The 143,742-nt window shown below is 44.1% G+C and overlaps 5 protein-coding genes across 8 annotated transcripts in view; 4 read left to right on the top strand and 1 right to left on the bottom strand.

The window, feature by feature from the left end:
• Nucleotides 1-10,897: 10,897 nt before the first annotated feature.
• On the top strand, nucleotides 10,898-35,973 carry XPNPEP2 (X-prolyl aminopeptidase 2). Its single transcript, XM_047082135.1, has 21 exons — nucleotides 10,898-10,946; nucleotides 13,508-13,584; nucleotides 15,176-15,286; nucleotides 16,431-16,494; nucleotides 17,426-17,530; nucleotides 17,775-17,861; nucleotides 18,778-18,924; nucleotides 21,884-21,985; nucleotides 22,652-22,733; nucleotides 23,019-23,214; nucleotides 23,853-23,942; nucleotides 25,185-25,294; nucleotides 26,052-26,129; nucleotides 27,191-27,262; nucleotides 29,518-29,578; nucleotides 30,793-30,862; nucleotides 31,379-31,483; nucleotides 31,925-31,984; nucleotides 32,479-32,555; nucleotides 35,075-35,164; nucleotides 35,779-35,973. Exons 1-21 carry the CDS (start codon nucleotides 10,898-10,900, stop codon nucleotides 35,971-35,973), a joined length of 2,028 nt encoding a protein of 675 aa, XP_046938091.1.
• A 9,165-nt stretch (nucleotides 35,974-45,138) lies between these two features.
• On the top strand, nucleotides 45,139-58,713 carry SASH3 (SAM and SH3 domain containing 3). 2 transcript variants are annotated; one of them, XM_047081931.1, is made up of 8 exons: nucleotides 45,140-45,347; nucleotides 51,997-52,092; nucleotides 52,807-52,953; nucleotides 54,459-54,597; nucleotides 55,830-55,978; nucleotides 56,131-56,340; nucleotides 56,491-56,641; nucleotides 57,191-58,713. In XM_047081931.1, the coding sequence occupies exons 1-8, from the start codon at nucleotides 45,291-45,293 to the stop codon at nucleotides 57,379-57,381; spliced, it is 1,140 nt and encodes a 379-aa protein (XP_046937887.1). In that variant the 5' UTR covers nucleotides 45,140-45,290; the 3' UTR covers nucleotides 57,382-58,713. The 2 variants fall into 2 exon arrangements, with proteins under 2 accessions (XP_046937888.1, XP_046937887.1); XM_047081932.1 differs by lacking the exon at nucleotides 51,997-52,092 and having other exon boundaries at nucleotides 45,139-45,347.
• A 9,479-nt stretch (nucleotides 58,714-68,192) lies between these two features.
• ZDHHC9 (zinc finger DHHC-type palmitoyltransferase 9) lies at nucleotides 68,193-100,391 on the bottom strand. 3 transcript variants are annotated; one of them, XM_047081934.1, is made up of 11 exons: nucleotides 100,212-100,383; nucleotides 99,799-99,866; nucleotides 98,316-98,617; nucleotides 88,327-88,487; nucleotides 83,322-83,480; nucleotides 77,439-77,576; nucleotides 76,454-76,502; nucleotides 75,599-75,701; nucleotides 74,130-74,233; nucleotides 73,630-73,726; nucleotides 68,193-69,755 (listed from the first exon to the last, which is right to left on the bottom strand). In XM_047081934.1, the coding sequence occupies exons 3-11, from the start codon at nucleotides 98,480-98,482 to the stop codon at nucleotides 69,639-69,641; spliced, it is 1,095 nt and encodes a 364-aa protein (XP_046937890.1). In that variant the 5' UTR covers nucleotides 98,483-98,617; nucleotides 99,799-99,866; nucleotides 100,212-100,383; the 3' UTR covers nucleotides 68,193-69,638. The 3 variants fall into 3 exon arrangements, with proteins under 3 accessions (XP_046937890.1, XP_046937891.1, XP_046937892.1); XM_047081935.1 differs by lacking the exon at nucleotides 99,799-99,866; XM_047081936.1 differs by lacking the exons at nucleotides 68,193-69,755; nucleotides 73,630-73,726 and adding an exon at nucleotides 73,789-74,020 and having other exon boundaries at nucleotides 100,212-100,391.
• Nucleotides 100,392-122,023: 21,632 nt separating this feature from the next.
• LOC124513792 (coiled-coil domain-containing protein 169-like) lies at nucleotides 122,024-122,668 on the top strand. Its single transcript, XM_047081793.1, has one exon. The coding sequence runs from the start codon at nucleotides 122,024-122,026 to the stop codon at nucleotides 122,666-122,668; it is 645 nt and encodes a 214-aa protein (XP_046937749.1).
• Nucleotides 122,669-143,186: 20,518 nt separating this feature from the next.
• Nucleotides 143,187-143,742, top strand: part of UTP14A (UTP14A small subunit processome component) — a 19,278-nt gene continuing 18,722 nt past the window's right edge. The window contains exon 1 of the mRNA XM_047082080.1: nucleotides 143,187-143,491. Within this exon, the coding sequence (XP_046938036.1) occupies nucleotides 143,466-143,491 (26 nt within the window). The 5' untranslated portion in view covers nucleotides 143,187-143,465. The remainder of the gene's footprint in view (nucleotides 143,492-143,742) is intronic.

Consider the following 143,742-nt stretch of genomic DNA (forward strand, 5'->3'; position numbering starts at 1 on the left):
CCTAAGGGAGAGCAAGCCCAAGAGTACTCCTCTTCTCTGAACAGCTTCCCCAGCCCGCCCTGCATTTAGAATTAGGACCCCAAGTTCTTTAGGTTTCTCTTCCCCACCCCCCACTCCAACCCAGGGAACTACAATCAGAACAACCTCTGCTGCCCTCTGCTGTCTGGCTCCAGATATGCTGGCTCCAGTTAGGTTAAGTCCGCTTCCAAGCACCTATCAGTTTCTCCAGCCCCTATCTGCCACCCTGACCTTGAGAATAAAATGCAGTGTCTTCAGTGACACACACACGCTCCCCTAATCAACACAAATACACACACAGTCTTCCCTTATGCAGACCCCACATACCCAAGCTATAGCTGGTGTGGTCCATGAGTTTGGAGCTGTTGTCTTCAGCAAAGAAAGTGAGCTACTAGAGCCAGCCTTATTCTGAGTCTCCTTCTTAAACATTCCACCATCATTTATTGAGCATTTGCTCTGTGCAGGGCACTATGCTAAGTGTGGCACATGCATTATCTTACTTAATCCTGGCAACAACCTTGCAAGTAGGGGAAATTATTATTATCCCCATTTTACAGATGAACTGAGACTCAGAAAAATGAATGTCTTGCCTAAGGACTCAAAGCTAGTGTGTGGGAGAGATGTGGTAGTTGTTACAGACCCTACCTGGTTTGTCTGTCTCCATTCTCTTCTTACCAAACTAGCCCCCACACCATGGCCAGTGGTTAAGAACACAGACTTGGGAGTTAGATCTGGATGGTTCTAGAAGCTCACTTTTTTCAGTGAAGACAACAGCTCCAAATTCATGGACCACACCAGCTGTGACTTGGGTAAGGCAGGTCTGAATAGGAAAGGCTGTGTGTGCATTTGCATTGATTACGGAAGAATGTAGATATGGAAGACACAATGATCTTTAGATACACTTAGGAGGTGGAGATGACATGACAAAATATGGCGATTGATTGCATGTGAAGGCAGGAGAGAAGAAAGGGTCTGAAATAAGTCTCAGGATTCTGGCTCAGACAAATGGGTGGATAAGGATGCCAATCATTGAGATAGGAACATTGGAGATGATTGTATGAGGAATGTGATGGGATGTAGGGGAAATGAAGAGATCCATTTTGGACATGGTGAGTGTGAGATATCCAGGTGGAGGTGGTCAGTGGACAGTTAGTTTTATGACTCTAGAGCTCAAGAAAGAGGTCTGGGCTGGCATCACTTTGTAGACGGGAGATTTTCTAGAGAGAGTGAGATGCAAGAGTAAAGAGATTGCTGAGGCCAGAGAATCAATATTGGAGGGGAAGGTGGAATAAAAGAAGTGTAGGTGGAGGACTAGGGAGCAGCAACCACGGATACAGGAAGGAAACCAGGAAAAACTATCAAGGAAGTCAAAGAAAGGGAAAGTTTCAAGGAAGGAAGAGTTCTACCAGATCAACTACCACAAAGAGATCAGGGCCCTTAAAACAGTCCTTTAGATTTTGTCATTAGAGGGCTGTTCTGGAAACAGAATCCTGAGGGCTATTGCTGTCTAAAAAGAAAAGTCACCTTAGGGACGCCTGGGTGGCTCAGTCGGTTAAGCACCCAACTTCAGCTCAGGTCATGATCTCACAGTTCGTCAGGTCGAGCCCCACATCAGGCTCTGTGCTGACAGCTCAGAGCCTGGAGCCTGCTTCAGATTCTGTGTCTCCCTCTCTCTCTGCCCCTCCCCGGTCACGCTCTGTCTGTCTATCTCTCTCAGAGAGAGAGAGAGAGAGAGAGAGAGAGAGAGTTAAATAAAATTAACATTAAAATAAATAAATAAATATAATAATAAAATAACATTAAAATAAATAAGTAAATAAGTCACCTTAAAACCTAGTAGCTTAAAACAACAAAAATCATTGTATTAGCCTATTATCTCTCATGGTTTCTATGGGTTAGGAATTCTGGGGACTAAGTGGTCTGGCTCAGGGTCTCTCGTATAGTCACAATCAGAGTGGCTGGAGCTGGAACTCTGTGGGGAAGAAGGTGGCTGGAGCAGCTGGGAGCTGGCTGAGCATCTCTCTCTCTTCATATGGTCTCAGGGTCTCTCCAAAATGCCTCCTGAATGGGCTACCTTGAGCTTCCTCGTAACCTGGAGGTCTCAGGGTAGGCGGACCACTTACATGGCAGCTGAAGGCTTTGAAAGTGAGGACCTCATGTTTCCATACACCAACAAAAACAATCCACAAAGAACTTAAGAAAACAATTTCATTTATAATAACATGCAAAAGAATAGCTATCAATAAATATCACCAAGGAAGGGAAAGTCTTGTATACTGAAGAGTACAAAACATTGCTTACTGAAATTAAAGAAGGTCTTGGAAAGACATCCTGTGCTCATGGACTGGAAGACATAATATTGTTAAGATGGCAGTATTCCCCCAAAGTGAGCTAAAAATCCAATGCAATCCCTATCAAAATTCCAATGGAGTTATTGTGCAGAAGTGGAAGCTGAGCATCAAATTCATGTGAAATTACAAGTGGTCTTGATGGCCAAAACAATCTTGAAAAAGAAGAATAAAGCTGTAGAACTCACACTTTCTGGTTTCAAAATGTAAGTGTTTTCAAATTATAAAATTATAAAACCCGTAGAAGAAAACATATAGATAAATCTTCATGACCTTGGATTTGGCAATGAATTCTTAGATATGACACCAAAAGCCAAACAACAAAAGAACAAAATAAATAAATAAATTGGATTTCATAAAAAGTATAAACTTTTGTTCATCAAAGGACATTATCAAGAAAGTGAAAAGATAACCTACAGAATGGGAGAAAGTATTTGTAAACCATGTATCTGATAAGGGTCTAGTGCCTAGGATACATAAATAAGTCTCACAAATCAACAACAAACAAACCAACTTAAAAATGGTCAAGGGACTTGAATAGACATATCTCCAAAGAAGACATACAAATGACCAACCAGTGCGTGAAAAGATGCTCAGCGTTATTAGTCATTAGGAAAATACAAGTCATAAACATGAGACCACTTCACAACTATTAGTATGGTTATAATTTTTAAAAAGGAAAATAACAAGCGTTTGAAAGGCTGTGGAGAAATTGAAACCCTTGTGCGTTGTTGGTGGGGAATGTAAAATGGTGTGTAAAATAGTTTGGTGACTCTTTGAAAAGTTAAACGTAGAATTACCCTGTGACCCAGCAATTCCACTTCTAGGTATATACTCTAAAGAATTGAAAACAGGTGTTAAAACAAAAACTTGTACATGGATGTTCATAGCAGCAGTGTTCACAATGGCCAAAAGGTGGCAATAGTCCAAATTTCCATCAATGCATGAATGAATGAATTCCATCAATGCATGAATGAATGAATAAATTGTGATATATCCATACAATGGCATATTATTCAGCCATAAAAAGAATGAAGTACTGATAATGCTAAAATAGGGATGAATGTCGAAGACATTATGCCAAGAGGCTAGACACAAAAGGTCACGTGGTGTATCATTCCAGTTATATGAAATGTACAGAGTACATTCTACAGAGACAGAAGGTAGATTAGTAGCTGCCAGGGGCAGGAAGAAGGGGGGGGATGAGTATGGGGTTTCATTTTGGGGGTGATGAAAATGTTTTGGAACTATACAGAGGTGGTGGTTGCACAACATTATGAATGTACTAAATGCTACTGAATTGTTCATTTTAAAATGGCTGGCTTTGGGGTGCCTGGGTGGCTCAGTTGGTTGATCATCTGATTTCAGCTCAGGTCACGATCTCACAGTTTCGTGAGTTTGAGCCTTGCATCGGGCTTGCTGCTGTCAGCACAGAGCCCACTTCTGATCCTCTGACCCACTCTCTTTCTGCCCCTCCCATGCTCAACCTCTCTCTCTCTCAAAAATGAATAAACATTTTAAAAATTAATAACTCAAACGGTTTTATGTTATGTAAATTTTACCTCAATTTCTTTTTAAAGGAGTATTTCTGCAAACAAGGCAGGAGCCATACTGACTTTTCTGATCTAGCCTCAGAAACCACATGGTGTCATTTTCACCATATCACAAAAATCCACCCAGCTTCAAAGAGAATAGACATAGTCCCCACGCTCAGTGGGAGAACACCTCAAAGGTCATTGGTGACTCTAACAAGAGCACCTGTCGTGGAGTTGTAGGGGTTAAAATCACGCCACAGTGGACGAGGGTCTGGATGAAAAACTTGACAAGAGGGCATAAAATGCCTGAGTCAATGAAAAGACATGGTATGTTCCAGAATAAAAACAGCCAGTCTTACAAAGATAGACATCCTCTCCAGATTAATCCATACATTTAATGCAATCTCAACTCGAATCATAACAGAATTTTGTAGGGCTTGAGGAGCTGATTTTGAGATCACCTAAAGAAGAAACTATGCAATTATGACAAAGAAGTATTTGAAAAGACAGAGGAAGGGGTGCCTGGGTGGCTCAGTAGGTTTTTGGCTCGGGTGATGATCTCATGGTTGGTGAGTTCGAGTCCCACATGGGGCTCCATGCTGACAGCATGGAGCCTGCTTGGGATTCTCTCTCTCTCTCTCTCTCTCTCTCTCTCTCTCTCTCTCCCTCTCCTTTTTCTCTATCCCTCCCCGACTTGTGCATTCTCTCTCTCTCTCTTTCTCAAAATAAATAAATAAACATTTAAAAAAATGAAAAGGGGAAGAAAGCCTTGCAATACCAGCTCTCAAAACAAAACATAGACTATAGTAACTAAAACAGTGTGATGTTGGCACGAACAGATCAATTGAACACAACAGAGTCCAGTACAGCCCCATGTAGGCATTGCAAATCAATAAGGAAACCTATACTAATCAATAAATGATGTTGGGACAATTAGTTGTCAAATTAGAAAAAGAAAACCATACTTCTGTTGGATCTCTACCACACATATCATATCCAAACTCCAGATAAAATAATGACCTAAAACACACATGTACACACACACACACACACACACACACACACACACACACAAATCTAAAACTCTGTAAGAAAGTTTGTGGGATAATATTTTCTTTTCAAGTAGGTTACAAATCCTAGAAATTATAAAATCATATCTTGATAGATTTTTTTTACTACATAAAACTTAAGTCTTTAAAATGAAAGACAAAGCTAAAAGGGAGAAAATATTTGTGGCATATAAATATCTACAATATGGCAAAAATATAATGGAGAAAGATGTAAAATATATAAAGATCTTTTTAAATCAATAAGAAAAAGACAAATAACCCAACAGGAAAATGAGCTAAGGAAAGGAACATGTACTCAGAGATGAAAAAATAAAAGGCAAATAAAACATATAGAAACATACTCAACCTTCAGTGGCAATAGGGTAAATACAAATAAAACAACAAGTGACAAATTTTCACCCATCAAGTTGATTAAAATTTTAAAAATTCATGCTGTGTTGATTAGGTTGTAGAACCAGTTATTTTCATACTCTGTTAGTATGAGTGTGATCTGGTGCAGTTTTCTTGGATGGCAGTTTGACAGAATCTACTGAAATGAAAAATGCACACTTTCCACTTCTAGATGTGGATCCTAGAGAAATCTTCCTATGTGTGCAAAGATTTTCAGTTCACTTGTTTGAAATAATGCAAAGTCAGAAACAACTAGAAGGTCCATAGGTCATGGAATGTCATGGAATGCAGGGAGTTTAGGAGTTTGAGGACCAGGGTAAAAATCTGGAATTGCCTACGAGGGCAGCAGGAAGGGGAACTGAACCAGGACAAGTAAAAAGGATTGCCAAGTAGCAGCAAGAGGCCTGCTGATATTTGGCACCATGAATTTGGAGTGACTCCAACCCACAGGGGTGTGATATTTTCTCCTGTGAAGAGGACAGATAGTTCAAATGCCTTGGGGTTCACTCATTCATTCAACAAATATTTACAGGTACCTACTAAGTGCCAGGCAGTGTTCTAGGCTCTGGGACACAGCAGTGAACAAAATAAATAGAGTCCCTACTTTCATGGAGCTTGCATACTACTGAGAGAGATGGACAAAAATAAGCAAACAGATAATAATATATTGCCAGGTAAATGCTCTGAAGGTAAATAAAGGAGAATAAGAGGATAAAGAATGACAGAGGCCCTGTTCAAATAAGAAGATCAGGGGAGGTCTTTCTGCAGAGGTAACATTTGAATGAAGGTCTGAATGAAGTAGAGTGAGCCATGTTGATATCTGGAAAAAGAGCATTCCTATTAGTAGGAACAGTGTGTACAAAGGCCCTGGGGTAGGAGTATGCTTTACTTGAACATGGAGATTGGCAGGATGGATATAGTGGAAGGACAAAAGTACAGAAAAGCTAAATGTGCTAATAAAAGGGAAGTTGGGGTGATGGGTTATGTTATCTGGACCAAATAGGGAGGGAAGTGAGACTGGGGATGCTGATAAATGGAGACAAAGAACATAAGTAAGTGACAGGAAGTTTCGGTGAGGTAAAGAAGCAGGTATAATAGAAGTGAGAGAGAGAGGACTACTGACAGAAGGACAAGAGGATGTGGTCAGAGAATGGGAAGCTGGAGTTCAATATATCAGAGCATGGCAATACCCAGTGATGACAGGGCCCGAAATGTTACTTTTGGTGTGGTCTGGGCAAACTTCCCGAATGAAGTGACACTTGAGGTGAGACTTGAAGGAGAAGGAGTTCACAGGGCAAGAGAGCAAGTAAGGACATTCTAGGTGGAGAAAGAAGAACAGGCAAAGGCCGTGTGGTGAGACAGGACATGATGAATAAGCAAGACAGACAGAAGGGCACTGTGTTTGGAGCAGATGCATTGAGGAGAGAAGCATTAGCTGACAGAGAAGTGAAAAGGGATCAGGGTACAAAGAAGACAGATGGTTGGGAGAGTGCCCAAGGACCACCAAATAGAGACTTAAGTGGAATTGAATGGAACCTTGGTGAGCCACAATGGTACTGTAGCCACATGTCCTTCAGTAGCACAAGGCCTCTGAGGGGGCAGCACAGGTTTCTAACATGACTAAGCTTAGCACTCATCCAGGGCTCAAGGTCTGACTCACTCTGTGCCCACAGAACTAATCTAAGCTAACTGGCTCACAAGGAATTCCAGCAAGGCCCACTGCATCTTGCTAACAGAGTTCCTGTTCCATAACCACCATCTTATTCCATGAGGAGAAGGAGTCTGCTGCTGGAAAGCAGTTGCCTGCTGAGTCCTCCAATCACAGCAAAGGGAAGTCCCACCCTACTCTGAGGGGATAAACTCCCCCTCCTGCTGCCTGGCTGAGAGTGAGGTTCTGGGTCTCATCACAACAAAGACCAGCTTCTATGAAACTGAATCTTGCCTCCACCCTCTATGACCACCCCATGTGTATAATACACACATACACACACCATGCAGCCCAGGTAGGGCTTGTCTTTGTCAAAACAGGGCATATATGATATAATGGCCACCCAACAGCACCATGGCAGCCTTCTGGGGGCTAGAGAATTGCTTCCATCAAGGGCATTCCTTCCAGGTTAGGGATGGAAGGCTAGACCACATTGTTGGGATTTATTTAGCATCAACTCACCAAACTTGTATTGAGCCCACTCATTGCTGGACTGTGTCTTGGGTGCTTTGGTACATCCAGTAATTTGTAAAAGCAAGCTTGTGCCCTCAGGGATGGGTGACCTAGAAGGGTAGAATCAAGAAAGCAAAGGGTTAACACAAATCTTTTTAAATAGAGGCTCAAACAAAATGTTATGGGAGCCCCCAGTATGGAGGGATGAATTTGAGGGGAAGTTCAGAGCATGGTGGATGAGGTGACTTTTGAACTAGACTCTGATGAATGGAGAGAATGTGGCCAAGAAGAGATGGGTGATGAGGCATATCAGGGAGGAAGGAGATGACCACTGAACTGGAGAGATTGAATTCTGTCCTGAGGATTGGGAAGAATGGAGGAACTTCAGATGGGGGCAGCAGTGAGGCCCAATGGAGGGAACAAGGGCTGTGCAGTCCCCCAGGCTCAGGTTTGTGTCCCAGCTCTGCCACTGATCAGCTTGAACCTGGGCAAAGCCACTATTCTTCTCTAGCCTGTCTCCTCTTCTGCAGGTGAGGATCCCACTTGTCTCCAAGCATGGTTGACAGACTTGATGGAATGGTGGGAAGGGGCTATGCCCACATGGCCAAGGGCACCCAGTCTCTCAGCCTCTGAGGTCATATGAGCAATTAGATCTGAACTCTCCTTCCCATCTGCATAACTGCAAGACCTCAGGTCCCCTTTCAACGTTTCATCCTCAGTAGTATCTTGAGACATCCCCAGCAGGGTGTTTGGCCATGCTAAGATCCCCACTTGGGTCTCTGACTTTCCTGCTGCCATGGGGCTGCTCCATGCTCTCTCAAGCTGCTGTTTATGTCATTACCACCAGTCAGATGCTTAACTGACTGAGCCACCCAGGCGCCCCCAGGTAGGTGCATTCTGATGGAAGTTAGGTAGTCATTGTTGCCCAGGGAAGGCAGACCCAGGTCAGAAGGCAGGGTAACAAGCTTGAGGTGGGATCAGGGCACAAAAAAAGAGGCATGGACAGGGAAAACTCTGAAGAACAAATTCTCCAACTTCAGAAATTGGGCTTTAGGCTAGGCCTGGGCCTCAAAGTGAGACAAACAGAGACAGGAGGCCTGTGCAGTCCACAGCAAGACTCCAGTGACTTATGGTTCTTCTAAACTACTTTGATACAAGGACTCTCAGCCATTCACCCTCCCCACCCTGAATCATTTCTTTCTACTTCAGGCTTGTTGCCAACTTGAGTTCAAGTGCCCCAAACTGATGAGTAAAGACATTGCTTTTGAGATAAAGAGATAAACTGAGGGTGAAAGCAGGTGAGGTCATCATTGTCACCAGGGCCAACACAGGCTCCCTGGAGACAGAACCACAGGGCTGAGTACTGTGTGCAGCCTTGGTAGCCTTCAAGACCATCCCTGGGCAGAGTCCAGAAGATGGGGGAGGGATGCCTGCTTGGTTTATTTGCTTCCAGGGTTGACACTTCAGCCCAGCTGATCTTTGCTATAATATTAACTGCCATTTCAGCAGTGTTGGATGCCAGGGGTAAAAAGAACAAGGTACAGATGAGACCAGTTACATATTTGACTTAACACTTACATAGCACTTACTCCTCACAGCAAGCATGCTGAGAGCTCCACAAACATGAACTCATTGCTAAAAATTTAGTCTTGTTATTTCATAGGCAAGGAAACTGTGGGCTCAAAGAAGTGAAGTCACTTGCCTGAGACCACGCAGCTAGTGGGTAACAGAGCTGGGATTGAAACCTTGACAGTCTGGCTCTACTGGTGAAGGCAGGGCTGTTGGTCCTACAAGGCTATTGGGGTTCCTCCTGTGCATGGCTCCATCAAGTCTACCAGCTTGCCCTTCAGGGTGGCTAGTGCAGTTCACAGGGGAGTAAGGGCCTTTGCTGGGACATTTCCCCAGTCTTCTGGTTCCTGGGAATCACGTCATCCCCATTCATGGAATGGGGGTGGGGAGCCAGGGATAAGACAGCGGGAGCATCAGCAGTCCCAGAGCCACACAGGGTTCTCACAGTCTTTGTCCTTGGTCTGTCTTCTGAGGCTGTGGGCTCTGCTTTTATTCCTGGAGGTGGAGTTCACTGAACCTCCTTCCTCATTTAAATTCCCCTCCTTCAAGGAGTCCAGCGAAGGCCCCCTTTCCCTCCTCCAAATGGGTCTATTTTATTGTATTTGGATGAAGTATTTGAAAGCCACCTTAAACTTGTTGCAGATGTAATCAGAGTGTAAATACATTAAAAATAAGATCAAAAGGAAATGTGTGGTTTGCCTCTCGGGACCGTCAAGCTAGACAAGTACCTGTCCATTGGGTCTGTTTGTCTCTCACAAGTATTGCTTTTTCTGGCCAAGTGTTCTAGAGGGCATTTTTTGGGAGCTGTTTAGGCACTGTGCAGCCAGCTGCCCTCTGATGCCTTGGGTGTGGACACAATGCTGGCCTCAGCTTCTCCACTTCCCCTGTAGGGACTCACGCTGGTTAGGAGTGACCTATACTGCAGTGGAAGCAAAGCCTTGTTCTAGAAGCTATGGCAGAAAGGGCATGTCCAGTTCACTAAATTTGTCTTCTGGAGACCCCCAAACTCCCCTTTTTGAGTCTTTTTCCCTCTTCAGTGACATCTCCTGGCCCGTCCAAATGCGGTCTTCATTCTGTCTCAGATATGTGGCTCAAACAGCCGAATGGAACCCTGCCATCCCAGACATCCCAAGAGAAAGGCAGTCTTCGTCTCTGCCAGTGACTGGCAGCACTTTTACAGAGTGGGCTCTACTGAGGGGACTCACACCAGCTGAAGAAAGTAGCTCTCCTGCTGTAACGAACTTCCCCCTTCCCTGAGGGGTGCAGCGGGGCTTCCCAAACACTAGGGAGTGAGGACACTGGCTTTTTCTGAGACAAGCCAGCTCAGAGGAGGAGGAAAGATAAACATTCATCTGGGAGCAAAAGTGGGGCTGTATCCAGAGCCTGGGGTGGGGAAGCTAATGGGAAACAGCTTGCTGGAAGGAGGGGGACAGAATTCGGGAATGACTGAGACGTGCTGCTGAAGTGGGGGGCGGGGAGGAGCAGGCTGATTGAGACCAGCTGCGGCTCCTCTGCCCAGAGATCTTTGGACTCTGCACGGGGCGGGCTTGGAGAGCTGAAGCTTCCCCACCCACCCGGATTCCCGACTCCGGTCTCCCAAGTCCAGTCCGAGTCCGGAGCCCTCAGATACAAAAGACCAGAGAGGGACTCACCATCCACCAGCTGGACGCCTCTTCCCCATCGCCAGCCCCCACCCCCTGACTGCTCCTGTCCTCGGAAGGCCTGGAGGAAGAGGCCAGGGAAACATCCCTGCCTTTTCCACCCCCCCATCCTTCCATCCACCCAGCACCGGCATCTGGAGACCCCATGGCCCAAGCTCACTGGGGATGCTGCCCCTGGCTTGTCCTCCTCTGTGGTATGTGCATCCTGGTCCTTCCCTCCCATGCTGGGAGGGCAGGTCCAGCTGGAGAGCAGCTCTGGCCTCTCCCCTCTGGGTTCAGAAAGGGTTGGAGTGAGGGCTGGGGCGAGGTTATCTCTTTCTCTCTTGGTCCTTCTCGCTGTCATGAGAAAGAGGAACCCCAGAGCCAGTCCTCAGGGCCCTAGAGAGTCAGGTCAAGTCTGGATTGGCACCTTTCCATTTCCACCTGTTAAAGAAAAGATGATTCTGGCACTTGTTAAAAGAGTATGGAAGACTTCATTCAAAATTATTGCAATAGGGGAGAAAGATCAGGCTCAACTCTGAATACAGCAAAGATGGCTGAGGACTTAACAGCCAATGAACAGAGTGAAGGGGAAGTGGATGGAAAATTACTAAGAGGAGACATCAAGGGTAGGGGAGTTCTTGCTAAGCCAGCTTCATAGGATTCTTACTGAACGCAGGCCAGGGTGAACAGATATCAAGGATGAAGGCTGAGGAATTTGATCAGATAGTAAAGGTGATCAGATATTCAATCTCTAAATTGACTTAGCAAGATTCTTATTGAGGACTGGGTGACACAGGCCCACCAAGGACCAGATGGACATGGAAAGCCAAAGTCAAATTCTAGTGAAGAAGAGGCTCTGAAGAGCATAACTAAAGTTTGGTCTTTGTCACTCCCATGGTGTCCTGTTTGTCCTCTTTGGTTACAACTAGATGCCCAGCTCAATGCCCTCCACACCCATTCCACCCCCAGCCTTAGGGAAGCCTCGCTGCCTTTGCGCTCTATCAGCAGGACCCCGCTCATTCAGTCGGCACCCACTTCCTGAGTACCTCCCCAATGTTAGGCCCTGTGTCAGGGAACACAAGCCTGACCTTGGGAGCCACAGCCTTGGCCTTAGAGAACAACAATCTGGGTGTTGAGACAGACATAGTCTGGCTGAGTCTTGCTTCTTATGTTAGCATCCTAGCATCACCATTTTGCCAAATATTTCCTACAGAAATGGGGGTTCATTATCTTAGATCAACAGTATGGGTTGCAACTTCCCCTTGAGTTTATGAGACCAACACAACCATGCAGGACATTTATAGTGTTAGATGCCAGCCACACTCCTATCTGTAACTCAAGCCGCTCAGAAGGTAAAAGTATAGTGTCTCCCCACACCCAGGCCCTCATTACTCTCTGAAGAGATCCATCCTAAAAGTGGGGCTGGAGGGAAGGACTATCAGAGACCATTGGACTCTCAGGGCTAGACGACCCAGAGCCTGTGGGACTTAGCCCAGTGTCTGGCATTGAGTAGGTACTTAGGAAATGTTTGCTCAGTCAATACTGGGTGACTCCTTGGGTCACACCAAATTTGGGACCCAAATTGGAAACTAAGTCTCCATATACTCTGTCCTTTCTGTGGCACTACCCTTCCTATGGTTTACTTTTGGTACTCAGATGACCCCAGTTCAAATCCCTGCTCTACCACTGACTCACTGTGGCAAAACTTGGGCAAGTTACCAAACCTATTTGGGCCTGAGCTTCATCATCTATAGAAAATAGACAGTAATATCCACCTCACAAGCTTATTGCAAGTATATAATGAGATACTATAAATTACTGAGCTTGGGATTCTCTCTCTCTCCCTCTGCCCTTCTCCCCCACTCAAGCACTCTCTCTCTCTTTCTCTCTCTCTCACTGAAAAAAAAAAGATTCTTTCTCTCCCTCTCCCTCTACCCCCTTCCCATCTCTCTCTCTCTTTCTCTCTCAAAAAAATGAGCCTGAAATGAGAGCCAGATATTTGGGTTGTAAGAAATGGTACAAATGGGCCTTGAATTTAAGTAAACTCAATATAGGGGCACCTGGGTAGCTCAGTCAGTGAAACATCTGACTCTTGATATTGGCTCAGGTCATGATCTCGAAGTAGTGCAATTGAGCCCCAAGTTAGGCTCTGGGCTGAGCACAGACCCTGCTTGGGATTCTCTCTCTCTCTCTCTCTCTCTCTGCCCCTCCTCCTGCTCATGTGCACAAATGCGCGGGTGCTTTCTCTCTCTCTCTCTCTCTCTCTCTCTCTCTCTCTCTCTCTCTCTCTCTCAAAATAAATAAACATTAAAAAAAGAATGCTAAGGAAACCCAATATATATAAAACTAAATGTATAGAAGGGTAAAATTAAGGTGGGTTGATTATTTAACAAGATCCTCTAGAGAATTTCAAAGAAAATTTGATTACAAAATTTTAATTTACATACAACTTTTCCAGTTTGGTAAACCCTGAAAAGTCCCAATTAGATTAGAAGGGAAAAGTTGATTTAATGAGCACTAAACCCCATGCAAAAGTGGCAATCGCTTGTCAATGAAACAGGTTTCTTTGATTATGACCCAGGGTGCATTCATTTCAGCCTAATTTCCTATGAAATGTGATTATTTTTATCCTAAGGTAGAGTTGGACAGCATTGCTTTTTCAAAGGATGGAGGCCCAGTGGGGACAGGGAGCAGGATTGGGGAAACATGTCCCTGTGCTCTCTAGGAGCTAACTGGTCTCCAAGTGACCCTGGATTTTTCTCCTGGTTTCTAGCTTTGGGTGCCTGGGGCCACCCAAAATCAGTGGACCTGACGGCAGAGGACGTGAGAAACTGTTTAATCAGCCCTCCGGTAAGGCCCCGCCTCAGCCCCGCCCCACAGCTCCCATCTTCTCCCCATCCCCCATTGGCTCAGTTGCTAGCCTTTGCCTCTACCCACCTTTCTCCTGACTTCCGGACTCTGGGGCCACAGTTTCTGATTAACATCCCTCAGGTCGGCAGCACATTCTCGGGTGTCTGACAGGCACGCCCCATCCTTCCCTCCCATCCATTCCCACAGCAGTTTATCTACTTCCGTCTGGGTTTGGGCAGCCCCACTAGAGGGAAGGAGGAGGGGCAGGAAGGAGGGTGAGGGGCTTTAGCTAGCCTTGGCTGACGCTGGGCAGAGGCAAGGAGGAGGATGGGAGGAAAGAAAACAAAAATTCTAAAGTTACAGTGCAAAGGGAGGCACAGAAGGGAGGAGAGAGGCAGACAGAGCTAGAAAGGACAATGGAAGGGTGAGAGGGCGGCCTAGGGTGTGACTACAAGAGAAGGCATAGCATATTGGAGCTGAAAGGTCTCAGCTTCCTAGCTGGAGACCAGAAGATTCTTTCCACAAGCCTCAGGGCCAATGGGGTACATCTGCTTGCAATGTCAAGTTTATGAGACCAGTGGGGAAGTCAGGTGGGTGGGCAAACCATGTTACTTTTATATTAAAACAGACATGGATATATCATTAAGTAGAAGGCAAACAAAACAAAAAACCCACACTTTTTATTTTATTTTTTAAGTTTATTTATTTCGAGAGTGAGAGAGAGCAAGCACACACGCGTGCAGGGGAGAGACAAAGAGAGAGGGAGAGAGAGAGAATCCCAAGCAGGCTCTGCACTGTCAGCACAGAGCCCGATGCAGGGCTGGATCTCACAAACCTGGGCTGAAATCAAGAGTCAGCTGTTTAGTGGACTGAGCCACCCAGGTGCCCCTACCACACTCTTTATTTTAAAGATAAAACAGCCTTTAAAGAAATGGCTTAGAGGGGATCTTTCTGGACAATATCCCAAACTTCTGGGGGTACTCATTCACTCTCCTCTGCCATTTGGGACCAGTAGGTGGAAACTTGAAAAAGTCCCCAAGGTAGGGTTGCCTGGTGAAATACAGGATGCCCAGTTACATCTGAATTTCAAATAATGAATAATGTCTTAGAATAAGTATGCCCCAAATAGTGTGTGGGACATACTTATACTAAAACATTGTATGTTGCTTATCTGAATTTCACATGTGACTGGATGGGCATCCTGTATTTTTATTTGCTAGATTTGCAATTCTGCTGCCAAGGTATCCAAAGAAAGACTGTCCTTCTAGCCTGGCCCAGTGCCAGGGCTCAGATCCCTGCACCCATGCCCCCATCTGTGACTCAGTTCCCATTATTGTCACAAGGAGTTTCTCTCCAAGTTCTTCAACACCTACATCTCCTCTCAGCCCAGGCACCTTATTCTAGACTCACCCGTAACATCAGCTGCCACCCCTTTCCTCTGCAGGCTGGTCCAGCCTGGCCACACCCAGTACCTGCCTAAGGCGGGGGTGGGGGGGCTGGTGACTCCTCTGGATGCTGGGGCTCAAGCATCATTTTCTCTAAGCAAGGTGTGTCTCTATGTGTGTCTTGGTGTCTTCCTGTCACATGTTAGTACCTTCCAGTTACTGTGGTCAATACCACAGCACAGCTCACAGCCCTCCGCCAGCAGATGCACATCCAGAATCTTTTTGCCTACATCATCCCTGAAACGGATGCCCACATGGTAAGGGACAGCTCATCCCCCACCCGTGCCCTCTGCTATCCTGGGTCAACCACCAATGAGAACAGGGTACAAGTGAGAGGCTGCTAAGGCTCAGAAGATGAAGGCAGAGAAAGGATTCAAAAGGCAAAGGGAAGGAAGTACAAGGCTTGGACATGTGAGTTTTAGGGCAGCTGAGAGAGTCTATTCCTTTACATAGGAAAGAAGCCATCACCAAATCTCCTTGCCTCCAGACAATGAGACTATAAACAAGTTCAGAATCAATTTTGATCAGTCCCTAGATGGCAGATCCAGAATGAATATCTAGGGCACTCCAGCCCTAGGAGGTTAGAGCGTGGGCTAAGAATCGGACCGGAAGAATTCTAAGTTCCCTTCCAGCCCAGCCTTTTCCATAACCTGATGGATGGAGCATTGGAATGATCCAGAGTCCCGGACTACATGAGTTTGGAGTGTAGGCTGGGGGAAGGGAGCAGACAGGAAAGAAGATGGTCTGAACAAGAACTGCTTTTCCCAAAGCAGCACCCCTGCCAACCCATCCCACCCTTTCCCCACCACCGGCTCTGCCTCCATCCCATCCACCTTTTGAACACTAGCCCGTTTGGAAGAGAAGGCATTTTCAGTGTTAATAAGATTGCTTGAACTGGTTTTCCCATCTTGGGCAAGTATCTCAACTTCTCTGAGCCTCAGTTTCCTCTTCTGCAAAACGGAAATAATGAGATCTGTCTCAAAGGATTATGATGACCAAAAGACAATTATGTGTAAAGCCCTCTGCAGAAGTTATTTATGGTGTACTCAGTGTACCATACTAGACGGGGGAGGGTGTGGCGACAGCTAGAGGGGAGAAACCAGAAGAACCAAAAGACATGATCCCAGACAGCACAGAATTTTCATTCTGACCGGGGAGACAAGAACAGGCCAGTTCTGGACTATGGGATTGAGACTCCAAGAGACACAGTTGTCCAAAGGAAGGGAAGATCCTGAGATCTGGGGGAGTGACAGAGGACTTCCTGGAAGAGGTGCCCAGTGTGCCTGGGCTTGTAGGACTTGTTGAATCTGACCAGACAGAAAGAACTGGGATGTGGTTGGGGGCGTTCCATGGGGTCTGACTCCATGAAGAAGGCTAACAACGGTGTTGTTGATTTCCTAGAGTGAGTACATCGGCACACGTGACAAGAGGCGTGCATGGATGACAGGCTTCACAGGGTCTGCAGGTGACAGCCATTACCCTGCCCTTATTGCTTCTGTTGGTAGACCCAGAGGTAGTCACAGATGCTCTAATATGGCCAGTTCTCAGAAGCCAGGACCCCAAGACCTAATGTTCAGTGGTCCTGTCTCCCTTCTACCTCTCAGAAAAGGGTCGCCAGGGTATACATCTCATAAACCACCAGTCACACTTCTCATGAGGCAGAAGGCAGGAGGCTTTCTTCCAGTGCTTGCTGCCAGACGTAGCTTAGCACACCCTGGGCTCCATTTCTGGAACAGCTGCCACTTCCACATCTAGCCACTAGGGGCCCGCTGATTCCCTTCATACATGGCTCACCTGGGGACAGTTTTACTTAGTGGGTTCTTCTCAAACATCACCTCACATGGCCAAATGAGTCGCAAACAAAAAAGCACTTTATGGGATCCCAGTTTCTGAAGGGGCCCCCCACTCTGATCCTGGCCCCCTTAGTGAAATCCACGCTTCCCTTGCTGATCCTTAAACATTCCTCCCCTAAGCTTCAAGCTTCCTTGCCTTACTCATCTTTGCCAAAGATACTGGGTTTGGCTTCTCTGCCTGTCCTCAGCTAAGCCCCTGGCTTAGTGTCCCTATCAGCCACTGAGTCTTGATACTAACTACCACACCATCTTTCCTGAGAGCACCTACATGCAGCATTGACTCTTTTGGAAGGCCAGAAGCAGACCCCACTTGTCCCTCCTTAGGTGAGGCTCTCAACACAGAGCAGAGATGCCTGACCCAAGCTGGCTTCCCCCGACGCTCTCCTTAATGTCTCCTGCCTCACTTCTTGTAATGGAGGAGGGAAGTTCTTTCCGGAGACCCCTTGTGACATTCTCGGAGCCAGTACCATATTGCCCATGCACTAACTAAGGCCACCATCCTCACCTTCACCCTCAACTCCAAATTTCTCTGTTCTGTCTCAGGAACTGCAGTGGTGACCATGGGGAAAGCAGGTCTCTGGACCGACAGTCGCTACTGGACCCAGGCTGAGCGGCAGATGGACTGCAACTGGGAACTACATAAAGAAGGTAAAAAGGTCACATGGATTTGTCCCCCAAGCTCTGAAATCTAGACTAGGTTCAAGAAAGTACAGGTAAGAGGATGCATGAAAGGCCTCTATGGGAAACTTGGGAAATCTCAAGCCATCCCTCACCTTTGAAGCTGACATCAAGGAGGACATACCTGGCAGGATTGTCACAGACAGAAGCCTGACTGGAGAGCCTGAGACTGTCCCTGGAGGTGACTTTCCATTCTTTCCTGTCTTCCTCTTAGTTGATACAGCTTCCATAGTCGTCTGGCTCCTCACTGAGGTTCCTGCTGGAAAGCGTGTGGGTTTCGACCCCTTTCTCTTCTCCATTGGTATGTTTTTCCCTCATTCCTGCATTTGTCCACAGCAACAAGGGTGACTCAGCCCCTCTGGGATGTAAAGAAGCATACCTTCGTAGAAGGAGGAATAGGATGACTCTAAAGACAGAGTGTCTCAAGTTATAGTTGCAGAATATTTTGCAACAAAGATTTACTCATGGACTGTGTAATGTAAATATATTTAAAAGAATGAATGCAGATTTTTTTTAAGTCATGAGTACAGAGCCCCAACCTAGAAGATCCAGGGAATCATTAAGTCTAACAGACATAATATATATCTAGCAGACAAATAGGCCAGGGTGTTCTTGAACCCAGAACCATCCTCTGTGCTCTGAAGCTGTACCAATTATGGCACTAGAATCACTTGGGAGCACTCTTCTGAAAGGCAGCTTGGAAGGGTCAAAGAAGTTCAGTGAGCTTCTGCACAAAGAAGCATATTCCTCTCCCCCCAGGATCATAGGTCCCTGAGCTCTGGGACCCCAGCCAGCTGGCCAAGGGTGGGGTCTTCACAAATATGTACCAAAAGGTTCCCCCTTCAGAACTGGCTTCTTTGCCAGCCTTTCCAATGGTGTGAGCATCACCATTCTTTGGACTGTGGCACTGAAGCTCAGTTACAATGGAAAGTACTGAGAAGAGGGCCCCATAGCCATTGGTGCTTAAAAAGATAAACCTAGCCAGTTGGCTGTGGGCAGGGTTGGGGTGGGCCCAGGGCAATTAGGCTTTGAAAGCAGAACAAGGAGGCTGAGAGGACATGCTCCAACAGAACCAGACTGCTTGGACCTGCTCTGAGCAGCTGGGCTTCAGCAGTGGAGTGGGAGGCAGAGCAGATAAGGACTAACTTTGCCTGAGTCACAGTTTTCCCTGAGGTGCGAACAGGCAGGGGACAAGTGACTGCTTCCTGTCTCTGCAGGTTCCTGGGAGAGTTATAACATGGCCCTCATGAACTCTAACATAAAACTGGTGTCCATCACACCCAACCTTGTGGACCAGGCATGGGGGTCAGAGAAGCCTCTGGTTCTGAGCCAGCCTATTTATGTCCTGCAGGAGGCATTCACAGGTGATTCTCTAAGCCCCTTTTCCTTCCCAACTTGAAGCAACACAGGTCCCCACTGCTGCTCCTTTGGGTGAAAATTTTGTCCTAGGAATTACCAGAGCAATGGTTCTTGAACCTTTGTGTGCACCTGAATTGCCTGGGATGATTATTTAAAAAACAGATGTCATCTCAAAGAATCTGAATCAAAAGGTCCTCAGACCATATTTAGAAAACACTGGAATAAATAGTGTTAGGACTTGAAGACAGAGGGAGCAGGAAGGGGATTTGAAGACAGAACAGGAAGTGAGGAAACAAGGGAATCAGAGCAAGATGGGGAAAAAAAGAACCCCACCCCTTTCAAGAGAGGAAAAAACATGATATGAGTTGCTTGTGCAGTAGTGGAGACTGGTTTATATTGATTCATTCAAACCTGGACTTCTGGCCCTCCTGTAATAAGATGTCTGGGGTCAGGTGGGCCGGGCTGACAAAGGAAGTATGTAACTAAGTTCAGGGTCAATCCATGGTACAACTTAAGGTTCAAGTTTTGGCCAGACCACAAAGGAAAGTTGACTGACCCCCCAAATTCTAACATCAATAGTTTTCATCTTGACCTCATTGATACCATCTAAATACATCATAAAAGAACAGCATGCTCTAGATTCTGTTAAGTAGCAACTAAAATCCTGACCATGATCAGGCTATTGATTATGAATCACTGTCTTGGACACCACCACCCCCTACCTCCCCAGGAATTCTGAACAAGCCAATGGACTTGGATTCCTAGCAATATTGGGCAATCTGAGAGGCCCCTTTCCACACACAGGTCCGTGCACATTTCTTGCTTGAAAAGGAGTCAAAAGAGCAGGAGGGAAATTTCAAAATAGCAAGGATGATGAAACAAGCTAAAACTGCCCAATTTTCTTTATCTGTTCTGGTATAATTTGCAGAATCGTTCTGCATCTCACAAAAATTTTAAAGAAACTTGCTATCCAGGACTGTACCATCATAAATAATACTCATTCCATTCAGATAAAGAAGAGAGCAGTTATGTCGGGAAGGGGAGGGGATAAAAGGGGGAACCCTTCCAAGGGACTGAGAGTTCACATGGGTTTTAAAGTCACTTCCCACAAGTGACAGGATGCTAAGCTTCGTAGGCTGGTTGTCTTCAAGGAAAAGCCATCCAGAGCCAGAACTGGGCCTGGCAGCCTAAGAACAGAGTTCTTGAGTCACTAAGCTTACAGAGACAAGAGAGACTTTCTCTCCAGCAACTGATAAGCTTTAAAGGGGGCAAAGGGCAAGGAAAAGAACGGGAAAAGTTAATTATTCCAAGATACCTGTATGCATCAGACAATTTAAATTTGCCTGCATTTGTTGTCACAAAAATGTATCACATTCATGAACCTGGACAAGATAATTCTAAGGGAAAGGAGCCAGAGTAGGCCCCATATTGTATGGTTCCATTTGTATGAAATATCCAATATAGCCAAATCCATAGAGGCAGAAAGCTGATTAATGATAATTAATAAGTTTCCCAGGAGCTGAGGGGAGAAGAGAATAGGGAATGACTGCCTAATGACTACAGGGTTTTCTTTCAGAATGATAAAAATGTTCTGGAATTAGTTCTGGAATTAGACAGTGGTGGTTGCATAATCTTATGAATGTTCTTAAAGCCACTGAATTGTGCACTTTAAAATGGTTAAAATGATACATTTTGTGGTATGTGTATTTTACCACAATAAAATAAAACAATCATTAAAGAGTATCATACCCAAAGCTTTGGTTCTTGTTGGGTAGTTTTGCCTGTTTGCATAGTTTTTTTAAATGGCATTAAGTTGTTTATGTTAATCTCTGAGCCCAGCTAGGACCCTTAATGTTTATGACCTTCTGTCAGCAAAATATGAGCTGTGCCTCAGAACAGACCCTTCATGTGCATTACAGAGACTAGGGATAAAAGATGAACACTAAAGTCCTAGAACCAGGACACAAGCATCCTAGAAAGGACAGCTCTGTGGCACAGAGTTTAAGGACAAGTCTGGGGACTGACAGTGTTAGCAAGATAGTCCAGTGTCCATATAGATTAGGAGGGTGGGCCATGTAGTCAAAAAGACCTGGGTTGAAATCTCTGCTCCACCCCTCCACCCCTTGCTACCTATGAAATCTTAGACAAGTCACTTTACCTCCCTGAAGCCTCAACATCCTTATCTGTAAATGGGTCAAATAAGAATTAAAACAATGTTCAAGGACCCGTGTCTTATTAGGCACCACGTTACTTCAGAGTAGAGGCTCTATCATGACCCAGCCTTGTCCCTTTGCCCTTCAGCCAAGGCTGCTCTCTTGATCTCTGTTCTGAATGCTTACTTATGGATCAGAAGGTTACACCAGACTTACTATACATCAAGACACCATTCTATGTGCATTACAAATATTAATTCATTTGATGCCCAAAATAACCCTATTGATGTCAATACTGCTATTATAATCCATTCTCATTTTACAAATATGCAAAATAAGACACAGAAGGGTTAAGTGATTTGTCCAAGATCACACAACTAGTAATGGCAGGGCCAGAACTTGAACCCAGTCAGCCCAGAGAGTCCATGTCCTTAATAATTACAGAAGTGAGAGTTTGTTTGAAGACAGTGTTCTATTGCTTTTAAAGAAATGGGAAGGGGTGCCTGGGTGGCTTAGTTTGTTAAACAACTGACTTCACCTCAGGTCATGATCTCACGGTTCCTGAGTTTGAACCCCACATTGAACTCTCTGCTGTCAGTGCAGAGCCTGCTTTGGATCCTCTGTCTCCCTCTCCTTCTACCCCTCTACTGCGCTGTCATGTGCTCCCTCTCTCTCAAAAGTAAATAAATATTACAAAAATTTTTAAAAAAGAAAGAAACAGAAAGCGATTGCCCTGAGGGAGCCCTCTCAGGAACAGAGTGCCAAAAGGAAAGTATGTTGCTTATGCTTTCTTTGGCTCCTTTGCTTCAAGGGAACACCTGGCAGAAGAAAGTATCTGACATCCGCAGCCAGATGCAAAAGCATCCCAAGGCACCAACTGCTGTCCTTCTGTCAGCGCTTGATGAGACGGCCTGTGAGTGTGGACTCATGGACACGGGTGGGCGCCTCGGTCCCCCCAAACCCCAAGCCTCTTGGACCTGCAACCCAGAACTCCTCCCCCAGTCACCCTATCACCACGGGTTCTGAGAGCTCCATGGCCATGGTCTGTGGGAACTAAGAAGGCTAGGGGGCAGGAGATCATGTCTGCTTAATAAGAAAACCAGAAAACCCAGAGCACGCTGTAGGCAGCCCACAGGCCATCAGAGGAAGGGGCTGAGCACAACGGCAAAGGCTGTCCCATGAAGGGAAAGGGGCCCAGCTAACACCTGCCATCAGCCTGGCCAGCAACCCAAGAGCAGACTCCCAGCTTTCGCACCTGGTGCAACCCTATTCTGTCCCAGTGTGGCATAGGGCTTCTTACCTGACCCTGGCTCTGGGCTTCAGATATTCTGGGAACCCACTGGAACTGTGCTGGTTGCTGGTGGGGCATCTTCATTTTTCTGGGAGAAAGGGGGGTCCATTGCTCTCATCAGCACCTCAAAGCCCCCCTCCCCACCAAACTGAGAAACTTTCAGAGGCAGATGTTCAGGCACACTGCCGGGACTCTTTGGGGCCCAAAGCAAATGGTGGGGCAAAGGTGTGCAAGTCCTTGCCTTGGGCAGACCAGCCTCAAAGAGACCCCATCAATTCTCTTCCCCAGGGCTCTTCAACCTTCGTGGCAGTGACATCCCTTATAACCCCTTCTTCTACTCCTACACACTGCTCACAGACTCCTCTATCAGGTATGGCTTTTCCTTGGCTTGCTCTCCAGGACTTCCTCCAACTCCCACCCCTTGCTGCTCTACCACTTACACGGCCCTGGTACATGGCCTTCCCAGGAACCTGCTGCCTACCCCCACAGGATCCTCTAGGAAGCCTGCAGTGGGCTTTTCCTGACCCCTTGACCTCTGTTCCCACCTACTCCAAATATGGCTTGCTTGGTTCTTTGCTGGAGTTCCTCTGACCTCCAGGAAGTGCATCAACCTTAGAGACCCTCAGGACCCTCCTCATCTTCCGTCCCCACCTAGGTTATTTGTAAACAGGAGTTGCTTAAACTCTGAGACCCTGAAGTACCTCAACTCCAGCTGCACGGGCTCCATGTGTGTGCAAGTTGAAGATTACAGCCAAGTCCGTCACAACGTCCAGGCCTACGCCTCAGGAAACGTGAAGATCTGGATCGGGACCAGCTATACTACATACGGGCTCTATGAAGTGATACCCACGGTAGGTTTGCCAGGCCCCAGCCTGGGCCAGGTTTGCCAGGCCCAGCCTAGGCCAGGCATCGTGCCTGCCCCTGCGCCAGCCCTGATAAGTTTCAACCTAAAGTGGGGCCACAGCCCCTTGGCCATTCAGGCAGTTGGTCAGTCCCCTTCTAGGCCTCCCTAAGAAGAGATGGAAAAAGAGGGAGCAGATGTCTGTCCACAGAGAGCTCAGAGATTGTCAAGGAGACTAGAGAGGGAACAGCCTAGTAGACCAGAGGCTATGAAGCCACCAAACCTGAGACTGGGTCTTGGTTCTGCCCTGAACTGGCTGTGCAATGACCTTGGACAAGTGACTTAGCCAGTCCTAACCTCTGTTTCCTTACCTGTAAAATGGCAATAAGAGTCCTGACCTCAGAGGACTTTATCTGAAGAGATTTAGAGGAGATGGTCCATGTAAAGCCCGGTGCCTGGCACACAGCAGGCACTCAACAAATGGTAGCTGTTATGACATAATACATGCAGGAAACTCACGTTGCTAGATTAGCCCATTGACCATGTTGCTTGATTAGCCCAGGAAAGCTGGGCTTTCCTGCCAGTACTTTTCAAACCCCACTGTGCCCTGGAGATGGCCCCATACCTCTTCCTCTCTGCCCATGACAGGAGAAACTCATAGAAGACACCTACTCCCCAGTGATGGTGACCAAGGCGGTGAAAAATAGCAAGGAACAGGCCCTCCTCAGGGCCAGCCACGTAAGTCACAGGAGGACTAGCCTTTTGGAAACTCCTGATTTGATCAATCAGAAAGGAGCCTGAAGAAGCTTAAGGAAACAGAGAAGTAGACACCAAACTCCTGGGCACCCATCTGGGCTTCATCCCTCATGCCCAACCTGGTACAGTGGTTTAGGGCATGGGCCCTAGAGCTAGAGTGTCTGAATTCAAATCCCAACTCCTCTACCTACCTCCTAGCTGGGTGACTTTGGGCAAGTTGCTTCAGCTCTTTGGGCCTCAGTTACCTCATCTGTAAAATGAGTACCATAATAGTAGTCTACACTATAGGGTTGTTGTGAGGATTAAATAGATAAATATATATGCTATACAATATATAATATGTATAAAATATATAAGTAACTTATAATTAACATTAATTATAATATATAAGTAATATAAAATATAATCTATAATCATATATACATGTGTGTACATATATACATTTATATGCATAGACTATGTGTATACATATGAATGTAAATATATACTTATATAAATAAATGTATATAAATATAATATGGAGTATATAAATACATAATTGTATACATACTATATACATATATAAACATAATTAATAATTATGCAAATATAATTATATTGAATAATTATATATATGTGTGTATATATATATATGTGTGTATATATATATATTGCTTTGATCACTGCCTGGCACATTCCAAGTGTTAAGTAAGTGTTAGCTGGCCTGATTTCCTCACCCTGGCAAGACGATAGCTTGCTCTTTTGGATATTCCTGTTCAAATTAGAAGAAATGCCGCATTTTACAAAACTTTCTTATAGATAATTTTAAACGTATACAAAAGTAGAGAAAACAGCATAATGATCCCCACGCACCACCTCTCTGCTCCAGCCCTCTTCAGCTCCTGGCATTTGGTCTACAACTCCAGGTTCGTTGCCTACGCCCCCACCCTCCACTGCTGGCTGGTTTTAAAGCAAATCCCAGATATCATACAGTGTCTCCTGTTAACACCCTAGTATCTCTAAAAGAAAACACTTAGGAAGTGTCGCTAAAAGATAAGAACTCTTTTTAAAACATAACTACACTGTAATCACATATAAACTTTAAGAATCCCTTAAGATCATCAAATAATCAGTGAAACCCTCGAGTTTTCAAAGCTCAGCTCCCCAGCAGCCGCCTGATCCCCTTGATCCCAGAGCCCTGGCTGCGATCCTGCTGCAGCCCTCTCCTCTGCTTGCCCACTGCAGGTGCGGGACGCCGTGGCTGTGATCCGCTACTTGGTGTGGCTGGAGAAGAACGTGCCCAAAGGCACGGTGGATGAGTTCTCGGGGGCAGAGCTGCTCAACAAGTTCCGAGGGTGAAGAACCACTGCTGACATTTTGACCATTTTTAAGGGTGGGGGTGGGGGCAGGGAGGGGCACCTGGTCTCCTTACTTCAGTGGGAAGACTCTCTTTGTATTTGGGGGACCTCTCTGGAACAAGGAGTAGCAGGTTTTGGCGGCGGCGGGTGGGAGGGGGTCGGGGAGCTGGGCAGGGCGGGTTGGATGACAGTGCCTGGAATCGCTGGAAGCGGGACACCTTGAAGGGCCACAACCCATCAGTGCCCCCTGGTGTCTGCTTCAGGCACAGACCCTGTTTCCATGGGGGAGGCTGGCTCAGGACAGGTATGGCTCCTGGACCGCTTAAAAGTATCAAGTTAGGGAGTGAAGTTCCCTGAGGGCACGCATGGCCCAGGCCATAAGCATACTGTAGGTTTGAGGTGCAGGATGCTGCTGTGGGGCTGGGGAAGCTTTCAGACACAAGAAACTAGGTTTCTTCACTCTCACTTTACCATAAACTCACTTTGGGACAATGGGCCTTGGTTTCCGCATCTGTAAAATGGGGGAGGAGGGGGACAATTGGTGTCTACAGCCCCTCCTTCTCTGACCTTGAATGCTCTATAACTGACAGACTGGAGCTTGGGAAGATGGCACCAGGAGGTGGGGCTGGGAGAGCCAAATGGAGTCTAGCTGAGGTAGAGGCAGCCATAACCTTCATTTGCCCTGATTAGATATGCTGGGTCCAGCCTAGACCCTGAGCCCATCCACTGACCATTCCTGCCATGTACTTTTCAGAAAGGAACAGTTCTCCTCTGGACCCAGTTTCGAAACCATCTCTGCTAGTGGCCTGAATGCCGCCTTGGCCCACTACAGGTACTTCAGGAGAAGGAATTTTCTAGGGCCCTGTAGGGATGGGATCCTGGGGTATATGCAGGGGCTGGGGGTGTGAAGGAAGGAATGCTCTGGGGCCCAGGCCCACATTTAAGGTTTGAGACTCTTTAGCACTGTGGAGGCTATGATGGGCAGTGGAGCTCAGTCAGGGATTGGGAGTCTTCTTAGAGTTAAAAGGCCTGAGCAGTTTTCCCCACAAAAGGCTGAGACTTTGTGAACACACAGGGCTGAGGGATCTGGAAGGGAGGCGGGGCTGCTGGATGTTTTTCCTTGGCTTCCTGCGAGTTGTTTATATTAGCTAATTCTTAAAGCTCTCGAGTACATGGGGAGAAAGCCCTGTTCACCCAGCCTGAGCCAACTAAGGAGGGCCCAGAGGTGGGCTAACCAGATGTTTGGCTCCATAGAAAACAAACACCTGCAGGCCAGCCTGATAGAATTTGGGGGCCCAAACCCACCAGAATGCCTCAGCCTGGCATGGGCACAGCAGGAAGAGATCAGATGTCCTCCATGGGCCAGCCTGGCCTGTCCCAGAATTCTCTCCCCCAAAGTCTCCCAAGCCCACAGCTGCCTTGGCCCAGCCCCTTCTCCCCTCTAGAGAGTAGCAGGGTAGGAATTCCTTGGCCCTACCAACTCTTGCTCTCTAGCCCCACCCTTGAGGACTCTCCCTTCATATTCCCTGGCTTCTCAGCGGTCACAGAAAGAAAGAGAGCACTAGACTGAGCATCTGGGTTCAGGCCGAGCTCCTCCCCAGCTTTACTGCATAGCCTCCTGCAAGCCTCTTGGCTTCTGTAGGCCTGTTTCTCCCTTATGTAGAAGGAGACGACTGCACTGGTTTGCTCTCTGAGGCTCTCCAGGCTCCTGCATTCTGGGTTCCTTCTTCTCTCTCTTCCCAGGGACCAAGGCCTTGCTTGGTGAGGTATAGGACAAGCAGGTGTGTACTGAGTACATTAGCAGCATCACCTGAGTACTCTTCCAGGGCCCTTTGGGAAATAAGGGGTGAGGGGGTTAGGCTACTCCCTTCTCAGTGGCTCTCCCCTTCCTAGTCCGACCAAGGAGCTGCACCGCAAGCTATCCTCAGATGAGATGTACCTGCTGGATTCTGGGGGGCAATACTGGTATGTACTCCCCACCCTGCCCTGCCCGAATAGCTCAACACAGACATCCTGGGCTGCCTAAGAGCTGGTCGAAGCTTTCCCTTCCTGGGTGTGGATCCTTTGTATGAAAAAAGAGAGCCCTGGATTGAATGACCCTGAACATTGTTCCCATGTTCATACTTGCGGATCCTTGCACGGTGGGAAACACAGAAGCCAAGTCATTGGGGCTGCCCGTGCAGCACCTCTGGGAGAATCAGAAACATCTCTCCTTGCTCAAGTGAAGTGGTTTTTTTTAATTTTTTTTAATCTTTATTTATTTTTGAGAGAGAGAGATGGAGTGCAAGCGGGGGAGGAACAGAGAGAGAGGGAGACACAGAATCCAAAGCAGGCTCCAGGCTCTGAGCTGTCAGCACAGAGCCTGACGCGGAGCTTGAACTCATGAACCGTGAGATTGTGACCTGAGCCGAAGTTGGATGCTCTACCGACTGAGCCACCCAGGCGCCCCAAGTGCAGTGTTTTTTAAGCCTGCATATTATTACATAGTCTGAACAGCCATGCTTAGCAGCCCTGCCTGGCTGCACAAACACTGTACTCACATTCTCACCTACTCACGCACACACCAGCAGCATGCATCCTCCCTCAGCCCCTTCTCCCCACCCTGCACAGATGCAGTGACCATGTCAGGTTGGGGGTGGCAGCCAGATCAGGCCTCCACAAGCAGCAGGTGAGGAGAGAAGCACCCTCAGAGGGTGCCCAGAGCACAGTTGAAACAGGGCACACCTATCAGCATGGGTATGTCTGTGAATAGATATGTGTGAGTGACCATGTGTAGGGTTATGTAGGAGGGCACTCTCCCCCACCCCTGCCGCCTCCAAGACTCCACAATCTGTGCGTCCACCTGTGTGCTCTCATTGAAATTAGTATATAACCACGGAGTGACTGGTACCCCTTTAGATGTGTTACCCTTGTACAGTACACAATCTGAACACGCAGACATGTCAGCCATGCAGAATAGGCTAACTAACCCCAGTTTTTCCTAATTTGTGACCAATCATTCACACAGGAGTTGAGATGAGATGAGTCAGTAGATTTTTCCCTTCTTATCTAGGAAGCAAGTGGATTGTAGAAAAGCTTGGGCAGGGTTGGCGGGGGGCCAGGGGTGGGCAGGAAGGGGTATGCCGAACTGATGGAAGAGCGAGGAGTAGTTTCAGTTTCCCATTCTCTATCCTGTGGCAATGGTGCATGTGCCAGTGACAAAGGCTCTTCGCTTGCTCTTAGCGCAGCTCTGGGAGCTAACCCAAGAGCTCAGCCTAGCAGGCTTCCCTCATCACATTGTGCTCATCACAGTCTGGCGTTGTGCTACTGTGTACTTGAAATGGCCAATGTGCAAAGAGGAAGTGAATTTGAGGGGCGTTGCTGGATTGGGGCATGCTCAGAGAGGGTGAGGCCGGGGAACTGGTCACCTCACTTCCTCTTCTCCTCTTCTGAAGAAGTCTGCCACACCCTGTGACCTGCTCCCAAGGAGGAATCCCCAGGGCCCTGGGATTCTCTCCCCTCCCCCTTCCTAGTGGTGACCACAGGGACCATCTGGGGGGAACAGCTGCTGCTGTGGTTGGGAGTCAGACTTTTTGGCTTCTGGCTTCAGTTTCCTGGGACTCTGAGCAAACCCTTGTGTGAGATCCATATTTACAAGGAGAGATCTGTGTAGAGAGTCAATGCTTGCTCGAGGCCTGGCTTCACTGAGCCTCAGAAAGGGGGATGGCTCATGGCCTCAATTGCCTCATCTGGGAAATGAGGATAATGAGGCCCCCTCTGCTACCCTTCCCAGGGAGTTGCAAAAGTGTTTTAGAAATGGTAAATAACTATGTGAATGTGTAAGAATATGATGATCTCTCTGAACCTCAGTTTCTCCACCTGTAAAAATGGGACAGTCCCCTTCCTCCTGCCTCCCCGAAAGCCTGGTAGAAAATTTGCTTGTAAAGCTAGGCTGACCCAAGAAACTCAGATTTGTAAAACAGCCAAAATAGGTGGGATGGGGGTGGAGTATGTATGTGGGAGATCAGAAATGTCAGACAACATAGTGACTTTGAACTTCATAGCTTTCAGAGTCCCTTTATGCACAGAAGCTGAAGATGGGAAATTGACAATGGCATCTATGTTCTTCCTTTACCCCTAACCCACCTCACCACCACCCCACTCTTACCACTCAAACCCCAGTGGGAAACACACGGGAAGCACATGGCCAAGCTGTATATGCTGACTGTCCTTCTCCACAGGGATGGAACCACAGACATCACCAGAACGGTCCACTGGGGCACCCCCTCTGCTTTCCAAAAGGTAAGAATTGGACCCAGAATACCCCTACCCACCTTTACCCAACGGACACCCAAGCAATCACTCCAGCAAGAACCCTTCATTTTACGGAGGCTAAAGCTGAGGCCCAGAGAGGTTAAGTAGTTTGCCCAAGGTCACACAGCAAGTTAGTACCAGAAAACCCAGTGCTCCTGGCTACTTCCCCAGAGATATTTCAGGCCACCAACAGGGCCTCAGCCGAAGCTTATCATCATCCCATTTCAGTGAATCAGTGAACAAATATTTATTCAGTGCTGTCTGTGTGCCTAGTCCCGTGCTCCGTAGAAAAGAGGAAAAAAACATTCCAGGCAGAGAGAAATTGCATGAGAAGTCTCAGAAGCGGAGGTGGAAAGGAGCTGAAGGTTTTCAGAAAGCAGTGAGGGCTGGCCCACATGGAGAAGAGGCTGGGATGTCCTCTATGTACACGGAGGGGAGGGTGCTCTAGGTGGCGAGGGAACAGGGGGCCACATTCATGCTTTCAGCAAGTCGACCGTGGCTTGAACGTGGTGCTGGAAATAAAGAACAAACAAGAGCTGGCCAGGCCTCAAAGAGCTCAAGTTTAGTGGGTTGAGTCCAATGCCCCAGGCTGTCGTGCACAAGATGACAAACCTGTGTGCTTGCGTGCCCACGTGTGTATGCATGTGTGTGATGAGAGGACTTACCACATTGCCACAAGGAGTGAACAGGAGAAGAGGTTGCTGTCAGCCCACCTCCCTCCCTTTATCCGCAAAGTAAACAGCCCAACCGAGCAAGGCTGACCTGCCAGATTATGAGGCCCCAACCCAAACCTGAGGCCTGAAGGAAACTCAAGGATGATCATAATAGTAATAAGGGCACTGATCTGTATTTGAACATTTACTGTTTGAAGCACCTCATGTGCATAAGTGGACCTACTCTTCCTAACAGCCTTACGAGCTGGTACTGTGATCATTCCATTACAAATGAGGAAATTGAGGGACAGGGTGGTTAAAGTAGCTTGCCCAAGGTCTCAGAGTTTGTGAGTGGCTACGTCAGGACTCTAGCCCAGGGGTTTGCCTCCCAACCCCGTACTGTCAGGCCTCAGCCCACCACCATCTATAAGCGTCCCTGTGGACCAGTTAAAGAGAACCACATGGACCAAGCTCCAGCTTTCAACAGGTCCCCCTCGGAAACTCCCAGGATCCTCCCCTTACCACGTTACCTCTCCCTCTCCCCATCAGGAGGCATACACCCGTGTGTTGATCGGAAATATCGATCTGTCCAGACTCGTCTTTCCTGCTAATACATCAGGTGGGTTTTGGAAACCAGGCTGGACCCAGAGCCTCAGGCCCTGATTTCTCTGGACCCAGACTGCCACCCTAGAAGGCTAGTGTGGCAGAGATTATATCACCATCCCGTCCATTGTATAGATGAAAAAAATCCAGCCCAGAGAGTGAAAGCAGGTTGCCCAAGGTCACACAGAGGATTACTGGGAGAGCCAAGCCTTGAACCCAGGCCTCCTGACTCCTAATCTAATACTGTAGCTCAGTGGGGTAGGGGAGGCTACTGTGGGCTGTAGCAGTCATGGGAGGACTCCTAGAGGAAGTGGGTGTCTTGATGGATGGGGAGAAATTATAGTAGAGTCATCAGTCTAGGTAACGTAGGTACAGTGTAGGATGTGCTGTAAACAATGCATGCTAATCTGCCTCTCAGGAGCCACTCTCCACAGGTACCATCTTGGTAGTTGACTCTGGGACAAGAGAGCAGGAAGGGGCCAAGCAGACAGTTGGGGTCCAGCTGACTGACTGGGGGCTATCTCTCTTCCAGGGCGAACGATGGAGGTGTTTGCCCGCAGAGCCTTATGGGATGTTGGGCTGAATTATGGTCACGGGACAGGCCATGGCATTGGCAACTTCCTTTGTGTGCATGAGTGTAAGTGTCTCTTCAGCACTTCCCTGGGCTCCCCGCCCCCCACTTCTTGTGAAGGAGATAGAACATTGCATAGGTATGGAAATGACCGAGACCCACAGAGATGCAGTGACCCACCCAGGGTTAACCAGCTGGTGGGAGGTGATGCTCCACAGGGTAAGTGAGAAATCCTGACACCTGGCCATTCCTGCTGCCTGCTTGGCATCTGGGAGGGCCTCAGAGAGAGGAGTGGCAGGTCAAGGCCTAGCGGCTGGCTGGCATAGACACCAAAGTAATAAAAAACAGAGCCAATGTGGTCTCTGTGCCAGCCCCAGGTAGACAAAGATGTGGTGGACAAGTGCTGCTGGAGAAAGCCCAGTTTCCCCAGTTGGTCCCCAGAGCCTGCTAGTTTCTGAGCTGGAGAGTATGAGAGGGTTGATGCTCTGCCTACATCTCCTTTTCCAGGGCCAGTGGGATTCCAGTACAACAACATCCCCATGGCTAAGGGCATGTTCACCTCCATCGGTATGGCTCTCAAGCTCTTCCACCCCCTCCCCCGCCCAAGACTAGCCCAGGACTACAGTTGAGGGAGTGCCAACCTTCAGGGAACATGCCAGGCACAGACCCACTGGGATCCACCACTCCCAGCACCAAGTGGATTGTCATACCCAATCCTAAATCCCTTCAGCTCATACCCTCATTTTGCCCTTGGGAGTCAGTTCCTGACTGTACATCCAAACACTGGAGACTCCAATCAAAGGTGGGGAAACAGGACAGTAGCACATAAGGAGATGGGGGTGCCTCCAGGATCCAAGTGAGCTCTTAAGTCTTCTCTGCTTGGCTACAAGGCCTGGAAGGTTGCCTCTGCGTGGTCAGTGAGCATCTACCCAGTGGTGGGTCTGCCTGAACCAAGGGACAGCCGGACAGCTGGGCACTCCAGCCACTCCTCAATCTGGACAGGAAACACAGGCTTGGGTCCTCCTCCTGCTTAATACCACAAGCATCTCTGTGTCTCCTAGAACCTGGTTACTATCAGGATGGAGAATTCGGGATCCGTCTTGAAGATGTGGCCCTTGTGGTAGAAGCAAAGACCAAGGTAAAGTGCTGCTGAAGCGGCCTAGAGCTATGGACGGCACAGCAGTGACTTTGGGCTGCATGGGGTATAAGGAAGGTCAAAGGAGAGGGGCATTAAATAGGCAGGCATGAATTCATTTGAAGTTTTCCTGGGCTCTAGAAAAATTCCATAACTCAGAGTTTCTCAAACCTGTTTGCACAATAGAATATCCGCATCATAAGAAGAGCTTTTTGTTTTTAATGCCAGTGCCCAGGTCCCACTCTAGACCAAATGAATCTGTGTCCCTGCCCTAAATCATTGGTCCTCAATGCACATAATAATGGCCAGGGGAGTTTATTCGACATGAAGATTCCCTATAATAGCAGCCAAAGGGGATAAAATTCTTACGTATAAACTTAAAAAGACTTATATGGAGAAAATCTCTACTGAGGGACATAAAAAAGATTTAAGTAAATGGTGCTCTCTGGAAAGGAGCCTCAGTATTATGGAGATGTCATTTCTCCCTAAATTAATCTATAAATTCAAGACAACCACAATTTCAATGCTAACTGGATGCTTTTGTGACTTCACGAAATGACAGTAAAATTTGTAAAAATAAACATGCAAAAATAGCTAAGTAGATAGGAAAATTCTGAGAAAGGAGAGCAATAAAGGAAACTAGCCTTTTCAGATATTAGCACAGACTCTGAAGCTACTGTAACTAAAACAGTATGGCACTAAAGATGTAACAATGAAACAGAATAGTCAGTCCAGAAACACATCCTCTAATTTCTACAAACAAAGTGAGAATTTAATTTATAATAAAGCTGGCATTTCAAAACAATAAAGACCAGAGACATTTTATAAATGGGCAGGGGGGACAAATGGCTAATCATTTGGGGGTTTATTAAAGTGAAGAACCTTACTCTTACACCCAAATAAAATTCTGAATTGATCTCAAGATTTAAAGGTAAAACCATAAAAGATCTGGAAGAAAATCTATATAAATTCATTTATAATCCCAGGGTGGAAGTGGGCCTTTCTATGCAAGACCTGGAAGCCATGAAGGAAATTGATCAATTAAATTTAAAACTGTACGGAAACAAGACCATAAACAAAGTCAAAAAATGTATGACAAACAAAGCACGTATAGCAAAGAAAGGATGCGTTTCCTTCTTTCACCATGAGCTTTTTACAAATCAGTAAGACAAAAATAGGGAAAACCGGGGGGGGGGGGGGGGAAAGCAAAGGACATGAAGAGGCAACTCACTAAGATCAACACAAATGCTCCATAAATGTGAAAAGATGCTCAACTTTATTCTTAAAGAAATACAAATCAAAACAACAATAGAATACCACGTTCCACCTGTGTGATTGGCCAAAGTGAGAGATTTTGGTGATACCCAGTACTGTTGAACGTATGAGGAAACAGGCCCTCTCACACTGCTGGAGGAAATACAAACTGATACAATCTTTCTGGAGAAGAGCTTCACAATATCTATCAAAACATCTATTTGAAATGCCTATCCCTTTTGTCTCAGCAATACCTCTGCCAAATATGTATCTTCTGGATATAGTCCCAAAACGTCACCAAACTGTTTTATACATTGATGCTGATTGTAGTACTTGTACTATGGTCATAGTGAAAAAGAAGTGGAAACAGATTAAATATCCATCCCTGATTACATAAATCATCATCTGCATACTATAGACCCTTACGCAGCCCTCAAAAGAGACTGAGGTAGATATCTTTGTGCTAATATGCAGTGCTCTCCTATGTTCCCTTTTAAGAGGGTGGCGAGCAGGTGCAGAAAAGCAGGTGGGATCCATTTTGTGTGGATCCAAAAAAAGGTAGGATCCATTTTGTGTGGATTAAAATACATACATACACACATACACACATACAAACCTACGTACTGTATATGTCTTAAATGTTTTCAGGAAGGAAACCAGGCAGGGAGGAGACTTTCAATTTTTATTGTGTATCCTTTTGTAGTTTGAACTTTCTAAGCACAAGCAAGCAAAGGATCTCTGGGAAATGGGAATTATAGACTCTTTATTCTTCTTTATATTCATCTCTATAGGTAGGTCCATTGATAGATACAAAGAGATGTAGCTAGATAGAAATATATAGAGATATAGATTACATGGATAGATATAAAAACTTAATAACTTATCTTAAAATTATTTAAATGTAGTTTCCCAACCCTGTACTAGAGATTCTCACTCCAGTGGTCTGGGGGGGGGGGTGGACCCTGGAATCTACATATTTAACAAGCCCCCTCAGTGCTATAGATGCACACACTTTGAGAAATACAGACCTAAGTCTAAATTTTAGGAATCCAGATGGAAAGACCAAAGGTGAGGTGTTAAGTGATAGACTGGGGTTTGGGGAGGGTCAAGGGGACTGTAGGATGTTCAGGCCTATCTTGAATCTCAAGCTTGACAAGTGTCAGTTCCCTGTGCCCATGGTTTGAGTGGAGTATTCCCTCCCTCCCTTCAGCCTACTACCTTCTTCTCACTCATTCTCCTGCTTTCCCACCTTCCCTGTGGCATCCCAGTACCCCGGGTCCTACCTGACCTTTGAAGTGGTATCCTTGGTGCCCTATGATCGGAACCTCATTGATGTCAGCCTGCTGTCTCCTGAGCAGGTAAGTGATCCTCAGCGCTTTGATCTTTCAGCCCATGAACCACTGACTGACTTCTTCCCAACCCTGGGCCTCTCTTGCCTCTTCTCCCTCTACCCCAAGACCCTCTGCCACTTCCCCTCACCTGGGAGGGTCCACGCTGTTGGCATTTATAGGCACATCCTGGGGCATCCCTCCCCTACTCACCAGAGACCCCAAAGCTTTTAGAACTCTTTGGTCAGACCAACCTACCCAACCCCCAGTAGTGAACTCCTGGGGAGTCTCTGCCACCTCAAGTCCTAGCATAAGCCTCAGTCCCTTCTTCTGTAAAATAAAGATAATTATGCTTGCCCTACTTTCATTCCTGAGCCACTCCCATCTGCCACCCACCCCATGAAAGTCACTGTGACACAAAACAGCCACTGTGGTGAACTGCCTCTAAAAAGGCCCAGAAAATGCCTGTGGCCTGAGGATGGCTAGGGACCTGTGGGGTACATAAGGGTACTTGGGCTGAGGTGGGCAGCTGCAGTATGACAGCAGGGGCTGGATGGCACCGAGGTCTCACCTTTTGATGAAAAGATCTCACCTTTTGGCAGCCTGGCCTGGGGAGGTCCTCACCCCCCTCCTTCCCTTTGCAGCTCCAGTACCTGAACCACTATTACCAGACCATCCGAGAGAAGGTGGGCCCGGAGCTCCAGCAGCGGCAGCTGCTGGAGGAGTTCGAGTGGCTGCAGCAGCACACGGAGCCCCTGTCAGCAAAGGCCCCACATACTGCCCCCTTGGCCTCTCTGTTGGCAGTCTCCTCTCTGGCCATCCTTGGCTGCAGAGTCTAGAGGCTCAGACTCCCTGGCCAACCCTCTAGCTCAGCTCCCCTCACCCCGCACCACCCATGCCCCAAGAGCCCTTGCCAGCCCCTTGCCTGAAAACCACTGCCCTCAGCCTCCTTCTCCAGGACGAAGTTCCACAGACACAGAGCTTCTTGGCCCCGGGCAGGCCCCCTCTGGGCTTGTGTACCTCACCCTGGGCTCCCAACCTTAGCCCTGGGATAGGAGAGCTAGCTAGTCCCTTTCCTCCTGTAAGCCCAGTAGGCCTAACCTATCTACAACTTGGCAGAGCCTCTTATCACTGCCTCCCCCCCAGCAAAAGACCACTATAAGGCAGTACCCTAACCCCCGGGGGGTCCATGACCCTGGGAGAGCCCTACCCTATTGCCACCCTTTGGATATAGCCAGAGTTGTTCCCACCCTCACTGACTCCTGACTTGCTGGTCTTTCCACACCCTTGAAGCTGCCTCTGACCACTCCAACCTGTCCCTGGCCCACCAGTGCCCTCCTGGCGGCAGTGCACAGGCTGAAGGAACCAGGGGGGCCTCCAGGTTCCCTGCTGTGCCTGTAGATAGAGAGTAAGAGAAGGTGGCTGAGTGTTCTGGTTACACACTGCAACCAGGAAAACTAGCCAGAAAAGGGGCACGTACACCAGCCTGCCCCACATGCGAGCCCATCATTTCTAAACTCTGGGTGGGTTCCATGCCATTTGACAGGATAGGGAGTTAAGCCATAAGACTTTGGCCACCGGGTAGGAGGGCATGTAGGGAACATTCTGGAATATGACCTTACTCAAAGTTGGGAACAACCTGAGCAGCAGCGCTCAGTCACTATCCCAGACTTCCCAGCACATGGGTAGCCCTTTTCACTTTCCAAAATCCAGCCACGGTGACAATGTTGTTAAATCCCCCAGCATCCTTGGATGGTCTTTAACCTGTGTGGGCTGGTTTAACATGTGTAAGTCTGGTTTCCCCATTTTACAGATAGGAAAACTGAGCTCCAGACAGGTGGGACCTCTCCAAGGGCACACAGTGTTTGGCTGGGACATGGTGGGGCCAGAATGCAGTGACAGTCCAGCTGTTTTGCCCTCTGGCACCGTGGAAAATCCCTGAACATACCTCCAAGTTCCCTGAGCCCGCTGTTGGGGGCAGGGCAGAAGGGAGGGAGGCAGAGTTTTCTTTGGTCAGCCCTGCCGTTAGCCACCTGGGCTCACATCCTGCTTGGTGCTTAAAACAGCATGGCAACGAAGCCTGCCTCTGGGTTTTGCATTGTGTCTTCTGTGTTGCTGGGGACTGCTGTTACCTGTGGCTTTTGTGGTGGGAGGGGAAGGGGAGGGGGTGAGGTGGGGGGTAGGGACATGAGGCTCGCAGAAGCTCGGTCGGGGAGCACATGTGCTTGAGAATGTGCATGTGAGCATGCGTGCGGGTACGTGTGTGAACATTCACATATTTGCGTGCATGTCACGCCCAGCCAACCGCCTCCTGTGCTAAAGGTCAGATAGCCTTTAGGAGAGGATGGAAGGGAGCCCCATGCTGTGAGACTTGTCAAATGTAGTCCAGGAAAGTTGGAAGCAGCACCCTTGCTCAGCAGAGCACAGTGAGGGGAAGGAGAGAACCAAGTTTCCAGGGCCGAGTGCTGGGCAAAGGCACCAGGCAGAGTGCCCCCGCCTATGACCACCAGGCCTAGTTTGCTAACTGTGACAGTTACCACGACTGATGCTTGCATCCAAAGACCCCAAGTCTGAGCCATCCTCACTGAGAGCCTACACCCAACAATGGGCCTCTATTTGCTGAGTCATTTGCTCTCTCACCTGGTCACCCCACAAAGACAGCTTACTAATAATAAAATTAAAGTGGTCACTGTCATCATCATCCTGACCGTCATCAATACTACCAGGCACTGAGTGTTTAGTATGTATGAGGCACCGTGCTTTATATGCACTTTAAAAATTGTTTTATTTTATTGTGGTAAGAACAGTAAGCATGAGATCTACCCTCTTAATAAAATTTCAAGTGTACATACAATACATTATTGCATTTTCCCACTTAATCTCTACAACCTTCAGGAAGGTACTTTTATTATTCCCGTTTTTCAAGTGAAGGAAATGAATGAGGCTTATAGAGATTAACCAACTTGCTCAAGGTCACTCCTCAAGGAAATGAAACAAGCAGGATTCAAACCAGTCAGATAACCCCAGAACCCACTCTCTCAGAAAAGGGCAGGTCGTGTGGTGCTCACCATCTTACATATGAGAAAACTGAGGTTCAGCCAGGATCACAACAGCTGGTGAGTTGGGACTGACACCCAACTGTTCTCCACACCATCCTGCTTCCTCAAGGCCTGCCCACCAAGACCTTTCCTTTCGAGCCCAGATACTTGCTTCTGGGGTTCTGGCAGGCCATAGCAGTAGTGGGGGGGAGGGGGCAGGGAGCCAGACTCAGCCCAGGGCTGCTCACATGCTCCCCTTTCCTCCCTTCAGTGCAAGACCCAGGGCTCTGCCTCATCTCTTCCCTTAACTGCCCCTTCCAATCCACCATCATGGGGTTGAGAGCCCTGTCCCCAGAAGCATGGCTCTGCCACCCAGGTCCTCCCTCGCTGGGCCCCAGATAGTCAGCACACTGAGCACCCCGCTTGAAGGGCTTCTCTGCATCAGGCAAGGAAACATTCAGAGCCTACACAGCAAGGCTAACACACGCAGGAGCACTTGAGACATCATTAGGAATTGAAGATAAATAAATGCCCCATTGGAAAAGCCCCTTTTCCTAGGAGATGGGATTCCAGGCTTCTAATTCCAGCTGTGCCAGCTGTGTGTCTGTAGGCAAGTCACTCTCTGGGCTTCAGTTATCTCTTCTGTAAACTACCTATAACGCCTTCCACATGAACTTACAGTGAGCCGCCCATAAGATCCAGATGGGACAACACTCTGTGAGCCAGGAAGCCAGGCAGACAGCAGATGATAATGCGATTATTATTCACCCAGCATGAGTTCAACTCTTGCCTCACCTTTGGAGGTATGTAAGGAAAAAACTGGGGATCCAGATTTTTTTTTAAGTTTTTTACTGTTTTTTATTATTATTTTTTTGAGAGAGAGACAGAGGCAGAATGCGAGTGGGTTAGGGGCAGAGAGAGAGGGAGACACAGAATCGGAAGCAGGCTCCAGGCTCTGAGCTGTCAGCCCAGAGCCCGACGCGGGGCTCAAACTCACGAGTCTTGAGACCATGACCTGAGCCGAAGTCGGACGCTCAACCGACTGAGCCATGCAGGCGCCCCTGAGGATCCAGATTTTAGATATAACTCGTCGAAACTAGACAGGCTTTTGACCAAGGATCTAATTTGTGTTTTCCCAGCTATGCTTCCTAGCGCCTGGGGTTCCTTACAAATGCCAGAAGGACTGCCCCAAAAGGCAGAGCTCCTGCTAAAAGGCACCCGCATGGGCTTCCCACAAAACTGTATTGGAAGTAGTCGCAGGACCACCTTCTGGGTGACCAATCTTGTGCTTAGAAGAGTCCTGGACTCCGCTCTCACCATCTTGAAGTTTTTAAAAAATTTTCAACAAGGGGCCCTGCATGTTCACTTTGTACCAGGTCCCACGAATCCCATAGCCAGTGTGGACTAGGAGCTCCATGACTAAAAACAAAACAAAACAAAACACAAACACAAACACAAAGAAAAAGTGGGTTTCATCCCTTTGATGTACAGATGGGGAAATGCAACAGCAGCCCAGATAAAGGAGGGAATTGTCCCGGGTCACACAGCCCAGTGGGGCGAAGTCAGGATTAAATTCCCAGGATCCTGACTCAGCTCTGCTGCTGCTTCTCTTTCATTCAGTGTGTTCTTCCATCACTCCCTACTGCCTCTGTGGAGCAAACTGAAGCCCAAGGAGATCTGTTTCAGGTCACACAGTTGTGATAACAGTGGTGATGATGGGACTGAGCTACATTTTTTGATGATTAAATCCTTTTTGGAATAGGTAAGAGCATGGGTGAGATCATAGGTACATACATACATACATACATACAATATACACAAAGAGTCTAAGTGGTGCATTTTTTAAATTATAACTAAACCAGTCCTGTCTCTTGCCGGCCAGCTGTCTCCAGCTCCTCATGAGCTGGGACCACGGAAGGGGTGGAGCTGGCTGCCCTCACCCAACTAACCCACGTCAGCAGTGAATTTTACCAACTCACTGGGCACTTCCTCAAATCGGTGGTTAGAACTCTTGGTGCCAAAAAATATATAGAAATATGAAAGAATCAATGGCAACCCTTTCCTCCCTGTCCCTCCCTGGCCTCCAAGGCTCTCTGGGCTGGAAGTAGGAGGTGCTCCCTGACCCCGCCCAGCCAGCCCTGGCCCTCGCACTGGCCCACCTCCTCACTTCCTTGTTTCTTTGTGAAACAGGAACTGAGCAAGCAGCACAAGTAGGGTAGGATGGGTGGTTGAGAAAACCCCAGTGGTCCATGGCTAGGCTGTGAAGCTGAGAAGCTGATTTCCCTCCCAGCAGTCCTAAGTAGTTCCAGATTCTCTTGCTTGCCACACCTTCTGTGTTCTAGAATAGCTGGGGCTGAGGGACCCTGCCCTTTGCAAGCTGAAGACATTCAGGATATGGACCGCAGAGTCATGCAGCAGAGATTCAGATGGGGCCCAGATGAGATATGGAAGCAGATGCCAAGACAAGAGGAGAAACTGCGAGTGGGGCCTGGAGTGAACTTGACATAGCCCCTCCTCAGGCACAGAGCACTTTGTGTGAGCTCTGCGCTGGACTGACTGCGCTCTCTCTAGACATGTAATCTGGGTAACTCTGCTCTCTCTCTCTCTCTCTCTCTCTTTCTTTCACACACACACACACACACACACACACACACACACCAGGCAAGGTCCACATTATCACTGTCTTCACAAGAGCTCATTGCCAACGTCACTTGCCCAAGGTCATGTGATCAGTAAGTGATCTATGGCTATTTGAATGCAGTTCTACCTGACCCCAGTTCTGGGAGGTGTCTCCTGCTCTGCCTCTTCCCTAGACAATCATCCCCTAGACTGCTCAGCGACTTTTGTCCTTGTAACATTGGGACACAATCCTAGGCAGAACAGCCGGGTCCCTCCCAGTCTCCCATAGAAACACCTGCAGTGAGTAGTGAGTGTGTTTTTCTCTGAGCACCAAAGCCCAGCCTCTCCTTCGTGGTAATTGCCACAGCTGCCTGCAGGTGTTCTTTGTTTTTAAACCGGGACCTTATCATGAGTTCAGAGATTCAGAGATGACTTTCCCTCCCATCAGCCCCTGCCGTCAGGGACTCCCCAGTGCTCCTACAGCTGCAGGCTCTATATGTCCTGTCTGTGTGCAAGAGGAATGGATGCTTCCTGCCCACGTTCCATGCCCTCCTCTGCCCTTCTCCTACCTGCGATTTTGCTCTTCTCACCCTCCCTGCCTATGATTACCACCATGAAATCTGCTAATGGGCTGGGCTTTCCAAGGTGGACTTCACCTTGGAAATGCCCAGGTATTTCCAAGCAGCCGTGTGGTGTCTGCTTGAACATTTCTAAACACAGGAAGCTCTACTACTTAACCAGGGTTGAACTAAGTACCATCTACATATCAAAAATGTCTCCCTCGGAAGGAACCCAAACCTTCCATTTGTCTGTTTCCCATCATTTCTGGCCAACCAGAATACATCCTTTCCTCTTCATGACAGCTGTTTGAAGTCAACTTGCTTCCCCACCCCAACCCAAATATTACAGATGTTGAGCACTCCCCAGGTTGACAGGACTCCGCTACAGATCCTCCTGCACACACACTTAACCGGCCTTAGCTATCCAGCTTTTATGCCTGGAATCAGACCTCCAGATGCCCTCCCTTCCTCTTTACTCCCACCGCCTGCCACAGAGTATTATTTTCCACTGGATGTGTGTGTGTGGCTGGGAGAGGTGAGACTAAGAATCATTTTGAAGGTTTATCCAAATATAGATATCCCTCGATAGCCAAACTCTTACTCTCTGAAACAAGGATTTGGAGAGTAAGGGACACTTTCAGACATATCTCAGTCAAATATCACACCCATGATCTTCTACCGAATTAGAATCTCTTCAGGAGTGCAGGTGGGGGCTGCTCTATGTGAATGCAGCCTACAGTAACCTCGGTGTCTGGCAGTCCTATTGTCTACTCTCTGAAGGTTCAAGGGGATCTCACTACCTGTGGGACCTCCCGCCCCAAAACGTACACATCCCACAAAATAGCTGCTAAATCAAGGCTTTCCTGCCCCCACGTTTATACTGGTCACATCTTTGCCATAATAATCCCAGTTTAAACTGCTGATTTCATGGGGTTGTGTTGGGATGAACTCATTGGGCCAAGAACAAGCACTGGGCAAATGTGAGCTTGCCTCCCCACCTAGGACGTAAGTTCGCAAGTGCAAGGGTCTTCAGAAGCTGTTTATTTTGTGTCTCCCCCAAGAGCTTAGCACAAGGTTCTGCACAGAGCTAGCTTGTAGGTCCTGTCTGCCAGCCCATTATCAAGTTTGAGGTGGCCTTGTTCTCTGCACTACTGATCTGGATCACTTCTTTAGCTGAGAGCTCTGTGTACCTGGAAAGTAACCTATAAAATGCTAATGTGTTGCCCAGAAGGGAAACCTATTTAAAAAGTGTTTAGGGCCCATTAGCCAGCTGGGGCTTGACCTCAGGGGACTAGGACCCGGGCAGTCTGCCAGAAGCGAAAAGTTGGGGGAAGGCAAGTCCAGATGGAGGAGCCCCGGACCCCCAGAGCAGGGGCTGCCGATCAGGGGAGGCACATCTGAAAAGGAGACAGAAGGGCAGCGCTGACCACACTCGTTCCCTTCTGTCCTGGGGGGTTTGGTCGCCTCTCTGCACTTTGATTCAGGTCCCCACCCCCACTCCCGCCGCCTTTTCCCAGGCCTAGGCGAGGCGGCGGCCCAGCGCCCTGGTTAGCTGGCTGCCTTTAGTCACTTTGCGGTTAGTGTGTGAGCTCGGCTCGCGGCCGGGGCTGAGCAAACAGGAAGCGGGCACATCCTGCGCGCCGGTTCGGTTCGGGGACGCGCCGTCGCGGTGCGAGCCTGGGAGCTTCTGCGGGGGCTCCAGCTGCGGGAGCCCCCGGTGCCCTGAGCCCCTGCAGCCCTGTGCCCACCCCTCGCCCCGCGGGGCCGCGTCCCCCACCCCTGCCAGGCTCCTTCCCAGGCAGCAGAGCCCGGAAGCGAGCTGGGGTGCGGAATCTGTTCAGGAGCCCGCCTGGCAGGCTGAGGACAGAGCCAAAGAAGGATGGTTTCAGCCTGGGGGGAAAGGACCGGGTCTTCTCTGAGCTCACCCCGACGGATGGATGGTCAAAGGGCGTGGGGCAGGCTGGGGGACAAGCGGGGAGGAAGTCAACAAGAACATCTTGGGAACAGGCGAGGGCCAGCCCAGGATTTCACAAGTGCTACAGAATGCAAAGTCTTAAAAAGATGCACACCTTTTACCCCGGGATGCCCCTTCTGGAAATCCATCCAAAGGAAAAAAATTGTGGCTATGAATATTTACCTTAAGGATGTGCAATGAAGAGTGAAAAAAAAGTTAAGCCAACCTGAGTTCGTCAGCAAGGGTTTGCTGAAATAATCACGGTCCATTCATACAATGGGCTGCTGGGCAGCCATTACAAATGGCATAGTTGAATATTTCCTAGCATGAGAAAGTCTCAATGACACTGTATTCGGTTTAACAAGGAGATACCAACAGAGTTGGGGAAATGTGACTTTTTTTCATTTTTGATAATTTAAAAACAGTTTGTTTAGGTATGATTGACCTACAATAAACTGCACATTTTAAAAACGTATGATTTATTTTGACATATGTATACACCCATGAAACCACCACAACCAAGATAGTGAACATATCTATCACCCCAAAAAGGGTCCTTGTGCCCGTTCTGACCTCTCCTTCCCCTCCCCACCCCCTCAAACCACAGATCTGCTTTCTGTGCAGTATGATTTTTTTTTGTAAAATACGTATAGAGAGAGACAGAGAGGTAGTTAAATGCTCACAAATAGAAAGATATTTATTCAAACTGTATGGAAGATAATTATGGAGAGAATTTTTAAATTTCCTCCTTTTTGTGTATCCACGTTTGCTAAATTATATATGATGAATATGAATTGCTTCTGGAATAAGAAAATCATTGAAGTTATTAAAATATCTGCCACAGATAACCCACAAAGTGAACATTGTAAACTTAACTACACACGCATTCAAGAAATGCCTTGAATGGGACATTTGCTAATGGTATGAAGTTGCTTGTGAAATCATGTCTTTTTCATGGTGATGGCTGTTGTGATGACAAATATATGGGGGTGGTCAAGGAGTTTTGACTCCAGGCATGACTGCTGTGGTGAGGACGGCAGTCAGCATGGTTGTGGCAGTGGGGATGATAGCTATAGGGAGATGGCTGTAACCGTGACTGCAGATAGAGGCGGATGGCTAAGAGTTGTTAACTACACAGGTGGTTGTTCTAGCAAGTGGCTGTGGTAGCATTGGCAATGACTGCAGCAGTGACAGTGGTGGGGATGTCGTGATGGCTGTAAAGGGTGATGACTGTAGGAATAACTGTTGTAGGGATAAGATGTTGGGGCAGTGACTAGGTGGAATGTCTATAAGGGTGACAGCCGTGAGGCTGATGATTGTAAGCTGATAGCAATGGTGAGGACTGTGGGGGTAACGGCTGATGGTGCTGACTGTAGGGGTGATTGCTGTGGTGATGATGGCTGTAAGTGTGCTGATGATGGTGGGGATGACTGGTGGGAATGACATGGTTGTAGGGGTGGTAGTGGTGGTAGCAATGACCTTGGTGATGCAAGGTGACCAGGAGCATTGGCTTAACAGGCAGAGAGACATGGTCCAACTTCTGGCTTCTGGCTTCTGGTCAGTGAGATAAGAGGTGTGAGTAGGCCATATAATGTCCAGTTGATTGGCCACCTGCGGGGAGATGGAGCAGGATTGCTGATGATTGACATGAGATGGCATAGTAGGGACTTTTCTCTGCTTCTTCAACCTAAGAGCCGTCTGCATCGGAATCTCTGGAGACTGAAGCTGGGACTTCCTTCCTCCCTAGGGGCCAGCAGGGGCTGCGATTGCTGTAAGAGCAGGTCACGTGGCGGGGCTTCCTGTATGCTGCCGCTGCCGGGTGTCCATGGCCCGCACCCCCAAGCTGCCACTGCAGCAGTCAGAGTGGCGGCCAGAGGCTCGGTCCATGCTGTGCTCCCTGGACGGTGTTAGCGAGGCTGAGCAAGAGGCCTCGGTGTCTCGACACCTAAGATTGCAAGGACGGAGCGTCACCAGGTCGGAGGACCATGTTGCGCCGCAAACCCTCCAACGCCAGCGATAAGGAGCCCACTCAGAAGAGAAAGGTGAGGAGCATCTCTGAGAACCCACTCCTTCCTTCCCTCTGGTCTCTCAACCCATTCCCTCCAGGAATCTTAGAAGTGGGAAGAGCCAAAGGCCATACGTTGTGTCGGTAGGCAAGGGCCAAAGGGCAGTGGGGCAGGGGCCCAAAGGTTACTAGAGTAGCAGAACTACAGAAGAGACTTTCAAAAGCTAGAGAAGCAAGGTTATAGAATAGACTCTTAGAAGTCTGGAATTCTAGAATTCAACTCCACAACGATGGGATAGAGACCTAAAATTAAGGGTTAGAACCTTAGACCAGAATTCAAGAATCACAAAATATAATTCTCGAGTTGAATCCCAAGATTGTACTTAATTCTCTATCCCCTACGCTGGTCCTGCCACTACTTCTGCCCAAGCATGGCCTCTCAAGAGCTGCTCAAAGAGCCTTGCTGGGCCACCCGGTTAAAAGCCATGATGCTCCTGGGGCCTCTACCCTGTGGCCATCGCCTGGACTCTGCCCCCTTGGTTCAGTTCTGTTGCAGCTCTCCAGTACCACAAGAGCGGCAGCCAACTAGAGAGTGGGCCCAAGGTGATTTCTATACTCAAGAAAAGGGTTTCCAAAGCTGAAGTAGAATGCACAGGGTGTACAGCTTCTTCCCAGGTGGGGAGAAATTATTTGTGAAGACTGAGAAATGAAGCTGGTGAGATGGGAAGGAGGAAAATTTCAGTGGAGGGATTTTAAAGACCAGGAAGAAAAGCAGGTGCCATGGGCAGCTGAAATATTCCTCTTCCTGGAGCGGAGGCCCAATAGAAGATTACTTGAAGACTGCCAGATCTAGATTTCCCTAAGTTGGATTTGAGGATTTCTAGACTTATTCTTTGATTTGATTATAGGATTTTCCCAGGCAACCAGCAAGTACATCCCACACATCCAGCGGGATCCTAGGACCATCACAAAGCAGGCTTGAACCAGGTCCAAAAGGCCCAGGCCTAGCTCCCAAGCTACACTCTGGGGCCTCCAGACCCTCACTCTGCCCTGCTGTTTTCTCCTGGAGCTCAGCCCAGGTGCCCTACGGGGGAGCCCCTTGTCAGGGGAGCAGCTCCCAAGCAGAGGCCCAGCCAGCTGAAAGGCTGAGCCCTGGGGCACTGGGGTGTGCCTCCTGCCCCATCTCAGGTCCTGGGGTGGCTGCCACTTCCGGCTGTACACTCCCCACTCCAGATGCTCCTCTAAGGTTGCAGCAGAGGTGGGCACAGGCGGGTAGAGACTCATGAGTCTTCACACAGGCTCTGCCACCACCATCCAAGCCCTGCTTGGCGCTCGGCCCAGCAGGCTTACCATTGGCTGCCACCCCTCAGTGAGCAGGTCCACTTCCCCTTGATCTCTGGTTGATGGGGGTGGGAAGCAGAGACTGCTTTAGACACTGCTGGGCCCCAAACCACAGGGGAGCTGAGCTGGACGAAAGGGTCTGAGAAAGAGCTGACACTTTGACAGTGGGACCCTGTGTACCCCAGAGGCACACAGAAGCCAAAAGTCCCTGTCTTCTTCCATGACTTTCCTTATCCAGATTCTGTTTGGTGACTCGGCCTCTGGGATTCCCGCCCCCCCCCCCACCTCAACAGGCTTCTCCCAGGAGAAGCAAGGCCCATGTGGCACTCTGAGGTCCATGTCCTCTAGGGAGGATCATCCAGGCAAATCCCAAACCACCCCTGCCTGAGCCTGGGCCAGCCTCCAGAGCCACTCTCCAAGCCCTGTACTGTGGAAATGCCCTTAGCTTCCAGAAGGTAGGGACAGCATCTTCCCCAGGCCTGGAGGTAGCAGCACAGCTCTAGTGCTATGACCTTGGGCGAGTCCCTTCTTCTCAATGGCTGAGGTTGATGTGATGGAGGGAAAACCACAAAGACAAATGAGGCTTCTCTCTCCTGCCTCTGCTCCTCATCCCAGGCCTGCCAAAAAAGAATGTGCTGGGCAGGGGGCAAGAAAGTGGGGTTGAAATCCTACAGGTTCTAGGTGTAGGACCTTGGACAGTTCATTGACCTTCTCTGGGCCTTGGTTCCTTCATTTTGGAAAAGGGGGATAGTTCTTGATCTGTGCATCTCAGGAGGTTGTATAGATCGCCTGGAACAATCAGTGTGAGAGTGCTCTGTTACGTGCATGCATGTGCACACAAGAGGGTGCGTGCTGTAGGCATGGGTGGGCATGGGGAGCATGCTGCAAAGAAGACAGCCTCAGTCCTAGCCCTGAAGTGGAGGCAACAAGACTTGAAAGCACTAAGAGCCTGCACCAAGGGAGGACTCACATCAGGTGCCAGGTGCTGCACATGCACCCATATCTTAGCTTGTTTGCTTCGCATGTCAGCCTTGTGACATAGGAGCAGATCTTGTCTTTATCTCTGTTTTATGCCCAAGTCTCAGAGAGGTGAAGTGACTTACCCAAGTGCACACAGACAGGAAGCTGCAGAGCAGGGATCCAAGCCAAAATTTGTCAGTCTCCAGAGTCTTAACCCGTTCTCTTTACACCCTCGTGTCCCCCTACTGATCCCAAAAGCACTAGGAAAATCTGGTTAGCATAAAAGACCCAGCACACCAGTAGGAAAGCACACCTCTACATGACACCCTCACCAGCATACACTTTGTATTTCCGGTGCTTTCTCATTGCCCATAGGCTAACTAACACCCAAGTTCCTTGGCATGGCTGGCAAGGGCCTTCCATGACCTTTTCTGCTCCCACCATACCCACTATACTCAGAATGTTTCTCTCATTCTTGCTTAAACTTTTCCCGGATCCTCCTGGAGAAATCCTGGCTCCCCTGCATGGAGCAACTTAAATGTGCCTCCTTCTCCATGAAGCCCTCCCAAGCCCTTCCTCCTCCATGCTTCCATCCGCTCTCCTGGAAGCTCCCTCCAAACACTGCCCACAGTTGCCATTACACTCAGTCCATTCCTGTACTGGGAGGCAACTCCGTAAGCTCTGAGCACAGCAACACACACAGGCTTCCAGAGTTGCAGACCTGAGTTCAAACTCCTGCTCTTGCTGCTGCCAGTTGTGTGACTCTACCTAGGACACTTCATTTCCCTGAGTCTCAGTTTCCTCAGCTGGGCAATAGGGACATAAAACAGGACCGTGGTGAGGCTGGAGTGAGCTGGTATGCACGAAGTGCTTGGCAGGGTACAGGGTACCTGGGAGGTACTTAAGCCCTTTCTTACTGGACGCCCACATATGCACAGGTCAGTGCCTAGGGCCTAGGGGGTGCTGGGTATATGGCTGGTACAATGAAGGAGCTGAGAGGGTGGTTGCAGAGACACCCAGGGAAAGCCAAGCTTCCTTAAGAAGTAGGGGAAGAAGATGCCAATGGGGAACAGTGTGAGGCTCTGAGGGGCTGAGCAGGGGAGCCTTCCTACAGGGAGCAGCATCTTTGAAACTGGAATTGAAAAGCCTTTCTATGGATGTATAATATTCATTCAAAGAAGTGCATAAATTATAAGTGTTCCACTCAATGCATTTCTATAAGGCAAACATTCCCTCACAGGCAGCACCCAAATCAAGAAGCAAAGCACTTTCGGGGTGCTCAGCTGGCTCAGTTGGCAGAGCATGCAACTCTTGATCTTGGGGTCATGAGTTCAAGCCCCATATTGGACATAGAGCTTACTTTAAAAAAAAAAAAAAAGCACTTCCAACATTCCAGGAACTTCCTTTATGCCCCTGATTGTCACTACATGCTCTCTTTTCCTAAGGATCACCATTATCCTGGCTTCCAACAGCATAGCTTAGTGTTGCCAGGTTTTGAAATTTCTATATGACGAACTATATAATGTACTCTGTGGCTGACCCCTTCTGCTCAACAGCGTATCTGTGAGACTCATCCATATGTTGGGGAGAGCTCATTGCTATGTACTATTCCCTTCCATGACTCTGTTACAATTCCTGTATCCATTCTATAGTTGATGGGCATGTGGGTTGTTTCCAGTTCCATTGGATTGTGAAGGAGGGGAGAAACTATGGCTGACAGAGAAGGGTGGAGTTTTCCAGGTGGGGCACGCCCTGGGTGAAAGTACAGAGGGGGTCAGAGGAAAGGCTAAGCACACATGGACATTTGCTGAGGGGCTGCTGTGTCAGCGCCTTCTATTCTCACAGTCACCAACGAGGTAGGTGCTCTTGTCTTCATTTTACCCACAAGGAAATGGAAACCCAGAGAAGTTGAACTCTTTTAGCTTTGCACAGCTGGTCAATGGCAGAATCAAGATGTGATCACTTGTGAGCTGACAGAGACTAAGGATCGGGGAGGTTAAATAACTCACTGAAGGTCACACACCCCCAGAGTTGAACTCACCAACATCTGATGCCAGAAAAGTAGCTCTTTCCAAGAGGCCCACATACTCCTCTTGGACATGGAAAAGGGGCCAACAGTGTATGGTACTACCTCCTGCCCTGGGCAGGACCCTCCCAGGAAGGTCTCACCCCTTCACCTGGAAGCCAGGTGGAAAATCCAAAGGGGCTCAAGGGTTTCAACCCATACATGGGTGAGGGGATCATTTCAGAGTCACCAAAAGGCTTTCAAATATTTGTGGTTGTCCCTCAGGTTGGAGGTAGGCTGGGCCAAAGGCTACCCTGGCTGGCCCCCACCCCTAGTCACCTGAAGAACATGTTTAGTTTTTTCCCTGTCCCTGGGTTGAGGAGTGGCCAGCAGGCCCAAGTCCCAGCACCACCCCTACGGCCATTTTGGATGGTTTTCCTCCCATTTTGAGCTAAAGCTGGGACAGAGGGGCCCTGACATAAGGTCTTGGGGGCCAAAGGCCCTCCTCCCAGCCCCCAGCTTGCAGATTAATGACAGGAAAAGGAAAGAACTGCGGCCTGGTGGTGAGTTTACTCTCCCCAACAAAGCCCACTTCCGGCCCCGTGCCTGCCCTCCTGCGTGCTTTCCTAGGCTTGCCAGTCCCTGGGGCTTCTAGGGCAACTCTCAGCCTCCTGGTCTGCAGACAAGCTAAAGAGCAGTGAAGGGAAGGCCATAATCGTCCCATCGGTCTATAAATAGCAGCCCAGCCTGCCCTCCTTGGGCCCAGGCCAGCCTGGTGCCCACCCTCTCTCTGTTCCCTCTTTTCCAGGCAATAAGAGGAGGAAGTTATCCAGGCAGCTGCATCCTAGCCATTCAAGAGAAGGAAATAAACAAAAGGTGGAGGAGAGAAGGGGGAAAAAAGGGGGGGGAAGAGGAAAGAATAGTGGGTGGGGAACACCAAGGAAGGAGGATGGAGGAGACGCATGGGAACCACAACAGTCACCCCGTGGTCATGCTTTCCCCTCCCCATGCCCACTCGCGCCCCCCTTTTCCATCTCTCCAGTGTAGCACAGAAGAGGCTTTCTGACTGAGGCTGTAGGTGCTTCATTCGGGCAGCCCTCATGGTGGTAGTGTCTGCTTGGCATGACTGCTGACCTAGTTTCTGGTCAGCTAGTTGGCTGCAACCTCTAGGAAGGTGTGGCCCCTGACCCTGATTGCCTATTTGCCTTTGCTCAAGACCCACCAAGAGAACTAAAATCCCCAGGAATCCTCGCTGTAGTCCCCAGGAGTAGGGGCCAATTGTGTGTGTGTTGGGGTCAGGTGATACTGCCCCTGTCCTGGGGGGATTGTCACTGGACCCCCCTTTCATAGGAAAGAGGATGTGAAACTTTCAGCTTTGTGTGGGTTTGGGGCTTCGGTTCCTCAAGCCCTTATCTCTGGTGTCTGCAGTATATCCCGCTCTATCTGTCTGGCCATCTGTGAACCCTGGTTCCTGTGTGTATCTCTGGTCTTGACTGTTGATCTTGATTCAGGCTCAGCCTTCACTTCTTGTCTATGAAGCCTGACTCTTTACCTGCCTGGCCCTGGTTTCTGGCTGCCATCTTGCCATGCTCATGCATATACAGTTAAGAATGCTCATTTCCTGAAAACAACCTCATCAGTGCAAACCACTGGCAGGGTTTAAAAGTCCAAGCACTGGAGCCAGCCCATCATATTAGTATGCCGAGATGAAGAAAGAAAATGGCTGCTTTTTTTTTCACTAAATTAACCCCAATAGTTCATGTCCCAAATCTGTTGGCACCTTCTACTGAGGGTTTCCAGATGCCAGGCCTAACTTATTCCTGGGGTGTGACTGCCTTGCTCTTCCAAGGACACAGATTCATCAGGCTGGAGACATCAATTGTGCCACTATCACTGTGACAGGGACACCATGCTTGAATCAGATCCAGGGCAAAGAGGCCGCTGTGGTGTTGGGGAAGGTTTTCTCTGTTATGTAAAGGTGATGCTATGGTCGTGCTGAGGTATGTCTCTAGTAGGAGATATGCTTTTGCCCAGACTCATTTAGTATTTCACTGCAAAATTCTGGAGCCCGAACTTCAGGTACCGGTGGAAATGTGGGCTTTGCCTGAGGCCTGGCTGAGGTCACAGGCTCCTGAGGTCTGGAGCTTGCCCTGGGGCCAGCATTCAAGGGTATTCTTGGCTGAAGAGCAGCAAGCAGCCAGGTACCTCCAAGTACATCTGGATGCTGCACCTCATTAGTTCCAGGTCCTCAGGGCACACGTGGGCCCTCCTAGCCCTGGGCTATGTGCGGTGCGTGTGTCAGTAGCAGGGGACAGCTCCTTGCTCCTCATTCCGCCAGCCTTTTTCCAGCCACTCATGGCGGCTCCTCTGCCTCTTCCAGCTCTCACTCCAGCGCTCCAGCAGCTTCAAGGATTTTGCCAAATCCAAACCCAGCTCCCCCGTGGTGAGCGAGAAGGAATTTAACCTGGATGATAATGTGAGTTGCTGAGGCTCCTCCTCCGGGGATCTGGCTGCAGGCCCCGGGTGGGGGGATGGCAGGGTGGGGGAAGAGGAGATTTTCAGACTGTTGAGGAAAACCTGCTTACAGAAGGCCCGCCCTCCCACCCACCGAAATTCTGGGCCCCAAGAACTCAGCCACGTTCTTTTCAATCGCAAATTACAGTGGATCCTAGAACCATACGGGTTTGAATGGCGCAGGTACACTTGCAGGCAGATTTTTTTCGATAAACCCAGGACAGTACTGCAAATGTATTTTCTCCTCCTTGTAATTTTCTTAATACCATTTTCTTTTCGCTAGCTTACTTTATTGTAAAAATACAGTATGTAGTACATATACATACAAAATATGTGTTAATCAACTGTTTATGTTATGGGTAAGTCTTGTGGTCAACAGTAGGCTATTAGTAGTTAAGTTTTGGGAGAGTCAGATGTTATACATGGATTTTCACCTGCAGGCAGCGGGGGTGGGATTTGACGCCCCTAACCCCCACTTTGTTTAAGGGTCAACTGTAATTATCAAATTAACTACAGATTAATAGGGCTGACCAGGTACAGGACTAGGAGGGAAGGGGATGGGGGCCTCTAACTTCCACCCCCTAATCCTCTGCCAGGACCTGAGGGCCTCCTTCTGCCCTCAGATCCTGGACCCAGGATCACCAGTGTCCCTGGACCTCCTCCTTTGTTGTCACAGATTCCAGAAGATGACTCAGGTGTCCCTATCCCAGAAGATGCCGGGAAGAGTGGCAAAAAGCTGGGGAAGAAGTGGAGGGCCGTGATTTCCCGAACCATGAACAGGAAGATGGGCAAGATGATGGTGAAGGCCCTGTCAGAAGAGATGGTGAGGCCTGTGGTCCGGGGGAGCAGAGGGGGATGGGGAGGACGGGCACTGCTCTGGCAGGGTGTGAGCATGACCACCTTGACAGCCACTGCTCAGGTGCCGTGCCTGAAGGCCTGATTCAGTACAAGAAGGAAAGTCATACAGAGGAGAGCTCACTCAGTCGTGGACCTGGCAGCAAGGCATAGTCCTGAGGGAGCAGGGGTAGGGTCTGAGGATGGATGGGAGTCTGGGTATCAGAAACTACTGGGAAAGGCAGCCCTAAGGAGGGGGGCTGCTAACAGGGAAATGAGACTGCCTGAAGCAAATTCATCCACCTCAACATCTCACTTGGAACCAGCGTCTGGGATTGGGAAGACTTGATTCGAAGAGGGGCCGCTGTGAGGGAAAATAGAGAAGGCTGGCTCCAGCCCAGGGAGAAAGGGTAGGACAGACAGCTGAGGGGCCAGCACATGTCAGGAGCTGAGGTCACACAGTGGGTGTGCTGAGCTCAGGGCTCTTACAGAAGGTGCCCGGCCATGGTGTGCTCTATTCCGCCCGCACTGGCTCGTGCCGGCTGGGGCCAGCAACTGGCCAAATTTTCGGGAATTTTGTGAGTCAGATGTGAAACCCAAACACTGCTGAAAATGAGATTATATGAGTTTAGAATTAAACAAATATTACAAATAAGGAGGCGACCGTCAATCTTCAGAACTCATAATTTCCCGACTCTTCTACTCTCTCTTACTATTCTCTAAGTTCTTGACGGTGTTTGCATCTACAGTCTCTGTGTGGTGGCATTAGCCTATCTGGTGTGCTGCTCAGTCAGTGACTTCGTACCGGTGCCTCGACGTCAGCTGCCGCGGGGAGGATTCCCGACACAGGAATTGGCAACTGCTACGAATCGGGGCTTTTATTCCTAGGGAGCCGGTTGTGAAAGGGCCACCACCACACTGAGGTGTGGTGAAGTGGAGGAGCTGGAGTCACTCCAACTTGTTGTGGGTTCCTGTGTGGCCTTGGGGACGCTCCTCCCTTACTCCTCCTCTGTAAACTTGAGAGGGTCATTGCACTACCTTTTGGTGTCACCGTGAGGATGAGATGAAATGGCGGGCAGGGCTGGCACATAGGAGCCCAGCGGAAAGCAGCTTGTCTCCAGCACCGTGGTCTGCTGGACTCTGCCCTAGCAGCAGCTCTCAGTGCAGGCTCGGGCACCGAAGCCCTTCCCACGTGTACGTTGGCACTTGACGCTGACCGAGCACATTCACGTGAATGTGCAGAGTCCAGCAGACCACGGTGCCGGAGAGGCTCCTCATTCCATGAGGGAGGCAGGGCAAGGACTGTCATTCCCACTTCACAGAAGCGGAAACTTGGCCTCAGAGATGCCAGGCAGCCTATAAGCGACAGAGCCCACGCTCAAGCAAGGCCCCACTTCTCCACGGAGCCCAGGCCCGTTTCCTCTGCACCCGGAGCTGCCCCGTGTGCGTCCCAGTCAAGGCCTCTCAGGGCTCCCTACCTCCCCTCCCCTGCAGGGAGACACTCTGGAGGAGGGCTCAGCCTCCCCGACTTCGCCAGACTGCAGCCTGGACAGCCCCAGCCCTGAGAAGATGGCACTGGCCTTTTCTGAGCAGGAGCAGGAGCTTCCGGCACTTAGCCGCCAGGCATCCACAGGTGAGTAGGGGCCAGAAGGGAACATCTGCTGAGTCTGGAGAGAAGGACTGGGTTAGGGCCATGCAGGTGGCTGTCTGGGAGGGAGGTGAGAGAAAGGAACCTTCACAGTTTACCTGCTGGGAACTTTCCGAGCCCTCTCACGTTAAATTTTCACAACAACCTCATGGTGCCAGTACTATCATCCCCACTGTATTGATGTGAAAACTGAGGCCCAGAAAGGTTTTCACTTGCCCAAGGTGACCCAGTCTTGAGCTCAGGTCTGCCTAGAGGAGCTGCCACTTGCTGTCTCCAGGCCCTGGAGGGGCCCAGGGTCAGAGGAAGAGCCCCATTGCCCTCTTGGACTAGTCCACCCCCACCCTCCCAAGGGGAGGTAGAGGCTACAGCGCCTGGGCCTCTGACGTCGCAGGCTGGCGGTGGGGGTAAAGGGTCTCCACCTGGGAAGACAGCCTCTTGGACTGCAGCCCTTGGTTTGCTGGGCTCAGGGCGCCACTTGGCATGTTCTAGATGTCTATGGGGTTGGACAGCCCCTCCTGGAGGAGGGGCTGCAGACTCTGGGCCGCAGACCCACAGAGCCACTGTCCTCACTCCTCAGGCTAGTTCTAAGTTCTATGCTCTTTCTCTGACTCCACAGACACCTCCCTGCCCCCACCAAAAACCACTTATAATGCCCTCCATCCTCCCCTCCCAGAGAGAAAGAGCCTGTCTGAGTTTCCATGTGATGTTATAACCAGAGTCTTATTAAGTAGAGAAAGTAAAATATTAGTTTAGGGTGTGGTTTCTCAGGTGCAAGGTGGCTTCCAGGAGCACTAGAGTAGGAGTCAGGAGACTCGGAGTCTAATGGCCCCAGTGCTACCAATTGTAAGTTGAGAGACCTTGAGCTGTCAATTGTCCTGTCTGGCCTCAGTTTTCCTCTTCTGTTCATTGGGGTGTTGGCCCAGTTGGTCTCTAGAGGTCCTTCCAAATTGCTCATTCTTTAGTCCATGAGCCATTTCTCCTTCTGTGGTCAACCATTTTCATGCCTGTGGTCCCAAAGGTAAAGCTGTGCTCCTGCAGGGTGGTAGAGGAGGTGGGTCAGAATCCCTTCTGCAGTGTGAGACTTGCTGGAGACCAGCATTCTTCCCCAGCATGAATCCTAGGGATTTCCAGCCACAGCCCCTGGAAGGTACCTCCCGGGTACTGTCCCAGCTGTCTTAGGACAAAGGTGACCCTCCTCCCTGCCCCATATCCTGCAGGCAGTGAGCTCTGCAGCCCCAGCCCAGGCTCTGGCAGCTTCGGAGAGGAACCACCTGCCCCACAGTACACAGGGCCCTTCTGTGGCAGGGCACGAGTCCACACCGACTTCACTCCCAGCCCCTATGACCATGACTCGCTGAAACTGCAGGTAAGGTTGGCATGTAGGCCTCTCCTGAGCCGGAAAGGCTGTGCTCATAAAGGAGCCTTCTTTGAGCCAGGGTACGACAGGTGTCCCTGGAGGCCAAGGGAATACCCCTCCCCTCTCCCCTGCTCCACTGTGCTCTCCTGTCCTCCCAACAGAAAGGAGATGTGATCCAGATCATTGAAAAGCCACCTGTGGGCACATGGCTGGGCCTGCTCAATGGCAGGCTGGGATCTTTCAAGTTCATCTATGTGGATGTGCTGCCTGAGGAGGCCGCAGGACCTGCCCGCCCCACCCGCCGACAAAGCAAGGGCAAGAGGCCCAAGCCCAAGACTCTGCATGAGCTGCTGGAGCGCATAGGCCTGGAGGTTTGAGCTGGGACCTGCACTCTAAGATCAAGGGAGGCACACTTGGCCCAGAAATGGAGGCTAGGGCATGGTCAGCTATGTGGGAAGGGGGGGATCCTGAGTGGGGGTGGCTTGTAAGTGGCCACACTGGTGGTCTGCCTCTGCCCACAGGAGCACACGTCCACCCTGCTGCTCAATGGCTACCAGACACTGGAGGACTTCAAAGAGCTGCGGGAAACACACCTCAATGAGCTGAACATCATGGACCCACAGCACCGGGCCAAGCTGCTCACGGCCGCCGAGCTGCTGCTGGACTACGACAGTGAGTGGGTTTAGGAGCTGGGTGTGGGGGTGCCTGCAGGTATTCCAGGGAGGGGAGGCCTGCCCTGGCCCTGCCCTCTGAGCACACTCAGCCCCAGGACCCCTCTGCAATGGGAAGGCACTTTCCACACTCCAATTCCAGTCTCAGGCAAAGTTTGGCAACAGAGAGGTCTTAGGGATGATGGGGTCCAACTCCCTTTGGGGTCAAAGGGAGACTTAAGGCCAGAGAAGGTAAGGTATGTACTCAAGGCCTCAAAGCTGGGTAATAACAGAACCAGGAACAAGTGCAGCTTTCCCAGCTGCTAGCTGGGTGCTGAAGAAGTTTGAGCTCCTGGGCTGGGTTGCTGCCTTGGAAACCACTCCCACATGGTTCTAAGCCAGAAAGGGTGAGCAGGGTAGGGATGGTGGTGGGTGCCCAGAGGGAGAGACTGCCTATGGTAGACTTCCCAGAGTCCCTACCCCACACACAAGGGGCCCTGGGACTTTGGAAACCCCTCCCAGCTAAGGCGTAAGCACCCCCACATTCCATCTCCTTCCTTTGCCCCGGCAGCCGGCAGCGAGGAGGCGGAAGAGGGCACCGAGAGCAGCCAGGAGCCAGCGGCAAACACAGTGTCCGAACCCAAGGTGGACATTCCTCGAGACTCTGGCTGCTTCGAGGGCTCAGAGAGCGGGCGTGATGAGACGGAGCTGGTGGGCCCTGAGGAGCAGCTGCAGGGCCTCTCCCTGGCCGGGGCGCCTTGAGGCAGAGGCGGCGGCACAGGCCGAGGCTGGGCCCCAGCGGCAAACACTGGGGATGGGCCCGGCCTCCCACAGAGGCCCAGACCCCAGAGGACTGGTGCCGAGTCCGGCCCTGCTCCCCTAGCGGTGCCCAGGGCTGCGGAGGCCGGCCAAGGCCCTCCCTGTAGGCTTGGCTGGAGTGGATGTGGAGCCACCCAGGGTCATGTCCCATCCACCCAGTCCCCTCCCTCCACCAGCTACTGACAGCACAGAACTTCCAGGCACTGCCTGCTCCCAGTCACAGCAAGTGGGACACTGCGGGGCCATCCTACCCATGTCCCTCACCACCGAGGCCCCCAAGCCCTCCTCACCCTCACACCACTTTCCCCTGTCACACTGCTCCTGAAAAGGGGGCCAAGTCAATGTTTCAGGTACATTTCAAAACCCTAGGGAGGCTGGCCATTTGAAAGGACCCTAACTCATCATGGGTCCATACAGACTTCCCCGAACAAGGCTTGAAGAAAGCCACATGGACCTTCCCCACATTCCTTCTCCTTAACTTTTTGAGAGGTCTGGCCACTAAATCGCCATCTGACTTAAACCAAGTGCTTTCCCCAATCAAGGTGTAGGACTGGTGAGGATTAGAGTGGATACTGCTGAGGACCTTGCCAGCTCTGACATTCTGTGACGTTAAAAGTCTGCTCTCCTGTCACCTGTGGCTGAGGACACCAGTGGGGTTTACTGAGGGAGCTGAAGGGACTTTGGGCTCCCAAATGAAACGGCTCCTCCTGCTCATTCGTTCCATACCTCCCCACGTGACTCAAGCCAAGATACAACTTCCCCCAGCTTAAAACAATATGACCCTCCCTTTCCACTCCTGGCACCATCCAACGACACTTCCCCTGAAGGCCAATGGCAGATAGATCTGACTTCCAAGGACAGAACTGCCCCTCTGAAGCCAGATGCACGTCTGGACTCAGACTCGGCCCCCTGTAAGGGTTCTTAGAAACAAAGAAAGCATGAAGCTTGACACTGGGGAGTCCACTACCCCCAACTTTGCTTTCCAAGAGGTTTTGATGTACAGTTCTAGAACGGGAGGAAGCTTATCTGTTGGTGGGGGCCCTCCCTTGATGTCAATACCAAGTCTGTGCCCTGAATTCCCAGAGTAAACCTTCCCCAGGGTCCAACTGGCCTGGGGACAGGGCCCACTACGTCTAGGACGGCCTGCTTCGTGAACACACTTCTCGACCTACTATGAAGAATTTTGGTAAAAGCTACCTTGGGGAAAAGGTTTGGGTGTAAATATGAGGGGATGGAGGCGGATAAGTTGGCAGCAATAAACATAGGTAGAACTAATTACAGTCTCCAGTTATCTTTCCTATGGAGAGAGGGTTGGAGGAAGGTCACACCAGTATCCTTTGAAGCTGGACTCAGCAAAATGACCTCCAATGACCTTTCAGGATCATCTGTCCCTTCCCTGAAGATGCTCACTGCCCTTGATCCTGCCAACTTAACACTCCAGTTTGAAGCACTAACTGGCTCTGCCCTCCCTGTTAACCAGCAATCCTCAGAGTACAGGATCCCAGAGCCACAGGCCTTGCTGGGGTCTGAGAGTGTGGGTATCTATTTCCCTCTTCCTAGAATGGTTATTTAACAAGAGCCTTGAAGACCTACACCAGTGAGGAAGGGCCCATGCTAGGGGCTGTCCAGGGTCCAAAAGGGAGAAATTTGGATTCCACAGGGCCTTCCCTCTGAGGCCACCTCTTCTTGGACCCCATCCTGTCCCCACTGAAACTATAGAAACTCCTGGGAGGTGGGACAGAGACGACAAACTCCCTCTGTTTCTGCCTGCACGAACTGCACTAGGGATGGCAGACTGCGGTAAGAGCTGCCGCCAGAGTGAACACAAGGCTGCTCTGCTTCCAGGCTTTGTTCTCAGCTGTGCTCACACCACTGCCCTTAGTGGCTGTGGGCCACAGGCAGCTGCAACCATTATCCTCACCAGAGAAACCAGGAGAAGCTCAAACAGCCTCTAAGCTCCAATGGTACCGTGTACTTGCTGCCATTTAGTAGGCACCAACTGCGGTACCAGAAACCAAGCACTTGGCCTTTATTCTCACAGATAATCAATCTCCGAAGTACCCTGCTCCTGCTTCCCCCTGCCCAGGTACATGCCATCATCTTCCCACTTTACAGAGGAGGAAACCGAAGCTCAGACAGGTTGAAGAAGTTGAGTAGGGAGTCCGACAACCTTTCAGAAGCCTCCTGCCCTCCAAAGGGCAATCTGACCCTCTGTCATGTGCCTTTGACACCCTTTGACCTGGACATTCCCCTCCTAGGACTTGATCCACAGAAAGAGCCACACAAGTGCACAGATATATGGACAAAGACGCTCATAGCAGCTTTGTCTGCAAGGGTAAGCAATTGGAAGCAACGCAAATGGGGAATTAGATACGTTATAGTTCGCTCACATAATACTGTGCAGCTATTAATCATGACGTGGTAGAAAAATATTTCATAACACAGGGAAAAATCTTTGTGATTTTTTATTGTTTGATTACAAATTTTTAAATTATACAATAATGTACAAACATTCCTGTTGTAAAAGAAGTCTGTGCTGGATCATGGGGGGCGGGGAATGAGTACTAAAACATTATTTATAGGGTGATTCCATTTTTATTTAAAAAAAGGAAAATGTACAAAAGAATAAAGACTAGAAAGATCTGCACCAAATGGTTACCAATGAGACTAGTGTGGTGGGACTGGGGGAGGGAGGGAGAGAAGTGTCCACTTTGTACATTCTTCTTGTGTTTGGATTTTAAAAGTATCTATTACTTTATGTCTATTTAAAAAGGAACAATATTTTAAGTTTTGAAAAAAAAAAACTAAATAAATAGGCCCCAACCTCTGGCCTCCAATGTGGAGCAGTACCAAAGTCATTCTCCTGCTGTCTTTTGGCACAGGCTTCTGGAAAGGTGGGGAGTGGGGGATGAATAACGCACAAAGTACTTAAAATCCACACAAACTGAGGGGACCTTATCAGAGTAGATTCCGAAACCTTTTAAAATCTTCGGGTAATACCTATCTATTAGGCCTAAGCTGGGGAAAGGAAAATATCAGAAAAAGCAAAATCAGACTGAGAAAGTGTTTTGAACTCCTCCCCACCCTAGGGAGGGGAGTGTGGAGTGTCTCAGAGCTATCAGGCCCCAGTTTTGTCTACAGGCTGGATACAGGCTGATAGCTATGCAAAGACTCCAATGATCACAAGACTTTGGGATAGGCAGCTGAGGAGGGGCAATGAGGAAATTGTACTCTACAGGCCAGGGCCTGAGGGATAAGAAAGGCAGGGCCAGGTGGGGCTACAGCCCAGGGCCCTAAGTGCCTCCATCAGGCAGGGCTGCCAGAACCTTTTCACCAGCCCATGGACATCTAGAAGATGCTAAGGGCACCCTATCCCAGCAAACCAAGGGCTGCAGTCCAATTGGCTGAGTCTTCTCAGCTAGAGACCCTCTATCCCTTCCCCCAGCCTAGTATTTCAGAAGCCTAGGCTCCCCTTGGGAGGGTGGGGGTGGGCTAGTCCAAGAGGGCAAGGAGGCTCTTCCTCTGACCTTGGGCCCCTCCAGGGCCTGGGGACAGCAAGTGGCAGCTCTCTCGGTCAGGCAAAGCCTAGCAGTTAAGAGTCCGGGCCAACCTGAGTTCAAATCTTGGCTTTGTCACTTAGCTGGGTCACCCTGGATAAGTCACTTAACCTCCTCAAGCCTCATTTTCCAAATCAATAAGGTGCAATAATAGTACTAGCCCCATGGCGTTGTTACAAAGATTGAATGAACTAGTGTATGTAAAATACTTAGTAGAGTGTCCAACACAAAATCAATGCTTAATGAATGATAATATATATCTGATCCCCCAAATTCACATCACCTTGCTACCTCCATTTCCCTCCATTCAAGGCCCATTTCACCTTGAATCCCTAGTTAGTGTAGTGACCAACAACAAAGGCTTTAGAGTTAAACTAAAGAGTCTACAAATCCTGACTCCACCGCTTACTAATTACATGACTTTAGGTGATTATATACATACACATTTCTTTTCTGTAAAATAAGAATAATAATAATTTATATTGCAATATATAAACACATCGAGCCAACACATTGCACATGCTAAATGTGTGCAATGTTATATGTTAATTATATCTCAATAAAAATTATTTAAAAAATAAAAATTGAATTTAAAAAAGAATAATGATCTAATAATACTTACCTCTTTGGGTTGATAGAGAAATAAATGAGATAATGCATATAAAGTTCCTGGCACATAGTAACAATAAATGGTGGCTTTCTGACTTTTTTGTAACCTCCAGGGTACTGAGCTCAAGACTGGGTACAAAAGCCGTGTCGATATGTGTTTGCAGACTAACTGCGATAGCCCACAGACAAACTGATATCCCAGCTCCCAGAGGGTTTTGGGATTCAGGGTAGAGGATGCCAGCTGTGGTGCTAAGAAGCTGGTGATGGAAAGAAAGCCCACCTGAGGAGTGAGGGGAAGCCCTGGATCTGCCCCGTTCACAGTAGGATGATCAGTCCTAAACAACAGACTTACTTTAGGCAACTCCTTTGGACATCCATGGGCTACTAGAAGGAACAGGGTAAAGGCTAGATTCAAGAAGAAATAGAATCCAGCCAGTTCCTCCCCAGTTCAGGTTTTGAAGCAACTTCCCCCTCCCTGGCCCATCAGGGAAGCAGCTGGGGGAGTCAGCACATCCCACCTGAATGAATCATCCCCCTTCTCACTCGCTGTCCCTATTTCTTTTTTTTTTTTTCTCAGAAATATCTTTTATTGTTTGCTCAAATCAGTGTCAAAGCAAGGTCCACACTTGACATTGCATTGCTAATTTTTTTTCAATATATGAAGCTTATTGTCAAATTGGTTTCCATACAACACCCAGTGCTCATCCCAAAAGGTGCCCTCCTCAATACCCATCACCCACCCTCCCCTCCCTCCCACCCCCCATCAACCCTCAGTTTGTTCTCAGTTTTTAAGAGTCTCTTATGCTTTGGCTCTTTCCCACTCTAACCTCCTTTTTTTTTCCTTCCCCTCCCCCATGGGTTTCTGTTAAGTTTTGCAGGATCCACATAAGAGTGAAAACATATGGTATCTGTCTTTCTCTGTATGGCTGTCCCTATTTCTAACAAGCTTCATTAGACTTCCCCAGGTACGTTGTGATCAGCTCTCCCCAAATCCCACAATGAAGGCTGTCAACTCCACAAATTCCCTCTCCTACCTGCCAAACCCTACAGCAGTGTGGTTTGACACAGTCCCCAGCCACAGCTTCCAACTCGCAGTCATAGAGACCTCCACACTCAGGTCTTTTGCATAAGTGGAGGCCATGGTGGGGTCATTAGAGACTAAGGGCATTAAAACAAAAGCTAAAAGAGGGTTTTAAAAGGAAAAAAGGACATTGATCACTGTAGTCTCAGTGAGGTCCAACACCTTCCCCCACCCTGAGTCAGGAAATTCACGATGAGGTATGAAGTTTCCCTGGCTGGGGAAAAGAAAGCCACAATAGAGGCTACCTTGGCTTCTCACACAACATTGGCCACATACTATAGTATTCAGCCAACAACACAATCAAGTGGGAAGGAACTGCCTCCCTTCTAGACTCAGCCAAGACTCCTCCTCCAGGAAGGCCCTAAATAAATGGAATTCTATAGCACTTTATATGTAGGCTTCACATTTTCCTATAACTTCACAATTACCAATATAGCATTTGTATACCATTGCCTCTGGGACCTGCCAGGGATAGAGACAGAAAGAGCCCAGGGCAATGGCCCTCACAAAGGGACAGCCAAGTTGACTGTGGGAACCAGGCAAAGCAACTTCCTGACTTTCTGTGCTAAAGAAACCCAACCATCAGTTCAACCTAAGTGCAGGGATCTGGAGAAATATTTAAGAGATTTAAGTTTAAAACAAAAATCCACCCCCCACCCCCACATCAGCCTGAATATATACAGTCAGCCCTCTGTATGCCTAAAATGGAGACATCATTGGTAAAATTAATCCAAAATGGCAAAAAAAAAAAAATCCTGAAATCATTGCTGGTTCTTAACTCACAACAGAATGGGGTCCGCAATGCAATTTCTCCTAAAGTCAACCCCACCACACAGTTTTCAACAGGTACTTATTGAATATTAAATAAATAAATGAAAGGCTCATTTCACTCAAGTGACACTGGAGTTATTCAAACTCCTTTATCTGTCTGCACCTGGCTTATGTGGGAAAGCTCTCTGAACTGGGAGTCAAGACATTTGGGTTCTGGTCTGGGCTCTAGCAGTATATAACCTTAGGTAAGTCACAGTATTTAATTTGGTGGGAGAGCAAGAGCAAATGCAAGCACATTCCTTTCAGCAATGCCATTTAACAGAGCTTGGGTTTTATGACAAATAATCACCCTGTGTCTACTTTGGCACACAACTACAACCCTTTAGCCACACTGGAACAACCAGATAGCTGAAGATGGCCAGTGGCTGGCAGAAAAAGCAGACAGAGGAGCTTGAAGAAAGTGAAGGGGCATGGAATATCAAGGGAGGTAATTCTGCACCATGTTCCAGAGTTGTAAAACCACTTCTAAATCAGGGTCCCCTCATTTCCTGGCCTGTGGTTTCGTGTGAGCTCCAAGCTCTCATTTATTAATCAAGTAGAAAACCCCCCAATACCAGAAGAAAAAGAAAGGACTTGGGCAGCCAATTCCCAGAATACAATTGGCAAGAAACGCAAGAGAGAGGGGAGGTGCAAAAAATGTTTGACCTTGTTATTAACAAAAGAAATAGAAATGAAGCGACACTGAGACACCAGTTTACAACTATCAAATTATCAAATGTTTAAATGAGATGTGTTGAAGCAGGCTCTCTGATACACTGCTCACAGGACTAATGGTGACAGCTTTTCTGTAAAGCAATTTGGCCATATTTATCAAGAGCCTTCAAAAGAGCACTCCCTTTGACTCTAGTGATTCCATTTCTAGGAGTCTAAGGAAATGAATCACAGATATACCCATATTTTAAGAAGTTCATCACAACATTATTTACAATAATGTAAAATGAAACTCCTGAATGGCTGACAATAAGGGAAGGGTTATGTATATGTTATGGAATTATTTTCAAAAATTCCTAATGATATGGAAAATGCTAAGTTTAAAAAAAGCAGGATACAAAACTCTATTTATAGTTGAATTCCAGTTATCTTTTAAAATGTACATGCACGCTGGGGTGCCTGGCTGGCTCAGTCCGTAGAGCATGCGACTCTTGATTTCAGGGTTGTGAGTTCGAGCCCCATGTTGGGGGTAGAACTTAAGGTATATATATAGATATATCATATATATAGATATCTATATAGATATCATATATATAGATATCTATATCATATATATATACACATATATATAGGTATATAAGATACATATATATAGAATTTTATATACACACACACACACACACACACATATATATATATATATATATGTCTAGAAAGAAACACACCAAAACATTAACAGTGATAATTATATCTTTCTTGGTGACGAGTTGATGGATAATTTTTAAAATCTTCTTGGGGCGCCTGGGTGGCGCAGTCGGTTAAGCGTCCGACTTCAGCCAGGTCTCGATCTCGCGGTCCATGAGTTCGAGCCCCGCATCAGGCTCTGGGCTGATGGCTCAGAGCCTGGAGCCTGTTTCCGATTCTGTGTCTCCCTCTCTCTCTCTGCCCCTCCCCCGTTCATGCTCTGTCTCTCTCTGTCCCAAAAATAAATAAAAACGTTGAAAAAAATTTTTTAAAAAATCTTCTTACTTTCCTATACTTTCCCAATTTTCAACAATGAGCATGTGTTGCTTTTAAAATTAAAAAGCACATTAAGTGTGTGAGGGGAGGAGGATGTTTGTTTATATTCTGAATTTTCCAAATATTTAGAGGTAGAAAGGGACTTTTGAGATAATATAGTGTTTCTCAGCCCTATCAGCCCCAATACTCCCTTGGAAGATACAATATTTTGTGATGCACACTTTGCCACTCTGAAATGATGACTTTCATAGTTAATATAACCAGCTTCTACACATAATTTCCAGAATAGCAATATAATACACTAATTACAATATGAAGGAGAAAAACAGGAAATTTGTTTATAATATGTATTTCAATACGCAAAACCTGGGCAAGACTATACTAAAAGATATGAAGTAGTCAGAGGTTCCACTTATACATGTAGATCCACTGTGAATGCAATTGCTACAAAGAAAGATAAATACAGGTACGTTGTATGGGCAACTTAAAAATCCATGAATGGCATTGTTGTCAGTGACATGATTTTCAAAAGTCACAACTCTTGGTAAAGTTCTGAACCAAATAAAGTACCCTGTTCCCTCAACTTACAGAATTGTTGCATTCCTGGAAATTCAGTGTATATATTAAAACTGTAAAAACATATTTTGTGTTGATTTGTAAAATAATTAGGCCCAGCTAATTGCACTAGGTTTTCCCACCTACATTGATGTCCTCGAGGATGTTCAAAAGTTTACAGATGCAGATTTCTAGTTCCCATTCCCATTTCGTATTTACCCAAAACATGAAATTCACAATGACTTCCTTTTTTGTGAGTTGGGCTTGCATCCTTTAAAACTAATGATATTCACAGTTTTAGCCTTTGGTACTATTTCTAAAGCCTATTGCCTAAGAATAGCAAGTGATTCCAAGAATGTATTCTTAAAACTGACACAAATGTGTTTGGAATTATTGAAAGCACTGTTCTTTAGTAGCACCAAAGCACAAGAGCAAATTACCACTTTTTAAAAACCATTTACTGTGATCCCTTGGTGATTTTCCCTAGCCTGGCCCCAGCCTCAGGAGTATAAAATGAACAGAGCTGGAAGAAAAGGACTAACAGGACTAGGCCATGGAGGGGGGAGGGGGACTAGGTTGCTAGGTTACTGCTTGAGCCATTCAGAGCAGTCCCAGAGGAGTACCAGACACAGAGGACAGGTCCCTCTCCCTGCCCCACTCAGCTGAGGGCCCTCTCAAAGGAAGGGGGGGGGGCACAAAAGGTGGGGGAGGGGCTGGTCACTCACACTAGGCACAACAAGTAAAGAAACAGACATCCCTGTATTTCTAAAACCATTCAAGTCTCCTCATTGATTGGCTTCACCCCAAAAAGAAAGATTTCTTTATTAAGAAATACCAGAAAGAGAAAAACCTACCACACATACACATTTGTAGGTTCACACAAAAGTGCAGAGATTTACATATTAAATTGCATTTAAGTTAGAAAATAGATTTAAAAACAAAATACTTTTTTCCCCCAACAAGGTAAAGAGATTTGGTCAGTAGGAAAAGGGGCCGTAGGGGTAAAGGCAGGAAGGTCAGGGCAGGAAGAATGGAATTTAGCTGCTATAGAATTGGAACCCACAACTACCACTGAGGAAAAAAAGCAAGGGGGGAGATGATGTTCCCTGCTAGGGCTAAGAGGGCCCCAGAGCCAAATGGACATGGAGAAGTGTTCCCAAATAGCCAAATTCCACCAACCCCCAGAAGGTTTTGGATCTGTGCCAGCCATACTTCTGGGGAAGTGGGGTGCATAGGAAACTTAAGGGATGGAGAGGAAGGGGAGAGGTGGAAAGAATGTCAGCCATTGAAAAGAGTTGAACAATTTAAGGCCTATTCCCCTGGGAAGGACCAATTCTTCAATCTCCTCTCTAATCAGAACTCAGACTAGGGACAATCACAGCTGGTGCATGGTATGAATGGGAGAGATCTTCAGGCCAAGGTCTTAAATACAGAAGATTTATAAAGGAAAAGAAAGAGGGCAGGGAGTATGAAAATGCAGAAACTTAAAAAAAAACTCATTTCACACTAGAGATAAGGGATTTCCGTGTTTACCATTCACCTCAGAAAGAGAAATTTTCTCTGACATATCTCAGGGACAGCAGAAAAGTCATTGAGGTAAGTTGGGTGAGGAGAGAAATCTGTCCAAACCCAAGAGAAGACATGGGCTGAGACAGGGTAGGCTGAGAACTGACTAAAAAGGGGTTCATCTAAGTGTCAGGTTAACTGAAAAAATCTAGTAACTTCCAAACTCTCCAGGCTTGGCCTTATATTGAACTAACTCAAATCTAACTACAAGAATAAAACTGAGAGATCCAGAAAAAGAATGGGAAAGTAGAGGCAGAAAGGAGAGGAATCTGAGACAGTCAGAGCCAGTCTCCCCACTCTCCCTAAAGATTGCTAAACTCAAACCTTGCTACAAGAAAAATAGGAAGACATACAAAAAATCTGCAAGCAGCCAAACTTCATTAATTGTGATTAACTGGGAAGGGTGAGATAGGTATTGGTAAGGAGTCTTGACTTTAGACCATTTAAAAAGAAATATATACCATCACTTGTAAAAGATCACTAACAAAATATTTCCAAGAGGGGGCCCTGATGAGCCTGCTTTAATAACTAAGACTCATTTGCAATTAACAGCATCCCTCTGCATAAAAACAGTATTCTAATAAAGAATGTGTTCTCTTGAGTAAATACAATCCCCTCCAAGCCTCCCAATCTTGCTAACACTGTATATTGCCTTGAAAGCCCTTTTTTCATAGCCCAGAATAAGGTAAACATCGGCCCAGAATGCAGTATAGATCAGTGGAGAGTTTGGGAGCTATCTCTCCAACCCAAGGACCCCGTAGAAAATGGAAATATGGGTAGTAACAAGCAACCCCTTCAACCCCCACCCCCAACCCCCACCCCCAAAGACATTCACACCCTCATGGTGGTTCTTGAAATGGAAAGGGGAAGGAGGAGGCAGGCAGTTTGCATTAGACACAGTTTAATCACCTTCAAATAGATTAAAAGTTCTGGTTTACACTCCCCCCACCCCTCCCCGTAAGTCATCCAGACAGGACCCTGGCTTAGAAAGAGAAAAACACAGGTGCTCTAGGAAATATAGCCACATATAATACATAAATCTTCTTCCCTGAAATAGAGCAGATCCTGAGCAGAGCTGACTGGGGGCCACAGCCCACCCCCAGGGTGAAGCGGCTCTGGGACTCTGCCGGTGGAAGTGCTGGAAGAGTGGGGCTTGGAGGAAGCCCCCGTGTGGTTACCAAGCCCGAGGTGGGCCAAGGCCTTGGAGTGGGTTTACCCGGGAGGGCAGCAGTGCTGGGCTTTCCCTCCTCACTCAGCCGAGGCCTAATGGAAGTACTGGTTATTCTTTTTTTTCTTTTTTGAGGGGACATAGGGGGAGAGGAGAGGAGAGGAGAGCCTCTCTGTGCCTTGGTTTCCCCATTTGTGCATTCAGGGCCTCTACAGGCCTCACACAAGGAGTCTGAGGGGGTAGTGTTTAAGTGAGCACTCAGGCTTCCTCTGAGGAAAAGGAACCACCCAAGTGCACACTTTTATTACTGCCATTCCTGCTCCTAGAGGGAGCAAGAGTCAAAAGGAAAACAAAAGGAGCTAATGAGAAAGGAGGAGAGATGAGACAAAGAGTGCGAGGGGCCATGCCGTTGGCATCTCATAAATTCTTACTAAGAATGGCACAGGTATTAAAAAGGTTCCGGTAGTCTACAAGAAATGTGAATCATTGTCTCTACTGCAACTACTTACATATATCTAACTGGAAACGGGTGGGGTTTGGGTGTTAGAAAGTGGGCAGGGGACAAAGGAGAAACTACATGAATAAATACAAGTGGAAGGTACCTGCCCCATTCCTGAAAGGATTTGCTGGCAATGTTGGCACTTTGTAGCCAGGAGAATCCTCCAACCCCACTCTCCACCCTCTTCACTTCTGAAAGCCCCAAGAATCCCTTTAGGATTCCCTGGCCAGAGTTCTCTATGACTGCCTCTGGACTCATGGCATGCAGCAGTTTGAGAGGATTTGAGCCAGTCTCAAGACCCTTTATCCCCAGAATTGGACCACTGACCCCAAGCAGGAGAGCTGGGATCTGGAGGAAAGAGAAGGGAGTCCAAGGAGACTCCATGGCTGAGGCCATGGAAAGCCAGTGCTGGGGTCCAAGAGACCCATTTGTCCAGTTACCAGAGGTGACTGACATCTTCTGCAACTGTCTTGAGTCCAGAAATTTAAAAAAAAAAAAAAGCTTGCAGCAAGAAAATGCCAGTGTGCAATTGTGTGAATAAAGACCAAAGAAAAATAGTAACAGGGACAGCTCACTTGCTCTCTGTCTCAGGTTTATATCTTCTCCCTTTAAATCTCTCACAGCCCTAATTAAACACAAACAAAAGTCTCTTCCATAGATAGGCTACTTCTCAGCTTCAGTCACCTCCTGTGGTGGCTCTGGGGGCTCTGGAGGTGGCATCTCTTCAGGAGTGCTGGTGTCCTCCGGCATCTCATTTGGGCTCAGATGTTCTGTTGGGGCCTGAGAAGAAAAACATATCAAATTCAATACAAAGCTCTCCCTCAACATCCAAATGGAGATAATCCATAGACACTGAACTCTTCCTCTCAACCCATCAGCCACACCGATGCTACAGATATGCAGCCACCCACACCAAACTCAGAACCAAGACTAGACTATTGTCTTCTCAGCAAAATGCATCTGAAGTTAAGTTCTAGTCTTCACTGTCTGTAGAGGATAGATGTTTCCATTATTATTCATGATAATAATAAAAGGGACCACAAATAATTATGCAGACACCCCCCATTCATAACAGAATGCTGTAACATACTTGTCTAACATAGGCCTGATTCAGTGGTTCTCAATCTTTTTTTTTTTCTTCGCCCTAACATACAGCTCAATAGAACAGTGATTCTAAACCAAATAGGGTGGGGTGGCAAAATCTTCAGATGGTATATGTGGTAGGAAAATGCCCCCTGAGTGATTCTAAAATACTACCTTTCCCTACATTCAACTTAGAGCTACTAACCTAGATTGTTACGATTTAAGATCATATTCATCAGAAAAATGATATTCAAAATGATGATAACAATTTATAAACAAGAGTTTGCTGTATTTTCAAAAAAAGAAAATTCAAAATTTAGGAAAGGCAAAGTAGAGAACAATGATCTACTTTACAAAAAATCATTCACTTAAAAGTAGGATTCTATTTGAAAAGAAAGTTCAAATCTACTAAAATCTATTACAATAAACAAGTCCAGCAAGGTTTCAAGACACAAGATCAATATACAAAGATCAACTGAATTTCTATAGAGTGCCAATGTACATTCCAAAAATAAAATTAGGAAAATAATTTCACCTACAATAACATCAAAAAGAATAAAATACTTATGAATAAATGTAACAAAAGAAGTATAAAACTTATATTCTGGAGGTGCCTGGCTGGCTCAGTCAGAGGAGCATGGGACTCCTGATCTTAGCGTCATGAGTTCGAGCTCCATGTTGGGTGTAGAAATTACTTAAATAAAACTTAAAGAAAAACCTTAGGGGTCCCTGGGTGGCTCAATTGGTTAAGTGTCTGACTCTTGATATTTGGCTCAGGTCATGATCTCACAGTTGCATGAGTTCACAAGTGAGTGATTTGGGTTCAGGGCTGACAGTGCGGAGCCTGCTTGGGAGTCTCTCTCTGCCCCTCCCCCGCTCATAAGTTTGCACTCTCCCTCTCTTGTTCTCAAAATAAGTAAATAAACTTTTTTTTAAAAAAAAAACCGTCTACTCTGAAAACTACAAAATATTGTTGAAAGAAATTAAAGAAGATCTAAACAAATGAAGACATCCCATGTTAACAGTTTGGAAGACTTTATATTGTTAGGAAGACAATATTCCAAAAATTGATCTATATAGATTCAATGCAATCCCCATCAAAATTCCACCTGGCTTCTAGAGGTACCTGGGTGGCTCAGTCAGTTAAGCATCCATCCGACTCTTGATTTTGGCTCAGGTCATGATCTCTCAGTTTGTGAATTTGAGCCCTTCGTCGGGCTCTTTTCGGAGCCTGCTTGGGATTCTGTCTCCCTCTCTCTCTGCCCCTCCCCTGTTCTCTCTATCTCTCTTTCAGAATAAATAAATAAACATTAAAATTTCTTTTTAAAGAAGCTGGCTTCTTTGCAAACTGACAAGCTGATCCTAAGATGTATATGGAAATTCAAGGGACCCAGAACAGCCAAACCAATTGAATAAAGAATAAATTGAATGACTCACACTTCCTAAATTCAAAACTTACTACAACACTACAGTACCCAAGACAGTGTGATACTGACATAAGAATAGATATATTGATCGATGAAATAGGATTGACAGTCTAGAAACAAACTCTTACATTTACAGTCAATTGATTTTTGACAAGGGTGCCAAGACAATTCAATGGAGAAAAAGCAGTCTTTTCAACAAAGGGTGCTGAGGGGTGTCTGGGTGGCTCAGTCAGTTGATCATCCAACTCTTGATTTTGGTTCAGGTCATGATCTCAGGGTCATGGGATCAAGCCCTACATCAGGTTCTGCGCTGAGCACAGAGCCCACTTAAGATCCCTCCCTGCTCTGCCCCTCTGCTGCTCATTCTCTCTCTCTCTAAAAAAATAAATAATAAAAATTTAAAAAAATTTTTAAAAAGGGTGCAGAGATATCCACATGCAAAAGAAATAATTTGTAAGTTAACTTAAAATGGATCAAAGATCTAAATAAGAGCTAAAACTATAAAACTTTTAGGAAAAACAGGCATAAGCCTTCATGACCCTGGATTAGACAATGGTTTTTTACATATCTACTGACAACAAAAGCCCAACAAACAAACAAAAAAAGATAAAATGGACTACATCAAAATTTAAACTTTTTGTGCTTCAAAGGACATCATCAAGTAGGTAAAAAGACAGCCCACAGAATGGGAGAAAATATTTGGAAATCATATATCTGATAAGGGACTAACATAGAGAATAAAGAACTCTTAGAACTCAACAACAACAAAAAAATTCAAATTGCCCAATTTAAAAATTGACAAAGAATCTGAATAGATACTTCTCCAAAGAAAATATACAAATGGCCAATAAGCTCATGAAAAGATGCTCGGCAGCATTAGGGAAATGCAAATCATAACTACAGTGAGATACCACTTCACACCTACTACGATGGCTAGAACCAGAATGCCAGATAATAATGACAAGTGTTGCCAAGAATGTGGAAAAACTGGAACCCTCATACACTACTGGTGGGGATGTAAAATGGTGCTGCCAGTTTGGAAAACAGTCCAGAAGGTACTCAAAAGGTTAAACATAAAGTTATATGACCCAGTGATTTCACTCCTGGGTATATAGCCAAAATAAATAAATACATATGTGTCTATGCAAAAACTTGTACATGAATGTTTATCACTGCATTATTCATGATAACCAAAAGGTGGAAACAACCCAAATGGCTATCAATGAATGTATAAATAAAATGTGGTATTATCCATATAATGGAATATTATTCAGCCATATAACATAATGAAGTATTGCTACATGCTATGACATGGATGAATCTTGAAAATATGTCAAATGAAAGAAGCCACACATTATATGATTCCATTTATATGGAATATACAGAAGAAGCAAATATATAGCAATGAAAGTAGATTAATAGTTGCCTAGGGATGGGGCTGGGGGAACTAGGAGGAAAGAGAGAGTGACTGCTGATGGGTGTAGACGTTTGGTGAGGAGTAAGGAAATGTTTTAAAATTGATTGCTGGGATGATTGCACAACTCTGTGAATATACTACAAACCAGTGAACTATACATTTTAAATAGAGATTTTACAGTATGTGAATTATAGCTCAATAAAGCAATTATACAAAAAGAAAGTTCAAATAATACCTTTTGGGTAACATATTTTATAATGTGTATCCTAAACAAGACAGCTGGGAGGTTTTCCACAACATCTACATATTCTAGGGAGGAAGCCCCTTCTACCAAGTTAACCACTCCATTAACTCTAACCCGCTGCCCTGACCCCTATCTTTGCTCTGATAGCATTTTATGCTTCCTTCCTCAAGGCACTTTTCACAACATTGAGCAATGGCCTGTTTTCTTGTCTCTCATCTCTACTAGACAATGAGCTCCTTGAGAGCAGAGATATCTTTGCCTTGTTCACTGGCATATCCCTAGCACCCAGCACAGTGACTGGCACAGAATGTCAAAGAAACTAAATCCACCTTGAGGGCACAAAGATTTGAAGACAATGTCAGTGGAGAAGCAGAGACAGAAGCTGGAGCCACTGGACATGGAATTGCCTAATTGTATCTCAAAGGTGTAAATTTAGCCTACACCTTCTATCACTGACTCAGCCGTTAAGTCAGGAATACTTACTGGGCTCTGTGGCAAAAGGCTGCTACTGGTCTCTTGAGTACTGGGAGGTCGACTTCCACTTTCCTCCAGTGGCAAAATACCCCTTCGATCCAGCACACTGAAGGAGAGAGGACAGTTAATAAAGCACTTTGTATTCCCCCCTCCACCCACCCACCCCACTGAACCTTGCTGTGTATACTGGAAAACATAAACCTGTCCTTTAGCAATCTAGCATTATCCTAACACATGCCTCCTGTCTTCCGTTCTTTTTTCATTCCACAAACCAGGGAATACCACATTAACCAAGGAACAAACAGATGAAATAAGAATGAAAGGTCGTCCCTTCAAAACAACTAGCCTGTGGTCTGTGGTCCATGCAGATATAGCACCGAAGGATAATCCTTGGGAAGACCTATCTGACACGAAAAGGCCACATTCAGAAGAATGCATCAGACCAGGTAATAGGATCAGGTTGAATTGCTTGTCCCAAGAGTCCCAGGATTTTCTAGTCCTCTAAGTACCTGGGGGGCAAGGGGCCACAGAGCACTTCACAGCAGTTCTTCACAATGTTACCATGGCTATAGGGATTCTGGACACGATTCTTCCCTGTCCATGAGCCTTTGATCTGCAAGATAAAAGCCAAGGCTTGTATTAAAATTTACATTGAAGAAATGCAGCATGAAAGGATGAAAACGTTCTGGGGATGGATGGTGGTGATGGTGGCACAACAATGTGAATGTACTTGATACTATTAAATTCTACATTTAAAAATGGCTAAGATACTGCTTCCGATTCTGTGTCTCCCTCTCTCTCTGCCCCTCCCCCATTCATGCTCTGTCTCTCTCTGTCTCAAAAATAAATAAATATTAAAAAAAATTTTTTTTAAATGGCTAAGATAGTACATTTTGTATTACATACATTTTGCCACAACAAGAAAAACAAATACCTGCATAGCCATGGAAAAATGTTCACAATAGAGTGAAAAATCAGGAGCTGGATAATATGTATTATTTTCCACTAAAAATACAAAATATAAGGGCGGCAGGGTGGCTCAGTTTGTTGAGCGACTGACTTTGGCTCAGGTCATGATCTCACGGTTCATGGGTTCGAGGCCCACATCGGACTCTGTGCTGACAGCTCAAAGCCTAGAGCCTGCTTCAGATTCTGTGTCTCCCTCTCTCTCTCTCTGCCCTTCCCCCACTTGCACTCTCTCTCTCTCTTTCAGAAATAATTTTTTTAAAAAACATTTAAAAAGTTTTAAAATACAAAATATAGGGGTGCCTGGTGGCTCAGTAGGTTAAGCATCCAACTTCAGCTCAGATCGTGATCTCAGTGAGTTCAAGCCCCACATCAGGCTCTTCGTTGCCAGCACAAAGCCCACTTTGGATCCTCTGTCCCTCTCTCTCTTCCCCCCACCCCAAATAAATAATTAAATAAAAAAATACAATATATATATATATATATATATTCATATAAACAAACACAGGAACAGGTCTGAAAGACTACAAATCATACCATTAACAATGGTGAATTTAAATAAAAACTGAAAAGAAACCAATGGTGACATCTAGGAGGTAAAGTTGTAACCTATTTGCTATTGTTTACTCATCTGTATTTTCTGATTTTCTATAATAAACATGGATTAATTGGTAATTTTTAAAAAGCAGGGATTTAGTCAGTGCAACTGTGCCTCTCCTTTCCAAATCCAGAGGCACTAACTAGCCTTTAAGGATCTGTGAACAGCTGAAGACAGTGTACCCGCTCAACCATTGAACCTCTTCTTCGCAATTCTACATAGGTACTCAGTTCCAACCAAAGCAGTCTGCTTTCTCCTCCACACAGTAAATTTAACAGTCTCCCACACCAGGTTGCCATTTGCCTCAACCTCCCAAGCCCTGGAGACTCAGTTCTCTAGCAGGTATAGCAGGTAACGACAGAATAGGCTTTGGAGAGGAGAATATGTGATAAGGAAAAGGGAAAGTTGACTCACATCTTCATTGGTTGTCTGGTTGAGAGCCACGAGGAAAGTGTGAAATCCAGTCAGTCCCACGACGGACCAGAGTGTGAAGAAGCAAATGAGCACTTCTAGAACAGTGAGGTGATGTTAAGGAATGTTGAAGCAGCTACACCAGGGGACTCAATGCCTCAGCCCATACACATGGCACCAATCACACCATCTTTACCTCTCAGAACATATATCACAAATGGCCAAGTATCTGTATATAACAACAGATGAATTCTAAACTCACTGGATATATGAAAGGAAAAGGACCCCTGTGTATTCACTACAAGTAGCTCTCTAACAATTCTTGTGTATTTAAGTGTTCATTTATTTATCATTAGCTCTTTGAAGAGGACATTTCATTAAAGCCAAACAATGTTGGCCATCACTGCCAATGGAAAATCCATCAAAAAATAAACTTTGTAATGAAAAATTGGTGGGAAAAACAGAATGTGACTTATAGAAATCCCATCTGAATCTCCTTTTCAGAAATACAACTGCTATACAAAATAAGCCTTAGCTGCAACAAAAAGGTAGGACTTCCATCAAGTGACATAAGAGGTATACTGAAGCAAAGACAGCCCACTAGAGGAGGCAGGGCTGAGACTGATCAGAAGGACTTAGGAGGGAGGCAGTGGAGAAAGGGGTGAGGGAAGGACCTCCTTTTAAGCCCTGGCCATCTCCCATTCTGGTTGCTACCACTAAGACTACATTTTTTTTTATTTTAGACTTTGGCACTCTCTGACATCTGAAAAACGAGATGGTGGGAGAACTGCAGAGAGAAAGCCTACTTGAAACTAGTTTAAGAGGGCGTCACAGGGACATACTGCCAGGGGAGGATATGTTCCAGGAGTTTCTTTCAACGTCTCCAGGAAGCCAATTTTCAAGGATTCTGTTAAATTGGGAGGACAAGTGGAAAGAAAAATCAATAACTTTAGTAAAAAATGCACACTTACACTAGTACCCACTCATTTTCCTCCCTCCCTATCCCTTGTTACAAGCTGGCAAGAGATTAAGCCCTCACTCAGACAAGGGACTCTCACCTACAAACTGGTAGTCTCCTCACTAAAGAGTTTACATTTTCAATGCAGGACCTGGCACTGGACTAGAGAGTCTGATAGAAGCCAAGCTTCCCACTCCTTTCCCTTTTCCCTAGCCTCCAACTATGGGCACAGATGGGGAATATTCATTCATAGCTGAAAGAAATCAGAAATATCCAAGAAAAATCCTCTCTCCTAATTAACCCGTATCTCTCCCTTATTCAAAATCTAGTTGAGAACTCATCTCTTGATCAAGAGATGCCCCCTTTAACTCCACATCCCATCTGCCTTTAGGGTTACTTGGTAGTTGTGTGTGTGTGTGTGCGCGCACACACACACACACACACACACACACACACGTGGGTATGTATTTTCTATCTCCCAAAGTAGACCATGAGCAACTAAAAGGTATTTTGCTGGTATTATCCCTCCTATCACCTGGACAGGGCAGGTCTTACAAGGCAGAAGAAGAAAGGATGCAGAGCCAACATACATCCTCAGTCTTTGAGACTGCCTCAGAAATGTCCACTAGTCTGGGTACAGGCCATAATCACAGCCTCAACCTTCAGCAGAGGGCCAATGAGAAGGCCAACACACTCAGTAAATACAGATGGATGTGAGCTGAGTTTTGGAGCTCTGCTCAAGAGCAGTGCTCATTTCTACCAGGTCCTAGGGTGCCTTTGCAATAGTAAAGTCCCACCAGGAAACCCAACTTCCCTCAGCTGTCCTTAAGTCTTCTCCCACTCCTCACCCCTATTCCAACAACACACACTGCCTTGCATACTCACTGAGAGCCACATAGACGATGTTGAAGGCGAAGACATAGATCGTGAGGAGGGAGAGAGACAGGATAAAGAGGTAGAAGTAGCGGTAGTTCCTCTTTCCAACACAATTCCCCACCCAGGGGCAGTGATGGTCGAAGCGCTCTGTGGGAGAAAGAGAGAGTCCAGTGCCAAAGCCGCCCAAACAAAGCACACACGACATCTACATAATACCTAATTTAGAGACCCCCAATGTCACTGCTGATTTCAACTGTAAAAAACACTGGTTTCTATTTTTCACTTTTTCACTATGTTTTCATAGTCATCTCATTTGATCCCCACAATCACCCTGGAAGTTGAGCAAAATAAGATATTCTTTTCCTCATTTTACAGTTGGAGAAACTAACGCACTGAGGGATCAGTGCCTCACTGCCTCACTGCTAGTTGACAAGAGACTTTGCTTTTCCAAAGAAAAACCTTTGGTGGACTTACTAAGTTCAGGAAGAATAAGTAGGTGAAAATACCCAAGGAAAGTTTTAAAAAATGAGTAGTGTGGTTTTTCTTAACCTCTAGTTATTTTTTTTTTAATGATAAAACTAGGTGGCTCAGTCAGTTAAGCGTCCGACTTTGGCTCAGGTCACGATCTCACAGCTCATGAGTTCAAGCCCCACGTCGGTCTGTGTGCTGACAGCTCAGAGATTGGAGCCTGCTTCGGATTCTGTGTCTCCCTCTCTCTCTGTCCCTCCCCGCTCGCATTCTTCTGTCTGTCCGTCTGTCTGTCTGTCTCTCTCAAAAGTAAATAAACATTAAAAAAATTTTTAAATGATAAAACTACAACACTTAAAATGATGTGGCATAGCTCAATGGAATGGAAAGTACCCAGAAAGTCTCTAGAATATTTAAGAATTTACTGTCTAATAAAGGCAGTTCTACAAAAACAGTGGTGAAAGGAAGTATTATTCTATAAATAACTGACACAATTGGCTACTTGGTGGAAAATAAAGTTAGATTTTTTTCTCCTCACACAATTAATCAAAATTAATTCCAGATGAATTAGAATTACATGTAAAAACAGAGTACAACCATAAAATAACTATAAAGAATAGATGAACATTTATCCCCTGTAGAGCAGGACATTTTTAGCATAAAAGTAATGGAAGAAAACACAGATGATAAAGAAAAATATATTTGACTCCATAAACCTTAATATGCATTTTATATATGTTAAAAATACTATAAAGAATCTCTAAACAGGAAAAAAACCAATGGGAATGTATGTAAATTTTGTATGTTAGTATATGAGAAGTCCTTACAAATCAATAACAAAATAAAAATACTCCTTTAAGAAAATAGTCAAAGGGCAAAAAGAGACAGTTAACAAATACCACATAAACATATATTTAAATGTTTTCAGATTCACTAATGATTCAGTGTAATACTAATACAACAATAAGACAATTTTTGCCTATTGAAATAAGAATATAAAAATAACATCCAGTGCTGGTGAGAATAGCATGGAATGGACACTAATATACTCTTTGTGGGAGTATAAATTGAGAGAAGCTTTCTGAAAAGCAATTTGGCAGTATGTGTCAACAGCCTTAATAAGGCTAACACCGCTTTGGCAAAATAAATTCATTTTTAGTAATTTCTCTTAAGGAAATAGAGATATGCACAGAAATTTAAGTTTAGCAATTTTTATTAGTATTTTTTATTGTGGTAAAATATAAAGCATGCATTTTGCCAATTTATTCATTCTAAGTGTACAACTTAGTGGCAATTACTACATTCACGATGTTGTGCAATCATCACCACTACCTATTTCCAAATATTTTCATCACCCCCAAAGAGAAACTCTGTATGCATTAAAGAGTAATTCTCCGTTTTCCCCTTCCCCCAGTCCCTGGTAACTTCTAATCTTTCTATCTCTATGTCTATTCTACATATTTCCTATTAGTGGAATCATACAATATTTGGCTTTTTCTGTCTAGCTTCTTTCACTTTAGCATAATGTTTTCAAGATTCACCCACACTGTACTATGTATCAGCACTTTCTTCCTCATTATGGCTGAATAATATTCCATTGTATGGATATACCACTTTTTGTTTATCCATTCATTTATTGATGGACACTTGGGTTGTTTCCAACCTTTGGCTTCTGTAAACAATGCTGTCATGCTCACTGATGTACAAAAATGTTTGAGTCTCTATTTTCAACTCTATTTGGTATTGATATGGACAGAATTGTGTCCCCCCAAAATTCATATGTTGAAGCCCTAACCCCCAATGTGACTGTATTTAGAAACACAGCTTCTAAGGAGGTAACTAAGGTTAAATGTCATAAGCTTAGGGCCCTAATCCTGTAAGATTGGTATCCTTATAAGAAGATGAGACACCAGGAGTGCATGAACATAGAAAAAGGCCACATGAACACAGCAAGAAGGTGGCCCACCTGCAAGCCAGACAGAGAGACCTCACCAGAAATCAATCCTGCCTGCACCCTGATCTTGAACTTCTAACCTGCAGAACTGCGAAAAAATAAATTTCTGTTGTTTAAGCTACCCAGTCTGTTGTATTTTGCTATGGTAGCCTGAGCAGGCTAATTTAGGTATGTATATATATGTACACACACACACACACACACACACACACACACAAACACACACACAAGGGGTGGAATTGTTGGGTCATATGATAATTTTAATTCTATGTTTAACTTTTTGAGGAACTGCCAAACTGTTTTTCACAGTGGCGATGTCATTTCATATTCCCACCAGCATTGTATGAAGGTTCTAATTTCTCCACATCCTGACATTTAATCATTTTGATTGCAGTGCAATAATAATGAATAAAATGGAATAGTAAATAATATTTAATTATAGGAAACTGCTTAAATAAACTAGAATATTGAAAATTTTTAAAATAAACTAGAATGTAGCCATATGATGGATTATGCAGTCATTAAAATAATATATTCAAAACACATTTATTAAAGATCTGGAAAAATACTCAGGATATAATGTTAAGTGACAAAGGCAGGATTAAAAACTCTATCATGTGTGATCTATATAAGATCTAAATAAGTGGCACTGGAAGGAGATACAGCAAAATGGAGAGTAAATTTGGGATTAAGTTTTATTTATACTTTCTGTACTCCCCATATTTTGTATAATGAACATGGATTATTTTAATGAAAAACACACAAAGAATAAAATACATCATTTTTAAAAAGCAATAAGCTATGCACGGGTCAAAATAAAGACTGCAAGAATGGTACACCTCCTGGGGCGCCTGGGTGGCTCAGTTGGTTAAGCAACCGACTTCAGCTCAGGTCATGATCTCATAGTTTGTGAGTTTGAGCCCCGTGTAGGGCTGTGTGCTGACAGCTCAGAGCCTGGAGCCTAGTTCAGATTCTGTGTCTCTCCCTCTCTCTACCCCTCCCCCTCTCTCTATCCCTCCCCTGCTCATGCTCTGTGTCTCTCTGTCTCTCAATAATAAATAAATGTTAAAATAAGTAAATAAATAAAAATTAAAAAGAATGGTACACCTCCTGATTAAAGGGCTACAATATATCTTTTCAGAAAAGAAAAAGATGTAGAGAAGACACACACAAGTAGTAAGAATGGTACATCTCCTGGGGTGCCTGGGTGGCGCAGTCGGTTAAGCGTCCGACTTCAGCCAGGTCACAATCTCGCGGTCCGGGAGTTCGAGCCCCGCGTCAGGCTCTGGGCTGATGGCTCAGAGCCTGGAGCCTGTTTCCGATTCTGTGTCTCCCTCTCTCTCTGCCCCTCCCCCGTTCATGCTCTGTCTCTCTCTGTCCCAAAAATAAATAAACGTTGAAAAAAAAAATTTAAAAAGAATGGTACATCTCCTGACTAAAGGGCTACAATATATCTTTTCAGAAGAGAAAAAGAAGATGTAGAGAAGACACACCCAAGTGGTTAGGGTAATACCTGAATCAAGAATTACAGATATAGCCTCACTTTAAGCAAACTTGCCATAAAAATATTGGAAACTGTAGATTTATACAGATTTATTTTCACTACATTTTAAATTATACTTTTTCTGATAATATAATTAATATACGCTCATCATAGAAAACTTGAAAAAAATAAAAAAGAAAATGAAGGAAACAGCATCACTCAAAATTCCACAACCTATAGATAATAAACTATAAGCCTAAGCATTCTGGTGTATTTCCTTGCATATATCTTTACATATATTTTTTCAAATGTGCAACTGAGATCACACTATAAATGTAGCTTATCTCTTATTTTATTTCATTTAGCTTTCTAATATGAGCTTTTTCCATAAGTCTATTGCATAAATGTCCCACAATTTATTTGACTGCTTATCTACTGGTGGACAACTACATTTATTGAATTTTCAATCATTATAATAATCCTGAGATAAATATTTCCATACCTAAACCTTTTACCACATCCCTGATTATTTTCTTAGGACAGGTCTCTAGAAAAGGAATCACTAGCATCAAAGGGTATACATGTTTTAATAAGGCTTTTAAGAATCTCACTAGGTTGTCTTCCAAAAACTTTGTTCCAATTTACACTCTTACCAGGGTAGGACTAAGCATTATCAGGTTTTCCTTGCTAATATTCTAGATTTTAAAAGATCCTGTTTTAATTTTTATTTCTTTGATTTTTAGTATGGATGAATTTTGTTTCTTGTTAACTAGTTAATTGCATTTCCTGTTTCATAAACTGTCCATATTTCTACTGGAATGTTACTGCCTCTTTTTTTTAAAGCAATTTGTATGAGTTCTTTATATTTAAGAATATTAATAAGGAGAGGGAATTATTTATCAAAACCCTCACGTCTGACCTTCTTGAAATATCAAGTTTCCTGGCTAATTTAAAATGAGTTTTAATTTATAAAAATCCTATCTACACACAGATTTTTACCATATAAAGTAAGATATATCTTCCCAACCTTTGCCTAAAGAATTGGCTAATAAGAAGAAAGCAATGTACTCAGTCAGGCATATTCCATGGCATATATAAAGAATGCTAGAAGTACGCTTATTACATATATATACATATATATATATATGAAGTATACATATAAGAAGTGTATATATATATATACACTTTATATATATATAAAGAGTTGCACATATATGTCTATCACTGGATATGTTTACTGCCTGTTTCTGATCTTTCTCAGGGTGCAGCACACATGAGGCAATGCTTACAACTAAGCCACATATATGCAGATAGAAGCACAGACCCATGTATTATGCACACCTGCCACCCTTGAAGCATTACCAGAGAAAGATAAAATGACAGTTTTAGGATCAGACCTGTTCCAGTTGCATCTCACATTAATTACACGAACCTGCACAAAGGTGCTTCACCTATTTCCTCATCTGTGAAAAGGGGATAATACCTCATGGGGTTTTACAAGTCTTAAATGAGAGAAAGGGAAAGCACTTAGCACAGTGCCTCCTATATAGTAGGATCTCAATAAATCTTAGCAACTTTCTTCTTCTTGGGAACAGGATTTATATATCCCTTCTTTCCCCGAAGTTGCCCTCCAGTGGACTAGGGTTTTCTTCCCCCTACATAAGATGGGTTCCACTTGAAACAAATCCAGTCAAGGAAAATGCAGATTTTAAAAACAGGTAAAGTTTACTTCCCCATTTACCAAAAAGGTTTTTTTTAGTAAATTTTAGACCAGAGGATATTTAAAATAAGATTTGATCTACACAAGTACAGTTGCTTTTTCACTTGTTCAGAAGCTTGCTTCCTATCTAAAGTTTCCTAACTAAATCTAGCTTATTTCCTATGTAAATCTATCTTCCCACCCCTATTGATTTTTCCCTAGAAAAATAACCCTGACCCTCTCCAACTCAGCCTTTTCCCCAAACAAAGCCCCTTTGGTTTTACTCACCCACACAGTTGTCACAGATGCTGCAATGGGAGGCCCGGGGTGGCCGGAAGATCTTGCACGTATAACAGTATTTCAGCTTCACAATCTGGTTGTTTATCTGAAAATTCTTGATACGAGGAGGTGGTCGCTGGCCCTGGGGCACTGCACCATTGGTAGCCTCTAAAGATCAGTAAAGACAGTTACTATCACTGCTAGCTAGCCATTATTTGAGACCAAAAGTCCCACCACTTCTCAAAAAGCAATGGGAGTACTCAATAGTGCCCTAGGGCCCACTGTTTTCTACAGACTAGCATTCCAGAGGACACTTTCAACATCACAGTGTCCCCCCAAATTCCACTGAATGCCATGCAATTCTTTTGTGCATATGTGAAAAAGGGTTTCTTCAAGTTTTGGGGTTTTTTGGCAGATTACAAAGAAAAGCATTCATAAAAGAAATAGAAATGGCTAAAAAATATATGAAATGAGGGGCACCTGGGTGGCTCAGTCGGTTAAGTATCTGACTTCGGCTCAGGTCTTGATCTCATGGTTCATGAGTTCAAGCCCCATGTCAGGCTCTGTGCTGACAGCTCAGAGCCTGGACCTGCTTTGGATTCTGTGTCTCCCTCTCTCTCTCTCCTGCTTGTTCTCTCTCCAGAACGCCCTTCTCCTGCTCGCGCTCTCTCTCGGTCTCAAAAATAAATAAACATTAATATATATAATATATATATTATATATTCCATATATATTATATATTATATACATTATATATATTATATATTCCATATATATTATATATTATATACATTATATATATTATATATAATAATAAACATTAATATATATATATAATGAAAATACCCAAATTCACTAACAAAGACATAAAAACCAACACAGATACTGTTTCTACCTACTATATTAACAAATATTAAAAAGAATAAGAATACCCAATGTTGACAAGGATGGGGAGAAGGTATTTTTATATATTACTGGTAAGCAATAAAGCAGTGGCTCCCAAAACTTTAAAGGTCTATATTTTTTGATCCATCAATTCTATTTCTAGGAACTTAACAAAATTACAAAGAGATATACAAAAGATGTTGGTGGAAGGATTATTTGTCACAGAGTCCCTTTTAATAGTGAAAATGTGAAAATAACCTCAGTGTCACAATAGGAGGTTGGTTAGGTAAATTATGATACATGCACAGGATGGAACATTATGCAACCATCTAAAATGATGTAGACAAGTGAATGAAGACACAGGACAATATTCACAATGTATTGCAAAATGAAAATGTAAGCTAAAAAGCAACATCCATAAAAAGATATTATCTTGCAAAAATAAAATATATGCATGAAAAAAGACTGGTAATACTTAGAATCAGAAAAACAACCTTTTAAAAATAAGAGTAATGTGTGCTTATTGTAAAAGGTTTGGAAAAAACAGAAAATACATATAAGAAAAAATAAAAATCACTGAGAGTCTCTCAACTCAAGGATACCCATGCATTTTGGTATATTTCCTTAATAGATAAATAAACATTCATGATTTTTAAAAATCTGAGATATAGATATGATTTTGTACCCTATATTTTTCACTCAACATTATATGGTGAATGTTTTTCCGTGGTTGTTAAATTCTCTTCCAAAAAGATGAATATTGGCAATATAATAATATTCCATCATATGCACATCCTGTAATTTATTTGACCATTCCATATAGTGGCGCATTTAAGTGGTCTCTGAGTTTTTACTATTTAAGTGATGTTGCATGCAAAAACCTAAAATATTACAGATAAAGCTTAAATCCTCTTTGATCACCACTCCAATCCCAGTTCCCACCTCCTTTCCCCAAGAACATATACGTGTGTTAAAATTAATTTCTAAAACAGAAAGAAAAACAAGAAAAGCATGTTGAAATCTGAGTAGTAAATATGAAGTTGCTGGCATTAAAATAGCTAGGCCCATATTAAAAAGAAAAAAAGTTTGGGCTTAATTTCGGCTTAGGTCATGATCTCACAGTTGTAAGATTGAGCCCCATGTCTGACTCTGTGCTGACAGCGCAGAACCTGCTTAAGATTTCTCTTTCCCTCTCTCTCTCTCTCCCTCTCTCTCTCTCTCTGCCCCTTCTCCGCATGTATGCTCTCTCGCTGTCTTTTTCTCTGAAAATAAATTTTTAAAAAAGAAAAGAAGGACAAAGGAAAAAATGCTGAGCTAAAAATCCTTCTGCAGTAATTTGTATAGCTCTCTGATTATTTCCTTTAGCTAAACTCTAAGCGAAGTGGAATTACCGAGTCAAAGGGTATGAACCCTTAAAACCCATACTGCTTATTGCCAAAATGCTTCCCAGGCAGATTATATCAATTTGCACGCCCATCAATCTGTAGCATATGAGAATGCCTGTCTTGTTGCCGCCTAGATGTGCAGGATAATTCTAAAAACAGAATAATTTTTCAATTCACTTTGATTTTAAAAATATCTACCATATGGAATTTTTTTCCTTTTTTTGAAGAGTGGGGTAGATGCTGTGAAATCAAACAATAACAGTGTGTCACAAGTCTTAAAAGGATGATAGCTACTCATTAGAGAATGATAAAAGTACCAGCATGCCACATTAATATTCCTTTGCATGTGCTTTACATGAGGGCACCTGTGAGATACAGTTCATGGTTTGTCCTCCCCATGAGGCACTATGATACAAGGAAATCACAGTGTCGCCTGCTGCCCATCCCCCAGCCCTCATGCACAGCATACCCAGCATAGGGCTGAATGTAGTGTTGACAAAAACTTGCTAACATAAACATATGTATGAACTCAAGAATGCAATCTTCTACACAGAGAACATGCTAAAAGGGGAGGTCAGAATGTGACAGCTCAAACCTGGGCTCTAGGCCCAGTGATCTGGCAAAACAGAACTAACCTTGCTAACACCTGCTGTGAGATGCAAAAGACAAGTCAAGGCACTGCCTTGACCTTCAGTTTCTCCATATGTGAATGGAAATGGGATGATGAAAGAATAATCCAGATGGAGAAAAAATGGCACACACAACTCTCCCTCCTATCTTCCTCCTAACTACCCCAGCTTTACCAGGTCTCCCCTGAACTCCGGCTGCACCAACACACCTGGCCTCTTCTTTCTCCCTACCATTCCCACCCTCTCCCCATCCCTAAGTAGTTCAGATGTGCACAAGCCTATGTCCCCTTGGCTCAACTAAAACAGGATGGAATTTTTAAAAAAGAAATTCAGGGGCGCCTAGGTGGCTCAGTCAGTTAAGCACCTGGCTTCGGCTCAGGTCATGATCTCACAGTCTGTGAGTTCAAGCCCCACATCAGACCCTGTGCTGACAGTCAGAGCCTGGAGCCTGCTTCGGACATGTGTCTCCCTGTCTCTCTGCCTCTCCCCTGCTCATGCTCTGTCTCTCTTGCGCGCTCTCAAAAATAAATAAACATTTGGGGCGCCTGGGTGGCGCAGTCGGTTAAGCGTCCGACTTCAGCCAGGTCACGATCTCGCGCTCCGGGAGTTCGAGCCCCGCGTCGGGCTCTGGGCTGATGGCTCGGAGCCTGGAGCCTGTTTCCGATTCTGTGTCTCCCTCTCTCTCTGCCCCTCCCCCGTTCATGCTCTGTCTCTCTCTGTCCCAAAAATAAATAAAAAACGTTGAAAAAAAAATTTAAAAAAATAAATAAACATTAAAAAAAATTAAGAAAAAAGAAATTCAGCAAGAAGCTAGAGGTAAATGCAGCTAAAATAAACAAAAGGAATACAAAAGCTTTCAAACCACTCTAAGAGTATCAAACCATCATACTTTACACCTTAAGCTTGCACAATGTTGTGTCAATTATATCTCAATAAAACTGGAAGAAAAATATCAAATGGAAATGGGAGAAAATATTTTGTTAATAATAGCATGCATATAAACATCAGGAATAAACTCAATATAAGAAATACAGAAACTAGGCTTTAAAACTATAAACATTTTATCCAAGGGCATAAAACTCAATCTGAAAATAAAAACACAACATTTTCTTAGATAGGCAGATAATATTATATAAATGTAGATTCTCTCAAAAAATATAAATGTAATGCAATACCTATTATAACCCTGATAGATTTGTGTGTTTTTAATTAAATAAAATAATATTAAAATAAAAAAACAAACAGTCTAAAAATCTAGAAGCATATTGGTGCTCCATGGGCATAGCTTTTAGTCTTACAACTTCTGGGTCCCTTTCTTCTACTCTGTCTGGCTTGGATGCTGACTCAAGCTACTTGGGTACTGGACTTGCAAACAATTTAGGGAGGCACTGATGTTGGGTCTGCTGGGTTCCCAGTCCCTGCTAGTACTGGTATCACAGCCTTCTTTCCCAGTGTGAGCTCCTAGGATATTCCCTCCTCTAGCCCTGGGATCTTCAGCTTTAATTTGTGGAGTCACCCTGGCCCGTGGCTATTGTATCACTTTATCTCTGTCCCAAAGAGACCTGAAAACTACACTGTAATCAGCCTATAACTGCTTCCATTTCCTTCCTTTACCTTCCTAGAATTCTCAATGGTTCTTGGCACCATGGCTGTCTCCTCTCATCTTGTGTATTCCCTTAAATCAGGAATTCTTGGTGGGGCCCGTGAATGTGCTTCAAAAGATCTATAAGTCCCTGAAATTACAGCCACAATTATATGTATATGCAAACATATAAGAATATTTTTTATGAAAAGAAGGCTTATAGCTTTCATCAAAAAAATCGAATGTGTTGATGACCCTTCAAAAAAGGCCATCCTCTTGGGAACAGTGCAGCAGGACCTTGGTAACAAACCCCTCCCGAAATGCAACCCAACACAAGGAAGTATGAAGCATATGGCTTTCAAATCTTGCTAAATCTGCCTTACCAAATTCATAGGGTGGTCATGATCTCAGATTCAGTTTCTTACAGGGAAAAGGCTAGAAGTGATTCTTAATCTGCAACTACATGATTCTATTCCCTTAGTGATTAAAGTCACCCACTGCACAGCATCTTGCCAGCTGGTTAGAAAACTCACCTATTTCCATTTCTATGAAAGCTGCTTCATCTGGTAGGGCCCGCGGGATCACTCCAGGGTCACTGAAGCTGGTCCTCAACAGTGTAGCCATGGAGAAAAGGAAGAGCATGGCAGCAAACACAGGGATGGCAGGAGACAGCTGGACAGCCAGGTAGCGGCATCTGAAGAAAGCAGCCAATTGAACATTTAGTTATACCTACCCTGTATTGACCTCAAATTGTTACCAGCATGTCGATCGGGTCTCCACAAGAAAATCAGCAGTACCTTGAGGGAAGGGACCATGTTTTTTCTTCTCTTGAATTACCCATAACTCCTTACATACGGTTCTGCACATAATAGGAAGTCAACAATTATTTGATTGGTGGACCTATAACCTAGAGAAGACAGTCTCAAGGGACTTCTCCTATCACCAAGTCCAGTCCCTCCTTTTGGCCTGCTGAAAACCCCATTTCCTCTGTGCCTCATGAAAGGCTCACACCTATTAAGGTCAGGGAAGCAACTGAGCCTGGACTTGTAATTACCACAGGTTGCTCTTACTCTGGGAATGTGTAGAGCTTTTCAAAAACACTCATCTAGCATTAGGCCTGAGCTCAAGGAGGAGGAAGAAAAGATGAGGACCATTTATGAAGCAGGGTCCCAGTGTCAGACAGAGGGTAGGTCTGGCATGCTTCAAAGCCAATGAAAAGTTTCTGGGCTGCTGACTGACTTTGAAACATCCATTCTTTTCTCTCCTCAATGAGCTCTGCTAGTAGGTGCCTACTGACGTTAGGCAAGGAAAATCTCCTAGCACCCCTTCTCAACATAATGTTTCCTCCCCCTTTCCTCATAATTCATCTGGAAGACTACCCCTCTTCCTCTCTGGATATCCCAGCTCTACTCATCTTTCAGGTCCCAGAGACATCAATGCCATCATTGTCATCATCACAATTTACTGAGCATTCACCATATGCCAGGCATTGCACTAAGCCCTTTATATGCACCATCTCATTCAATTCTCACACTAAATCCACAAGGTAGATTTGATAGAGAGAGGTCTTAGAGAGGTCTTGCCTCCTCTGAAAGGCCTATCCTAAGCTGCACTAATCTCTCCCTTCTCTACCGCTGTCATCCTCATTGCCAGAGCCTTGTATTGTTTCCTAGATGTTTTTCACTATGTTGACCTCATCTCTCCCAGCTGGACTTCATAAGAGCAAGAACCTTGTCTTTTTTGGAGTGGGAACATTTGGGGTTGAATTGTGGTTCTACCAGCTCCTAGCTGGGTGACTTAATTAACTTCAGTCTCCTTATTTGTGAAATGAGGATAATAATAGCACTACATAGGGTCATTTTGTGGATCAAATGCATGAATATAAATAAAGTATTTAGAACTGTACCTGACACATAGTAAACTTTAAGTAAATGCCAGCTGTTAACAATTACCATCATGCTTCTTTATCTCCCAGAGCTTAATGCAAGTACGGGAACAAAGAAGCTACCAACAAATACTTGTCACTGAATTTCAAACCAAATAAATAGGAATATGCGATGAGAGTTATCACTGACCTATTTTTATTCTCTTCCTCCTGGGGGACATTTTTTCATTCAACACAGAGATCTTCTCTTAGAGGCAGACTATAAGTGGATGAGCAAGGACCAGCGGGAGAGCAGAAAAAGTACGCTAAGGAAAAAGGCTTACCTCATCGGCATGGGGATTAAGCAAGCTGCTGTCCATTCAGAGCAAACATTTAACCCCGGGGTTATACATTCGCTGTAGTTTTGGAACAGTCCCCATGAGATCCTCCCCTTGCCTCCCCGCCACACACACAACTGCATGAAGGGTGCAAGTCAACTATAATATTAGGCTGAGCGGTTTGTCATAAAGGTGAACATATGTAGTAAACTTGCAAAATGATGTTTGTGGCTTTTTGTTTGCCTGCTTATTTGTTTTTTAACAAAATCCTTGGTCTTAGTCTGCTTTTGTATGACTTCCTTCTAAAAGCTAAGGGTAGGGGACAAAATTTGAAGAACTGAAGGATCTGACTTAGTACAGAGTAATTAAAGCCCCTGCATATCACTACCTTGTGGATTACCCTCTTTTCCATTGTTTCACCTTCAGTAGTACAGATAATCAAGAAGTGAATTCAGAAACAAAAGTCACCTCCACCTACCAGGGACCCAAAGGACACAAGAGAAATACAAGACTGTTTCACAAGCAAGCCAAGTAAAATTACCACACTAACAGAAAACAGCCATCTTTCTAATCACTGCCCATTTCTAAGATCACTATTGAAAACAAGTAATGTCTCTAGGACTCAAACTGCTCTGGGTGTACAGCATCCAATAAATAGACTTAGAAAAATCAGAGCCATCCAATCAGCCACCAAAGGGCTTTTAAATTGTCTTATTACAGGAAAAAAAAATAGAGAGGAAAAAGGGGCGCCTGGGTAGCTCAGTTGCTTGAGTGTCTAACTCTTGATTTTGATTCAGGTCATGATCCCAGGGTCATGGGACTGAGCCCTGTGTTGGGCTCTGCACTGAGTGTGAAGTCTGCTTGAGATCCTCTCTCTCTGTCTGCACCTCTCCACCACACTCTCCCTTTCTCTTTCTGTCTCTCCTTCTCTCAAATAAAAAAAAAAGAATACCAAATAAAAAAAGATAGAAAATATATATACATCTCTCTCTCACACACACACGCACACGCACACAATGTTAACCCCATGCACAAAGGACCTGAGATTAACTAAGTCCCATTCCAACACCTGCTTGTCAACCAGACAAAGAACAACTTAGATTTGAATTATGCTACGCCATCAAGGATAAAGGTCTCTGTAATCTCCACATGGACTATCTTCTGCACCTGCTAAAACAATCCACTCTGTGTGTCAACAAGTACACAATAGGCCCATTGTATTGTTCTCCAGAGATGAGGCTACTGGCAGCCAGTTGTCACTAGTGAGTGGGTGTGGCTGAGAAGGCAGATGTGGAACCAACAGGCCTTTCCACTCCAAGTAAGAGGAAACTAAGAGAGCCAGTGGCTAAGACTACTGTAAACTATAACATGTCATGTCTGTCTTTAGCAGTTATGATCAAAAATATCCACATAGGTTAATACCATAATTGCAGTAAGCTAGGGGTCTGTCTCTGACAGGAATAGGGTATGTGAAGATTTGGTGGTAATTCCCAATATTGATCTGAAAAGTCAGGAGTATCCTAAATCAGTAATTTGTCTTAGTGAAAGATGGGATCTGTCATCCACAAATATAGGCTGTTTTTGAAACCCCCTAGTACTTTCCATTCATATCACTTCTTGGAATAATGATATACATACGCTTCTTGAAACAGAACTCTCTTTTGTCTTCAAAGTGCCAAGAGAATTTCCCCCTTCTAGAGGGTTTAATGGTTGCTTTTATCCCTTGTAAATTTTATAAATGCTACCATGTCCCCACTAAGTCTTCATTTATTCCACCTGAAGAGATATCATTATTTTAAGCCATCTTCTACCAACTTCTTGATTGGCCTCAGGCTTCCATAGCTAGGCTAAATGACTGGACTTCCACATGTCCCATGGGCCACATGGTGGTACTGTCTAGCAGTAACTAGCAGTGCCAGGCTGGGCTGGTGTGTCATGTCCCATCCCCCATCCCCAGCACGGTAGTTCATTGGAGGGACAATGATAATGACACAGACTTCAACTGACGTGAAAAAACTCAAAAGAGATTCATAAGTGGAACCTGTAAGAAACCAGACAGATTTCATAGCAGGGCTCTGCCTCATAGACTGGGAGTGTGGATTGGTGTTCTATACAATACTCTACCTCTAAGTCTCCCCAAAAGCTCAGTGCCAACAAGTATTTATGGGCCTAACAAATGAAGAACAAGAGAAAATGGGAGTTAATATTGTTAGGGAAAACATAACTAACATATGAAACAGCTACAGAATAAGATAAGACCAGTAATCAAGGGTTAGGATGGTGATTCATACCCTAAGGACTATAAGTGGTCAGAGAAGAGCTCTCTTGGGAAGCTGGTGGCTGCTTAAAACTGCTCCCATAGCAGCCATTAAGGGTGGATTTAAGCACAGCTTGGAACAGCAGAAAGGGCCCAAGGATTAGAGCCCCATGATGGCCCTTAGCCCCACATAATGGCAATAAGCCTTTGCTATAAGTTCTCACTGATATGGGTCGTTGTCTGTCCTTTTACATACTACTTACCTCTAAAGCATAGTAAACATATAGAACCACCTATAAGACTGACTCAAGGGTCTTCTGATGACACTTCAGAGTCTGCTGATAGGGAAAAAGTTTCCTTAGACACTAAAAACATAATTGAAAATCAGCCCCTGACTGCTATGTGAAGGTCAGGGGAAGATGTATACCCTGTCTTGTTCCAGTAGCAATGGGGAAAATTAACCAAACAGGGACATTTTCAATTTTGAGGCAATGAACCATCCTCTCACTGAAGAGGGCCAAAATCTGTAGCCAGGCAAGCCCGCTAAGTAGTTGCTAAATCTGTTATAATAGCAAATTTCACATTTCAGTTATACCAAAAGTAACAAATTTCAAATATAACAAATAAAAAATTTCAATTATAATATACCCCTGCCTAAAAATTTAGAACAATTCCCCACTGCTATTAATCCCCAAACCCCACAGGCCAGTATTCCAAGGCCCTCTATTAGTTAAACTGCCCTTACCTAATCATCATCATAAGGTTCTTGTCTTCTCATTGCTCCATTCCAGAAACATACCCCTAATTACACTGAATTCACTAGCTTCTTGCTATTGCAAAATGAATAAGGTGCTTCCTTTGTTCTTAAACACAATACTAGCAGGCATCTCTGAGGAAGATTTAGAAGGTCTCTTCTCTCCTTCAATAAACATCTCAACTGATGTCGGCATGCTGGGGGACATCCCTGTTCTTTGTGCTTGCTTTTCCCAAAATAGAAAATCACTATACTCAGTTAAAACTCATTCTCAAAAGATGGGAGATGCATTCGATAGAGACTGACAGTGTGAAACTCATTATCACAAAAAGTAGTAGAGACTGAATATACACAGATAAATTCTGAATGATGGAACTGCAAAGAAAGGAAAGCATACTGTTCAGAAGACATAACTCAACCCTTCTGCAGGGAGTGTGCTTTATCAGGAAGTTGAACTTAGCCAAGTACTATAACAGATTGGTATCAGAGAGACAACTATGATGTTCTAAAACTATCATTTGGTTGGCCAAGTCATAGACATAATCTTGGGCTAGGTAAAGCACAAGATAGAACCTGCAAAGAAAAATTTTCTGGAGAATGTTCTCTTGGTTAGAGATCATGATAAAGTCACATTTCCCCCTTTCCAATCTCATCTAAGTAACTTCAGGAACCTGGATCTTGTCACTATAGGCACAAATATTCTGCCAGGTCAGTTTGGCTTTTGTCTACATAGCTCTGTGTCTCCTCAAACCTGGCAACTTTGTGTTGTCAGATGACCATTTCTCTTTCCTCTGTCTGCAGGGACATGATGCCCCTTTCATCAGGATCACCCACATGGTAATGAGGTAGGGAGCACATAGTGCTTAATTTTTCTCCAAGCCACCCTCACTCAGGCAGCAAGGACTCTGAGTGGTCACAGAGGTGATAACCCCTCATAACTCACAAAGCTTACTTTCTAGGTTCACACTTAGAGATGGGCTTCCCTGTTCCTGCAAGGCTACCAGAATGCCATGCCAGGATGCTACCAGTTTTCTACAAAGATACCTTCATTTCCTAGGAGCATAGCTGGGGAGGCCCAAATAACCTAGATGCCACTAGGTAACATAACCACTAGCTAGCAAGAACCCAGAATATGCTGGTCTAGCACTTGGCAATATGCACACTTTAGTAAACCTGAATGTCTTCTGGATTCCATATTCAAAAGGTTACAATGAGATGAAAGGTAGTGTGTCATACAGAGGTATTGGTTGTCCAGCTGATCTTGGTAAAGTAACCTCTTCTGTGGGCCTGGTTTCCTCACCTGCAAAAGGATGGAGATAGTCTCCAAGGCCCCTTCCAGTTCTACCATTCTATGATTATGTGAGTCAAGACATTTAAAGTGTATCCAGAATGAGTTATTAATTCAGTAACATTTACTGACCATCTATGCTACGTAAGGCCTGGCAGAGGGCACTGTGGGGGCTACATAGACATAGGAGATAGTCCCTGACATTGAAAGAGCTCAAAGTGCAATAATCATAGAATTTAGAAATCTAAGAAATGTCATAAGATTATGTGTTAAATGAGCAGTATGTATGATTAGTCCTACAAATGCAGGAATTATTAGAAAGGTTTCATGAAGGAAGACTCAAGAAGGGACTTGAAAGAGCGGTAGAATTTGGATAGGCTAGAAGTGGGTCAATTACTGAGCAGCGTTACAAAGCTTTTTTCAGTTCATCCAATTCAATGACTCCTCTGTACATCAGAAGCAACTATGTGTGTCAGTCCAACAGGGTTTGATAGTGCCTTGATACAATTTCCTCTACATACAGCACAATGAGGCATAAGCACTGATCATAGCAGCAAACTGCTTCTACTTCAGGTGTCAAAAGTCACATAGTCATTCTTGCCACAAGAGAAGTCTGGGTACCTTGACCCCACCAGTGATCTGGTCACAAAGTTAAAAGAGATAGCTAGGAAGCCAATTCCAGATAACAGTGCACTTGGTCCTTCCCCCTAGCTTTATCAGGAAGTTGAATTTGACTACCTACTACAACAGTCTTTGAGTAGCTGGACACCTCACAGTTGTCAGTGTCATTCTGCTATAATGTCCTGACATTACCAGCCAAGCTGGTGGCTACATGTTTACACAAGCTGGACAGGGTTTGGCCAGAAAAGACTGAGAATGGCTCATGTGGTCAAAGCTGAAACTGGCATATACACGCACATTTCCTAAATGCCTCCCCCTAAAGATAAATTAAGAAATCCTTTTCTTAAGCACTGCACAATTTTCACTCTGCTTTTAAAGTCAATACTTTTACCATAGATACAATTACATTTAAATATGTAAATGTATTTAAATACAGCTACCTACTGGTAATCTATCTTTTCCTTTTTGTGTGTATTTGAATCTTCCAGACAAACACAACAGTTATGCAGAATTTCAGACTCTCAGAGTTGCAAGAGGCTCAGTGATAATGTAGTCCAATTTCCCATTCCAGGCAGGAATCCACTTTGTGACAGCAGCCCTTAGAGGTGGCCACCCAGTATCTTTGGAAACACTTATAACAACACAGAGCTAACTAGCTCCTAGATGGACAACCTTTATTCATTTTATGTATTCAGCCTACTGTCTGTCCAATGAAAATTACAGGCCCCTCCTTTGAGAAGTCTAAACATATAAAGGCAAAATCCAAAAATAAAAAGATATCCACTGGCACCACTAATACTGCATGTTTTTCATCAAGGGGTGCCCACATGCCTGACCAGATTTCTCAAGCCATCTGGCCAACCCAGGGCTGTGCCATGGGCAGCTATAAATCAACTTGCACTTGTTCCTAAGCACCTGCTCCAAGCGAGACCCCACTACTAAAATGCAGGTCCAGATGTGCGGCAAGATCTAGACTTCCCCAAGGCAAAAATGCAACAGTAAGAGGATGTGGAATCTATGCTCCTAGACAATTTAGGGACGAAAATAGACAGCCCTCTTCACTGGTGGTTCAGACACCCTCACCAGCCTGAAGGCAGGGGACTGGATCAGCTGATTTCCTGAGGTCTCCCTATGTTCTAATACTAAATAAGGGGCCCATATCCTGTCCCCCAAATCCCATCCCCCACTGTGTGGTTGGTAGTGAATTATATACTCCAAAGGAAACAGTCAACCAGAAAAAGATTTCATTCTTCAGAGGCATGCTGGTGTCCTTTTTACAGCCTGTCATCAGCTAGGCATAAAGCAACCACCACCTAGAGTGTCTGTATGTCTATACGTGACAGACACACATGGACAGACACACACACACACACACACACATGCACGCAAACAGATTCAACCACTCTCAGTGAAAATGATTCATTGCCAGGGTCCTCTCCCCTTTGGTCAGACTTATGCTTCCCCATTCCACTCCTTAGCTAACATGTTTACTTCCTTCTCCCTTCCCCCACTTCTCCCTCCCCCAGCCTTACACTAAAAAATATTTACTCTATCATACAGACAGCTGTAACTCAAGGCAGTTTATAAACAACCTCACCCTTCATATCTGAGGGCAAAGCACAAGAAATAACTTGGGGAAAAAAGTCGTCTTGGTAGAAAACTTAACCTGCCTCTGTCAAACAGTAACTTAGCTAATTATAAGCTTCATCCCACAGGCGGTTTTGTTCAAAGGCCTTTGGGGCCTAAGTGGGACAGATCCAAATCAGACTCTGTCTGGCTCCCAGATACAAAAAAGGCCAAACGCCAATAGCTCCAAATTCCCAATTCCCCTGGACAGTCAAACCAGAGGTTTTCTGGGCCCAGAATTACCAGCTCACTCAGGGCATAGAAACAAATCTCATCTCTATTTTAAATAGTTCCAACCTAACAAATTTAACTCTAAGATGGAGGGGAGTGGCAGCAAAAAGAGCTAGTGATTCAGCAGGGTAAGGACTGAAAGAGAGGGAGAATGATAGAAAGCAGAGTTTAGCTCTGCACTTCCAAAAAGAAGCAAGGAAAGAATAAAGCAAAAAAATATTTCTTTTTGGAGAGAAGGGTGAGAGGGGACAGCATTTTATTAGTGTTACACGTATGCCTGCCTGATTGCACATGCTCACTTATACCACACACAAGTACACACATATACACACGCCACCGTAAACCTAAGACTGGGAAAGCAACTAAGAAGCCATCTCCAACCTGACTGACTTCGCCAAATACTTCACAAAGTCAGAAGCAAAAGAGCCTTTGACAAAGAGCTTCTCTGACCTTCCTTTTCTAGCCCTGTTATAAACTTCCCCCCACCCCTGCCACTGTTGCTCAAGCCAGCTGCAACCATCAAAAAGTCTGGCAAAACAGCCTGAAAAATCACTCTTGATGCACTGGGAAAGCCTGGAGCCCTTACAGAAGGACAAAAATGAGCTCCAAGAGATCAGAGCTCATTTTGATTACCCACAAAGGCTAGCCAAGGGGGCCCCCTCCTCCCTGCCACAGCCACACCCCAGCCTGGGAGCCCCCGGGGTGATGGTAGTGCATGAACTATAGCAGACTCATATCAGGGGTGGCTCACAGTCTACACACACACCTCTTGGCTCCTCAAGGCCCTCCTCATAATAATCCCAAAGCAATTAGCATTGTTCCCATCCCTAGAGCGTACAGCATTCTCAGCATACCCAGTAGTCAAGCCACAGTACCCTAGAATCCAACTGGTCACCTCCCTAGAGCAGTGACCTATACAGGCTTCAAATGGTGGCTCTAGTACTAGCTATTATATCAAAGAAAAAAACAACTCCAAAGCTGGTATCAGACACACACAGAATACAGAGTTGTTTATGCCGAGTGATCTAGAGTGAAACTCACATTTAAAAAGCACATATGTGCCACACATGCAGCTGAGGCTGGAACCAATCTGCAAGTTCCCAGTTCAGTTGGCTTTTCAATTTAATAGCTAGGAGAGGTGACCCAGAATAACAGAATAGGTGAGTTTTGTGGTATAGAGTTATGACCATGAGGGCTGCCCCTAGGCCCAAGAGGGATGGGGAAGATGGAGTCTGTCACTAAACTCCTAAGGAGACCAGTGAAAAGGAGAGGTGAGTAACAAAGACAAATGCCTTTATTTCCCAAGTGTGCCAGGGGTAGCCCCAAATCTGTGCTACAAAATTGGTATCAAAGGTCTTGGGTTTTTAATGAAGCACATACCCTGTTACAAGCACAAGGAAATGAACTCAGTTAGCATAATCTATAGACATTACTCAAGAGGACAGTGGTATCCAAGGACCATCCACAAACTCTCCAGAAAGAAGGTTCTTCCCCTGGACTCAAAGTGACTATAATCAGGCAAGTCTACTCAATAGAAACTCACTCGAAGGCGAAGAAGAGTGTACATGTCCCCAAGATGAGGAAAAGGGTCAAATAGAAGATGCCCTTTTGCCGGGCCATCATGACTCGACCATCACAGCAGAAGGTGTTCCTGCCTGGGAGTTTCTCCCATTTCCGTGTCACCTTCTTTCTCACCACCATCACAGACATGATTGGAATTCCTGGTCCAAAACGGGCTTTGTGATTACAAGAGAGAAGAAAGAGAAGCTGAGCCCAGCTTTGAAATCACGATGCCTGCTATTGCTGCCGCGGGGTCAAACATCATCAAAAGTCCAATTTGTAGCCCTAAGAGAAAGCACAAAAAGAAAAATATGAGGCAGGAACAAGAAAATGCAGTTCAACCCTCCTTTACCAGAGGTGGAAAAATGAGCACTGCCTAAAGGGGTAGTGGTAGGGAAGTGGGAAAAGTTTATTTCCAATCTGTGTGTATCCTCTAAAAGGAGAAAAGGCTAAATGTTCTCAAAAAAGAAGGGGGTTACCATGTCTTCTTACTATGGATTTAATAATCCCTATATTTCCAATATAATACTGATGATCTTATCATCATAGAACCTTGGAACTAGAAAGGATTTTTAGGGCGATAGCCCCAATTACTTTGTTTTGGAAACAAGTAAAGACCAAAGAGAGGAAATCACTTGTCCAGGGTCACACAGCCGCAAAGCTAAGCCAAGAAAACACGTCTGCTGACTTTCAGGCCAGGGCACTTTCCACTGTACCACAGTGTTCTATAATCATCAGTAAGAAGACTCAAAATAATGGTAGAGTTTCCATCCTTAAGGAGCCATTCCCTCCCCTCCTCCATTCACCTTCTTTCTTTAATTAGCCACTCAAATATGAATCACACCAGGGAACAAGTCACCCTCTGGCAGGGCTAGGAGGTTCTGGACACTCTGTACACATATCCAGGTTGTATTTACTCAAAACAGATTTCCCCTAATCAAACCCTCTGTAACTTCCTGAGTCTGGGAAATGAACCAATCTTGCTAGTCTAGCCTAACATTTGTGGGAGTCTTAATGAAACCACATCACAGACCTGTAGGTGAAAGGCTGACTTAAGCAGGAGAGTTCTGGAATGGTTGGGGGTGGGGTGGGTGGACATGTCAGCAGCTAAGAAGAGTCATAAAGGTGCTTGCTTTCTGGGACATTCCATAAGTACCATCACCACTTGGTGATCCTGAACCCCCAGGCCCAGGCTTTCTCAGCCACTGCCACCCTTCTCTTCTCAGGTGTGGTGCTGTGGCCTCTATTTACTGACACCACATGCCCCACGCTGGCAAGAATGAGGTGGAAACCTGCAGCCTGCCTGACTGATGAGAAACAACCAACCCGAAATCATTACGGGCTGGAGAGGACAAGGGTCCAAATAGAGACTAGGAGATGAGCAGGGAAATGAGAAAGCAAGAAGCCTTGGCAAAGGGGAGGGAGCACCAGAGGGGCAGAGAACACTTCCTTTGTGTAAAACTAACCTGGAAAACAATCTCCTCCAGATAAACCGGCCCAGCGGGAGAAGGGAGACCAGGAAGGGGAGCCGGGCCTGGGAGAACAAAGATCAAAATCCGTCGAGAGCCAGCGACCGGCCCACCAGCCTGGGGCCCGAGGCCCGAGGCCCGGGCGGGCGGCGGGCGCGGCCTCGGGAGGCCAGCCCTGCCTCCGCCACGCAGCGGACCACCGCCCCAGGCAGGTTGGGACGCGCGCCACCTCCCCACGCTCATACACACTCACACACGCCCCGCCACGTGTAGTCAGCCGCGGTCAGGGGCTCGGCGGCTGCCCAGCTGAGAAGGCCAGTGCCAACGTCCGCGCGGCTGGGTACAGCGGAGGAGCTGTTAGCCCACCATGCGGCCGAGCCCAGGAGACCCCAACCCCCACCCCTCGTTACCTGAACCCTGGAGACCGAACTCGGCGGGGAACTGAGGGCAGGAAGTGGACTGTCCCAGGGGACCGCGTCAGCCGCCAGAGGTGGCAGCGACTTCTCCTCCCCAGCCCCGAGGCTGCCTCCTCCTGACAAGGGGCCCCAATGGTCGGGGCCCTAAACCAGCTGTGGCAACCGCCCACCGCTGGCCGAATGGAACGCTCCTCACGTCACCAGGTCGTTCCAGTAGTTGCTCGCCCCCCATTGGCTGCTCGGCCTCGGCGCCTCCGCCCCTGCCACCCCTGCCCCGAACTACCATTGGCTGCCCCGAACGCCACTCGACGCTGCCTCCGCCCCGTTCCCCCACCCATCTCCCGGCTTCGTGCCCACCTGCCAAGCCACTGCCAGCCTCCCTTTGGGGTCCGAGAGCCAATGTGAGAAGCGTCGCTTTCTACTGATATAGTTACGCAGACACGGAGGTGAAAGGTATTGCTGATGAGACAAGGAGAGACAGGGGTACCAGCCTCTTCTCACACACACGGCGAGACGCTGAAGCAACACTGGCTCGCAGATCCGGGTGCTCACTCGGGCTCACCCAGGGCTCATACTAGGTCCGCCCTGGGCCTCTTCGGCCCTATTTGCATGAAATCAACCGCGACCCGGGATTTTACTCGTTTTTAGCATAAAGACAAGTCCTCTGCCTCCCAAGTCCCATTCAGTAGTTAGGGACTTCACCTCTGTCCTAGCACCCTGGCTTTTGGAAGAAAACACACATAAAAAGGAACTTGAAAGGGACACCTGTCTCCAGGAACATAGAATCATTTTGCAGTACCGAAAACAAATAATTGACGAAGTTAGAAAAACTCTACTGACAGGACTTAAATTCTTCCAGGTAGGTAATGAAGTAACATTGCCAAGAAGGTTGTCAATTACTGTTCGTTTTGGAAAGCTTATGATAATTGAGGAGGGCGGGGATCCAAGGCAGAATCCCCACCCACCAACCACATTGATTTTTTTCCTTCTGCCACTCTCACCTCTGCAGTTACTGCCACAATGAGCCACTGCTACTGATCTGAGTGAGTCGCATCCTTTAGAAGTTCGAGATTGGAGTGGGGAAAACAGTTGAGAACCAGGGAATTAATATTATTACAGAGGACTTTAAAAGGCATTAAGTCTGTTTTCACTAGTATGGCTCTTGGCTTCCAAATATAAGAGGAAATATGACAAAGGGCTGAAGGTGACCTCTCCTTACATGTCACACTGTTGGGGACAATGCCTAGATTGCTACCCATTTTCCTGAGCTTGAATAAAGTTTCTCTACGGTGAGAGTATTTGCAATTAGTACACAGGAGACTGCCAAAGCTCTTCCCAAGGCAGAGTTTTGGTGTGTTAGTTGAAGGACCATGTACATGGTCAGGAACTAATTCTCCTTTACAGTATTTGGGTCCCACATCATATGAAGGAAAAAAAAAGCGCTATCTAATGATAATTACATTTGACATTTTCATGGCACCACCCTTCAATCAAAAATTTAAAAGGATTAAAAAATCACTACTTAATTCTCTTATGAGAGAGATGTGTTATAATTAATTTGTAGGGTAAAGTATATCTTTATAAAGCTTCTATTGTTCCTTAGCACTCATGCTGATTATAATCACTGCTTTATTCCCTCTAAACTGTATGATCACTATAATTGCCTCCCATTCTCCCCTTTGATTCCTGGAAGGTGCTGGTGTTGCACACACTTGGCTATCAAAGGGAGAGGAACTTCCCTCAGCCCCATCAGACCCCTGGATTCCCAAGCCTGTACCCACTAGATGCCCTTAGGGATAGCATGTGTATCCCAGCTGCCATCCCCCTGACTGTGGAGCAGTCAAAAATAAATCTCTGCAGCTTCCAAACATACTTTGTCCATATCTCAGGTGCAGGTGAAGCCCAGGGAGTCCTGTAATTGATGTGTTACAGCAGTGCATTCCTGGGCTCTGCCCCTCCCTGCTGTGGGTCACATCCCTCTGGGATTAAGTGGCTGTGTAGGTCAGGCTTCTTTTATTACAATCTGTTATTACTTGTGTTTACCACTAAAAGAAAAATAAGGAAGATTTATATGGACAAACATTCTGTAACACTTCCTTCTATGTAATTACATCATTTTATATAATCCTGAAAGTCTTAATGCACACACACAACTAAATTGTGACTATAAAATGAGATTGTTTCTTTTCTCTTCTCAACAAACCTCCCAGACTTTATGTATCCAAATGAGGGCTGGTTCCTTTGAAGGGGAGTTACAGCCATGTGATGGGCACTAGAAACACCACTGGAATAAAAGCATCAGCTTCCATTGTGTGGTATACATTTTGGTGTGCTTGTTTAAAAATATCTGTCTCCATGGAACACGTGGGTGGCTCAGTCGGTTAAGCATCCAACTTTGGCTCAGGTCATGATCTCGCCATCTGTGAGTTTTCGGTCCATGAGTTTGAGCCCCGCGTCGGGGTCTGTGCTTGACAGCTTGGAGCCTGGAGCCTGCTTCCAATTCTGTGTCTCCCTCTCTTTCTGCCCCTTCCCCACTCGTGCTCTCTCTCTCTCTCTCAAAAATAAATAAACATTTAAAAAAATCTGTCTCCATATTTATGGATCCTGCATTAGTGTGTACGGATGTGTAGGTATAAAGTGCGGTCCTGAGAGCTGCCAGTGGGTTGCAGCTTGCCTGTTAGTGTTCCTCCAGGTATTTCTTCAGCAAACACCCAAAGACCCCTTTAGTACTTCATGCAAGAACAGACCCCCCAAGTCAGCCCCCATCCTGCATTCAAGCTCATGATGACCCTTTTTCTCTATTTTCTCAAGTTTCAACCCCCCTATGTCCCCTTGCCCTCCTCCCCACACATGTGTCCCATCCCACCCCACCTACCTGACCTGCAATCCTCTCCAGACTTTCTGGCTATAAATAAATATATATTTGTAGAATTTATTCATGAGCAAAAGAAAGAGCCACAGGATGCCCTGCCCACACATAACCAACTAGTTCTTAGCCAACAGCTATCTCCCTAAAGCCTGGGCTACTACCACTAACATAGAAGAAGCAGAATGGTGTACATAACAGAAGGCACAAAAGCTTTATTGCCAGATAGACCTGGGTTCAAATCCTGACTCTTAGTAGCTTGTATAAACTTCTGTAAAATAGAGGTGCCTCGGTGGCTCAGTCAGTTGGGCGATCGACTCTTGATTTCGGCTCAGGTTCATGATCTCATGGTTTGTGGGATTGAGCCCCACATCGGGCTCTGTGCTGACAGCGTGGAGCCTGCTTGGGATTCTCTCTCTTCCTCTGTCTCTCTGCCTCTCCCTCTCTCCCTCCCTCAAAAATAAACATTAGAAAATAAACTCCTGTAAAATAGAGTTAATGCCTATTTCATAGAGTTATAAAGGAGATTAGAGATAATGTGTACTAAATGTCTGGCATATAGGAGAAACACAATCAATGCTATATGTTATGATGACATCTGTATGTAACTACCCTCTCTCACCTCATTCCTTTGTCTACACTACTGACTAGGGGATAGAAAGGTAAAAAGAAGGAAACCTATTCTTTACTTTGTTGAACCCGTGTCATCCATGTGCCCCCATGTCTTCATAACCTCTAAATTTGTCACTGAGGTTAATCCTTACCTGACTGACCTCTTGGTTCCCCAATCCCAGGGGCACCCCACTCTCTGACTAGGAAAAGCTTAGGCAGTAATCTTGTTCTAGTCAAATGGCTGTTCTCTAGCACCATCATCCTCACCTGTTAAGTGAATCCTCAACATTGCTGCCACATTATCTGTTGCAACGGGTGAGAGATCAGTGGAATCTCTTTCATTACACACCTCCTGTATTCATAGCACTGTGCTGGCATTGTTGGCTCCTGTCAGAGACTGAAAAACACCTTTAAGATGCCACTGTGTGAAAGCCGAACATACAGAAAACCCAATAAAAATGCCTGGAGTGGCAAGGAAGGTGATGTTACAATGCAAGTGAACTGCTCATACCGAGCCTTTGTTTCAGTCTCTAATACCTGTCTGCTCCTGCCAGTTCTCAATTTTGTTTCATCTCTAGTCTGTGGATTTGTGACTCCATCCTGAATGGTTTTAGGTGTTGTGCTTAAGCCCTCAACACTTGCCCTAAGACTACTCACTCACCAATAAAGACCATTTACTGAGGACCTCTTCTGAGCCAGGGATTATGGTAGGTGCTTTATATAAATGAGGTTCCTAGATTGTGGTCTAAACTTGATATCCAAGTGAGAGCATCTGATACTGACCCAGCACAGCCCTAGTCTCTGACACTACCCAACCCTCTCATTCCAGGTGCTGACCTCAAGGGATTGTGTTGCCTAGTATATAAACTGGTTTATCATTTAATCATTAGGTATGTATTGAGCACCCACAGTTTGCCCAGCCTATACTAAGCAGTATAGGAAATACCAAACAAGTATATGACATGATCCCAGCCTCTAAAGAACCTGAAATATTCAAAGACAGAAAAGACCAGCTCATGTGAAGTCATTAAATATAAATAAAAAACAGTGCAGAGTCCAGTTCTCAACTATGCACAGTAGAGTCTCCAACATTTTTTTAATGTTAATTTATTTTGGGGAGAGCGCAAGTGGAAGAGGGGAAGAGAGAAAGGGACAGAGGATCTGAAGCGGGCTCTGCGCTGACAGGCTGACAGCAGCAAGCCTGATGTGGGGCTTGAAATCACAAACTGTGAGATCATGACCTGAGCTAAGTCTGATGCTCAACCGACTGAGCCACCCAGGTACCCGGAGCCTCCAAACTTTTAAGAAGAGCTTTCCTTGGGGCGCCTGAGTGGCTCAGTCGGTTAAGCGTCCAACTTCGGCTCAGGTCACGATCTCGCAGTCCGTGAGTTCGAGCCCCGCGTCGGGCTCTGTGCTGACTGCTCACAGCCTGGAGCCTGTTTCAGATTCTGTGTCTCCCTCTCTCTCTGATCCTCCCCCGTTCATGCTCTGTCTCTCTCTGTCTCAAAGATAAATAAACGTTAAAAAAAAGTTTTTTTTAAAAAAAGAAGAGCTTCCCTAGGGGCGCCTGGGTGGGTGAGTTCAAGCCCTGCATCGGGCTCTGTGCTGACAGGGCTCTGCTGACAGCTCGGAGCCTGGAGCCTGCTTCAGATTCTGTGTTTCCCTCTCTCTCTGCACCTCCTCCACTCACGTTCTGTCTCTCTCTCTCAAAAATAAATAAACATTAAAAAAAGAAGAGCTTGCCTCAAAAGTTTGTACCCTCTCAAATAGTGTTAGAAGAGTAAATTAGCAATTTTTTTCCAATAGGACTATTCATTAGTATCTCTTACTGTTTTTACATTTCATAACCATTGACCCAACATACCTACTTCTATCCAGAAATACTAACACAAAAGCTCAAAGATATATGTTCCAAGATGTTTACATTAGCATTGCATGTAATTGCAAAAGTTATCAAACAAAAAATTCTTTAATGATTGCATTGGAGTACTATGAAGCTATTAAAAACAATGACATAGAGCATATATCAGAAAAGAGCATACCATTATCTTTCTATATGTTATATATTTCAATAAAAATTTTACGTTAAAAAGTTAAGCATGTGCTGATATGCAAGTATGCCCAATATATATCAAGTTTAAAAACCAAGTTTCTAAATGTTTATAAAACCCAAATTTTATTTTTAAAAAACCTTGGGGCACCTGGGTGGCTCAGTCGGTTGAGTGTACGACTTCAGCTCAGGTCATGACTGCACAGCTCCTAGGTTCTAGCCCCGCTTCAGGCTCTGTGCTGACAGCTCAGCCTGGAGCCTGCCTTGGTTCTGTGTCTCCCTCTCTCTGCCCCTCTCCCGCTCATGCTGTGTGTCTCTTTCAAAAATAAATAAACATTGAAATTTAAAAAAAAAATAAAATTTAACAAAAAAACTTATTTTGTGTAGGTGTATATATGTATGATTTTATGTGTGTATTTTAAAAGTCTGGAAGGATATATAGCAAACAGTAGTTACCTCTGAGATGTGAGGGTGCTGAACAAACTTTTAAGTCTTATTTTATACATTTCTTTAATGTCCGACTAGTTACAAAGAACATTATTAATTTTAGGACTTAATAAATTAAGATTAAGAGGCACCTGGGTGGCTCAGTCTGTTAAGTATCCAACTTCAGCTCAGGTCATGATCTTGCCATTCCTGAATTCAAGCCCCGCAGCGGGCTCTGCACTGACTGTTTGGAGCCTGCTTGGGATTCTATCTCTCCCCACCCCCACCCGTCCCACCCCTCTGCCCCGCCCCAACTTGTGCTGTCCCTCTCTCTCAAAATAAATAAATAAACTTAAAATTTTTTAATTAAGATTTAAGGGCACCTGGGTGGCTCAGTTGGTTAAGCATCCAACTTCAGCTCAGATCATGATCTCACATTTCATGAGTTCCAGCCCCGAGTTGGGCTCTGTGCTGACAGCTAGGAGCTTGGAGCCTACTTCAGATTCTGTGTCTCCCTCGCTCTCTGCCCTCCCTTGCTTGCGCTCTCTCTCTCTCAAAAATAAAATAAAATTTTGGGGCGCCTGGGTGGCGCAGTCGGTTAAGCGTCCGACTTCAGCCAGGTCACGATCTCGCGGTCCGTGAGTTCGAGCCCCGCGTCGGGCTCTGGGCTGATGGCTCAGAGCCTGGAGCCTGTTTCCGATTCTGTGTCTCCCTCTCTCTCTGACCCTCCCCCGTTCATGCTCTGTCTCTCTCTGTCCCAAAAATAAATAAACGTTGAAAAAAAAAAATTTTTAATAAAATAAAATTTTAAAAATTAAGATTTAAGGGGCACCTGGGTGGCTCAGTCAGTTAAGTGGCCAACTTCAGCTCAGGTCATGATCTCACACTTCGTGGGTTTGAGCCCCACATCAGGCTCTGTGCTGACAGCTCAGAGCCTGGAGCCCCTTCAGATTCTGTGTCTCCCTCTGTATACTTCCCCCATTCATGCTCTGTCTCTCTGTCCTTCAAAAATAAGTAAACATTAAAAAATTTTTTTAATTAAGGTTAAAAAAATTATTGGGGCACCTGGGTGGCTCAGTTATTAGTTAAGTGTTTGACTCTTTATTTCAGCTCAGGTCATGATCTCGAGGTTCATGGGACCAAGCCCCACATTGGGGTCCACGCTAACAGAGCAGAGCCTGCTTGGGATTCTTTCTCTCCCTCTCTCTCTGCTCCTCCCCTGCTTGTGCATGCTCACGTGCTCTCTCTCTCTCTCTCTCTCTCTCTCTCTCAAAATAAATAAATAAACTAAAAAATGCCATTTTCCAATAATTAAAGCAACTAGAATGTGGAATGATGTAGAGCAATCAATGGAGGTTGTAACATTGGAAATATCAAGAAGAAAATGTAATCAAGGCCATTCTTTGGCTTTTCACAGAAATATATCTATATAATCATAATAAGGTAAAAAGTATCTATTGGTTTTCAACTTTTGGAAACCAAACTACAGACAAATCACATAAAACTTAATTATGATTACAAAGTATAAAGTAAATATTAACAAACTTAATGTAAAAGCATAGCATACAGAAATTGGAAAGTAGACAAAACTAGGTGAGGTGGAAAATTGTGTGGAGGCACTAATATTCTAATTTTAAAAAGTGCAGAATCAAGAGATACTATCTATAGATGATGAAACAAGATAGATACTATCTATAGATAGATGAAACATCATCTATGATGATGAAACAAGAAATAGAGACTTGTGTTTCTTATATAAAGGCACAAAGGTAACCAAGAAGACATACAAACAAAAAGATACACATTAGAATGGTTGTCTCTGGAGAGATGTACTAAATAGAGGAACTAATAAGAGTGATGCATTTGGAGGAAGAGGAGTGGTGCTGCCATGTAAGTGAGCGAAATCCCACCTATTAGAGCAGCAAGTCACTAGATGTTTACAGCCAGTAAGCCAAGCTCAGACAGTATACCCATATCGTTTAGAGAAAAGGGATTATTGCAATACTCCCCTTACTGGTCTCCTTGCATCCACTCTTGCCCCCTTTTGTTCTATTGTTAACATAGCAGCTAGAGACATTCTTTTCAATGTTAACTCAGATCTTGCCACCCACAGCTTGTCGAATGGCTTCCCATGTATGAAATAACAGAAAAAAATACATATTGGTCTCTGCCCCCCAGTTCATGGCACAGAGCTAAAGCCCTTCTAAATTCCTAAGTGGTAAGAGCACTACCAGCATCTTTTGTTCTAATGTTTGGTCTTTGACCTTGGTTCCTGACACAGGGCTTCTGAAACCCTTGTAATTTCCTGGATGATCGAAGCATCTTTTGTTCTAATGAGGCAACTCTGGTGGGCTCTTGGATGGCTCCTGGATGGGGGATGGTCACTAGAAAGATCAAGCCATGATTAAAAGCTAGGAATTTTCAGCCCCACCTCCATCAAGAGGAAAAGGGAAAAGAGCTGGAAATGGAGTTGATGATTGATTATGCCTATGTGATGAAGTCTCCATAAAAATTCCGGAGTATGGGATTTGGAGAGCTTCCTGGTTGGCGAATGCATCCATATACCAGGAAACTGACACATCCCAACTCCACAGGGACAGGAGCTCCAACACTAGGAACCCTCCCAGATCTTGCCCTATGTAGATACACCATCTCCATCTGGCGGTTCATCTGTAACCTTTATCATACCCTTTAAAAACCTAGTAAACCTAAATAAGTGTTCCCCTGAGTTCTGTGAGCTGCTGTAGCAAGTTAACAAAACCCCAGGAGGGGGCCATGGGAACCTCAGATTTATAACTTGTCAGTCAGAAGCGCAAGTGACAACCTGGACTTGTCCTTGGCATCTGCAGTGGGAGGGGGGAAACAAGACTTCTGGGACTGAGCCCTTAACCTGTGGGATCTGACGCTATCTCCAGGTAGATAGTGTCAGAATTGAATTCAACTGTAGGACACCCAGCTGGTATCACAGAGGATTCTTTGTTGTTGAGGAAAACCCCCGCACATCTGATGTCAGAAGTGTTGCAAATGTGACAGTAGTATGAGAGTAAAGGAGACACACACAGGAAGGGAGAATGAGACTTTTCTAATACACCATCTCACTCAGAACAGAAGCCAAACTCATTACAAGGGCTTACGAGACCTTACACAATCATCTACCTCACCATCTCCCAACCCCTGCACCTTCTGCTACTCCTTGTTCATTCTGTGCCAGCCCCAGTGGACTTCTTGCTGATACTTGAACAAACTGGACATGTTCTACCCAGGACCTTTGCACTGGCTGTACTTTCTGCCTAGAATGATCTTTCCCCAAATATTTTCATGGCATGCTCTATCACCTCCTTCAGGTCCTTACTTAAATGTCCCTTTCTCAAAGAGGCTTTCCTTGGCCACACTATTTGAAATTGCACCCCCTCCCCAAATCTCCCTATGTTCTTTCTCTGATTTATTTTTCTCCCATAGTACTTAGTGTCTTTTCACATACTATACATTTTAATTATTTATCTAGTGTATTGTTGCCCTCACCCACTAGAATGTAAATAAGAGCAGGGGTTTTCGTGTTTTGACCACCACTTTATCCCCAGTGCTGAGAAAAGTGATTGGCACATAGTAGGTGCTTATTAAGGGCTAAATTGCATCCCCCCGAAATTCATATGTTGAAGTCCCAGTATCTCAGAATGTAACTGTATTTGGAGATAAGGTCTATAAAGAGGTGATTGAGTTAAAATGAGGCCATTAGGATGGGGCTCTGATCCAGTATGACTGGTATCCTTATAAGAAGAGGAAGAGACACTAGGGGTACAAATACACAGGGACAGTCACATGAAGAGGCACCAAGAAGGTGGCCATCTGCAAGTCAAGGAGAAAGGTCTGGATTGGATCCTTCCCAGATGGCCCTCCGAGAAAACCAAGCCTGCCAGAATCTTCATCTTGGACCTCTAGCCTCCAGAACTGTGAAAGAATAAATTTCTGCTGTTTAAGCCTCCCAGTCTGTGCTATTTTGTTATGGCAGCCTTAGCAAACTGAGTGCTCAATGAATATGTGGTTTGAATGAAAAAGGATAAACAGGTGGATGGATATGGCAGGAACATTAGCAAAACCCAAACCAGAAACAGTTTAAAAGTGGTAGACCTCAGGGATGGGAATACAGGTGAAGAGGAGCTGGGCAGGAGATAGTTGCTTTCTATTATAAGTAAGTCCTTTGGTACTATTTAACTTGTATCTACGTGAATATATTACTGGTAAACAGTCTTTTTTATTTTAAAACATGTTTATTTTTTAAAAATCAATAAAAGTTAGCTAAACCTCAGGCATACAAGGGTAATATCTCTTTCCCTGTTGTCAGACCATAGCTTCTTCTATGGCCTGTTTTATCTTCCCCAGTTTGCAATCACCCACCTATCTTTTCTCCAGTTGACCCATTTTCTTCCTGGTAGATTCAGTCTCTTTTCCTCCCAGACTCTGGTGTTCAAAGTCCTTTGGCTTCAGCACTTCTTTGTTTGAGAGACGCAGGAAGTATGGATACCCCTACTTCTCTGCCATGTTCCATAGCTTCTTCTATGGAAACAAGACAATTTCAGCATATTACTCCCCAAAATTCTTCATCCAAAGGTAAAATGTGTGCTCATTTCAATAGGAATTTGACTTTTTCCCTAGGTGGAACTATCATAGCTCTTAGATGGGATGGTCACCCTTCCAGTCTCTGGAGCACTGTTCATATACTTTACTGTATTTCATCTCTGTCCTCGACTTTTTTATTTATTATTCTATTTATTGTCAAGTTAGCTCACATACAGTGTAGTCTTGGCTTCAGGAGTAGATTCCCATGATTCATCACTTACATACAACACCCAGGGCTTATCCCAACAACTGCCCTCCTCAATGTCCCTCACCCATATTCCCCACCCCCCCCAACCCCAACCCCATCAACCCTCAGTTTGTTTTCTGTATTTAAGAGTCTCTTATGGTTTGCCTCCCTCTCTGTTTGTATCTTATTTTTCTTTCCCTTCCCCTGTGGTCATCTGTTAAGTTTCTCAAATTCCACATATGAGTGAAATCATATGTTATCTTTCTCTGTCTAACTTATTTCACTTAGCATAATGATTTTGGTAAACATTCTTAAATATTAATTCATTTTTTTAAGTTTATTTCTTTATTTTGAGAGAGAGAGAGGGCAGGGGAGGAGCAGAGAGAGAGGGACAGAATCCCAAGCAGGCTCTCTTAGCACAGAGCCTGACATGGGGCTTGATCTCACAAACTGTGAGATCATGACCTGAGTCAAAATCAAGAGTCAGACACTTAACCAAGCCACCCAGGCACCCAAAATGTTAATTCTTAAAAAGCAGTTTTACAGAACAAAAAAATATAGGTTCATGAGGCTTTATATTACTTGTTATAAATCCAGAACAGTTTTGCCCTACAAGGGACATTTGGCAATGTCTAGACATTTTTGGTTCTCAAATCTGGGAAGACTGCTATCGGCGTCAAGTGGATCAAGGCCTGGGACACTGCTAAATATCTTACAGTGCACAGTACAGCAACCCACAAAATCTCAATAGTGGCGAGATTACATAATTGTGTGGATTATAGAGCCATAACAAGTCATTAAGGAAAGTTATGGCTATTTAGTAAATCATTCGAATTAACCTCTGACAAGAACATAATATAGGAAAACTACCATACTATGCCATAATCTATTCTTTGATGCCTTTGTTAGAGAAAAATTCTGGACTGAATGGTAGTTCTGGTGGCAGTGCTAGGAACATGGGAGGCACAGTAAAATAGAAGGACTGACTGACTTCTGTCCATAGATCCTCATACAAACCGTCAATATATACAAATGCAAATGGCCATTCATCCTGTATTACCTCACTCTCACTGTACTGCCTCTTCCTGCAATCTAACTCATCCCCTCCGCTCTCCACTAATCAACACTAAACACTCCTTTCTTTTATCCCAAACCTGAATTCCAAGATTTCTCCCAGACCACAACTCATGCTGGTATGCCTTTTCTGCACCTTTCAGCCAAGATTTCTTTCTTCTTTTACGTCTCTCATGAAATCTTCTCCATTCTTTGGAAAAGAGTGAATAATTTCTCACTGGTTCCATCTTGCATAAAACAGAACCCCTTCCTTGCTCAAAAACCTACCAAAAGCACCTACCTTTTCACACACACAACTAAGTAACTATTTAATGTATGGATCTGTTTGGTGTTTTGATTGCTGTCTATTCATGATAAATGTGTCTGTGCTAGTGTTATGTCCAGTTAGAGGTGGTGTAGACAAATGTCTGGTCATCTGCTTTGGGAATATTATTTCTAAGAAGGAGTGTGAAAAGAATCAAGGGCAGTCACTGTTCCACGCTATTGTTCAGAACATTGGTTTTGACCTCAAAGAGCAACACTTTCGTGCTGCCAGGTACTGGGAGCCTGCTATGGAAGGGGAAAAGTCCAGAATCAGTGCACTGTGGAATATCGGTAGAAGGAAACACAAGAGACTGGTAACGGTGGTTGCCTTCAGAGATGGAAACTGGAGAACTTAGAGATAAAGGTGGGAGAGAGACTTAATTTTCAGTATATAACCTTTCGTAACTTTGGAATTTTGCTCCATGTGCATATACTAGCTATACAAAAATATTAATTTTTATATCAGTATACTGTACAAAACTACAGTATTTGTATCTTAAGCCAAACTTCTACCCAGCTACAAATGGATGCGAAAATATCATGTTTTTTATATTCAAAACTGGGGCATTAAGGATATATTCTGGCAATCTGTTAAACTCTGAATCCCACACTGAGAAAAAGACTAAAAAGAAATTGTCTGCAATGATATGTTCCTTATTGATATGATTGTCTTTAAATTACATGGAAATAGGCAGAAGAAAATTGACCTAACTGTAGTGTTCCTATACCTCCCTAAAGCAACACATTTAAAAATAATTGGAGGTCTGAAGAAAATGCAGTGACAAAATTTTATTTACATTTTAATGTAATATATAATTGATTGACCAGAAGTTTTAAGCACTTTGTATTCTTGATGACAAGAGAAGACCGTTTTATCCAGGAATAAATTGTTTTCTGCCTTTAGTTCGGATGTAATAATCCCAAATCCTTTGGAAAGAAAAAATGCTTTATCGAGAACTCCATTTCCTCAAATTCTCCTCATTTCCCCAGTGATTATAATATCAAATGTCACACATTTAAAACAAAACAAAAACATGGAAATGTCCCTTGTCTAGACTGAGCCTCTAGTATGAAGATATACTCTTTTTTTTTTAATCTGACCTGTAAGACCCTTCCGAATTTAAGGATGTCTAGCACATCTCTGGCCATCCAAGGTAAATGGTCATCATTCTGGTGTACCTTCCCCTGGCCACTCCAAGGAACTGACTTGAATTCCCATTGATGAACCTCACCCTCCTGGCACCTCCCATCACATTTTGCTTCTAATCTCTGAATTAATCTGCACGGCAACTAAGCTGAAGACTGATTTTCAAAAGGTGACATGAGTGTGTTTTAAAAAATGTCGTTCTTAACGCCTCTTCTAAATGAAGGAGGAATCAGGCAGGCTAAGCTGAATCATCTAAACCAGGCTATCTATCTACCTGGAGATATTCAGTATATCTCTGTCCTTGTACACTGTGTGTTTCTGTTCTGGGTTGAATAGACATCCCATCGGTTATTATATTTACCTATAGAAATTTAATCTCTATTATTCTAAGATAAAAAGAGGCATCTCTCCACCCTTACAAAGTCTGTTTCTATCTGGTAACAGCTTCACTGTTTGTGCATGTACACTGATATATTTGTCTGCTAAAGCCGCCATAACAAAATATGTAGACTGAATAGCTTAAACACAGAAATTGATTTTCTCACAGTTCTGGAGGCTAGAAGTCCCAGATCAAGTTGCCAGCCAGTTCAACTCCTGGTAAGGGCTCTCTTCTGCCCTTATGACCCCACTTAACCTTTATTACCTCCTTATAGGCTCTATCTCCAATACAGTCACATTGGGGGTTAAGGCTTCAACATATGAATGGGGTCATGTGGTATTCAGTCCATAACAACTAAATTAACAGTAAAACAGACTGTTTTATATTTTAGTAAATTAGCACGTTATCTAAGATATATGCAGAAACGTGTATCTACCCACATATATACAAACATCTAGAAACGGCCAAGAGGCAAAACAAACCAGTTGTTTTGGAATTAGTGGGGATGGTGCATAGAATGCGTTTAAGGGCAGGAGGAAAAAAGGGTATTAGGGAGAAATGGGAAAAATCAGCTGGTGGGATAGGAAAAGAGGAACAGCAGCCCTCTGTACTGGCATTCTCTAACCAGGAGAACGTTAAGATTTTAGTAAAGTCTTGCATCAAAGCAAACAAATTCCACAGGATTGAATAAGATGCTTTGAATCTCCACTCCTCCTAATATCCACTAAGGCAAAGCTCTGCCAGGCAGGCTAGGATATGAACATTGCTTAACCTGTCCCTTCCTGATTTCAAGCTCACAGGAGAATAGCAACCATGTTCCTTTAACTCAATCTCTGCAGTATTGCTAGGCAAAAAACCATTTAAATGCTTTAGATGGTGATGATTATGGAGGAAAATGGAATATAAATGGCTACTGACAAGTTTCATTGTTACAACTTTTATAACCCCATTATTTAAGAGATGAATATCTTCATATTCCTAAACAAGAGGTAATCACATGTCTAAAGCTTCTTCGTCCCTCACTTATTTTGTAAAAATGCTATTCTCATTTATTCTCAATCTTCCCCCCCACCCCTGGGTGTGCATTAGTTACTATGGAAACATTGGGATACCATAGTTTGAGCGTATCAACATTCCTAAATTCTATTAGAATATGAAGCCAATTTATATTGTATTGGGGGAGAGAGTTCTCACTCAGACTTATAAATGAATACAAGACAAAATGAAATGTATGGCACTGCCACACAAACACAGGCCTCACTTAGCACCACAAAATAGGTAAGGCTCATCTCATCTGCCCACTTGATGTACCAGAATCCTGACAGTAGTTATCAATGAAATTGTCTTACTCTGTTCATGCTTCTATAACAAAATACCATAACCTGGGGTAAGAGGACTTACAAGCAACAAACATCTATTTCTCACAGTTCTGAACCCTGGGATATTCAAGATCACAACACCAACATATTTGATGTCTGGTGAGAAACTGCTTCCTAGACAGCCTAAGCCTTCTCACTGTGTCCTCACATGGCCAACATGGCAGAAGGGGCAAGGGAGCTCCCTGAGGTCCCTTTAATAAAAGCAGTAGTCTTATTCATGCGAACTTCACCCTCATGACCTACGAACCTCCCAAAGGTCCCACCTTCTAAATATCATCACTGTGGGGGTTAGGTTTCAACATACGAATTTGTAGGGGACAAAAACACTCCATCTATAGCAGAGTACTAAGTAAAGACATTTATGTTTGCTAAGTAAAGACACTTATATATAACGACATCAGTATGGGTTCTTTTTTTTGCTGTAACTAGCATTTATCATAAACAATTTATTTGTTTCGTTTCCACTTTGACTCAAGAGTTTTTAGAGTAGTCGTTTTAAATTTAAAAGTGACCAGATTTTTTTTTTGCTGAAGTTTTATTGTTAATTTCTCTTTTTTTATTTTATTGTGGTAAGAACCTTTGCCCACGTGTGTGTACCTACTATACATCTCAACCACAATGTACTGCATACAACTAAAACTGAATTTATAATCTCTCTTGAGCTAGATGCTCCTCTTTATTCATTTTTGGGTTTTTTGTTTGTTTGTTTTTAAGAGAAAGAGAGCACAAGTGGGGGAGAGGGGCAGAGGGAGAGAGAGAATCTTAAGCTCAGCTCAGAGCTTGACATGGGGTTCGAACCCACGACCCTGGGACCATGACCTGAGCTGAAATCAAGAGTCTGACACTCAGTCGACTGAGCCACCCAGACGCCCCTCCTCTGTATTCTTTGCTTCAGTTGTAATACCACATCTACTCAATACTCAAGCTAGAAAATCTACAAATCAGCTTTGCCTCCTCCTTCTCCCTTATTCATTAAATTGGATCATCACCAAGCCCTACAAATTTTACCTCCTAAAAATTCTTCAAATTTGTCCCCTTCTTTATATTTCTTTTTGTAAGTTTATTTATTTATTTTAAGAGACAGAGGGAGCACAAAAGCAGGGTAAGGGCAGAGAGAGAGGGAGAGAGAGAGAACCCCAAACAAGCTCTGCGCTGTCAGCACAGAGCCTGACTCAAGGTTCAAACCCACCAACCATGAGATCATGATCTGAGTCAAAGTCAAGAGTCAGACACTCAACCAAGTGAGCCACCCAGGCGCCCCACCCCTCCTCTATATTTGTTGACATTGTCTATTAAGTAATGCTATGAGAGATAAGGATTAAGCTCACTCCCACAATCCCACCTCTCATCCATCCTTTCCAATATAGTTTCAACATTATTATTATTATTTCCCCTAATGGTTATCTTTTTCCACTTTAAATAATAAGCATAAACTTACATTTCTTGTTTGATCAACCATAGGTAGTTTCTCCTAACTTCCCACTTTGTAAGATGAAGATATTAGTGTTCTATATTTCCCCCTCCCAACCTATGTCTATTTTTCCACATCTCTATTTTCACACTTATCCAAGCCATCATCTTATCAAACCTCCTATTTGGTCTCCCTATTTCCATTCTCACCCCCTCTTAACTCTTCACACAACAACCATAGTGACTTTTTTTAGTGTAAATCAATGTCTGCTTTTGTCAGTGGCAGACTAACTTGTTTCAGACTAACCATCCCATTGAGAACAACTATAAAAGCTGAACACACAAAACCATTTTTTGTCACATTGAAGGGCCATCAAGGCAGTGAGAAATTGAGAGAAGCCGAGATTCTGGAGAAGAGAGAGAGAAGGGGAGGGAGGAAAGATATAAGCTAGACATCTGGCTGCATTTTTGCTTTTAAGGCATTTGGCAATGTAAACAGTTGTGGATTGAGAAGCTAAGAACCTTAGCAAAAAAACAATACAGAGAATAGTTCCCGAGAGTCTGAGAAGCTGAGAAGAACTTTCAGAAGTCTCAAGAAACTGAGAGAAGGAAAATGGAGTTGAGTGCCCATGAAGGAGAATCCCTGGTAAATACCACACAATTTCAGTTGAATCTCCCAAAGAGTCACAACCCAAGAGTAAGAGAGAATGGGAAAAAGATCAGCCTTCATAAATATGGAAGCCCAGTCTCAGTGATCAGATTAAAGTGATCTATCCCTACCCTGAGTGCTTGCCAGAGTAAAAAATAAATCCCCTCTGGAGAAAGATAGCATGAATCAGCACCTCAAATTATCTTTTTAACTCTTTATGTGGTGCCCAACATTCAATGACCAACCATAAAGTGTGCAAAAAGATAACCACTGACAAAATCAAGAGAAAAATAGACAATAGATACAGAGCCACAGAAGATCCAAATATTAGAGTTCTCAGGCATAGATTTTAAAATAATTGTAATTAATATATCAATAAAATTAAATGACATAATGGAGAACTACAGCTATAGAAGATTAATTACATATAGAAGAATTATATTAAGAAAAATAGGAAACAGGTTTCCCCCTTTCAATCTAGTGAGATGGTCTGGGAGCAGCAGCACCCTTGTCTTAGCTCAGATTACTATAACAAAATGTGATACACTGGGGGGCTTAAACAACAGAAATTTACTTCTCAAAGTTCTGTAAGCTAGGAGTCTGAGATCAGGGTGCCAGCACGATCAGGTTCTGGTGAGAACCCTTTTCCTGGTTTGCAGATGACCACCTTCTCATGGTATACTCATATGGTGGAGAGACCTCTGATCCCTTCTTCCTGTAAGGGCACTGATCCTCTATCCTCATGACCTCATCTAAACCTAATTATCTCCTAAAGGCCTCATCTCCAAATACCATCACATTGGGAGTTGGGGCTTCAACATATGAATTTTGTGGTGACACAAACATTCAGTTCATAACAGCCCTAATAATGATGTGCATATCTAGTGCACAGATCTTGGTTTTTAAACACCATTCCCCACTAAAAGGGACTGGAGATCCTTGGAGAAATGATTAATCCTAGGAATAGGGCACAGAAAGCATAAGACAAGGTTGAGCCTTCTTTTTGTTCCTAAAAGTAAAGAAGTGCTCAAAGAATAATGGGAGAAATATTAAAAGGACACAAAAGCCAACCTAAAAGGGTTCCCATTGGCTAAATTTGAGCATCATAGTAAATAATGATAGTAATATATTAAAACCCATTGAATAAAGTAGGAATTTATGACTCCATACTGATATGAATGAATGAACGAATGAATTAAATGTTTTATGAGGAAATAGGGATAGATATAGATATACAGATATACAGTTTCAAAGTAACTACCCACAAAACACTTATTATTTGCAAAGGGAAAAAGAATCACCCTATATTGGAGAAGCCTGGAAGACACCAACTTAATGCAATGAAGGAACAAAGCACCACTTCTGTGATATTCCTGCCAAAAACTTATAAACCAAACATAACCACAAGGAAACATCAGATAAACACAAGTCGTGGGACATTTCACTAAATAACTGGGCTGTAATCTTTAACTGTCAAGGTAATGGAAGTCAAGGAAAGACAGAGTACCTATTGTAGATTGAAGGACAGTAAATAGACATGACAACTAAATGCAATGCTTCATTCTGAAATAGATTCTTTGACTATAAAGGACATTATTGGCAAGTTGGCAAAACTTGAATGGGTATCTGAGTATTGAATAATAACAATATATCAATGTTAATTTTCTGATTTGATGTTTATATTGCAGCCTTTCAGAAAATGACCTCTGTTTTTTAGGCAATACACATGGAAATATTTTGAAATGATAGAGCATCATGTCAGTTACTCATAAAAGGTTCAGGCAAAAAAGTTCTTTGTACTGTACCTAAAACTTATCTGTAGGTTTATTTCAAAATATTTTAATGTCCTATTAGGTTTTAAAAAACATGATGAATTAAAATTCATGACATTAACAGCACACAACAACAGCTCAAGTTATAAGGGAATAAATTGATTTGAAGAATTGAAGGGTCCTTACATTAAGCAGTATTTAAAGTGGTAATAGCAGGTAAGTTCTAGTCAAAACTACATGTTTTTAGACTAACAACTAAAAGAATAATAAAAGAATGTATTACTAGTAAACTAGAAGATGAAAAATAGAATAAAAAGGACACATCATACTTAGTGGCTGACTTCCAAAGGATAGATTATGGGAAAAGGAAAATATAGTAACTTCATAGTGAAGTAAACTGGCAGACACCATCTTAATCAAGGTTAACATGACCAGTGATAAGTCATGTTGATAGCATATGCCCTCTGATATGATGTGATGAGAAAGGCACTTCATCTCCGTGGTACACTCTCTCAAAATCCAATAACCTAATCTAATAATGAGAAAACATCAGACAAACCCAAATTGAAGGACATTCTACAAAATACCTGACAAAATCTGCTCAAAATTGTTAATGTCATGAAAAAGACTAAGAAGCTGTCACAAATCAGAACAGAGTAAAGAGACATGACAACTAAATGCAATGTGGTGTTGTAGATTGGATCCTGAAGCAGACTATTTGGACTATTGAAATCCAAATAAAATCCGAAGTTTAGTTAATAATGATGTGAAATATTGGTTTACTAATTACAACAAAAGATAATATTAGGGAAAATTGCAATTAGGGGAAATTGAATCTGGGTGGGGGGTTTACAGGAACTTTCTGTGTTATCTTTACAACTTTTATGTAAATTAAAAGTATTCCAAAATAAAAATTTTACTTAAACTTCATAAATCCAAAAATAGACAAGAAAAGGAAAAAAAGAAAACAAAGAGCAGGTATAACAAATAGGAAACAAACAGAAAGATGCCAGATATAAACCTAAATATGTCAATAATTACATTAAATATTATTAGATTAATGTTCCAATTGAAGAAACAGTCCAGGGGCGCCTGGCTGACTCAGGCAGTAGAGCGTGCGACTCTTGATCTCTGGGTTGTGAGTTTAAACCCCACATTGGGGGTAGAGCTTACTTAAAAAAAAAAAAAAAAAGACACAGTCCAGCTATATAAAAAAAATCAACCATATGCTGTTTTCAAGACACATATTTTAAATGTAAGGATACAAAATGGTTAAAAATAAACAACATATGGCAAAACAACACATCATGCAAGCAATAACAAAAATGTCAGGATAGCTATATGAATATTAGACAGAATTGACTTTACATTCTGGAGGATCTGGAAGGCCGTGCACATACAAAGGGTTGCACACATGCTCAGGGGAGATCAGAGATGGATGACCTTTGGCCCTATACAAGCAGAAAGTAAAAATCAGAGACTTGTAAACTGCCTGAACTTAGAATGAGTGTACCAACACATGCACAGATTCCCTAGGAAAAGGGTGGAAACCTTGTAGGCTCAAAGTGTTTAAGGAAAATATTTGGCAAACAATTGACTGATCACTAAGCTATGATGACCAAAGGATGAAACCTAGGTGGCTAGGCTTAAAAATAAGAACAAGAATTTTAAGAGAAGAAAAAACTGAGCAAAGATTCCAGTTGTCACACACTGCAGGAGAAATAGACACTACATAATTAGTCCAACCACATCACTGAACAAAACCAAAGAAATATAGTGCATTATACAAAATAAAAATAAAGCAACAAAGAAACAAGGTGTAGCCCAACAGGAAAAAAAATCAGCTCATATAAACTGTCTGCAGGAGGTCCTCCATGATAGATTTAGTACATAAAGACTTCAAATAAGCTATTTTAATATGTTTATCAAAGAACTCAAAGAAAATATGTTTAAAGAATTAAAGGAATGTGTGATGACAACAACTCATCACATCGGAACATTAATAAGGAGATATGAGGGATGTCTGGGTGACTCAGTCAGTTCAGCATCCAACTCTTGATTTCAGTTCAGGTCTCATGGTTTGTGAGATCAAGCCCTGCATTGGGCTCTGCGCTGTCAGCTGCTTGAGATTCTCTCTCTCCCTCTCACTCTGCTCCCCTCAACAAATAAACTTTTTTTTAAATAATGAGATATGAATTATAAAAAAGAAATGAATAAAAATTCTAGAGTTAAAAAGCATAACAACTGAAATGAAAAATTCACTCAAGGAGCTCAACAGCAGATTTGAGCAATAGAAGAAAGAATCAGCAAACTCAAAGGTAGATCAATAGACACTATCCAGTCAAAAGAACAAAATGTAAAAAGCATGAAGAAAACTGAAGAAACTTGAAGGCCTGTGCGACACCATCAAACACACCACATATGTATAATGGGAGTTCCAGAAGAGAAAAAGAAAAAAAAGGGGCATAAGTATATAAAGAAATCATGAGTGAAAAGCTCACAAACTTGATGAAAAACAATCTACACACCCAAATTAACTCTCTACATCCAGTCTACATCCACATTCAATGAATTCTGAGTAGTACAAATCCAAAGATATTTATAGCTAGAAAGATCATTGTCAAACTGTTGAAAGTCAAAGCCAAAGAGAAAAATATGAAAACAGCAAGAGGAAAATTACATATGATATACAAAGGAACCACAATGAGATTAACAGCTGATTTCTCATCGGAAACAATGGAGATAAGAAGGTGGTGTTATGACATATTCAAAGTGCTGGGGGAGAAAACTACCAACTAAGAATTCTAGGAGTCAGTTCACCATGGCAACAGCTTATGACAACACTTTCTTCTCCCCAGCTTCTGGGTGTCCCTTCAGGTCTTCTGCTGTAAGCTGTGCTGAGGGGAAGGGTGTGGGAGGTCTCTGACCTCACACCATGGGGGACAGAAGAGGTGATAACTTCGAAAGTAGGGACATTGACTGCCTTAAATTGGAGTTAATGGAAGAAATCCACATGAGAGACTTAGTACAGCTTTCGATACTTGAATTAAGACAGGAGATAGTGAAACTGGAAGCCAAACTCAATACTGAAAATAAAGGTGGTGAATGGAAAACACGTTATGAAGTCCAACTTGGACTGAATGATCATCTAGTAAAGCAAATTGCTACTCTCAAAGAGAAAATGGAAAAACTCCGTGGAGATCCTTCAGATAGACTATCTTCTATTCGTGTCTATGAGCGAATGTCAGTGGAATCCTTAAATACATTACTTAAACAGTTAGAAAAAGAAAAAAGGAGTCTTGAAAATCAAGTGAAAAATTGTGCACTTAGATTGGAACAAGAGTCAAAGGCTTACCACAAAACCAGTGATGAATGCCGTACATACCTAGCTGAAATGTCTCAGATCTCTAGCTCACACCAAGTTTCTAAAAGGCAACAGATGGATCAACTTCATAGAATGAAACAGAATCATGTGAAAACAGGAAGATGTAATCCAACTAATCAGAAGATAGTAAATGCCAAGAAAGGACCAGCAAAAAAGATTACAAGATCAAACCATTTTCCAAAACTCAATCTGTGATTTCAAAACTGGGTGGATTTCTACTTCTTCCCTTTCTTCATCTGTAATATTCAACTCATGAAGTTAATGTTCAGCACATTTTTGGGGTAATGAAATAATTCTTTTAAAAAAGAGCCATTAAACCTCTTTGGCTCCTCTTCCAGATGTTTGTTCCTTTCTCTGCATGACAGTAATTTTCTTAGTAATTTATTTTAGTTTCAAAAATTCTTCTGGAAAGTAATTTTAGTGACCCTAATATATCTAACAGCAGCACTTGTGATTCTTAAAAAAAAATCCTAGGGAACCTGAAGATTGTCATCATTACACTTGCTTTTAATCTATCCATGATATGCTTTGATGGTGACATTGCTATTGTATTTGGTTTCTAGTCGGCTGTAATCTGATAATATGAGTTCACGAAAACTTTTTGCTATTTTAGGTTATATAATGCTCATTTTTTAGCCCAAAGTTTAAACAAATCAGATGCATTTTAAACTTTGACTTGAAGTATCATGGTATTGCGGAAATAGCCTTCAATCAAATATCAGCTTGTTGTAGCCCCACTCTGCCATGAATTTATGAGATTTGGGGAAAATCCCTTTACCTCATCTTTATTTCTTGTACCTGTAAAATGACTGAGGCAAACTCTGCAACTTCTAAGCTTTCTTACCATTCTAGAAAACCAACACTTACTCAACTACAGGATCCTGCCATAGCGCACATGGCAAATTCAGTCATTTTTGTGATGTTTATTAATTCATAGTGATGACCTTATTTTTTGGACCAAACATGGCAAGTGTCCACAATATTCAAGCCTAGAAGTGGACATAGAATGAGGATAGGATAGGAGAGCATTCTTTTAAAGCATTTATAAAATTTATTATATTCTCCTATTCATGATTAGACTGTTTTTGTAACTGTCACATAGGTCTGGAATACACATATAATTTATTTGCTCAACTTAATAAGTGAATTTAAATTCCCAGAAATCACCCAATGATCAGTATAGTTTTTAGCTAATGGTGTTCTCACCTTGCATTTGTTGCTAAAACCTAAATTCCAGTCGGCATCACCAAGTAATGAATACCAAATGCATTTCTATATCTCTGTAGTTATTCACTTTCTTTCCTTGAGAATGCATAAATTTCATAGAGCCAAATAATTATTTTATATGACTGTAAAATATAATGCAATGAAATATAAAGTAACTTCCTATAAATTACTCTACATTGGAGCTGTTTGGAAATATTTTCCCCTGTTCTTAATAAAGCTAACTACAGATATCAGATACCATGACCCATATTATCAAACAAATGCTAGATTTTTATGTTTTACAATATCTTTCTTAGCATTAGCAACAAATTAATAATCTAAATTTAGTAAGAAATATAATCACAGATCATCACTGCAGGATAAAAAAAAAGTTTTTTCTATCATACAGAGGAAGGCCATTGTAGGGATTGAATTAAGGAACATTTAAAATTATCTCAATCATTGTGATGGTATATTAGTTGAACATCTTACCACGGGGATCTATCACATTTAGTTGTTAGTTCTGCAGGAGTGTCTTTGGAATACTTTCCAAATGTCTGAAAATGTCTGTCTTAAACACAGTGAAGGAGGGGCACCTTGGTGGCTCAGTCGGTTGGGTGTACAACTTCAGCTCAGGTCATGATCTCACAGCTCAGTTCATGAGTTCCAGCCCTGCATCAGGCTGTCAGCCCAGAGCCGCTTCAGATTCTTTGTTCCCCTCTCTGCCTGCCCCTCTCACACTCTTTTTCTCTCTCAAAAATAAATAAACATTAAAAAACCCCACAGTGGTAGAATGTTGACGGGGTAGTGTAAAGAACTTAAATGGGAGACTTTCGAAGATCTGTGTTCTGACATCAGCTCTGCCACTTCTAAGCTTCTGACTATAAGTAAATCACTCTTCATTGCCTCACTTTCATTATGTATAGGGTTGGAAATATTCACCCTAACTACTGCCTTGGGATTGCTGGGCAGATCAAGGTACTTAACTAAATATTTACCTATATACTGTTTTTAGACCTTATTTCCTTCTGAAAGGGTGCAACTAAATTTACAGGTATAAAAGCAACATCCACAACATACAAGATGAAAATAAAAGTTAAACAGTTTTGCAAGAGTTCATGACTAAGAAAAACTCTAGCTTTAAGCTTTCCAACAGCCAGTACAAAGAAGGAATGAGTTATGCGACTCTCATTATTTTTGTAGACAGAGTATATAAGTAGTAAAACACTTTTACCTAGTTCCCTAGTTCTAAGCTCTGAAGATAATTTGTCATGTAAGGCCTTATAAGAAACTGCAATTATTTATTGCAATAATCAGAGCAAAAATGAGAATTTGGGATCCTTCTTTGTTTAATACTGGAATATATATTACTATCAGTATTTTTAAGTTCAAAATTCATAAAGCAAAAAAATCAGTAAAGCAATAGTATATTTCAAATATTTTAATGTCTAAATCTATTACAAAATATCAAGAAATACCATTTATAAACACGGATGTTGCTATAATAAAAAGGACATATAATAAGTATTGGCAAGGATGTGGAGAAATAGGAACCCTCATACACTGCCGATGGGGATGCACAATGGTGCAGCCACTTTGGAAAACAGTTTGGCAGTTCCTCAAAAGGTTAAACATACAGTTATCATATGACTCATCAATTCCACTCCTACATATACACCCAACAGAAATGAAAGTCTATGTCCACATAAAAACTTGTGCGTGACTCGTTGTAACACCATTATTCATAATAGCCTAAAAGTAGAAACAACCCAAATGCCCATCAGCTGATAAATGGATAAACAAAGAATAGTATATCCAAACAAGGAATAATATTCAGCAATGAAAAGAAATGAAGTACTGATACATGCTACAACATGGATGAATCTTGAAAATAATAAGTGAAAGAAGGCAGTCACTAAACAGCACCTATGGCATAACTTCATTTATATAAAATGTCCAGAAGACGCAAATCCAAAGAGACATAAAGTAGATTAGTAGTTGCCTGGGGCTTGTGGGGCCAGAGGGGAGGGTGGGTGATAGGGAGTGACTACAAAAGGTATAGGGTTTATTTTGGGCATGATGAAAATGTTCTAAAATTGATGGTGGTGATTGTTGCATAACTCTGTGAATATACCAAAAAAACACTGAACACTTTAAATGAGTTAATCATATGTTATATGATTTATATCTAAATAATGCTGTTATTAAAAAATAATCTTATACCTAGAAAAATAACTCTTAAAAAATGAAGGTCCCACAAAAAAAAAGACATTCTCAGGGGGGAAAAAAGCTTAGGAGAACTAATTGCTATCACACCTGCTTTATAAGAAATAAAAAAAGGAAGTTTGTCAGGCTGAAGAGAAATTGTAACTCGAATCCACACAGAGAAATAGAGCACCAGTAAAGGTAATTATATAGGAAAACATAAAATACAATGTAAACATATTTTTCTTTCCTTCCCACTACTGATTTAAAAGACATCTACATAAAACAATAATTATTAAAATATTGGTAGATTTAGAACATATAAAGTTGTGATGCATATGGTAATAGCACAAAGGAAGGAAGAGGAAAGGGAGTTATATGAAAGCAGTTTTTGAACACTACCAGAAAGAAGTTAGGATAAATGTGAAGTATATTGTTTTCAGTTAAGATGTACATTGTAATCCCCAGACCTGCCACTAAGAAAATAATTCAACAAATAGAGTAAATAAAGGTAATTAAAATGGCACACTAGAAAATATCTATTTAGTGCAAAAGTAGGCAATAAAGAAGACATAGAGGACAAAAAATACGTAAGACATAGAAAATAGCAAAAAGGCAGTTATAAAAAATTAAATTTATATTATAATCAATAATTACATTAAATGTAAATGATATCAGCATTAAAATAAAAACAGATTATCAGATTAGATTTAAAAATGAGATCTAACTTGGGGCGCCTTGGTGGCTTAGTTGATTGGGCGTCCAACTTTGGCTCAGGTCATGATCTCATGGTTCGTGGGTTCAAGACCCATGTCGGGCTCTGTGCTGACAGCTCAGACCCTGGAGTCTGCTTCAGATTCTGTGTCTCCCTCTCTCTCTCTGCCCCTCCCCTGCTCATGCACTCTCTCTTTTTTTCTCAAAAATAAATAAACATTTCAAACATGGGATCTAACTGTATGCTGTCTAGAACAGGCACACTTTAATTTTGTTTAATATTTATTTATTTTTGAGAGGGGGGAAGGGGTAGAGAGAGGGGAAAGAGAGAATTCCAAGCAAGCCCCATGGTGTCAACTGGAGCCCGATGCAGCGTTCGATCCCATGAACCATGAGACCATGATCTGAGCCAAAATCAAGAGTCAAATGCCCAATCGACTGAGCCACCCAGGTGTCCCCAGGCACCCCCAGGCACACTTTAAATTTTTTTTAAATTTATTTATTTATTTTGAGAGAGAGAGAGAGAGACCGAGTGCAGGTGCATACACAAGCAGGGGAGAGGCAGAGAGAAAGAGAGACAGAATGTTAATTGTACTTCAATAGTAACAACTTTTTAAATAAATAAGCAATAAAAAAAATTAACAACTGAATCCAGCAACATATAAAGAATATTATACACCATGGCTAAATAGGATTCCCCCCCCAGGAATGCACAGTTGGTTTAACATCCAAATGTCTTAAGGGGTGGTCTTTAGTGGCCATGGGACTAAGGGAGAGGAATATTGCCTCTTGGATGCACTGGCCAGATGGAGGAGGCACAGCTCTGGATTGGTTGGTTTGCAGACCAAAGGCTGAGTTCTTTGCTATCTCTAAGAATTAGCTAGCCCTGGGAGGGGCAGTCTCTCCACAGCCAGGAGAATTTTTTAAGATGTCAAAACATCATAATATACAACAACAAATTTTAATGTTTTTTTGATTTTATTTTTTTTAATTTACATCCAAATTAGCGTATAGTGCAACAATGATTTCAGTAGATTCCTTAGTGCCCCTCATCCATTTAGCCCAACCCCCCTCCCACACCCCCTCCAGTAACCCTCTGTTTGTTCTCCATATTTATGAGTCTCTTATGTTTTGTCCCCCTCCCTGTTTTTATATTATCAAAAACAAATTTTAAACATGACTAATACAGTTGGTCCTTTGATGTTTTGAAATCATATTAAGAAAATTTTAGAAGGCTGATAATAGAGGTCTTCAGTAGTAGGGCTTAAGTTGTCCCAAACAGCATAGACATTTTATTATGGGAGTAAGAAAGGAGGAACACAAGTGAAGCTATGAATCCCTGTAGGTCAGCCCATAACTAGGTTTCTTATTTATATGGTATTAGCTAACAAAGTACATTTTAAACTTTGGAGGACTCTAACAATATCTTGGTGGAATTGTAAAGTGTGTTAGAAATATGCCTCATGTTAAGGTGGCAGGTCTGGCAGTTATGTTGTTGGAGGGTATGAACTGATAAATCTCTGTAAAGATTAGTGGTATTCGTGAGTAATTAAAGTGAAAAGAGAGGTTGTGGTTATCATGGTCAGAGATGCAAGGCAGGAGATAGTGGTAGATAGCTGGAGGAGTGTAGTAGAAGGCACCAGGGAGTGGGTGGTCCTCTCCCCAGGAGGTCAAGGGATTGACTGATATGAAGCAGATGTCTCCTGGAGAAAGCAATAATCTCCATTACTTTTAATTTTCATATTATGGGTTTATTTATTTGTTTTAGGGAGAGAGTGAGAGCGAGCGGGGAAGGGGAAGAGAGAGAGAGAGGGAGAGAGAGAATCCCAAGCAGGCTGCACACTGCCAGGGCAGAGCCTGACATGGGGCTCAAACTCATGAACCATGAGATCATGACCTGAGCCGAAATCAAAAGTTGGACACTTAACTGACTGAGCCACTGAGGCGCCCCTCCATTACTTTTTAGAATGACACAGATAGTAGTAACCCCTACCAGATTTCCCTTTAGGCATAGGAGTACAGGCATGTACTTTTTAGCCAAGAGCAAGGAGTATAGCAGGATCATGGCCTCTGCAGACAGTGAGCTCAGGGACATAATAGGATCCCTAATATCAAAAGAAGAAAAACAAAAATGTCCTGTGTCCCGTTTGTACTTTAGGAAAGGCAGTTCATGCACACTGTTTGAGTGGAGACCTTAGCATCTAGGGTGAAGTTGTCTCCAGCACAGGGAGTAAAGTCATCTCCAATGGCGAGGTCTTGGGTTGAGGTGATGTTGTCTGAGGTGATGTCATCTCTAGCGGTAACATCCTGGGCCAGGGCAATATCGTCTAGCGACTTCAGGTATCCTTTTTAAGGGGATACCCACTCAGGTTGATGTGGGTCTTAGCATTTGCTGAGTTGGACCTCCCGATTATAAACCAATGAAAGTATCTAGACCAGTGGTTAATAAGACTACAATCACCAGCATGGCGTGCAGCTGCACTTACAAGTTTTTTTTTTTATTTTGGGTGGAAGTTTAAATTCAAATGGGTCATATATCAGATGAGCAGCTCCCCTGTCCATGGGACAATCTATGGTTAAGAGATCCTAGGAGAATATGAACCCTTGATCTGGCCTCCAGCCCTTATGAGATGCAGAAAGATAAAAAATGTAGAGATTGGTTAAGGCCTGAGGTAAGATACTCATTTAAGAGTTTATTTAAACTGGAATTTGAAAAGGAATTGTTTGAGAAGACCATTATGTCTCTTAAACAGGTTATTTGGGACCTTCTAGGGACATAGAAGTTCTATTGAGTGTCTCTTCCTAGAGCCCAGAATTGTAAATTTTGAGAAATGAAACGTGTACTGTGGTTAATATTAATACTTCTAACTCCAAAGGTAATGAGAGCCTTGGCAAGGATCTATATTGTGAACTTAATATAGAGAGAGACATATGTCCTTTTACATTTTGGGTACCTACCAGGCAAGAGATTCCCAGACTTCTTTAACCTGAAAGAAGCCATTTTAGACAATGCCCATCAGTTTTGAATTAATGTAAAGATGGTACCACTTGTTGGCTAGGGCATCCAGTGTTAAGATGACTGCCTGAAGTTTGGCTAAGTGTGTTGTTTTTTGGGTTCCATCCTTTATTAGGGATATCCTTGCTAAAGGATGGAAAGCACCAACATTTCACTGAGCTCCATCATGTATAATGGTTAGCAGTGTCATTCACGTGGTCTATGAACTCTGGTGTTCACTCAGTTAATCCCAGAGGGTTTCCCAGGTATCTGTCTGGGGGAGGGGTGACTTCTAGGACCCTTGAATCTGGCAAGGGACTGAGGGCAAGGAAAGCCACGCCTCCTGCGAGTAGAATATGTCAGAGAGCCTGGGTATGGTTGCTTCCTGCTTTAAGAAAGCTTCCTTGAGGTGCCTGGGTGGCTCAGTCAGTTGAGCATCTGGCTCTCGATCTCGGCTCAGGTCATGATCTCACGGTTTGTGGGTTTGACCCCGGCGTCCGGCTCCATGCTGACAGCAGAGTCTGCCTGGGATTCTCTCTCTCCCTCTCTCTCTCTGCCTCTCTCTCTCTCTCTCTCTCAAAATAAATAAATAAACTTTAAAAAAAAAAGGCCTCTATAGCTGTGTCAAGTTTGTGGGATGCTGTTTCCATGACTCAAAGCATACTGGGCAGCAAAGTATGGAGGGTCACAGGGTCAGAGTCTAGGAAAGCCCAGTAGGTAGCCAGTTGTTTTGCTTGTTTGTTTGTTTGTTTGTTTGTTTGTTTTAATGGTGTATAGCATAAGATGAGGGGGGCAGTTTTTTGCACCTGAAGCCCTTGGTCAACTTATGGCCATCAGAAGCATGTCAGACTCCAGCACGTATAAGAAGAGGTTGCCAAAGTGTCTTTGGTGAAGGAGCTTGGTGTCAGTGGGGGCAGGGGGCACTAACAAGAGTGCCTGTTAATTTTAATTGGGGAATAAAATTTGTAAATGAGGGGCTCCTGGGTGCTGATAGCTTGGAGCCTGGAGCCTGCTTCAGATTCTGTGTCTCCCTCTCTCTCTGACTCTCCCCTACTCGCACTCTGTGTTTCTCTCTCTCAAAAATAAATAAACATTAAAAAAATTTTTTTTAATTTGTAAATGAGGAATATGAGAGAGAGAACAGAAAATGATAGCCATATCTATAAAGGCAAAATATTTACCAGTTTTTCATGAATAAAATCAGTAATTTTAATAACATTGGATGTCTGCTGTGGGGGCGTTGATGGATGGGACCACAGCATAAAGATTGTAGTAATCTACCATGAGGAATACCTTCCCACACACAACTTTTTTCTTTTCTTTAGACTTAAGAGCAGGCAAAATTGGACTGTCAAATGGAGAAGCAGTGAAGATAATCACCCATTTGTTAATTAGGTTCTATAGAGTGAGTTTTAATCCTTGATCATCCTGTTTTAACTTATATTGGGCCAGATTAACTATTTTATCTGGGGGTCTATGGGGTCCGATTTCATTAAGCCAATTTATAAGTGTCAAAGACCTACTTTACTTTTAATTTATCACTTATTGTGTCACAGCATGTATGTCCAAATGGAATATTTTAGGTCAATGAGTATTATAATTTTGGAAATTTAGGCAAGGCTATAATTAGAGTGAGGCAAGCCAAGTTTTTTTTCTTCATTTTATATTTAGTTACCTTCTTAAAATTATAGGGGACACAATGCTTAAGTTTACTAGGATTCCCAGAAACAACTATAATTTGAACCCCATCTTGATTAAGCCCATAAAGGTCTTATTAATTAATGTATTTCAGCAAATGTTAAAGTTAATTTAGAACAAAGGTTGTAGAGGCATAATAGCCAATCAGTAGTATTTTTATCATTTAATTATATAATTCTTTAGTATATAAATTTTGGATTTCTAACTGTATCAAATTTGTGGTTTTGTCTTAATTTATATATATCACACATATATGCATATATATACAATTCATCTATTATATATTTATATTAAAATATTATATATGTATACATAACTACTTAATTATGTTTTATTTTCTCTCCCTGTATCTAGAAATTTGTTTTAAAATCAGTAAGTAATTTAGGGCTAGGATTATGTTTGTTACACCTGGCATTTGCTCAGTACATAAAGTTTAAAAATCCCTTTGTTTCCCATTGGGCTTGTATCTGCCTAAAACAGCAGTCTTTTTTTTTCTTTTTTTCCCTTTGTTTTAGGCTCATAGCCACCTGAAGCCACAATCTTTAGTTTTTGTCTCCAGCTAAGAAGGAAAGAGGGGAGAGAAAAGGTACTGCATGCCTCTAAGCAACCTCTCATCCCTGTCCCCATTAAGCTTTTTTTTTCTTTTAAAATGGTCTGTATTTCTAGGTAAGTAATCTCCCTCCCCCCCCCCTTTTTTTTAAGAACCTAGGTGCATCAAACCAGGGAAGTCAAGTTTGGCTCAGTGGACCAAGCTGTCCAAGGTAAGTTGATAACTAGTGAATTGTGGCAACCTCCAAGCAAGACTTTAGCACCTGAGACTAAATGAGGAGTGCCATGGAGGCTCATGCCTTTGAGGTTCTCCTTGATTTAGTTGGAAAACCATGGTAGTATTCAGCAGAGACATCATGAAGCAGTGGCATCCAGAAAGCCAGCATGCTAACAGCCAGCCATCCCTTCCCCGGTAACACTCGCTGTTTGGTAAAGCCAATCAGTAAGCCAAGAGCAGTCTAGAAGCAAGCCCCCTCCATTAAACACTGAGTCACCAGGGTCACTATGCCAATTATTGTATGCCCAGGTGTTAATTTATAAAAGTATCTGTGTGATAAAGGAAGGATAGGTTTAGGCCATTGCCTTAATTGGGATTTCTGTCAGAAAGGCGAGACGGGACAGGGTAAACAGTTTAGGATTAGCTAGTTTGAAAACTTTTGGCAGGCTCTAAACTACAAGGGCGTTCTCTAGTTGCCTGGTACCTGGCCCTGAGATGATTAAGGCAGAGGAATATTGCCTCTTGTTTCTGGAGGAGCTGTAAATAATATTAAACTTTTCTTTCAATGGCATTGATCTCTCCATATTGCCACTCAGTCACCTTTATAAATTAAGACCCAGAGACAGAAAAATTTCATACCCATTAGGATGGCTATTGTAAGATAGAAAGAAAGAAAGAACAAGGAGTATTAGAAAAGATGTGAAGAAATTGGAATGCATTCTGATGAGAATGTAAGCTGGTGCAGCTACTGTAGAAAATGATACTGGGGCACCTGGGTGGCTCAGTTGGATGAGCATTCAACTTTGACTCAGGTCATGATCTCATGGTTCATGAGTTCGAGCCCTGCCTCAGGCTCTCTGCTGTCAGCACAGAGTCCACTTAGGATCCTCTGTCTCCCTCTCTCCCTGTCCCTCCCTTGCTCACATGCTCTCGCCCTCTCTCAAAAAAACAAACATTTTAAAAAAGAAAATGATATGACAATTCCTAACAATATTAAAAATTAAACACAGAATTACCGTATAAGCCAGTAATTCCACTTCTGTGTATAGGCCAAAAAGAACTGAAAGCAGAGACTTCAACAGATATTTACTTGTACAGCCATGTTCACGGCAGCAATTTTTTTTTTTTTTTTTTGCGGCACCATTATTCACAATACCCAAAAGGTGGTGCCATGGTCTGAATGTTTATGCCCCCCAAAATCCATATGTGGAAATCCAAATTCCCAAAGGTGATACGCCCCACCTATCTGTTAGTAGGTGGGGTCTTTGGGAGATGATTAGTTTATGAAGGTGGAGCCCTCATGAATGTGATCAGTGTTTTTTTTTCTTTTTTTTTTAATTTTTTTTTTCAACGTTTATTTATTTTTGGGACAGAGAGAGACAGAGCATGAACGGGGGAGGGGCAGAGAGAGAGGGAGACACAGAATCGGAAACAGGCTCCAGGCTCTGAGCCATCAGCCCAGAGCCCAACGCGGGGCTCGAACTCACGGACTGCAAGATCGTGACCTGGCTGAAGTCGGACGCTTAACCGACTGCGCCACCCAGGCGCCCCACGATCAGTGTTTTTATAAAAGAGATCCCATAGTGCTCCCTAACCCCTTCCACCCTGTGAGAACAGAGAAAAGGCACTCATTATGAACCAGGAAGAAGGCTTTCATTTGACCATACTGGCATCTTGATTTTCGATTTCTAACCTGTAGAAATGTAAGAAATAAATTTCTGCTGTTTATAGGCTACCTAGTCTGTGGTAGCCCAAATGGACTAAGACAAGTGGCAGACAACCCAAGAGTCCAATGACAGATGAATGGATAAACAAAATATTATATATATATATATATATATATATATATATATATGTGTGTGTGTGTGTGTATAATATACACACACACACAATGGAACATTATTCAGTCTTATAAAGAAGGAAATTCTGGGGGCGCCTGGGTGGCGCAGTCGGTTAAGCGTCCGACTTCAGCCAGGTCACGATCTCGCGGTCCGTGAGTTCGAGCCCCGCGTCGGGCTCTGGGCTGATGGCTCAGAGCCTGGAGCCTGTTTCCGACTCTGTGTCTCCCTCTCTCTCTGCCCCTCCCCCGTTCATGCTCTGTCTCTCTCTGTCCCAAAAAATAAATAAACGTTGAAAAAAAAATTTAAAAAAAAAAAGAAGGAAATTCTGACACATGCACAATATGGAATAACCTTGAAGACATTATGCTAAGTGGAAACAAGCCAGTCATGAAAGGACAAATATATGGCTCCACTTATATGAGGTACCTAGAGGAGTAAAAATCATAGAGACAGCAACTACAATAGTGTTTGTCAGTGCTTGGGAGGAAGGAAAGCAGGGATTACTGCTTAATGGGTACAGAGTTTCAGTTTGGGAAGATGAAAAGGCTCTGGAGATAGATGGTGGTAATGATTGAACAACAATTTATTTTTTTAATTTTTTTTAACATTTATTCATCTTTGAGAGACAGAGAGAGAGAGACAGAGTGTGAGTGGGGGAGGGGCAGAGAGAGAGAGGGAGACACAGAATCGGAAACAGGCTCCAGGCTCTGAGCCGTCAGCCCAGAGCCCGACGCGGGGCTCGAACCCACAGACCGCGAGATCACGATCTGAGCCGAAGTCGGACGCTCAACCGACTGAGCCACCCAGGCGCCACGAACAATTTAAATGTAGTTTACGCCACTGAAATGTAAACTTAAAAGTGGCTAAGATGGTAAATTATATGTTATGTATATTTTACTACAATTAAAAAAAAATTCTAAGCAAAGTCAGAATAAAAGGCAAATTTCTCAAACTGATAACAGACATGAGAAGAGTCTCTAGCTCACATTATCGTAGTATCAGTGGTGAAAGAGTGAAGCTCTCCCACTTTGACTGGGAACAGCTCAACGATGTCCACTCTTATCACTTGAACTAAACACCGTACTGGAGATTACTAAGCCCGTGCAATCAGGAAAGGAAAAGAAATAAAAAGCATCCAGATTGGAAAGGAGGAAGTAAAAGGGGTTTTTGTGACAGATGACAATTGTCAATATAAAGAGTCAAATGAAACCCACAAAAAAGCTACTAGACTAATAAATGAGTTTAGCAAGAATGTGAGATAAAAGATAAATAGGAAAATAAATTGTATTTCTATATACTAGCAATGAAAAAAATGTGAAAATGAAATTAAGATAATGCTATTCACAATAGCATCAAAGAGAATAAAATACTTAAAAATAAATTTAGCAAAAAAGTGTAAAATACACACAAAAACTATAAAACATTGTGAGGGAAATTAAAGATCTACATAAATGAAAGAAAGTCCATATCATGAATTGAAAGACTCGGTATTGTTAAGATGGCAATTCTCACCAAATTGATCTATAAATTAAATGAAATCCTTATAAAAATTCCAGCAGGTTTTTTTTTTTTGCAGAAATTAACAAACTGATCCTAAATATATACGGAAATGCAAATGACCCAGAATAACAAACATGATTTTGAAAGAGAGTCGATAGAGTTTTTGCTTCCATATTTCAAAGCTTACTATAAAGTCAGTTATTGAGACAGTGTGATATTAACATGAAGATAGAAATATAGATCAATGGAACAGAATGGAGAGTCCAAAATGAAACCTTATATTAGGGTCAATGGATTTCTGACAAGGTTCCAAGGCAACTCAATGTAGAGATGACAGTTCTTTCAATAAGTAGTGCTAGGGCAATTGGATATCCATAAGCGAAAAAAAATAAATTTAGACCTTTATCTCACACCATACACAAAAAATGAACTTGAGGGGCACCTGGCTCAGTCAGTTGAGTGTCTGACTCTTGATTTGGGCTCAGGTCATGATCCCAGGGTTGTGGGATAGAGCCCCATGTCAAGCTCCATGCTGAGCATGGAGCCTGCTTAAGATTTTCTCTCTCTCTCTCTCTCTCTCTCTCTCTCTCCCTCTCTCTCTCTCTCCCCCTCTGTCCCTCTCCCCTGCTCAAGCTCTCTCTCTCAAATAAATAAACAAGCAAACAAATAAATAAATAAATAATTTAAAAACATGAACTCAAAATGAATCAGAGCTGAAGTAAAAGCCAAAATTATAAAAATTTTCAGAAGTAAACACAGAAAAAAGTCTTTGTGACTTTGGGATTATTTCCTTGTTGCTGTATGACTGAGGGCCATACCAATTTGACCTATCAACCAACTAAACTAAATTGACATTTATAGAACACTCCAACCAACAATGGCAGAATATACATATATTTCAAACACACATAGAACATTTACCTATATACACCATATTTTGAGCCATAAAACAAAATCAATGTACTGTAAAGGATTTAATTATAAAAAGTATGTTCTCTAATCACAATTAAATTAGAAGTCAATAACAGAAAGACTATTTGGAAACCAAATAACACATTGCTAAATAACCCATGAAATCAAAGAAGAAATCAAATGGAAAATTATTAAAAATGTTTTAACTGAAAGAAAATTTTAAAACAGTATATGAAAAATTGTGAGATGTTGAGAAAGCAGCACTTGAAGGGGATTTATAGCACTAAATGTCCCTATTACAAAAGAAGATTTCCAATCAATGAATTCAGATCTCCAGCCCCTCTCTCCTCCCTAGAGGTGGGGCCAGGGGCCTGAGACTTCCAACCCATTAATCATGGTTGGTTCCCTGGCAACTAGCCCCCACCGTTAGGGTAGTTAGAGGCTTTCAAGAAGTCACCTCATTAATATAAACTCAGGTGTGATGAAAAGGGCTCCTTAAGAATGATGAAAGACACTCCAATCACTCAGAAAATTCCAAGGGTATTGGGAGCTTTTTGCTGGGACCCAGGGACAAAGACTAAATATATTTCCTATTATATCACAAGGGATGATGACTAAAGAGGGTACACGGTTTGTTCTTGGGATGATGACCTTCTAAAATTTATTGTGGTGGTGGCACAACTGTGTGAATATACTGAAATCAATTATACACTTAAAAAACAAAAAAGGAAGAAACTATTGATATACACAATAGTCTGAATGAATCTCCAGTGAGAAAATCCAATCCCAAGAAGTTGCATTCTGTATGATTCTATTTATAGAACATTCTTGAAATGACAGAATTATGGAAATGGAGAGATTTGTTGTTTCCAGGAGTTAAGGGCACACTGGTGGGGAGTGGGTGCACTATAAAAGGGCAACATGACTGATACCCTGTTACCCTGATACCCTGTTGCAATTTTTCTGTATCTTGACTGTATCTCAATATCAATATCCTGGGGGCGACTGGGTGGCTCGGTCAGTTGGGCGTCCAACTTCAGCTCAGTTCATAACCTCGTGGTTCCTGAGTTCAAGCCCCAAATCAGGCTTTCTGCTGTCTCCCTCTCTCTTCCCCCCTTCTCAAAAATAAATAAACATCAAATAAATTTTTTAATAAAAAAGTCAATATCCTGGTTGTAATATTGGATTAGAGTTTTGCAAGATGTTACCATTCGGGTAAACTAGGTAAAAGATCTACAGCATCACTGTATTTTTTCTTACAGTCTGTATGTGAATCTACAATTATCTCAAAATAAAAATTTAATAAAATGTTTAAATAAAATGCACAGTGGATGTCGAAGCTCTTAGTCCGTTCAGGCCGCTGTAACAAAATACCACAGACTGGATGGCTTATAAACAACAGAAATTTTATTTCTCACAGTTCTGGAGGCTGAGTCCAAGATGGAGATGCCAGACTGGCTGAATGAGAGAGCCCACTTCCTGATGCGCAGCAGGTGCCTTCTCCCCATGTCCTCAGGTTGCCTAAGGGGCAAGGGAACTCTTTGAGGTCTCTTTTCTAAAGACGCTAATCTCATTCATGAAAGCTCCACCCTCACGACCTAATTACCTCCAAATGCCCCACCTCCTAATACCACCACCATGGGGATTAGAATTTCAACATATGAATTCAAACGGTAGCAAGCACCCTGCAAATTCTAAAAATAGGCGCAGGCATACTTTGTTTCATTGTGCTTCACTTCATCGCGCTTGGCAGATACTGTGTTTTTCGTGAATTGAAAGGTTAAGGCAGCCCTGTGTTGAGCAAGTCCATTCGTGGTATTTTTCCAATAGCATTTGCTCACTTGGTATCTCTGTGTCACATTTTGGTAATTCTTGCAATATTGAAAACTTTTTAATTTTTATTATATTTGTTATGGTGTCAGTGGTCAACAGTTTCTTGTGCTGGAAACTGTTCCTGGTGGAGACGCTGTGAAGAGTGTTGATATGACAACAAAGGATTTAGAAAATCACATCAACTTAGTTGATAAAGTAGGGGCAGGGTTTGAGAGGATGGACTCCAATTTTGAAAGTTCTGCTGTGGATAAAATGCTATCAAACAGCATCAAATGCTACAGAAGTCATTTGTGAAATAGTCCGTGCAGCAAACCTCATTGCTGTCTTATTCTGAGAAACTGCCACAGCCACCCCAATCTTCAGCAACCACCAACCTGATCCATCAGCAGCCCTCAATGGTGAGGCAAGACCCTCCACCAGCGAAAAGATTATGACCTGCTGGAAGCTCAGATGATGGTTAGCATGTTTCAGCAGAAAGTGTTTTTTAATTAAGGTATTTACATTTTTAGACATAATTCTATTCGGACACTTAATAGACTACAGTATAGGGTAAACTTAACTTTTATATGCACTGACAAACCAAAAAAATTAATTTGACTCGCTTTATTGCAATATTTACCTTACTGCAATGGTCAGGAACTGAACCTGTAATATTTCTGCCTGCACAAATAATTATTAACAAGCATCTTTTATGAGAATGAATAGCATGGAAATATTGTGGCTTTATTCAACCATTAATTCAAAAAATACTTAGTGAGTCACTTATTGTTCAAGGACTAGGTTAGATGCTACAGGGCATACAACATCATGAATTTATGGTAACATCACAATTGTTGCCATGTTGCAAGTTTTGCCTGAGCCTGGGTATTTTTTGTGAAATGTAAGTCAGTTGATAAATATACTTGTAGGGAGAAAACATATTTTTATTTACTGATAATCACTAACAGCTGTGACTGAGATCAAAGGCTCTTAACTAATTATCTTTCACAACTCCTATAGCCAACTACATACTTGATATCTCCACTTAGGTACCTTGCTTTCAAACCTCAAAAGTACTAAACTGAACTTTTGGTCTCACTCCCCAAATCTGTTCCCTCCATTATTAATCTTCTACATCTTTTTTTTTTTCACCAATATTTTTTTATTTTTTTAAACTTGTTTTATTTTTTATTTTTTTTTTAAATTTTTTTTTCAACGTTTATTTATTTTTGGGACAGAGAGAGACAGAGCATGAACGGGGGAGGGGCAAAGAGAGAGGGAGACACAGAATCGGAAGCAGGCTCCAGGCTCTGGGCCATCATCAGCCCAGAGCCCGACGCGGGGCTCGAACTCACAGACCGCGAGATCGTGACCTGGCTGAAGTCGGACGCTTAACCAACTGCGCCACCCAGGCGCCCCTATTTTTTTTTTAATTTACATCCAAATTAGTTAGCATATAGTTCAACAATGATTTTAGGAGCAGATTCCTTAGTGCCCATCACCCATTTAGCCCATTTCCCCTCCCACAACCCCTCCAGTAACCCTGTTTGTTGTCCATATTTATGAGTCTCTTATGTTTTGTCCCCCTCCCTGTTTATACTATTTTTGTTTCCCTTCCCTTATGTTCATCTGTTTTGTCTCTTAAAGTCCTCATATGAGTGAAGTCATATGATTTTTGTCTTTCTCTGACTAATTTCACGCATAATACCCTCCAGTTCCAGCCACATAGTTACAAATGGCAAGATTTCATTCTTTTTGATTGCCCAGTAATACTCCATTGTATATATATACCACAACTTCTTTATCCATTCATCCATCGATGGACATTTGGGCTGTTTCCATACTTTGGCTATTGTTGATAGTGCTGCTATAAGCATGGGGGTGCATGTGTCCCTTCAAAACAGCACACCTGTATCCCATGGATAAATGCCTAGTAGTGCAATTGCTGGGTCGTAGGGTACTTCTATTTTTAGTTTTTTGAGGAACCTCCATGCTGTTTTTCTAGTGGCTGCACCAGCTTGCATTTCCATTTCTTCTATATCATAATAAATAATCTACCGTACTTGTTCAAGCCAGTAATATAAGCATAATCTTTCTCTTTCCCTTGCCTCCCACATTTCTCTGGTGAGTCCATCAATGACTCTATCTCCAAAGCCACCACCCTATTGCAAGTTATCACCATCTCCGACTGTACTACACAATAGTTTCCCTACTGATCCCTCTGCTTCCTCTTGTGCCCACTCCCCAACCCCGCCAATCCATTCTCTGCACAATGGACAAAATGAGTTTAGTAAAATTTGCATTACGTCACTCTCCTACATAACCCCTACACAACAAATACATCGTGGCCCATTTTATGTAGAGTAAAATCTGAATTCTACCATGGCCTAGAGACCCTACAAGACCTGAATCCTGTCCATCTTTCCATCCTTCTCTGTTATATTTCACCTTCTTGTTCACCACCACTCAGCCACGCTGGCCTTTCAGTTGCTAAAATGTAACAAGCTTTTCCCAGCCCAGAGGGCCTGAGTATACATTGTTTCCATTGATCAGAATACTCTTACCAGTTTCTGGGAAGGAAGCCCTGCCTCTTTCTTCTTCTCAGCTGAAACATTGTATTGTTGTTCCATAATTCTACATAAGAGGGAAAGGGGGCAGCAGTCTGGTTAGAGCTGGAGAAGGGGAGTACCTAGGGAACTTGCCTCAAGGCTGTATTTGCATAGCAAACACACTGTCTTTACTTAGATTAAGTATAGATCAATAAAAAAGTCAATGTTTTCTTAAAATGCTTTTATTTGTACTTTTTATAAGATTAAGAGAACATCATCTGTCCATAAAAATACAATTTGGAGGGGTGCCTGGGTGGCTCAGTCAGTTAAGTGTCTGACTTTGACTCAGGTCGTGATCTCAGTTTGTGAGTTCAAGCCCCGCATTGGGCTCTGTACTGACAGCTCAGAACCTGGAGCCTGCTTCAGATTTTGTGTCTCCCTCTTGCCCTCTGCTGCTTCCCACTTGCTCTCTCTCTCTCTCTCTCTCTCTCTCTCAAAATAAACATTAAATATATGTATACATTTATATTTTTATATTTATAATTTATATATTTATAATTTGGAGTGCCTTGGGGGAAGCAGCAAACAATTCCAAAGAGGTTGGAGAGGTAGACAAGGACTAGAGATTTTTAAAATTTTATCTTGAAGGTGATGAGGGTGTATCTGCATCTTTTCAGTAGGGGTGTGACATGATCAGACTTACAGGATTAGATGAAGAGAAACTAAAGACTGAAAAGTCAGTACAAAATAATTATTATAGCTAACATTTATTGAACATTTAATGTGTGACAGGTATTATTCTAAGGGCTTTCCATTTTAGTGCTTTATGTATATTAATTCACTTAGTCCTCGCAACTACCCAATGTACTGTCATACCCAGTTTAAAGATGAGGAAACAAAGGCACAGAGAAGTGACTCATTCAAGAATTACAAAGGTAGTAAGTGGTAGAGATAAAATTAAAACCCAGAGAGTCCAGGGGTGCCTAGGTGGCTCAGCCAGTTAGGCATCCAGCAGTTCGTTCTGGCTCAGGTCATGATCTTGAGGTTCCTGGGATCGGGCTCTGTACAGGCAGCACAGAATCTGCTTGGGATTCTGCTTGGGAGTCTCTGGCTCTCCCTCTCTCTCTGCCCCTCCCCCACGCATGCTGCGTATCTCTCAAACAAATAAAGTTAAAGAAAACCCAGAGAGTCCAGTTCATAGCTCATGCTCTTCATCAATATGCTATAATGTTCCCCTTTAGCAGTTTATGGCAGTACCACAGGCTTGAAATTGCAAGGGTGTAATGGATGATGATGGAAAGGTTCAAGAGGGAGATTGGGAATGTAAATCCAACAATGTGAGGAGCAGCTATGAAGCATAGAGAGGAATCAAAGATGGCTCTGACTTCTGACTTGACCAACTAGTAAGGGATGGTGCCAAATACGGAACTCTGGTGGAAAAGATAGAAATTATTGGACACCTCATGTTTGATGTGTCTGTGGGACAAAAGGACTGCCAGGAGGCAATCAGAGATAGTAGTCTGGAGCTAGACTGGAGCAAGAATGAGATCTGAGCTAGAGGTAGAGATTTTAGAGTTCTCATACAAGTGTTAAAGGCTTAAGGAGAGCATGTAGAATAGACAGGCTGAGAGCAGAGCCTGGGGAGAGCAGAGCCATCATCATTTAGGGAATAAGTACAGAAAAAGTATCCAGCAGAGAAGACTGACGGAGGTGGCCATAAAGCTAAGATGCTAGGAGAGAGCCGTGTCATGCAAGCCCAGGAAGGAATTTCAACAACGACAAATTTATCTTTAATGCCACTAGGAAGTCAGTCCTGTGAAGCCATGGAACATGTCTGTTTTGTGCACCAATGTACCCTCGAGCCTAGAGGCCTGGCACATGGTAAATGGTCAAAAACATGAACTGAATATGAGTAAGAAAAGAAACCAACAGTACCAAATACCACACAAAGTTCTGGGAAGACAAAGACTGAGAAGTCACCATTTTATTTAGCAACCTAGGGTGTGACAATCTTGTTCAGAGTGGTTTCAGTGTACTAGTGGGGCGAAAGCAAAATGGAAGTGGCTTAAAATAGACAGCAAGAATGTTTTCGTATACGACTTTTCTACTTTTTTATTTAAAAAATTCTTAATAGTTGACAGGAGGTGAGGAAGTTGCAGCCACCGGTCCAGCCGATTCTTGGAGGAACCTTCGTTACGCAGGTAAGGAGGAACCTGGAGCTGCAATTACAAGGGGGCACGAGACGAAAGGGCGTTTTTCCTTAGCAGGGGAGGAAACTTGCTCCGTCCACCGCTCAATCTCCGGGACCTAGCACATGCTGGAGACCTCACGGGCCCTCGATAAAGCCTCGAGCTGCCCGGCGGCGGGCTCGGAGGACGCTGCGGAACACGGGTGGGCGCTGGAGCCTTTCCTTTCGGATCAGGTGGCGACAACCAAGGCTCAGCCGGTCCCAGGCAGCGCAGCGCCCTCGCCCTAAGCTCATCCACCTTGGACCGTGCGGGAAGCAGGAACCCGAGCGCGGACACCGGCGCTCGCCGGAGAGGACGGCGGGCGGGGGACAGGACAGGAGGCAAAGCTCCGCCCGGTGACAGGCTTTCCTCTCCAGCCTCCCCGTTTCCCGCAGGCCCCGCCCCCCCAGGCGTCTCCGGTTCCCCGCATGCCTTGGGGTGGAGCGGAAGTGACGCGACGCGCAGCGCGTGATTGGCGGAAGCAGAAATTGCTTTGCGGCCGGCACGGAAATTGCTTTTCTTTCGGCTTCCGCTCTTGGTCCATGTGAGAGAGACAGGGTACCGAGATGAGCGCGGCCGGGGTTGCGGAAAGGTGAGGGGTGAAGACTGGAGCGGGGGTTGTGGGTGTCGTTGGGGGCCAGGTTCCCCGGCTTCTGCTAAGTGGGAGCTGTCTTAGACAACAGTTGTTCCTCTTCCAAGACCTCACCATTCATTACGATTTTCGCGATAGCATCCGTGAAAAGTCCTTTTAATTTCATTTAATTCGCTCCCTCCGCTCCGCAGCTTTTTAGCCTCGTCCCTGTTGGTCCTGATGTGGCCTGTCCCTGTCCAGCTAATTTGTTG

This window comes from Lynx rufus, unplaced genomic scaffold (genome assembly GCF_022079265.1).
Source record: "Lynx rufus isolate CCGP_SWC_20201006 ecotype Redwood Valley unplaced genomic scaffold, mLynRuf1.p SCAF_19, whole genome shotgun sequence".
NCBI lineage: Eukaryota > Metazoa > Chordata > Mammalia > Carnivora > Felidae > Lynx > Lynx rufus.

Excerpts from the sequence above, each read along its gene's own strand:
- XPNPEP2 (XM_047082135.1), top strand. The coding sequence starts at position 10,898 with ATGGCCCAAGCTCACTGGGGATGCTGCCCCTGGCTTGTCCTCCTCTGT. Across the intron at positions 15,287-16,430 it reads CTGAAACGGATGCCCACATG|AGTGAGTACATCGGCACACG; the intron begins GTAAGGGACAGC and ends TTGATTTCCTAG. Across the intron at positions 17,531-17,774 it reads CTGGGAACTACATAAAGAAG|TTGATACAGCTTCCATAGTC; the intron begins GTAAAAAGGTCA and ends TCTTCCTCTTAG.
- SASH3 (XM_047081931.1), top strand. The coding sequence starts at position 45,291 with ATGTTGCGCCGCAAACCCTCCAACGCCAGCGATAAGGAGCCCACTCAG. Across the intron at positions 55,979-56,130 it reads ATGACTCGCTGAAACTGCAG|AAAGGAGATGTGATCCAGAT; the intron begins GTAAGGTTGGCA and ends TCCTCCCAACAG. Across the intron at positions 56,341-56,490 it reads TGGAGCGCATAGGCCTGGAG|GAGCACACGTCCACCCTGCT; the intron begins GTTTGAGCTGGG and ends CTCTGCCCACAG.
- ZDHHC9 (XM_047081935.1), bottom strand. The coding sequence starts at position 98,482 with ATGTCTGTGATGGTGGTGAGAAAGAAGGTGACACGGAAATGGGAGAAA. Across the intron at positions 74,234-75,598 it reads ACCAGACAACCAATGAAGAT|ATCAAAGGCTCATGGACAGG; the intron begins GTGAGTCAACTT and ends TTTATCTTGCAG. Across the intron at positions 73,727-74,129 it reads TGTGGCCCCTTGCCCCCCAG|TGTGCTGGATCGAAGGGGTA; the intron begins GTACTTAGAGGA and ends TCTCTCCTTCAG.
- LOC124513792 (XM_047081793.1), top strand. The coding sequence starts at position 122,024 with ATGGGGGACAGAAGAGGTGATAACTTCGAAAGTAGGGACATTGACTGC.